General features: G+C 37.4%; 4 protein-coding genes and 2 long non-coding RNA genes across 8 annotated transcripts; 2 read left to right on the top strand and 4 right to left on the bottom strand.

Moving 5' to 3' along the window:
- Positions 1–57,911: 57,911 nt before the first annotated feature.
- faslg (Fas ligand (TNF superfamily, member 6)) lies at positions 57,912–62,499 on the bottom strand. The gene is made up of 4 exons (NM_001042701.2): positions 62,161–62,499; positions 60,921–60,966; positions 60,778–60,834; positions 57,912–58,784 (listed from the first exon to the last, which is right to left on the bottom strand). Exons 1-4 carry the CDS (start codon positions 62,455–62,457, stop codon positions 58,378–58,380), a joined length of 807 nt encoding a protein of 268 aa, NP_001036166.1. The 5' UTR covers positions 62,458–62,499; the 3' UTR covers positions 57,912–58,377.
- A 24,367-nt stretch (positions 62,500–86,866) lies between these two features.
- si:dkey-86e18.1 lies at positions 86,867–99,445 on the bottom strand. The gene is made up of 5 exons (NM_001025491.1): positions 99,320–99,445; positions 99,122–99,162; positions 98,951–99,025; positions 91,067–91,256; positions 86,867–87,298 (listed from the first exon to the last, which is right to left on the bottom strand). The coding sequence occupies exons 1-5, from the start codon at positions 99,384–99,386 to the stop codon at positions 86,901–86,903; spliced, it is 771 nt and encodes a 256-aa protein (NP_001020662.1). The 5' UTR covers positions 99,387–99,445; the 3' UTR covers positions 86,867–86,900.
- LOC147832172 (uncharacterized) lies at positions 99,423–142,549 on the top strand. Its single transcript, XR_015518259.1, has 4 exons — positions 99,423–99,453; positions 135,655–136,120; positions 136,958–137,187; positions 138,266–142,549. It is a non-coding gene; the product is annotated as an uncharacterized LOC147832172 (long non-coding RNA).
- caiap (CARD- and ANK-containing Inflammasome Adaptor Protein) lies at positions 100,461–108,638 on the bottom strand. 2 transcript variants are annotated; one of them, XM_087297084.1, is made up of 3 exons: positions 108,409–108,638; positions 103,848–105,255; positions 100,461–101,733 (listed from the first exon to the last, which is right to left on the bottom strand). In XM_087297084.1, coding segments are annotated over exons 1-3 (2,262 nt in total). In that variant the 5' UTR covers positions 108,411–108,638; the 3' UTR covers positions 100,461–100,881. The 2 variants fall into 2 exon arrangements, with proteins under 2 accessions (XP_087153210.1, NP_001020663.1); NM_001025492.1 differs by lacking the exon at positions 108,409–108,638 and having other exon boundaries at positions 100,882–101,733; positions 103,848–105,230.
- jun (Jun proto-oncogene, AP-1 transcription factor subunit) lies at positions 110,797–112,656 on the bottom strand. Its single transcript, NM_199987.1, is given in 1 exon segment — positions 110,797–112,656. A coding segment is annotated over 1 exon segment (927 nt). The 5' UTR covers positions 112,388–112,656; the 3' UTR covers positions 110,797–111,460.
- On the top strand, positions 125,133–128,614 carry LOC137488627 (uncharacterized). Of its 2 annotated transcripts, none has more exons than XR_015518257.1 (6): positions 125,133–125,455; positions 125,701–125,844; positions 126,554–126,670; positions 126,765–126,806; positions 127,152–127,238; positions 127,616–128,614. It is a non-coding gene; the product is annotated as an uncharacterized LOC137488627 (long non-coding RNA). The 2 variants fall into 2 exon arrangements; XR_015518258.1 differs by having other exon boundaries at positions 127,152–127,282.
- Positions 142,550–144,179: the final 1,630 nt, after the last annotated feature.

Here is a 144,179-nt window from a genome sequence, read left to right as displayed (position 1 = left end):
ACGATGAAGTACGGGCTGTAAAACCCGCTCTCCATCTCGGCCGGAGGTACCGGCTCGATTGCACCCTTTGCCAGGAGGGCAGCAATCTCCTCTCGCAAGACAGGGGCGGACAGGGGATTGACCCTGGTGAAATACACGCCCTTGAACCTGGGAGGCCGTTTGGAGAACTGTAGTTCGTAGCCGAGTCTGATCGTGCATATGAGCCACCGCGAGGGGCTGGCCCGCGCTAACCAGGCAGGCAGAGCCCTCGCTAATGACGTCATCGCAGCAATTGTTGACGTACCCGCGGAGGGGCAGCGCGGAGCGGGTGTGCTGATCCAGGGAGCACGAGGGTCCCGCAGAAGAGCTGGAGGAGAGCGATTCGCTCTGGCTCCGCACCCTGACTCCGGAGAGGGGGCTTAGGGGCTGGGAGAAGGGAGACCGTCCCCTCAGCACCCGAGAGCCGCTGGCGGAGCATGCAAACCCTGCGAGCTGAGAAGCAGAGCGTCCCAGACTGGCAGGGCTTGAGCTGTCACATCCAGGGAAGGGGAAAAATGCTCTTTGATCGAAACTTTGGTGGCACTGAAAAGTACTGTTGTTTGAATATGGGTCCCGCCCTCCAACGGGGAAAGAGCAAATCTCCTCTTCTCCGGATGGCCTGTCTAAGGGACGCTTCGCGATCCATTTACCGGACTTAGCGGCGCCCTGGGCAGGGGGGGCTACCGGCTTTCAGCGTGCTCGACCGCGGGCGCCCTCGGCGAGGAGCAGCGGAGGTGGATGGCTCGGCCGGGGATGGAGCGGGCTTACGGCCCCGCCGATAGATGACATTGCCCATCGCATCCGACTGCTCCTTCACCGCCTTGAACTCCTGGGTGAATTCAGTGACGGTGTCGCCGAACAGGCCAGCCTGGGATATGGGCGAGTCAAGAAAGCGAGCTTTGTCAACATCGCGCATATCTGCCAGGGTTAGCCAGAGATGGCGTTCCTGGACCACAAGTGTGGACATTGTCTTCCCCAGTGCGCACGCGGCGGACTTAGTGGTCCGGAGAGCATAGTCGGTCGCCGTGCGCAGCTCGTGTAACAAGCCTGGGTTAGACCCACCCTCGTGCAGCTCGGCCAGCGCCTGCGCTTGGTAGCGCTGGTAGGTGGCCATCGCGTGCAAGGCGGAAGCTGCCTGGCCCGCAGCCTTGTAAGCTCTAGCTCCGAGGGAGGCAGATAACCTACAGGCTTTGGACGGGAGACGGGGCGGACCGCGCAAAGCGGGGGCGTCACGCGGACAAAGATTGACCGCAATGGTGTGTTCCACCTGCGGAATCGCCTCATACCCCCTGGCAGCTTCACCATCCAGGGTGGTGAGGGCGGAGGTGGACGCAGTGCGGGCAGAGAAAGGTGCCCTCCAGGACTGCGTGAGCCTACTGTGCACTTCCGGGAAGAAGGGGACGAGAGGCTTCGAAGGCTTCACCTTTTGATCCTCTACGTAACACCCATCTAGTCGGTCCGGCCGCGGGGCTGGGGGATGAACCATCTCCAACCCGACGGCCGAAGCAGCCCGAGAAAGCACGGCCAACATGTCCGCTTCAGGATCCGTTTTGACGGCGCTCGCTTACCCAGAGGATAACGTCGGACAATGTAAGCCCACCCTCCGATGTCGCGGAGGACATCTGATCTCCGGTGTCAGCGAGCGTGAGAGCTACCATCTGATTAGACAGATCACTCCCAGTACCCGAAGCTTGGATGGAGCGCTTGGAGGAGCGAGAGGTCCGCGAGCCCTTGGGCGGCGGATTATCTCTCGCTGGAGCCCTCAGATCTGCCAGAGTGCCCGCTGCAGAGCAGGGGGCGACTGGGGTGGCTCGCTCTCTTACGAATGCTAACCGCGATCTCAACTGCGCAACGGTCATGGCATCGCAGTGATGACATGAACTGCCCCCGAGCACCACATTAACATGCTGGACCCCCAAACATGTAATGCAGTGGTTGTGTCCATCATCCGGAGCCAGGAAACCCCCGCAACCAGAAACGCACAGTCGGAGCACCATCCTGAAAAGGACGTGCTGCACGACTGTGTTGCTCTTTTAGAATGCTTTGCAGCAATACGCACCGCTCTTGGAGGACCGGACCCAAAGGGACGCCAGGCAAGGGAGAAACCCAGCTCGACCGTCTGCCGCTGCGTGGACTCGCTCTGGACCGGGAGACACTCGTTCGCTAGAAGTGGCTGTAGACAGCAGGAGGAACCCTCATGAAGCTCGATCAGAAAAGTCTCTGAAGCGAAAAGGATAGCGTCTGCTGGCGCCAGGTGTGCTTATATACTCAGTTGATTGCATATGCTGCACACCTGCGCAGGCTTGCGCTGCCAATTCATTCTTAATTGGCCCGTTCAATACTCTTTCAGACGAGCGGCTTCTGAACCGAATCCTCCCATATGTGGATTAGTAAATCAATCCACTTATAGTGCTGGAGTTCCCCCCGAAGGGGAACTAAGAAATACCCACATCTGTTTAGTGAATTTTTTTTATCACAAACACAACAGCAGTCTGGTAAGGGGTTAATTATTGTTATATTGTTGCTTATTATTTTATTTGCATTGTTTATAAATGTCATGTCCTCTTTAAGAGTTGTTGTTTTACCTTTGAGATGTGCGCACGCATGTATGAGAGCTCAGTTCAGTTCTTTTGAGCTCTGAGAAGTGTGATGGTCGCTCTACCGCTGTATCATTCTTTTATGTTAATAATGTAACATTTTATGTTTTGACGGATGTTTCAGTGTGTTTCTTTTTCCTTTTGCCTACTCAATGTCGTTGACTGGCATTTATGTAGTCGACTAGAGAAATGCAAAAAGGCCAATAAGAAGAGCAAAATAGTTTGTTCCCTTTTTTTGATTTCTAAAAGTATCCGGGTAAACGCTGGGACACCAGGCAATCGTCACAATATACCAATGGCGTTTCTGTGTAAAGTTTGCATGTTCTCCCTGTATTCTCCTGTGTGAGGACATATCGGTTTTGCCGTTGAGTATAATGCCATGAAAGAAAAAACTGTGAACAAAAAAATGACTGTGTGCAAGCATTGCTTTACACGTATAGCCTACTAAACGGAAACCCTTCCAACATGACTGCACAGCAGCGGTGCCATCACCCAGCAATATCACTGTCTGAAGGCAGGATAGCAGAGAATGTAATAAAGTGCTCCAAAAAACAACAATTCCTCACAACATACCCAACTGGTTGCGAGACACACATAAAATAACAAAGGTAGTGCGGGTGTTCATTGCTAAAGATTTGTAGCCGTGTTTGGTGATTGGAGATGCGGGCTTTTGTCATCTTATAAAAGGAGTCAATCCGCTTTACAGATAACTGTCTCACTTTTTTTTCAGCACCAAGATAATATGTTTACTGAAGTACAAACATGTTTTTATGAACTGTTCAATTTATGTTTATTAACTTTACATGTATGTTTATTTTCAAAATAAATTTATGTTTCCTAGATTGTACATGGGCTACCAGCAACTGTGAGATTTCAATGTAAATTTTTTTATGCAATACACTAGGAATTGGTGTGGTTTTCTTGGCTTTTAATTAAAACAAAGAAGTATTGCAATACATATTTTCTTCTTAACCTATCACTGTTTCTATTGCCTAAGCATGGGATAAAAAACCAGAAACCAATACGAAAAACCAAAAATAAATTTATGTTTCCTAGATTGTACATGGGCTACCAGCAACTGTGAGATTTCAGTGTTAATTTTTTTATGCACTAGGAATTGGTGTGGTTTTCTTGGCTTTTAAGTAAAACATAGAGTTTATTTAAACCAACAACTAGAAAAGACATCACTCGCCTGAAACTTTTTGAGAGATCACATCGGGGTCACCACTTTGTATTAGGCTATTAATTAAATCAATGACAGAATCTAATGACAAGGGTTAAGGTTAACTGTACTTTCTAGCTATTCTGTAAAAAGTTTTGTTAATTTATACTCATTTTATTTTTCAATTTGAAGGTGCTGTATCTAAGTTTTTAACGCTTCTGAAGCGTTAAAATACCATATGTTTGCAGATATTTAAGACACATGCTAAGTAAACATACTTGTTTAGTTGAAAAAAAATTACAATTAATTATTCTGCTTTGAAAATGTGCATTCTGTGCAAGAATATTTTTGTTTGTTTGTTTGTTTGTTTTGATCTCTGTTATTTCGCCCACTAAAAATTTACTAGGGGTGTAATGGTAGACTGGAGTCACAGTTTGGTATGTACCTTGATTTTGGGGTCAGAGTTAGGTATGTGTGTGGCACAGCAGGAATAAGCAACACATCTCCAGTACTTGCTTTCTGTTCATTTTGAATTTTATTTTATTTTGCTAGCACTGTGTCCATCCATAACAGCAGCTGCAGTGGACAATAAATGTTCAATATTATGTGTGTGTAAAGAAGGGACTCACTCACATACTGACTTATGTGGTCACAAGATGAGAAAATATAGTATATTTATATTGTTTGACGGATGTGAGTGACCATTATCCTCACTACTGGCTTGCTTGGATTGGGTCTTGTGGAGCTGCACATTGATGGATTTGCTCTTCAGTGTTCAGACTTTCAGCAGTGAAATTTAAACCACACTGAACTGAACTAAACTGAACTTCAACTCTGAAAACTGGACTTTACTAGAACATCTATGTTAAGTTGCTTTGACACAATCTAGATTCTAAAAGCACTATATAAATAGACATTTATTGAAATCGACTTGAATTATACACTGGTATAAAATAATTTCAGCTTTCACCCACAGCAGTTGTAAAACTGTCAGTTCCAGAGTAGTGGAGCAATTAGAAAAACTCAGAGGTGAGACTGGTGTTGCATACTACGGTTTATGGTGTAGCAAGTTACAAATATGCTTACTTTGTGAATGAATCCTCAGTTGTTGCACTACTGTAGTCGTTTCTGTCAAACAGTGACTGCACATCTAGACTGACTTTAATCATTGCAGTAAAAAATGAATTTATTTTTATTACTTTTGTGTCTTTATTTTTATTAGAAAAATGTTTAGACTAACAACATATTAATCAATCTTTTCTATTTGTATTATAACACATCTTGACCGGACACACTTCCTCTTTTTTACTGTGCTGCATACTTTTAGAAAAACTTCTGATCAGAATAAAAAGCAGAATAAGAATAAATTCAGCATTTGTTTCAGACATCTGTCTGGACATGTCACAAGGAGCATGACGCTTGTAGAATTTGTAAAAATATATTAAAGATGCACGTAATTGTTCAGTTCTGGTATGCAGAAAAGGGTTGCAGAAGTATGTCTGGAAGTATGTCTGGGGGTACAAGAGCCAAAGGACTGCAGAATGACTGATAAGTGACGTTACACCAATTTCCACCTGTTAATATCAGTTGTGTATATATGCTGGAGTCAGAAAAAGTATGTTAGTTGCAAACCTTTTGAATGTAATTCTTGTATTGCATTGGGGTAATGTAACCCAGAGCTCTGTCATCGAATTATTCATTTGTATCTAATTACTAATATTTTTGGCATTGAAGAAAACACTTCTTCAGACCTTTTCTTATTGAACACGCATGGAATTGGCTTTATATTCCTTCATCATTATGGGAGACTATGAACCCTACCATGAGCCTTCTAGCATGACAATTCGAAATAATGAGTACTGTTGTACTGTTACACACCTACAGTTTGGACATCATCTGATGAGAATGCGGAAGGTTGATATGTTTTGTGTGACTCAGCTGGTTATAATTAGAGCACTAAGTACATTTAGAACATTTAGGTTGTAACTAGTGTATATGAGGCTATGATGCAAGTTATTGCTGTGGGGCCTAGTCTGTCCTATTCCAGGAAGGTGGTGGCTGAAATCGCCAAAGGCAAGAGGGCTCACCTTCTTTTCTCCTAGTTTTACATTAGGTGGATTTAAATACTTGATGTGTAAGTGTGATGTGTGTATACATATTCCCTCACCACCCCTTCCATGGAATAGGACAGACTAGGCCCCACAGGAATAATGTGCCCCTTATACACTATCTCCATGTGGAATGTACTTATACTTTCTGTTCCAATTATATACAATATAACCATCTGAGTCACACAGACATAACAATCTTCAACATTCTCATTAGATGATAGTAAGTGTTACTCATTCATGAGAGTTGTTGTGTGATTTCCAAATTTCCCAATAGTATCTGGATGCAGCCGAGATTTGGAGAAGCTGAGATTGCATCACTCTGCTATGCAATGTCAGACACAATCAATGACTGTAAAAAATATGGACGACGCGACAGCCCCTTTTCCCATTGAACGCCTTGAGGGCAAAACGCCTGCTTGACGGGCACAAACTGTCGCAAAAGACTGCTAAAATTGGAGCCTTGACATGCGCAGAAGGACTGTCTGATGGAGCCAGAGGAGGAGCCGTGAAAATGAGCGGAGTCGAGCTTCCAACCAAACGCTTTATGTAAAATCAACCACGCCCCCCGAACTTCTCACTCGACTGCCGGTGTCTGCACTATAACAAACGCTCACTGATGTAAATAGAATCACTTACATTAAAAAAAACACAATAATATACGGTTTAAAAACGATGTGATGTAAGCTGTTAAACTTTAATAAAAAGCAATACATGGTGGACTGCAGAAATAAACGATCTTTTATACACTCTAGCCTGAATATGAGCACAAATAATATATTCTCTTATTGTTATATTTGTTGTTGGTATTTGTTATCTTCATAGGGGTAGAAATAACACTTGTAAAATATGAACAATAACATATAAACAACACATACATTTTTAGAAAGGTTTTTATTTTTAATTAGCCATCAACAGAACCCAAAATATAGCCTACACACCATAACGATTTACCATGCGGGAACAATCGTGCGTTTAGAAGATAAATAGGCTACAGCAAGATTACTAAATATCAACAGGATATTTACACATCCCAACCCTGCAATTTGTCAATTCGTGCAAAAAAAAACTTTGCACTATTAATACAATGTCTATCTGCTGCAACATCACTATATTGTTTATTCATTTTCGTTTGAATTGTTTATTTATTTAATTTTTTTGCCTCCGTTTTCATTTGGTTTATTCGATGCCTTCATTATATCTGGCAACGAGGAATTTACATTCATTTTAATGTTAGCTGGAGTGATCAAATAAAACGCCAACAGTAAATGATGTAAGTAAATAATATCTAACATTTACAGCTCTATTAGGTTATATAAGATTCGATTTCAAGAACCTTATAATGATTTATAACAGCAAATTCAGTAGATTACTTAATAACATGCCAAAACTTAAAATACAGAGACGTCCTGTAAAGCAAGTTCAAATAACCTTACAGGAGATCAACGTGGAGATTATTATTTAGACACAAAGAGAATTACTGCTAACAATCTCCTGTATTTTCCCCGTACTTAAATGGGTTTATTTTATTGTGCAGTTTTATTGTCATTTTCGTATTTCTTAATTCTTGTGCACTACAAAATGTATTCAATTGTATTATTATTTAATACTTGTGCAATCGATACAGGTTTATTGTTATTTATTTTGTCCTTTATTTAAATAATTGCTATGTATGCTGTTTGCATCTTTATTCAAAGGTTAAACTCAATGATACACTTTGCGTTCACATAGTGGCATGCGTTTGTTGTCATATCAACAAAAATGGTTGTAATAACGTTAACAAATGTGAGGGTTTTATATAATGAAGATTCAATCGCGCCAGCTCCGGGCAGCAGCGCACATAACCTACTCGCGGCGTCGCGGGCTGATTCCGGCTCGCATGCCGCAGCGCCTGCTTGCTCGGCCGCCGCATCTGGCTCAATTGACTCGGGCTGAAATCGGACAGTGAGTCCAGGCATCCGGAGTAGGTCCAGCAGAGGTAGTCAGTCTGAGGGGTAAGTCTCCGGCAGGCAAGAACTGGCCCCAGTGTATTTTGCTATCTGGGTGGCTAGGCGTGTATTATCAAACTAATAAAGCCCGAAAAAAGCCCTGACCTTAGCGAATAAACAGTGTTCCACCAGGATCATGTATGTCAGAAAATGTAGTTTACTGCTGAACTCATTTTGTCATAGTAAAATATCACAGAAATCGAGTAATAACACTTCAGTCTTCTGCCGAAGCTCAGATGCCTGCTTTGAGAAACTGTCAATCACCGCTGTCAATCACGATGACACGCCCAGCATTAAATTACTGCTAAAAACAAACTGTTTACAAAAATGAAGATCTGCACCTATTTCAGCACAATAATCAGTGCCTTAATCGACCAGAACCATCTTTCGGGACATTTTATTGCAAGTGTAATTAATTTTTTTATTTGGGCTCAAGTCTCCTTCATTAACATGGAGGAGGCGGGCTTTATGACTTGTACTGCAGCCAGCCCCCAGGGGGCAATCTAACGGCCGAGACCTTCACTCAAACGCAGGCTTGCGCACACTTGGACACAATGCACTCAAATGGAGTGAGTGATGCAGCTCAGATTGCACTGCACCAGGTCTGCATCCAGACCCCTCTCAAATAGGCATTAATTGCCCAACATTCCTGGCTATTATCACCCAAAAAACACACAAAAAACAGGTAATCAGTAGATTGTAAACCACCAGGTCCAAAATATTCCATTCCCGTCATGAAAACATTTGCTTCTTAATTATAATTTTATAACTAGATTGTTTTATCCCATTGACTGCCCCTTTGCCAAACTGATTATTCTCTCAAATGTATTCTAGTTCACAACAACCACAAAACCTTCCCATAACTTTTCAACTATAGATCAAGCGTGGAAATATAACACTATGTAATGACTAGGGTTTGGTACCGAAACTCTGTGCCACTATGGCACCGGTACCTTTGGAACCGGTATGCACCGGATCAAATCAGCATATGAATTTCAGTGCCTAATTTCGGTTCTGCAACAAGAACATAAAGTAAGTTGCGCACCAGAAGCCCAGCTCGGGGACGCGCAGCGACATGCATTTAGAATTCACATGTCAGCGACTGTTCATACTTCTGACATACCACAGAGCGCCATCTGAATAGTTTAATTTTAAATAACATGCGAATATGCGCGTCTGGTGTGTGATTCTATCAACTGTCATGTGCGCTACGTGCCGCAGCTCTGAGCTGTGCATCCACTGTGTGACATGCTTAAGAAGCATAAATGGGTGCTTTAAAGACACATGTGAGTAAGTGTTCTAAATGTTCTAAATCTCTAAATGTTTAATTCTAAACAGCTTCGAGGGATATGGATGTCAGCGATGTCAGGCAAAGCGTGCAGAACAGCGCATGCGGCGAGCGACTCACTTCATTAACACGCATGATCGCATTCATCTAATTTGCTTAAACTAAGCATTCTACAGTATGGCTATATTTTACAAGCAAGGATTCTGACACACCAACATGCAGCAGATGTTTTACAAAAGTTGCGTGTAAGGGAAAAACACGTCAAACTTATAAGATGTGAGGGCTCATGGAATCACCTTAAAGGTGAGGAATGGAACATCTCTGACAGCTTGTGACATCATCTGACACATTATCTGAGTATGTTTATATGGACATTTTACAGTTTTTCTCAGTCGCTTTGGTGCATTTCTCACTACACTATTTACATTTGCACAACAGGTAATGCATTTCTCAAAACAATTAGTGTAAACTGCAAAACCTAGCTGATAACCTGCAAAAGTGTGTCACATGCTCAAAATGGATAGTTCATTCCTCAAAAGCAAGTATTCATGTCAATCAAACTGTCAGTATCGTCAAAATGAAAAGTCCTAACACCATTGTTTATGAACAAGATAGTCAAATGGCTTAGCCATGTTTTCATTACGACAGTTTACTCTGTACATTTTTTCAATGCAAAAAAAAGTCAGATTTTGGTGACACTTCCTGAAAATGCTCAAGACAGCACTAAAGACTATTTGCACAGCCATTTGAAAACTACAGTAAAGTGAGACATCACTGCATTGAGTGAGTACAAGACACTAAATATGTATGTTTCACATTTTTACTGCATTTGCTCTTTGCAATTCTAATTTACTTACAGCATTGTGCAAAAGAATAAACACACCCTTATTTACAACAAACATAAACTCCCTTTAGGCACAACTGTGTACAATATTGCAGTACATATTGGAACTGAGCCTACAACATACACAGGTCTGTAAATCATTCATCAAATTGTTCAATTTTAAAGACATTTTCTGGTAAATAAATATTTAAATTTGTTTTATAATATTTGTTTGACAGATTTTGACAACTAGTTCACCATTTTTGTATGTAATGACTCAAGTAATGAAATGAGGACTATTAGTTTTATATAGAATGACTATTCAGCATTTACAAGTTCAGTTAATTTTGACTGACATGACAGAAGCAAATGATAATGTTATAAATAGTAGAGAGTTGTATAAAAGCAATTGATGCTTGTACAAAAGCATTCACAATTTGTCAAAAAGAATGAGAAACTGCTACTAGGATGTGCACAAATGACTAATTGTTTTGAGAAATGCATTAACTGTTGTGCAAATGTAAATAGTGTTGTGAGAAATGCACCAAAGCGACTGAGAAAAACTGTAATATAATTAAGACACTACTCTGATCAAGAGTCTACCACGTTAACAGTGATTTTTTAACATCTTAAAGGACCACAGACACAAACTGTGGAGGAAACATTTACAGGCTGGTGACACAATGATGTTACTGATCTATGTGTTATAACATGTAGCTGGGAATCATGAATGTAACATTTAAAAAGCAACTCATGTAAACACCTGAATCATATAATTGTCTTATTCAGATTAAGGCAAATTATTTGATCACAGATGTCCATGTAAAAGTAGTCACAAGCCCCAAACCCAGAAAAAAAGGTGTTCCCTTATTTTGATGACAGCCTTTCCACAGGTTAGTAGTAAGCTAATGTAATGTTTATAGCATAATGCAAAACTTGCATTTAGGCTAACAAACAAATTATCAAAAGAAATATATTAATGCAATTCAAATAAATAAAATATGAATTGATGTTAACTTTAAACTCATTATAAATATATATTGATATGGTTCAATTATAATGATATATATATATATATATATATATATATATATATATATATATATATATATATATATATATATATATATCTTTTTTTTATTGTTAATTTTGTGGCTAAAAGGTATCGGTTCAGGCACTGTTTTGGCACCGGTGCCGTTTTAAAAGTATCGATTTATCACTGGTATTGAAAAAAAAAAAAAAACCATACCCAAACCTATTAATGACTAGGCCCACACGGAATCTGCGAGCGCAGAATTCCGCAGATTTTTAGTCCATCATTGATTCTGTTTATTAACATGTGTATGTCACCGACTCGGTCCCAGTCATTACCCTCGCTGGCCAGCAGAGGCCGCCATCCCCGGACTTCTAAGCATTACATCATCCACCTAGACTGATTGTGCACACATCTGATCTGAATCCAGTTAACGACCCACGCTTCCTATATAAGCCACACTCAAACACCAGCTCATTGCGAAGTCTTGTTCAGCCACGGCCAAAATTTCTAAGCGGTTTCCCTGCCTGATCTTCTGTGCATTACCCCGGACTGTTTCTGACTCTGAGTTGCCTTCTGCCTGCCCTCGACCCACGCTTGCTATATGGACTCTGAACCACGCTGCCTGCCCACGACCCACACTTGTTATACGGACTCTGAATCACGCTGCCTGCCTCTGATCCATGCCTGGTAAATCACTCTGTGTCTGTCAGCTGCCAGCCCCCGATCTATATTGAATGTTTTGATGTGAGTTTGCACTTTAGTGCGTGTTGTATGTTTGTGTTTGAACTGTCTGTTAAATACTGCAAAATGGATCCCTCCGTGTCAGTCTCATTACAGTGTAGATGTGAGTGTTTAATTATTCAGTTTTTACATTAATCAATAATATTATTGACTAATATGAATATTAATATTTTCAGATTTATTTACAATACAGAGTATAATGTAATATTTTCTGTGTTTGTAGAAAAATTAGAAACTTGGTTTGTTTACCAAATAGTGGATCTAATTGGATTTGCGTTGTAAACATTAAATAAGTTTAAAATATATTTCTCTGTATTTAATATAATAAGGTTTTAGTTATGATGCTTAGAAAATAATTCCATATAAATCCACAGACTTTTTTTTAACAAAATTTGGTGCAGAAATAGCAAAAAAAAAGTCAGATTCTGTCTGGCCTCAGTATCCAATTTAATTTCTCCAAGGTGTACAAAACACTGGCTGACTTTATTATTGGGTGTGTTTGTTCTATTTACTATGTATGTGACATAATGCACACTAATATACAAAAATGTCTGGATGGCAATTCAAAATAGAAAAAAATACTCTCTAACTTTGCCAGATTATGAATAAACAAGCATACTGACTTGTTTACTGCCTATTTCACAATTTACATAACCGTCTGGCTAGTTTTTGTCCCATTCATTTGTTCTATATAAAAAAAGGCATTAATTGCCCCATTATTCCTGCCCATTACCACCTACAAAAAATGACTGTGGTAACTAGCAACATTAGAAGCTAATGTCTTGGTGTGGTAGTTAAAGGTTTACATTTTAAAATTGTATTATATCTATCAGTGTTAAACCTGGTTTGAAAAATAAGAAACAATATTTATGTAATTGTGTATTAATAATCTGTCACCACTTATTAAACTAACAAGTGATGTTAGTGTGATATTTAAAGAAAAAACAATTAAAAAATGCAGTATACGAAAGAATGAAATGATGTTTCTTTTCAAACAATACAACTAAAATAGCTAAAGCAATGAACAACAACAAGCAAATGTAATAAAAATTATAAAAATAGACATATAAACACGTAGCTCTGTAATAAAATAATTATAGAAAAGTGAAACAACAAAAAGTTCAGTCCAGTTTTATTTGTCGCCACAACCAAGCAGCTTTGCCGGCTTTCTGTTTCTTAAGCGCATCAAAAAGGACTTGATGAAGCTGGAACCTTACAAGAGGCTTCTCTTCAGGCCAAACTTGAGATAACATATCTACTAAACATGCAACAAATCTGCAGTCCTCGTTGTCCTGCTGTTTGACCAACTCACCTGGTCCAATCTCTCAAGTCTCTTGAGGAGAAAACCCTCTGTGTTCCTTTTTATTTTTTGTACGGAGTCTGTAGATGAAACGGTTGAAATAACCGACATGTTTCTTGACGACTCAGAACATGGAGATGACTCACATGTTGGAGCTGAAGGTAGTGTTAGAAAAAAGTAATTTTCAAGTATAGCTGGGGGGACAGGAAGTGGTAAAGCAAAGTCAGGAACTGGTGAAGGCACTCTTGAGAAGGCTGAGGATAATGATGATGGCCGTAGTGACGACAACGATGATGTTGCAGGGTTTCTGCTTTCCAGCTGTTAACTGGGGACCACACAACCTTTCTCCTAAAACAATAATAATACAAAAAGTTATATTACATTAAAAAATACATCAAACTACAATCATTCTTTTTACCAATTCTTTTGTATTCTATATTTGAAAAGATTACTGTTAAGGCTTGTTTACTCTATCTCGATTGTTTACAAATAGATCACAGCTTCGAAAAGCTTAAATCATATATGTAAATAAATCAAATCCGAAATTGTGCTTTACAATAAAATCGGCGACTAGGTAAAAGAACAAAAAGCATGACGTCCCTAAATTAATGATAACAATTGTAAAAAGTATCAAATGTTTAAAATATTAGTCAGAATACCTCAATTATTCAGAAACAATAATTGATAATTTCTATTTTTGAAGGAAAGCTTTCAAAAAACCGTTGTTACTGTTTATCACGATTGTTTGCAAATGGATCACATCTTTGAAACTAAAACAAACTCATATCCTAACACAACTAAAGAGAAAACAGACACTCACCTCTATGTTTATATTGGAGTCTGTTTCTCGATGTTTCACGTACTGTGATAGCCAGCCGAGTTCGGTAAGAATTGGAAAAACGTTTTTTTAATCCACCTATATCTCCAATTCTGCATTGGTCTCTCTGTTTTGCTTTTTTTTTACAAATTTGTCCCTCAGGTTTTTCCAGACTTTCTTGCACACACTTTCCTCCTTTCCCAATTGTCCACACAATTTCTTACCAATAATTATTGGCCATCTGGGTATCTTGACGATAACGCATCGATTGATCATAAAGGTGTCTGTACAGGCGTACCGGTTTAGACAACAGCTCCTCAAAATCATTCATAAAGACAATGCAGGTGAATACGCAGCATGAACTGTTTGCTCAAGTCTCAAAAATTGTCATGCGCAACGCCAGCGCATGAAAAAATATCTCGCGCACCCAAAGCAAACTTCCGCTAACACTGCGATGACGTCACATTCGCCGCACGCACTCAAGTGGATGTGTCGAGTATAAACCAGACTTTAGCCTGAGAGTTAACTTGCCCCGGACCAGGCTAGTTTCCCAGCATAAGTTTCCACAGTAACCGAGTTTGAACTATAGTAAATTTGATTTAAGAAACCGAATCTGCGATTAATAAAACTGACTTACCAAAATAAGCCTGGCTTATTCTCTAAGATTGGTTTATGGAACAGCCACCAGGGCTGGAGACGACAGGACAAGGCAATAAATGGCAAAAACTAGCACAGGGCTGCAGACAAGAGGAAGATAAAAGGAGAAATAATTAATTAAGGAGGGTGAGACTAGACAATAGACAGGAGAGCACATGACACAAACAGACAACACAAGCCATGTGCTCATGTGACATTCAATTAAATTAATGTTTATTTATATAGTGATTTTACAATACAGATTGTGTCAAAGCCGCTTAGCATAGATTTTCTAGTAAAGTCCAAATTTCAGAGATGAAGTTCACTTTGGTTCAGTTCAGAGTGGTTTAAATTTCACTGCTGAAAGTCTGAACACTGAAGAGCAAATCCGTTGATGCACAGTTCCACAAGTACCAATCCAAGCAAGCCAGTGGCAAGGAAAAGAAACTTCACCGATCAACAATGTAAAGAAAAAAAACTTTGACAGAAACCAGGCTCAATGGGCACGACCATTTTTTCTCTGGACAAACTTCCTGTGTGGAGCTGCATTCTAGGCACCGGAGGCTGGAGAAAGCTGGACGTCCATCGTGGAGGACTGCAGGTGTGAGTAGGCAGGTGATCAGGGTGGCCCACAGGGTCAATGCAGCGACTCGTCTGTTGCTGGGGTATTTTAAGACTAAAACAGGACTAGAACATGCAGCTTATGAGAGAACCCATTAACTGCATGTTTGCATAAAACCCAACACTAAATCACGCGGCCATATTGACAGGAAATATGAGTGCTCGACCCAAGAAAACTCGAGCCAGGCACAACATACTACACAAGACAGGAGCCACCAAAACAAGAATTAACAAGACCAAAATGGCAGAATCCTGACAAAGTACTGAAGATGTGTTGCTTATTCCTGCTGTACCATACCCACACCTAACCACATAACTGAGGTACGTATCGGCTCCAGTGTACCATTACACCCCTAGTAAACTGGCAGTGGGTGGAATAACACAGACCAAAACAAAGAAATATTCTGACACAGAATGCACATTTTCAAAGAAGAATAACTAATTACAGCATTTTATTTTTAAATTAAACAAGTATGTTCACTTAAGCCCTGCTCACACTGTGGGATTTCAGCCAAGATTTTGTCATCTGAGACAAATTTCGGAAATCCTAAAAGATTCCTGAAATCCTAGGCTAAAATCTGTGATCTTTGAAGTTTGATGTTCACTGACAGATGCTTAAAGCCCGTTGCGGTCAGATTTTTCCTCCAATAAAGTTCTGGCAGTTTCTGAAGATTTTAGACACTTTCCTGCAGAGTGACAACAGCTGTGATGAGGGTCAATTCAAGAGCCAATAGGAGCGCTGAATCTGAACACACAATCCATGCAACAATTCAAATGATCACAAGGAAATGTCAAAACAGTTTTCCTCCTCCTGGTTTTATTATTGAGACACACCGTGTGCAAATGTGCTGCTACAGATTGTTTACGTTTGCTGTGAGGAAATATTTCAGAACGCAGGATTGAAATGAACGTCACGGGTGGATGACGTCAAACTCCAGGGGCATTTTCTTTCGTGTCTGGCGCATCTTCGTTGTCGTTCAGTTTGACTTTTTGACAGCTAAGATGTTAAAGTGTGTCAATTTTGTGCATTCTGACATGCCACCATGCTGGCACTTTTAGCTTAAATGGCACCCTGGCAGAATCACCCCATATACAGTAAGGCCAACTCCCCTGATGATTTGCACTGTGGCACGTTCACAAAAACTTACATACAGCACCTTCAAATATACTTCAAATACTATATAATAAGTTTACTTTATTTTACAAAATGTTTATATTACATCCTTTGCCACCAGAAGGTGACCGCGATAGTGGACATTTTAAACTACTGCTAAGTAAATCACGCTTTATATCAATCACTATAAATTAAAAATTATTTATAATAAATCATTATTAAATTTATTATGAATAAAACATAAATAAGCATTTTTTTTGTTTTGTTTTTGCATTTACAGGCTTATGCCATTGAACTGTTGTATAAAAGTAAGTGCTCTTACTGTGACTCCAATTTGTTTTATTTAACGTACTGGTTATGCCTACATTTATTTTCACATACGAACAATTCAAATGAGATTGTTTAGCTAATCTATTAGTTGGAAGTGGGCAGCATGGTCGCCTCACAGCAAGAAGGTTACTGGTTCAAGCTCTGGCTGAGTCAGTTGGCTTTTCTGTGTGGAGTTTGCATGTTCTCGTCGTGTTTTGCATGGGTTTCCTCCGGGTGCTCCGGTTCCCCACACAGTCCAAAGACATGCTGTACAGGTGAATTGTGTGAATGTAAGAGTGTATGGGTATTGGGTAGCAGCTGGAAGGGCATATGCTGCTTAAAACATATGCTGGATAAGTTAGCGGTTCGTTGCGCTGTAGGACTAAGACGAAAATAAAAAAAATGAATGAAATATTTTGTATTAGTTCTTAATAAAATACCAAATACAATATAATAAGACTCTGTGAGATTATTTAAATCGGAACATGCCATTTTTTTCCATTTTTTCATAAACAGCATGATCATCCCAAAGGGCCAAAGGGGCTCTCAAATACGATTATTATGTCTTTTTACTAGACTTAAAACATAGATCCAAATATTTTCCACATCTGGCAGGACAATCCATCTACTGCTCAAAATGTCTCAGTGATTTCTCCATTTTACAATTATAAACTGCCATCACAATATTTGCAATGCAGAGGAGATACTTTTCAATGGATTGAACCCTTTACATAGGATGTCAGTTGTATTTTTACAAACAATTCCAACAAAGATGAAACATTGTTTAAAATAAACAAGCAAACAAAAAATGGAATACAGTACAATGATTTGCAATTCTACATTGAGCTATATCTGACTGAAAAGATAATAAACAAGATTTGCAAAGCATCCCAAACGAGCAAACTAAAACCTGTTTGGAAAAATCCACTAGTGAACAAGTTAATTGTCGTAGACCAATTGTATAATTATTTTTAGATTCTAAAATAAGATCATTCTTTTAAAGAATATATACATACATCATTATCTAAAATGTAAATAAAAATATAAAACCAATGCTGTCTTATGATTGGGCTATAAGTACACATGACCCTCTGTGCCTCTATAATGCCCATTGGATAATTCAACCCTGGTGTTGTATAATCTGGGGAAAAAGTATGGGTTTTGACAACATAAAACCAAATATTTATTAACTTAGTGGATATCAATATTTTAGTGTAGGGCAATTAAGGGCTTTGTGGTTGGCTTTACATTGGGGTCACACTCTTAACCAGATAGTTTAAGAAGTATGGTTCAGTACACACAGATCAAAGACACATTTAGGTGAGTACATTGCCCAAGTTGTTTAGTGGATATAGCCTATAGTACACAATAAAAACTGCTGGCATTTAGTGCACAGAAGTGGCCAAAGCTGTATGTGCTGGAACAATGGGAGGGTGAGACATGGGGACCAACGGGCCAGATCATCACAAATGCAACACGTGGTTATTATCTTTGCACTTTAAATGTTTCTTGTCATCCTTTGTATCCTGTTTTCACTGGCCTCACTGTGTTAGATTGCAGGAAACCATGCAGCTAACATGATATGAATATGTTGAATAGGCTGTGTATTAGTAGACAGTAGGCTATGTACATTTGAGATACAAAAGTCTTAATATCATTTAGAATCGGGATTCAAAATCCATTTTAATTCTGGAAATATTTTTGGAAATATCAACCATAAGTGTAATGGTGCTAAATAAAGATTCTTCATTGTCATCAAAGGTTCCACGAAGAACCTTTAACATGCATGGGTATTTTCCATTTCACAAAAGGTTCTGTAATGTGGATTAGCTTGATGATTAAAATGTTGTGGTGACTTAAATTGGGGGGCTTAAACAATACTTAATATGACATATTTAAACTTTCAATGACTATTTATGTAACGTTCATGCATACGCCTATGCTATTGCTCCAAACCCTCGACAGAGGGAGACAAATTAAAAGACTAGGGATGCTTAAATACACTTTAAAACATGTCTAGTCCCATAACTACCACCAGGTGGCCATCTTTATACATTTGGTGCAAGGAAAGAATTATAAACACTAAGCTGATGCGAAGATAGTAAAACTCACCATGTGGAAGCAGAGGTGAGTTTTATAATCACTAAAGAGTATCAATACTTTATTTTTAAAGTATTTATCTGGATTGTAGGTCCATACACAGAACGTATCTTTTTAGAAAACACAATGGTTTAAATGAGTGCTATAATGAGACTAGTGTTTAATAAGCAAAACACAAAAGAAATGACTGGAATTTTTTTCTGTTTGTCACAATAGCTTACAAACAGTTAACATAGTCCAAATCCATGTTCCACAGCCATATCTCTCAGAGACGACTCTAAAGTTTCTTGCATCCCTAGGCAATGATTCACATATCAGTGTGCAACACCCTTATATAATAAATAATCTGACACACTAACATAAAAAATTGAGATGTTAACATTTTGATACTTTAAAAGTACACAGTATATTTTTACTATCAAACATTAAAATCTTGCTAAGAGTTCAATAAAATAAAGAGCTTAATAATAAAATTATTTATTTTAGACCACATAACTTACTCGACAAATGGATGGTACAATAACACACACTACTTGCAGATGGTACCCTTGATTTATATTAATAGATTGTTAAGATGCAGCAGCCTGGTGAGAAGGAATTAAAGTCGTTTTTGTATAAGAATTACCCTGACATATTGAGCATTAACCCCATGTGACTAATTAGCTGACTACATTAATAAAGGATCAGATGTATTTCATTTTCTGTGCTCGCACAGATGTGTGATAGCTACTGAAATCAGTTGAATTTAAACCATAAACAGATTTGATAGATTTTCTTCAAACATGTATTGGTTAACCCAATATGTCTTCTACTGATTTTATAACAACCCAGCTAGCAAAATTCATTTGGCTCAAATCCGGCCCACACCAGACACTTACATCCGGCCAATATACTGCATGGAATGATGGCACTTGGGAGGTCCACTCCTGTTTGCCAGATCTGGGCTACAATTAAGCCATAGCAATATCACACATCAGCCAGAATTCAACCAAATGAACCAGAACTTACCCTATTCTGGTTCACAGTTTGCTTTTATTCTGGCTCAGATCCGGCCGGTCCACACCAGACACTTACATCTGGACCACATACTGAATGGAATGATGGCTCTAGGGCTGTTCGCTCCTGTTTGTCAGATCTGGGCCACAAATAAGACAAAGCAATACCACATGCTAGCCAGAATTTAACCCAATGAATGAGAACTGACCCTATTCTGGGCTTAGATCTGGCCTACACCTTACACTTGCTTGGTGTGGCAAAGTACAAAAATCCCAGCATGCAATGCAGTATGAATACATTATACAGCTTATTAATGCTCCAGTTTTCATTATTTGCTTTTGATTCTGCTGTTTATGTTGACGTTGTTGATTTTGTCACTTAAGGTTTTCTGTTTGTGATGTTTGTGAGTTTTGTTCATTTTGTTAATTGTCACCGTTGATGAGGTTCATAAACTGATTATTGATGTCTCTGTGAGCAGAAGTTGAACCACAGAACCTTCATAATTTTGTGGCATGTACAAGCATATTATTACATTACTTCTAATAATGGATTAAATATGGGTTAACATCAGTGAATTAAATTATTTCATCACAGATTGTGTCTTATGCACTTCTTTTTATCAATGTTGCTTTTTTGCTTAGCTTGTTTGCTGTAATCAATGAACTTTTTAAGCAAAGTTCTTAAAATTTACAGCAGCCCAAAAGATTCAGAGATTCAGGGTTATGAGCCCAACTAAAGCAGACACTTTTCTCCATGATGGTGACTATGGTCAATGTGGTCCAGATATGTTAGGATAACCAGGCCACATTTGCCATATCTTCTCTGGGCCGCTTTAGGCTCACAGCCACATTAGCCAGAGCTAACTGTGCCAAATATTTGCCAAAAGTGGCCCACATTTGTTTTAAGATAACTGGGTCACATTTGCCATATCCTCTCTGGGCAACTTTAGGCTCACAGTCTCAATAGCCAGAGATAACTGTGCCAAATATTTGCCAAAAGTGGCCCACATTTGTTTTAAAATAACTGGGCCACATTTGCCATATCCTCTCTGGGCAACTTTAGGCTCAGGGAGTTTCATTACGTGCGACAACCCAAACACAAATGCAGGAGAGATGGACGTCAATACGGAAAGCAACATTTACAACAGATCTGAGAGCTGTGCGGATGCGGATGATTTCTCTTCACCAGATTCCCCTCAGTCACATTATCTAGTTGATGGCAGTGCAGGTCCACTGCCTTATCATTTTTAACATTCCAACACAAACTCGCTTGTGAATGCAGGAGAAATTGAGGGTGAATATTGAAGTCTCACAATGGTAGTTACTTCCAACTCTATAGACCAATTACCATGTTTGTAAACATTCAGGATGCGTGAACAGGGAGGTGGCAGAAAAAAACTGGAGCGCTAGCATTTACAGAGAGGGAACAACAACCGATGCAGTACAGAGTTTGTTGTTGTCTTAGAAATAAGATATATTGATTACATATTATATATATTATTTACATAATGCTTTCAGCGTATTATAACAGCTCGTCACCCAGTGATAAGCACAGTGATTTGGCAAAATAAACGTTAAAATCAACGAGTGGCGTTCATCTGACAGGTCCATTTGCGATAACACCCTCCTAATGAATATTGGATAAGACGAAATGACCAAGCATCCAGCCCAAAAAATGCAATCTCATTGAAGCTCCAAGTGATTTTACAAGAGAGAAGTTAAAGGCCTACAAGTCTATGGATGCCAATAATGTTGTTCTGTATTGTCATGTGCGAGAAATAATGTTCAATGATTACCAGATTCACAACAATGTAGTGCTAAAAAGTGAGGTTCTGCCTAGCCAAAGACAAGGAAATAGACGGAGCTATACAAGGCCTGGGTAATTAATCAACAACAAAACAACTGCATTCTGACAGCGAATTGCACCTGTACAGCAGGGTATATGAACTTACACATAAAGGTAAAGTTGGTTTTATATTTGCACATTCAGACTTTCTTATTAATAATATAATTTCATAAAAGTATTATTTGCAAACTCTAAATAGTGAAATCATATCAAAGTTCAACATTCTTCACAGTCAAATAAACAGTGATAATGTTGTTTTCAGGTCACACTTGCAGGTTATTTCAGACCGAATACTCAAAGTTCTGTGGTAAACAGTATAGGGAGTGTGTCACAAGTTGTCCCTGAATGAATGTGTGAATATAAAACCAACTTTACCCTAATAACTTACACTTTCACATTTCATTATTAGCATTCAGTGTCCGCAGTTTAATTAACCATATGTAACTGTTTTTACTGAAATCATTTTTGCAATCAAAAACGAGTGATGTGTATGATTCAGCATAGCGTAAAATTATCTCATATAGATTAGATTAGATTAGATTCAACTTTATTGTCATTACACATGTACAAGTACAATGCAACCAAATACAGTTTAGGTCTAACCAGCAGTGCAATAGCAGCAAGTGCAGGATACAGGAATAAGTTATAAAGTGGAGTTATAGAAAACTATGGTGATATTTACAGATGGATATACTATTAACATTATATACAGGTTGAATAAGCTATGAACAGATTTACAATATATGAATATATGTGCGTGAGAACTGCAGAGTCCAGCATTTTTAATTAAGTTTTCACTTCAATCAGCTCCCTTTTAGCCAAAGACGTCTGCAGTTGGCATTTAAGCAGTGTGGTGTACGGTAAAAGTTAAGTTTTCTATTTTTGGAATTTGGTATCCTACCTGTTACGTCCTTTTAGATGTTAATATTAAACTAGGAGTAGATGACAATAACATACATTAGTTTAATGTGTGTGACAAGCGGATGGAGAAAGAAATAAACTGAATCAAATAATCACTGCAATTATTTATTGCCCATATATGCCATGAAAACCAGTGAAAATATATTATACAGTGAAAGAAAAATATTTACAATGATTAAATAATTAATTACCTGGGGGGAGAGGAAGTAGTTGAATGTGCTTAAATCAAAGAAATAAATATAACAAAACTCAGTAACTGTTTTCACCAAACTAAACTAATATGAAAAGAAAAGCATGAAAAGAAACATCTTCAACGTACCAAACGTCTTAACTAAACTGCTCTAACTAAAAACAAAACATACAGAAAACAGCACATTCTCCTGAACCTAATGAACTAATACAAAATATCAATCTGAGTGTTGTATATGTATATCGCGCGACTTACTCCTACACCTCTCCGAGGCATCACTCAAAAATGTCAGTTAACTGGACAATTTCACAAACATTGTTAAATCGCAAACTTTAGACAAGAGCATTAAACAAGCAAAACACATTCTCTCAGACTAGCCCTCGCAAGACAGACTGTCCTCACAGAGACCCACAGAAAGAATAAGAGCGAGAAGTGGCGAGAAGGAAAGAGAGAGAGAGAGAGATCGCCATTGCAGTTTGGGCTCGGCTTTTAAACGCTACGCCAACCAGCGATTGGTGGCGCAAACCCAGCGTCAGCGGCCAACGTCATCAGCACGAAATGCGAATCCTCCAATGCCGTTCGTACCTGTAACACATGCATGAAACGACACACCCAAATACAAACGAAGGCACACACTTATCCAAAATACGTTCTGCGAGCGAACGTTACACTCACCCTCTTAAGACTAAACATAAAGCAACATTAAGCTCTAGATAAAGTGTCAGCAATGACATTTTCAGATCCTTTCTTATGCTTTATGTTTAAGTTAAAATTTTGTACAATCAACGACCAACGCATAAGGCGTTGATTGTGATTGTACATTCTAGACAGAAACACTAGAGGATTGTGGTCAGTATACTGTAACAGGCAAAACTGATGAACCCACGTAAACCTCAAAGAACTGCAACGCCAAAATCAAAGCCAAAGCTTCCTTCTCAATGGTGGAATAATTACGTTGGTGTCTATTAAACTTACATGAAAAGTAACAGATTGGGTGATCAAAGCCAACATCATCTTCTTGGACAAGCACAGCGCCAGCACCCAAAGAACTGGCATCAACTTCTATTTTAAATGGACGTGAGAAGTCAGGTGCGGCAAGAACAGGTGCACAAGTAAGCAACAACTTAATACTCTCAAAAGCCTGTTGGCATGCATCAGACTGTGGAGAGGTAAGCGTGATCGAACACCCAATCAGGGGGGAGAGCATGCTAGGAGCCCGGCGGCTAATCAGCGGGTCAATTAGAAATGATAAATAACACCTGTCTTTCTAGTGATTGGGCCGGAGAGACTCCCTTCTTAAGGAGAACGGGAGGAGCAGTCGGGAGAGGAGAGAGCACACACACACATACACACCCACGCACACAGTTTGCTAGTGCTGTGGAAAAGCAAAATAAAATATATTGCTTACCTGATATCGCCGACCCTGTCTTCTTCTTCCCACACAACAACGAACTATACTACAGTGGTGCCGAAATCCGGGGAAGGAGAAGAGCCTCACTGCCAGAATGACCACTCCGTCAAGAATGCCATTTGCGGAAGCTATCCAGGCCCTCTCGGTCCTCCACCAACAACAACATGAGACGCTGGTGGAACTGAAGAACATCCAGGAACAACATTTCCAAGTCCTCATGGAGGCCCAGCGGGAGGACCGCGAGCAAATCCGGAGTCTGCTGTCCCAGGGGATCCGGCCCGCTCCGACATCTGCCGCCCACCCTCCCATCACCTTACAGAAAATGGTGCCGGAGGATGATCCGGAAGTGTTCCTGGATCTTTTTGAAAAGATGGCTGAGGCGTGTGGCTGGCCGCGGGCTGAGTGGCCGGTACGAGTCATCCCGCTGCTCTCGGGCGAAGCCCAGATCGCCGCACAGCAGCTACCGGCCCAGAATCTCCTGGAATACGCTCATCTGAAGCGAGCTATTCTCCAGCGGGCCGGCCGCAACCCGGAGGAGCAACGTCAGCTCTTCCGATCGCTGGTTTTGGCTGAAGGCGGCCGGCCCTTTGCGTTCGCCCAGCAGCTCCGTGACGCCTGCCGCAGATGGCTGATACAGGATGGCCGAACCACCGCCCAACTGGTGGATGCCGTGGTGCTGGAGCAATTCATCACCCGCCTCCCCTCCCGAACATCGGAGTGGGTCCAGTGCCACCGGCCTGATGATCTGGAGACGGCCATCCGACTGGCGGAGGATCACCTGGTGGCGAGGTCCAGGGTTGGCGAAATAACCTCTCTCTCTTCTCCCCCTCTCTCTCTCTCTCTTCCTGTTCCCAGGCCCAGATTGCGGAGACCGCCCACACCTGCACCCAGACGGCGGTGCGCAATGGCGGATCTGCCAAACGTCCCAAGAGGGGCGGGGCCTCATTCGGGCAGAGGGGTGGAGCAACGACCCCTGGCGGTTGCCCAGACACTGCCAGGATTCTCTCCGGTTCAATCGGTTGCTCCTGCTGGCCCCGGGGGTATAGTGGGAAGGTCTGGGCCGATGCATTTGCGTCGCGGGCACGAGGATAGCGCACCAAAAATCTGCTCCGTGAAGGAGGCGAGTGCGCTGATTCGCGTCCCCGCCACGCCAATCGTCGCCCCCGGTCGCAACGGGCTATACCGGGTACCAGTGAGTATAAAAGGGGGTACATATCAAGCTTTGGTGGATTCGGGGTGTAACCAGACTTCCATCCACCAAAGCCTGCTTCAAGACCCGGCATTGGATATGAGCCGCACGGTAAGGGTAAGGTGTGTGCACGGGGATGTAATTCACTACCCGCTGACGGCAATAGACATTCAATTTCGGGGGAAAAAACATAGAGTAGAGGTAGCAGTTAACTCGCACCTCAAACACCCGCTAATTCTGGGAACTAATTGGCCTGGATTTAATAGATTATTGGGAGTCTTATGTGCGGGTGCTTCTTGGAAGAAGAAATCGCCGGATAGGGGACGTGTCGCTCAGCTGGGGGAATCCCAGGCGGTGACGTCACGCGCTGACTCAGGGGAAGGGCTGGGAATTTCCCGGTGTAAAGACTTTCCCCTGGAGCAGTCGCGTGATGACACGCTAAAACATGCACTCGAAAGAGTGCAGGTTATTGATGGGAAAATCCTCCAGCCTGATAGACCCCTCTCCTATCCGTATTTTGCGGTTATTAATGATAGGGTGTATCGAGTGACCCAAGACGCTCAGACAAAAGAAGATACAACCCAGTTATTAGTACCAAAGAGCCGCCGGGAAATGCTTTTTCAGGCGGCTCATTCTAATCCTATGGCCGGACATTTAGGTCAGGCGGCCACACTAAATCGCCTCATGACCCGATTCTTTTGGCCGGGCATTCACGGTGACGTCAGCAGATGGTGCGCGGCGTGCAGTGAATGTCAGCTGGTAAATCCGCCGGCCACCCCAAAAGCGCCGTTGCGCCCTTTACCAATTATGGAGATCCCCTTCGAGAGAATTGGTATGGATCTCATCGGGCCATTAGAGCGATCCGCACGCGGGCATCGGTTTGCATTAGTTCTGGTGGATTATGCAACCCGCTACCCGGAAGCAGTCGCGCTCCGTAATATCTCAGCAAAGAGCGTTGCGGAGGCGCTGTTTCGCCTCATCTCCCGTGTGGGAATCCCCAAGGAGATTCTCACTGATCAAGGCACCGCGTTCATGTCACGCACGATGCGCGAGCTTTACGGATTATTGAGCATTAAATCTATTCGCACCAGCGTCTATCACCCACAAACAGACGGGCTGGTGGAAAGATTTAATCGCACGCTTAAATCAATGATCCGTAAATTCGTTCACGAGGACGCGAAAAATTGGGATAAGTGGTTGGAGCCCTTATTATTCGCTGTGCGGGAGGTTCCCCAAGCCTCCACGGGGTTTTCCCCCTTCGAGCTTCTCTACGGCAGACAGCCCAGAGGGGTTTTGGATGTTGTTAGAGAGGCTTGGGAGGACGAGCCTTCTAAAAGTAAAAATGAAATTCAATATATCCTGGACCTTAGAGCAAAACTCCACACACTGGGGCGGCTCTCTACAGAGAATTTGCTTAAGGCTCAGGATGACCAACGCCGGCGATATGATAAGGGCACTAAACTCCGTAAATTTTCACAGGGAGATAAAGTACTTGTACTGCTACCCACTTCCAGCTCTAAATTACTCGCCAAGTGGCAAGGGCCGTTTGTGGTCACACGACGAGTCAGTGATCTCGATTACGAGGTGGTTCGTTCGGACAGGGCTGACTCGCGTCAGATTTATCATATTAATCTGCTTAAGCAGTGGAGGGAGCCGGAGGACGTGGCGCTGGCTACGCTTGTTACTAACGAGGATGACCTGGGGCCGGAGAGCTCCGGCCGTGAACGGCCGAGCACTCTGGTCACCGGGGGCGATCATCTCTCAGCGAGCCAGCTCCTCGACATCCGGCACCTCCAACGTGAATACTCTGACGTGTTTTCGTCCCTGCCCGGTCGTACTAACCTGATTCAGCACCATATCGAGACCGAACCGGGCGTGGTCGTTAGGACCCGGCCGTATCGCCTACCTGAACACAAGAAAAAAGTGATTCAGGAAGAATTGAGTAATATGTTGAAAATGGGAGTAGTGGAAGAATCCCACAGCGACTGGGCCAGCCCGATTGTCTTGGTGCCTAAGACGGACGGCTCGGTCCGGTTCTGTGTGGATTATCGCAAGGTGAATGCTGTGTCAAAATTTGACGCTTATCCAATGCCGCGTATTGACGAGTTGCTCGACCGGTTAGGTGCTGCTCGATATTACTCGACATTGGATTTAACGAAGGGCTATTGGCAGATCCCCTTATCTCCAATATCCCGCGAAAAAACAGCCTTCACTACGCCGTTTGGATTGCACCAATTTGTGACGCTTCCGTTCGGGCTGTTCGGGGCACCGGCGACGTTTCAGCGCCTGATGGACAAAATACTCGGCCCTCACACAGCATATGCCGCTGCTTATCTAGATGATATCATCATTTACAGTAATGACTGGCAGCGGCATATGCAACATTTGAGGGCGGTATTGTCGGCGCTGAGACGGGCCGGGCTCACGGCCAACCCACGGAAGTGCGCAATTGGGCGAGTGGAGGTAAGGTATCTGGGCTTCCACTTAGGTCACGGGCAGGTGCAGCCCCAAATTGATAAGACTGCAGCCATTGCAACCTGTCCGAGACCTAAGACCAAAAAGGAGGTGAGACAGTTTTTGGGGCTGGCAGGATATTATAGGCGTTTTGTCCCTAATTATTCGGCCCTTGTCAGCTCATTGACTGATCTCACTAAAAAGGAGGGACCGGATACCGTCCAATGGTCGGAGCAGTGCCAACAGGCCTTCTCAAAGGTAAAATCTATACTTTGTGGGGGGCCGCTATTGCACGCTCCTGACTTTGCTCTCCCCTTTGTTTTACAGACGGACGCATCCGATCGGGGACTGGGGGCGGTTCTCTCGCAGGAGGTGGCGGGAGTGGAACGGCCGGTGCTGTACATTAGCCGCAAACTCAGCAAGAGTGAGGCTAAGTACAGCACCATAGAAAAGGAGTGCCTGGCGATCAGGTGGGCCGTTCTCACTCTCCGCTATTACCTCCTGGGTAGGGAATTCGTCCTCTGTTCAGATCACGCTCCTCTCCAGTGGCTTCACCGCATGAAGGATACCAATGCGCGGATCACCCGTTGGTATCTAGCTTTACAACCTTTTAAGTTCAAGGTGATCCACAGGCCGGGCGTACAAATGGCTGTAGCCGACTTCCTCTCGAGGGCGGGGGGGGGGAGGGCTGCAGGCCGGACGGCTCCCCGGCCTGAGGCGGGCGGTGGGGGTATGTGGAGAGGTAAGCGTGATCGAACACCCAATCAGGGGGGAGAGCATGCTAGGAGCCCGGCGGCTAATCAGCGGGTCAATTAGAAATGATAAATAACACCTGTCTTTCTAGTGATTGGGCCGGAGAGACTCCCTTCTTAAGGAGAACGGGAGGAGCAGTCGGGAGAGGAGAGAGCACACACACACATACACACCCACGCACACAGTTTGCTAGTGCTGTGGAAAAGCAAAATAAAATATATTGCTTACCTGATATCGCCGACCCTGTCTTCTTCTTCCCACACAACAACGAACTATACTACACAGACCATACAAAATCAGCTTTTGGACTCAACAAGCTAGTCAAGGGACAAACAACAGTCGAGAAATTACGACAGAAACTCCTGTAATAACCAGCCATTCCTAAAAAGCGGCGCAACTCGCGTCTCGTTGTAGGAATAGGAAACTCAGCTATAGCTGTCACTTTGGCACTCACAGGACGTGATTTCACACTTGGCTAAATTAATAGTCAACGAAGCGTCAGATAACCGTTTAAAAACAGTACGAAGTGCAGACAAATGCTCATCCCAGTCACAGGAATAAATTACTAAATCATCGAGGTATGCATGGCAATTTGGAACTCCAGACATTACGATGTTTACGAGGCGCTGGAAAGTTGCGGGAGCGTTTCGTAACCCGAAAGCCATTACTTTGTATTGTAGGAAGTTATCCGGTGTAACGAAAGCTGAAATTTGCGCAGCTCGCGGAGATAATGGTATTTGCCAAAATCCTTTGAGTAGATCTAACTTTGTGACAAAATTCGCCGAACCCAAATTGTCAATACAGTCTTCCATTCTGGGCAATGGATAACTATCTGGCACTGTTACGGAATTTACCTTACGATAATCCGTGCAAAAACATAATGTACCGTCAGCTTTTGGCACAAGCAGACACGGAGAGCTCCAGGGACTATGACTATACTCTGCTAGATTATTTTTTAACAGATAATCAACTTCGTCTTTCATCACAGAACGTTTTACATTATTTATTCTGTAAGCATGTTGCTTAATAGGATGATCGCATGTCACTTGAATATCATGCTGTAGCACGTTAGTTTGAGTCGGCACATCACTAAACAGCATCGGATATTCTCGCAACAGTTTGATCAAATCACGTCTCTGTGTTTCTGACAAAGTATTAAAATAATCTGGCAAATTATCAAGAATCTCCGAATTCAAAAGTCTACCACACATAGTCAAGTCATTACGAAACGTAAAGTCATCATCATCATTGTGACACTCACCCAGAGAAGGCAGCTCACTCACATCAGCAGAGTCACACACAGCAGTGACAGCAGCAACTAAGGGTTCAGAGGAAACAGCAGCAAGTTGTTCCTTTTCGAAATTACCAGACACTTTCCTAGGGTAATACAACTTGAGCATGTTAATGTGGCAGGTGCGAAATTTTCTTTTTCGATCAGGTGTATTTATCACAAAGTCAGTTTCACTCAGTTTTTTCGACACCTTATAGGGGCCAGAAAAACGAGCGGACAACGCTGAACCGGGTACCGGTAGCAGTACTAAAACATCATCACCAGGTTTAATGTCACGGACAACAGCTTTCCTGTCATACCATCCTTTCATGTCCTCCTGAGCTACGGACAGTGACTCACGTGCAAGAGTGCAGACATTGTGCAAACGTTCTCTAAAACGGCTAACAAAATCCAAAATATTTACTCCTTTTGATTTTTCATTTAACATCCCATCTTTCAGCACTTTAAGAGGCCCGCGAAAGACGTGGCCGAATGTTAAATCTGCCGGAGAAAAACCTAATGACTCCTGAGTAGATTCACGAATTGCAAACAACATTAATGGTATTCCTTCATCCCAGTCTTTTTCAGAGCTCATGCAATATTTTCTCAACATGGATTTTAGTGTTTGATGAAAACGTTCGATAGCTCCCTGACTTTCAGGATGATACGCGCTTGATGTTCGGTGCTTTATGCCTAATGAAGTTAAAACTTGCGTGAACACTTTTGACAGAAAATTCGTACCTTGATCTGTTTGTACGATTTTTGGTAACCCAAAAGTAGAAAAAAATTTAATCATCGCTTTGATCACAACAGGTGCAGTGATTTTCCTAAGCGGGATGGCCTCGGGAAAGCGGGTTGCAGAGCACATAATAGTTAATAAAAACTGATTACCTGCTTTCGTCTTTGGAAGAGGACCAACGCAATCCAAAATGACGTGCTCAAATGGTTCGCCAACAATAGGGATCGGAACAAGTGGTGCTGGTGGAATCTTTTGATTTGGTTTGCCAGTGACCTGACAAACATGACAAGTGCGACAGTGAGAAACAACATTCTTCTTTAAGCCAGGCCAGAAGAAATGTTTAAGAATGCGCTTGTAAGTTTTTGTCACACCTAAATGACCAGATAAAGGGTGATCGTGGGCCAAATTTAGCACTTGTTCTCGATATTGTAGGCAGAACAATCTGACAAACAACCTCCCATTCATTCTCTACATCTCTGCTAGGACGCCATTTACGCAACAATAATCCATTTTCAATCACGTATACACTCAGGTTATTTTTCGTTTGTTTAAAATCCTTGTCAGCAGCAGAAAAACATTTCGTTAAGGACTCATCATCTCGTTGTGCATTTTTGATTCGTTCGTGCGAAATAGGTTCAGATAAAAGATCACATTCGGGCGCATCTGTGGGCGGAGTATTGTCGGAGCGCGTTTCTTTCTCAGCACCTTTAAAACTTTTAAAATCGACCGAAACAGGATTTTTCTCAGTAAACAAAGGTGGCAAAAATGAATCAGACAATATTATTTCTTCTCCGATTCTGCGTTTTTGGGCACGAGTGACTACATTCGCTGAAAATACGTCTGGAAACGTGTTAGAAATGTCATCAGCAGGGATAAAACAATCAGGTTTATCAACCACTTCAGGCAAATATGAAACTTTATCCCCGGCTAAGTCATTTCCGAGAATAAACGCAACACCTTTGACAGGAAAGGAAGGACGTACACCAACTTTGACAAAACCTGAAATCAAATCACACTGCAAGTGAATTCGATGCAAAGGCACCGTTAAAACACCCATCTCAATTCCCTGAACTAGAATGTTGGATCCACAGTAAGTCTGATCAGATAAAGGAAGTGCATCAGAAATTAAAAACGAGTGAAGTGCGCCAGTGTCCCTCAAGATTTTAATTTCTTTCTGCTCTTCAGTATTTCCATTTACAGAAATCAGTCCCTTCATTAAAAATGGCTTAAAGCCAGTGTCAATTTCATTTTCACTAGAGTCAAGTCCAGACAAAGTTTTCACAAAAGCTGCTGGTTTCATTTGCCCTTGCTGATTTTTTCGTTTAAGCACTAAACATTCGGAAATTAAATGTCCGATTTTGGGGCAGTAAAAACACTCTCTAATCTCTTTATTCGTTGGTGAACTACTTTTTGGACGTGCGGAATTTTGAGCCGTGAATGAACTCAATGTCTTGTCAGGTCGGGGTACAGAAAACACGCTCTTGTGCGTTAACACATACTCATCCGCAAGAGTTGCGACTTGTGACAAAGTCGTGACTTTCTGTTCATTAAGATATGTGACAATTCTCTCAGGCAGGCAATTTTTAAAATCCTCCAGAAGCATCAATTCTCGCAGCGCATTAAAATCTCTCACATTGTTAGCAGCCAACCATTTATCAAAAAGAACTCCCTTGTCACGGGCAAATTCTACGAATGTTTGCTGTGCATTTTTCTTTTGGTTTCTAAAACGTTGTCGATACGCTTCAGGCACTAACTCATATGCGCGGAGAACAGCGCTCTTAACTGAATCATATTTCAAACTCTCCTCCAAAGTTAAAGCAGAACAAACTTCCTGTGCCTTTCCGACTAATCTACACTGTAGCAAAAGACACCAAACTTCTTTAGGCCAATGAAGTGCGGCAGCCACACGCTCAAAAACAGCAAAATAGGAATCCACTTCGGATTCTCTGAAGTGAGGCACTAAAGCAATATGCTTACTAATATCAAAAGCACTAGACGAAACATCACTCAAAACACTTGCCGAATTATCATTAGCAGCAGGACTTACAGGATTTAACTGCACAGATCGGCCAGAACCAACCTTCATCGAGTCTAACTCGAGCTGTCTAAGTTTTACCTGTGTCTCCGCGTCGATTTCCAATTTACGGATATCCAGGCGCAGCTTCATCTCGGCGTGGCGCGTCTCAGCTCGCTCTTGAGCTTCAATCTGCATGCGAGCCAGGCGGACCTTTAGCCTCGCATCACCCCCAGACTCAATTGAAGTCGGGGAAAATGGATGGAAGGGCGGCAAGCCAGTCTTTGCCTCGGTCTCCACCTCGGCATACTCACCCGTCTCCTTCTCCGCATCCACTAAATTATCAGGATTGTGTTCTACAGCCTCGGCACCAGCCTTATCGCCATCCGCATCAGGTAAATTTAAAATTTTGTGTTTAATCAAGTGCTTTAAAACCTCGTCTTTAATAAGGCGCTTTAAAGACTGCCTCACAACAGGAATGCGATAGTGTTCACCTATCTGCAACAAATCGTCTTTCCTACATCGCTCAAAAACTTCCAATGTCGGATTAGCAACAAATGTTTCTAAATTAAAAGTACTCATTGTCTAAATTCTCACAAATACTTACAAAAGACCAAAATTGCAAAGAGAGAAAATTATACTATTTCACTGTCACAGTTTTTCTCCTTTTTTCTCTACACCATCCGAGTACACACACACAAAACTATTATCCGGGACTAAATTAAGATTTTAAATAATTTAAATAGATCCCGGATGAGCCCCCAATTATATGTTACGTCCTTTTAGATGTTAATATTAAACTAGGAGTAGATGACAATAACATACATTAGTTTAATGTGTGTGACAAGCAGATGGAGAAAGAAATAAACTGAATCAAATAATCACTGCAATTATTTATTGCCCATATATGCCATGAAAACCAGTGAAAATATATTATACAGTGAAAGAAAAATATTTACAATGATTAAATAATGAATTACCTGGGGGGAGAGGAAGTAGTTGAATGTGCTTAAATCAAAGAAATAAATATAACAAAACTCAGTAACTGTTTTCACCAAACTAAACTAAATATGAAAAGAAAAGCATGAAAAGAAACATCTTCAACGTACCAAACGTCTTAACTAAACTGCTCTAACTAAAAACAAAACATACAGAAAACAGCACATTCTCCTGAACCTAATGAACTAATACAAAATATCAATCTGAGTGTTGTATATGTATATCGCGCGACTTACTCACTCCTACACCTCTCCGAGGCATCACTCAAAAATGTCAGTTAACTGGACAATTTCACAAACATTGTTAAATCGCAAACTTTAGACAAGAGCATTAAACAAACAAAACACATTCTCTCAGACTAGCCCTCGCAAGAGAGACTGTCCTCACAGAGACCCACAGAAAGAATAAGAGCGAGAAGTGGCGAGAAGGAAAGAGACAGAGAGAGAGAGAGAGATCGCCATTGCAGTTTGGGCTCGGCTTTTAAACGCTACGTCAACCAGCGATTGGTGGCGCAAACCCAGCGTCAGCGGCCAACGTCATCAGCACGAAATGCGGATCCTCCAATGCCGTTCGTACCTGTAACACATGCATGAAACGACACACCCACATACAAACGAACGCACACACTTATCCAAATACGCGAGCGAACGTTACACTACCACACAACACAACATATTTGCTCTTGCAGCATGGCTTATTTTGCAACTGATGACAAGTGTGACACCATGTGTGACGTAGGTTGGTAATTGGTCTATTTGTTAAAATAAACAAATAACTAATAAATACTCCATTGTGCCTGCCACAAATGTGGACTGTTGTAATCTTAGCATGCCACATCTGTTGTGAAAACATCAGTCTGGCACCCCACCTCACACTTCCGGTTCAGAGGACGGTTGTAACTGTTTAAAAAGACACCAAACAAAGCATTTACAGTCCAAATTATTGTATTAATATTACTATAAACTAGTAGTAAATTCGGTCATTTTACCAAGTATAACCTCAAAAACTAAAAGAGTACTGTTGACGATACAATCTAACTTTGCTATCCGAATATTGTAGTGATATTACTGTAAACTTAGTAAGTAAATTAATTTTGACTAAGGGCACTGAAAAAAATATTCAAAGATGATTCCTTGGAACTACACAATTTTTTACATTAAGTTTGTAAACAATTTATTTAGGCTGAATTTAAACAAAAACATTAAGTTGAACATTATTAAATTTAGTTTGTTTGTTTAAATTCAACACAAATAAATTGTTTGCAACAGTTCTGCAAGCAACACTTTTTTCAGTGAGTCTTCAAAAACTGAAAGAGTACTGTTGACTATTTGCCATCTGGAGAAACATAAACAACGAACATTGATCTCACACTTACCAAACTTGTAAAGACAGGACAATCAGCACGAACTGGAACCGCGTTTTTTTTTTAAAGAAGATGAGTGGCAAACTCGGATTTTACTATTTCCAGATTAGAAAAGCTCTCGGGTAAAAAATGTTCCTTACAAACATATTGTTGTCGCATATTAGCAGACCACTGTAATCCACACATGTAGGTCGTCACTCCAGCCATGCTTTTTTTCACAAGGAAATGGAAGCAAAGCTTTTGTTTCGGCACATTTAAAAATGTAACACAGATGACCCTTGTCTACGAACAATTTTTCTTCTTCCACTTGTTTTTTTTACAGTTAGCAATACAACGTAATTTGAAGCTATATCATGCATACTAATGAAGGTTGCACCTCATTCACAATAGAGTGCGCTGGTTGGTTGGAACCAGTCTGTCTCATGAATTAATGCAGAAAACTCAATGACGTCACTTTGTACTGGTCTTAAATTGTACAAAATTGCTTTTAATTTTCTTTACAGCCATTGTGACAAAATCAGTTTTTAAAATAAAGCTTAAAGCCCATCTGTTAGAAAAGGCTTACGCAAGCTTATATTTATCTGCTTGTCTTCCAATTTTATGTTTTGATTTTTTTTTAACTATTGCTGTTTTATTGTGCTTTGCAAATAAAATTGAAGTGAAGTGTTTTTTTTCTTAATCTTTTAATTAAAATGTCAAACAAACTACTTTCAATTTGTCATTGTTCTGTGTTATTTGTTAAAATTTTGAGAAAAATAATTAACCACCTTTTTTAGAATAGGGCTGTTCCATAAAATGTGGAAAGAGTGAAGCGTTGTGAATACTTTCTGGATGCGCTGTGAATAAATGAACAATTTAGACAATGGTGCCAGTGCGCTCACCACACCAGCTATTGGTGGAGTGGAGAGACAGTGATAAAGCCAATCCGGTGGATGGAGATGATTGGGAGGTCATGATCATAAGGGCCAATTGAGGGACTTTGGCCAGGACACCAGGCTTACACCCCTACTCTTTACGAGAAGTGCCATGGTATTTTTAATGACCACAGAGATTCAGGACCTAAGTTTAACGTCTCAAGCGAAAGCACCTACTGACAGTGTAGTGTCCCTTTCACTTTTACTGGAGTATTTGGACTCACACAGACCATAGGTTGAGCCCATTGTTTAATTATCTCGTCAGCCAATAACGACCAAGCACGCTACATATAAGCCTAAATAATTTCGCTGTACTCAAATGATATTGTCGTAGTTTCCCTCCATACTCCCCATCACCACCAGGTCGGCCTGGTCTCCACTCAGTGGTTGGCTTCACCCTGCCTTCATCTTCAGGCAGGATCTACGAGCTCATCCGGAGTTCTGCACCATAGACGGGGCTAACGCTAAAGGACTTTATGAAAGGACAGTAACAAACTTGCATTTATCCAAACAGTTTACAATAAATGTTAAAACGTTTATCTGCCTCCGAAAGTCTTTCTGGTAGAATTTGAATGACAAGAAAACTATTAATAAATATGAAAATGTTCTGTAATAATACACTATAGCAGCATTTTTGTGATCCTATCTTGCAAATCCTGATCCACACTTGTTCAAAAGTTTGCATTTACTGACCCCAAAACACTGCTGTTGTCTAAATGAATGGCCAAAATGCAAATTTTTTCCAACTTTAGTGGAAAATGCGTTGTATAAATGAGTAATTTGCCCAAATAATTCTGCTGTAATTTTTATGTGGACATAAAAATTAGCATGTACACAACTGTTGATTATACTCATGGCAAAGAAAAATATGTCACGCAGAAAGTCTGCAGGCCAACCTGAAATGTGGACTAACATACAAGCAGACTTATATAAGCAGTGTAGCATTACAATACAAGTGGACTGCATTGCTGAATTTAATTTAGCATGTATTATAGTCATTGTAAAGATACATCAGAAATATAATGGGAGTATGCTTTTAAGTTTCAGCTTATGTGAGCAATCTTGGAATTGTGCTTGCTTGAGGGCCAGAAGTAAATGTTCCCCTTCATTACTATCTTTGACAGGTTTATGAACTTTGGAAAGCCATTTCTGTCAAAGTTTCCTTACTGTGGTCTCAAGTGGTTTGCAATGACCTTTTCTGCATCACTTGGTTCGCAATATTTCTCATATCTCATAGTCAGATTTCCTGTTTTAGGTATAATGGTCTGAGCATAAGCATTGGCAAACATCAAAGATCTGCTTCCTCAAGCATCTCTGACACATAAAAAACCACATTTTATTAAAATGATGTGGTTGATGCTGAATGCTTTGAACTGAAAACAATGCTAGAGTTTTGCTTTATTTAAGCATTTAATTCAAGAAGACCTATGGATGTTAAAATGGTTTTAATGTTGCCTTGCATTTGTGCAAATGTATCCGGTTGCTATCTGTAGATATTGTCTGTAAGTCTGTGTCACCTCATCAGCTCAGTTATAACACCTTTTTTTAGGTGCATCACCCATTGGCTTTTTTATTCGTTTGTGGCTTACTTGCTGAGACACGTTTGATTTACTCTGCATGCAGACTTTGCAGTTTCAGCTTAATAGATATAAATCAACCATTTTGTACAATTTTCCACATAACACAGCTATTGCTGCCCCTCAAAGTGAGAAGTCGTGCTTATCAAGGGTCCGATCTTTCTCATTTCTGCACTAATGAAAATTGAAACCCAATTGATTATTCATTTATTTCCATTATTTGCATGCTCATTGCACTGCAGATATCTCTTGCGAACAGTTACTTGGGATTTTACCTAAGGTCACTTTGTTTTTCCTGATTATTATTAAGTTTTTTTTTTTATACATTTAATTATTAATTTATTAATTTTCTTTTTGGCTTAGTCCCTATATTAATCCGGGGTCGCTACAGTGGAATGAACCGCCAATTTATCCAGCATGTTTTTTTGCAGCGGATGCTCTTCCAGCCACAACCCATCTCTTTGAAACATCTACTCACACTTATTCACACTCATACACTACGGTCAATTTGACCTACCCAATTCACCTGTACTGCATGTCTTTGGACTGTGGGGGAAACCGGAGCACCCGGAGGAAAACCACACGAACGCAGGGAGAAAACGCAAACTCCACACAGACATGCCAACTGACCCAGCTGAGGCTCAAACCAGCGACCTTCTTGCTGTGAGACAACAGTACTACCTACTGAGCTACTACGTCTCCCTTACATTTATTCAGTCAATTCAATGCTAACAATAAAAATGCATTTAAGAGCTGTTATTAGTGAAATGTTGGCAGTGGCATTTATGTTTGTAGTATTTAAATTGTTATGTAAAAAATGGCATTAAAACATTTACCCTGTAATTATATACATACTGTTGAAGTCAGAATTATTAGCCCCCGTTTATTTTTCTCCCCATTTTCTATTTAACGAAGAGAAGATTTTTTTTTCAACACATTTCTAAAAATAGTTTTAATAACTCATTTCTAATAATTATTTTATCTTTGTCATGATGACAGTAATTAATATTTGACTAGATATTTTTCAAGATACTTCTATACAGCTTAAAGTGACATTTAAAGGCCTAACTAGGTTAATTAGGTTAACTAGGCAGGTTAGGGTAATTAGGTAAATCATTGTATAACTATGGTTTGTTTTGTGCGAAGCAGTGGCGCAGTAGGTAGCGCTGTCGCCTCACAGCAAGAAGGTCGCTGAGTCGCTGGTTCGAGCCTCGGCTCAGTTGGCTTTTCTGTGTAGAGTTTGCATGTTCTCCCTGCGTTCGCGTGGGTTTCATCCGGGTATCTTAAAGGGGCTAAGAATTTTTACTTTAAAATGTTTTTTTTTTTTTTTTAAACTGCTTTTATTCTAGATGAAATAAAACAAATCTGACTTTCTCCAGAAGAAAATATATTATCAGACACACTATGAAAATTTTCCTGCTCTGTTAAACATTATTTTGAAAATTTAAAAAAAAAGAAAAAGAAAAATTCAAAGGGGGGGCTAATAATTATGATTTTAACTGCATATATATATATATATATATATATATATATATATATATATATATATATATATATATATATATATATATATATATATATATATAAACACATGAAAAGAAAACATTTTAATGTCAATATCAATGACATTAAATTTGTTAAACAGAAACAAAAATAAACAGGGGGCGAATAATTCAGGGGGCTAATAATTCGTATATATATATATATATATATATATATATATATATATATATATATATATATATATATATTTATATATATTTATATATATATATATGTTTGTAGACACTTCTAACCAGCTTAAAGTGACATTTAAAGGCCTAACCATGTTAATTAGGTTAACTAGGCTGGTTAGGGTAATTAGGCAAGTTGTTGTATATTGATGGTTTGTTCTGTAGATTATTAAGAAAAAATAGAGCTTAAAGGGGCTAAAAAATTTTTCCCTAAAATTGTTTTTAAAAAATTGAAAATTGCTTTTATTCTAGCTGAAATATAACAAATAAGACTTTCTTCAGAAGAAAAAATACTATCAGATATATATATATATATATATATATATATATATATATATATATATATATATATATATATATATATATATATATGCTGTAAGTTACTGACTATATACTCCTTGTTCATTGAACTTTTACTTGTACATGTAGAAATAGCCCTGCAAAAAATGTATTACATATGAGATACAGATTACCTATTTATGCTTATGCTGTATTTTCCTCTCCTCAAACAAAAACACATCAACATGGTAATCTTGCAAAAAAGAGTGTTATCTTATTGGATGTGAAGGATGGAGTTTCTTGTATTGAAAACACTCAGCATTTCAAACATTTCAGGAATTGTAAATGTTAGATTACATTAGACTACAGAGTGAACTAAATATAGAAGAATCAAGAAATTATCCTGTAATTAATTATTTTTTATTATTTTTAGATGCAATTTAATGGAAAAAAAATATTATCAGTTTTAACTTATTGAAATTAAATGCCTTATACTGGACTTTGTTTACAGTTGAAGAAGCATCAGAACTTTGTGTCAAGCTGGACCCCTTTTTAAACAGTTAATGGGGTTATTGTGTCTGTGCAAAATTTCCAATGTCGTTTTTGTGGTAATCGTAAGACTCCTTGTAGGAGTAGGTGTTTGCAAAGACCACCGAAACCAATTCGACTCATAGTAATTACTAAAAACCAAGTGTGATAAGTTTCATAATTTTTATGACTGTGTCATTAACGTTTTCCCGAAATTGTTAGCAAAACTTCTATTGTGCATTTTTATCGGCTGTCGATCGATCATTGTCGAGACATAGTTTCCACGACGATGGAAAAAAAGGACTTTGTTGAGGTCTGTTTGGATGGTGGTTGGATAATAATCTTCAGTAACTGTCAGTACAAAGTTGACTGGAAATGCGCATTTTCTGATAAAGATGACATCTATAACATAAAAAATCAAATCCATAACAGTTGATGCAGCTGACAAATGGATCTTACATGTTACTTTAATACAGTAGTGTTAAATTATTGTTCCAAGTCCTTTGTAGTCTTTAAATGGCATTATGCGGACAAAAAAATACATTGCATCAATATTAAAACTGTGTTGTTCAGTTGATTTGGAAAGGGACATATCTGTTTATACACTGCCCATCCAGAAAAAAAAAGTCGCTGCCTGAATTATACTAAGTAATATATTTAATAATTATATTAATTATATTTCAGCTTGTAACAAGCTATTTAAAGTTGCATTATGTAAGTTTGACACCCAGTGGTTGAAATAGATATTGCAAGGTTGGTTCAAAACACATGTACAGTGATGACACCAATAGGAGCAAGTCTGATTATGGAGCAGGGCTGGACTGTGGCAAAAAATAAATAAATAAATAAATAAAAAAATCGGCCCTGGCATTTTGGGCTAGAGCGGCCCACTACATACAATCAAAATGCTACCCATCTGTGCATGTCCAATATGTTTATCAACTCCTACTTTATAAAAACACAAAAGCCATATATGTTAAATAAATAAATACAGACTTTAATCTCAGTTTAACAACAGGAATCAGTCCAAGGCACTCGAAAAATGTGGATAATTTTAAAAGCCTTTTTTCACATGGCTAAATCTTAAAAAACCTACGTGTTTCGGCAAGAATCTGCCTTTATCAGGGTAACATGTCTGTCACTGTTACCCTGATGAAGGCAGATTCTTGCCGAAACGCGTAGGTTTTTTTTAAGATTTAGCCATGTGAAAAAAGGCTTTTAAAATTATCCACATTTTTCGAGTGCCTTGAACTGATTTTTGTTGTTGTTTTGATGAATCCCTTACCCAAAGATCACAGACCAAATATTTGAGTTACCCCTGAGCGCTTTGTGTTTGTTTTTCTGGATTAATCTCAATTTAATTACTGTACAGTGTCCATAAAGATTTTTGTTAGGTTCTAATAAATACACTATTCATTCATTTATTCATTCATTTAATTTCCTTCGGCTGAGTCCCTTTTTTATCAGTGGGAACCACAGCGGAATGAACCGCCAACTATTTCAGCATATGTTTTTTGCAGCAAATGCCCTTCCAGCCATACAACCCAGTATCGGAAAACACCCATGCACTCTCATTCACACTAACACACACACACACACACACACACACACACACACACACACACACACACACACAAACACACTCTCATACACTACAGCCAATTTAGTTTATTTAATACATTATTCACTTAGCCTAGATTAAATAATAAACATAACAAAAACTGCATGTTGACGCATGGGTAAATCTTCAAACGAAACAGTGTACTTTATAACCTCATTCACCTCATCCTGCTTGCTGTTTCATCTTAACAATGAAAACATAATATAAGAACATTTATTTAATTTTGATACTATGATTAACAGACACCAAACGGCCTCATGTAGAGCTACATGTTTATATGACCGTCATCTTCACTCTGCATATTTATAACAAAACAGAACCTATAACATAACTGCCTCCTTTCATTTTCATTGAAAAGTATGAACGTTACCCTGTCTCTTTTGCTGAATATTAGTTTCAATAATCAATAATGGCCATTATAAAACGATAACGTACAATAAATTTATACGATAAAGGCAAGCAATCAGTCAATGTGCAGACTCAGTTTACAAGGTTACATAAATTAATATAATAACTTATCTTTGCACTCAGCCAAAACAGAGTTACCTGAGAACAAGTGATTGAAAAGACAGAAGAGTCGTTGGATAGAGACAACAAGATGAATATATCGTGTTTAACAAAATCCCGTTTAACAACTATAGTGAGGTGAGATCTAGCACCAGCAGCCCTACTGGCTGCAGCTCATGACAGAGTTTGTGTGTGGTCACGTGATTTGCGTTTTTAGCCGTGTAGTATGGACGGAGAACCTTTTAGAACAGCTAAATGAAACGCCAGTGTGTTTCCCGCAATTTCTCTGCGCCTCACTTCCATTTCTTCTCCATCTCTGACTCTTGACTATTTCGACAAATACTCACACAGAGCCCAAAATGTAAGTTTTTGCTAGTCCAATGTCAATAAAGAAATGGGCTACAGATTCATTCACATGGGGCGTTATGTCTGAAAAAAAAGAAAGCATCTTGCTTTCACAGCGTCACAGATCACAGCATCTTCAATTAACTAGGCCGAAAAAAACGATAGGCTGCTAAGCTTTTTATGGGCCGATCAGATCATAAGAAGATGATCAGCCCGGCCCAAAAAATATGTTGGCCCAGTGGGAAACTGCCCGGTCTGTTAGATGGCCTGTTCGCCCCTGCTGAGGAGGCTAAAAGCTGATTCAATTCATGTTCTAAATAAGTGGCTCCCGATAGGAATATTTTCCATATTGAAACGAATTTTTGTTCTAACCAACACCTAAAAATTGATATTTTAGAAATGGGTTCTATTTTTTGCAGCTGAACAACAGGACAAAGTGATCACCTGTGGTATGTGTTTAAAGTTGCGGTCACACTAGGCTTTTCCTCCCATAGACTTCCATTCATACGTACACGAATGCGTCAGATTGAAAATGCAGGGTCATGCTTCAAGTTTCGCAGGTTACAGCGGTGCAAAGTTCAAGCTTGGAGAACTCTGACCTGCGAAATCGCATCACTTGACTGCGTGAGATCAATCGAAATCAAAACATGACCTCTCTGGACAGAAATTTAAAACATGGAGCAATCGCTCGCTTTTTTAAATGTCTAATAAGCTTGTTTAATCCGCCTCTAATACATTTGAAATGTATTATTAGATTATAAACATTACCAATACATTGGAGTTTCATCTTGTAGCTTGTTGTTAAAATGTAATCTGCTCATGTTTACGTTTATAATATTTATTTTATTTGCTAATTAATAACCACCTCATGGAACTCTGAATCTGCCTCTTATTTTGAAGGTACATTTTGGTTGCGGGTGCGTACTTTGAGAGCCTTCCTGACTAAATGAATAAAATACACTGTTTCCTCCAAGGCAACCCAATATGCTGACATATAATTGGCTAAACTGGCATTGGGCAGGTTAAATAACCAAAACAAAGACAGCCATTCCAGCACGTAATGCACATTTTCAAAGCAGAATATTTGATTTTAGCATTATTTTTTAGATAAACAAGCATGTTTATGTTTTAGAAGACTTACATACAGCACGTTTAACCCTAACTAATGCAGAAAATAGCTTCTCCTTTCTTAAAATTTGAAGTAAGATGATGCATCTTGTTGTTACGGAAAAGATGTTAATCTGTTCTGCTTAAGAAGGGTCAAATAATTAGCATGTATCAAGCAAAAACGAAAACACCTAAGGAGATTGCTGAAACTACCACAATTGGGTTAAGAACTGTCCAACACATTATTAAAAACTGGAGGATCTTGAAAACCATCTTCAGGTTGGAAAGACAAAATACTGAATTATTGAGAGTGGATTTCACTTAAAAATCTGTAAAAATACAATCAGTTTTAAAACAACATTAGGACTCGTGGCTATGTTTAATAGTGAAAGTAAGTACATTTTCACATGCACTAAGTGAAAACAACCATGTGGTCTTGAGAAAACCACTTATCAGTTGGAGTATTTAAAAGAAAGAAGCTTAAATATGCAAGAGAGCATACAGACTTAACAAGTTTTTTAAAGGTGCAGTAAATTAAACTTAAGAATTGTGACTCAGTGCAAGCAAACCCATATCAGTGATTCAGCATGTACATTTAATAATGTCAAAGAGGGTTAATATGTATTAATTAGTAAGTGCACTATTTTGTGCTTCTAAATGGCTTGATTTAAATTTCTGTCATGTTTCATCTGGTGTAAACAGACAAATTGCTTATCACTGCTTCTCTTGTCACGTAGCGTGTTGTTAGGTCATAGGAGTTACAATGTAACCTGCTCACCTAATGTTTATGCTTATAATATGAGCAGAAAATCTGAATTTAGCATTGTTTTTCAGATAAACAGGAATGTTCACTTAATATCTTTGCAGATGTTTAGGAAACATACTATGTTATTTTTATGCTTAAAAAGACTTACAGCACTTTTAACCCTAACTAATGCAGAAAATAGCTTCTCATTTCTTAAGAAATAAAGTCGGATGACACGTCTTGTGGTCATGGAAAAGATGATAATCTGTTCAAGAAAGATCAAATAATTTGCAAAGTAAGTCACTTACACAATGTGAAAACAACCGTGTGGTTTAAAAAAAAAACATTTATCAGTAAGAGTAATTAAAAAAAGAAGCTTAAATCTGCTAGGGAGCATAAAGACTCATGGGTGGTGGATAACGGTCAAATGGTCTGATTTACTGTGTCCCAGACTGATAGGCACATCAGGTTAGGAAGAGAGTTTGATGAAGTGATACACCCATTAAAGCCTGGTTTATACTTCTGCGTCAAGTGACCGGCGTAACCCACAGCGCATGCAATGCGCGTAGCTGTGCATTTATACTTCTGCGCGCTGTCTCTGTGGGTCTGCATTAAACTTCCGAAACGCTAGTTGGCAGTGAGGTGTAAATGTTCCTCTGTGTCGATTTTCTTCGCTGCTATTTTGCTTTTCCTGAACACTTCCGGGATGTACAAGTGGCTCAAACTCGCTCATTTTGAGGCAGGAACCGGCGGACGTGCAAAAACTTTAACTATGAGGTAAACACAAAACAAAACTTTCCATCCGGAGCTCCTTCACGGGACTCCACACTTGTAAACAATCGCTCCATCAGGCTCGCACCATTTACGTGGCTCTCGGTCCCGCCCAGACTCGTCAGCGCTACCAAGCCGACCAATCACAGGGCTTGTGCTACGCGTCGTTGCGACGTGTGGTTACATTTTTTGAGAGGTGCACGTCAGTGATGACGACGGCCACGGCGAAGGGCTATGCGTCAGCGCCGTAGCATACGCCAGCGTTTGACGCAGAAGTATAAATCAGCCTTAAGCCTGGTTTATACTTCTGCGTCAAGTGACCGGCATAACCCATGGCGCATGCAACACGCGTAGCTGTGCATTTATACTTCTGTGCGCTGTCTCTGTTGGTCTGCATTAACACTTACAAAACGCAAGCCAATGGAGATACTGCAGCGATCTGGTCATGCTGCAGTTGAATGGTTCTTTGTGTAGCCTGAACGATACTAAATGGAAAAGTTATTCCATTAATAGATTCTTTTTTTCCCTGATGGCACAGCCATAATCCAAAATGACACTGTTAGGATTTATCAGGCTCAAATTGAGAAAAAGTGATTCAGGGAGCGTGAGACATCACATTTTTTTTACATATGGATTGGCCACCACAGAGTCCAGACTTTATCCCTATTGAGAATCTTTGAGGTGTTCTGGAGAACATCAGACTATCCCATTAATAATTATTCTTACAAAAAAATTAACTCTAGATGTAAATAAATGTTAAACTATTAAAATGAGGCCACAAAAAAAAAAAAAAAAAAAATGCAAGCTATACACAAAGCTAAAGCCGGTCCAATGAAATATTAGATTTTAAGATTTGTTTTATTTATTTTTGGATAGGTAGTGTGTAAGGTCTAACAGCTATAAATGCATATTAGAACAATAAACAAGAGGACAGTGGAACAGTCTGGGAAGCGAGGCTGTGTAGAGACACCGACATGAGGAAGACTATAAAAAGTTCCCAATCTGATGTAACCTCTAATTCTGAATAAATGAAATGAAACAAACTGAACTCTTTCTAGAGCTCACCTCTAGACACAATTGAGCAATCAAAGAAGAAGAGACTGGTTAGATTGGTGACCAAGATGGTGAATGTCACTCCGGTTGAGCTCACTAACTAACAACAATGGCAGAAACTAAGAGAGTCAAAATACCTAAATATATAAAGGATGCGATCTAAAAATTGGCACATATTAACAGACCCCATCCAACAAGCCAGAACCTGAGAGGACAAAAGAGGTGCAGAAAACCCACAACTGCAGACTTGCAAAGCTTTTCGCATCATACCCAAACAACGTGAGGCTGTAAAATGACTTTAACTAACTACCGAGCTAACAGGAAGAATACTTGTGCAATAAAATTATGTCCGTTTTTAATATTTAATAAATTTTCTAAGCTGTCATCTAGCAGGTAAAATCAATCCACCAATCTGGCCTTTATGGAAGACTGGCCATACAGAAGCCTCTTCATAGACACACATGACAACCTGCTTAGATAAAAGTGCCTAAAGTACCCACAGACTCAGATTCCACAGATTAGTAAAGACCAGATCATCTATGTGTGGAGGAAACAAGATAGCATTCATCATCTGCACTTTATCACCCCAAATATGAAGCACGGTGGCTTAAAAATGGGCATGTATCAACAGTCCTCATATAACATAACAGAATTATAGATGAGAAAAAAAGAATTGCAGAAAACCCACAACTGCAGATGTGCAAAGCTTGTCGCATCAAACCTAATAGGCTTGAAGCTGTAAACATTGCCAAAGCTTTTTACCATAGAGAGAGAGAGAGAGAGAGAGAGAGAGAGAGAGAGAGAGAGAGACTTTTTGTTGTTGTTTTTGTCAATGCAATACAAACCAAACTTTTCAGATTCACATACAGGTTTAGTTCTTGAAGCATTTTAGAGAATGAGTAAATGATAAGAGGTTCACTCATCTAATTAATTACAACATACAATATCGTTTCAAATAATAAAAGTACAACATAACTAACCAGAATAATCCAGGTTTTAAGTATATTTTTTATTGAAACATGGCAAACAAGTTACCAGTAGATGCAACAGATTCTCAGAAAACAAACAAAACCCAGCATTCATGATATGCATGAATGGGCTGTGCAATTGGGCAATTAGTTGAAAGGGGTGTGTTCAAAAAATAGCAGTGTCAGCAGTTCACTGTACAAAATCAAAACTATGTTGTACAAATACTTTTGTTTCTAGGATTTAAGAATCCTGTGAATCACTTAACTAATATTTAGTTGTATGTGTAACGACTGGGGGGAGTGACAGAAGACAACAGGAGGTAAAATCCAATATGCAGGTTTATTCAGCGTCAGGCAAGCAGTGGTCATACAGGTGCAAACGATGTGTAGGCAAATCCAGAATCGTAGTCATATAAACAGGCAACAGGTCGAAAGGCAGGCGGCTAAACAGGAGAACACGGATGAACAAGGCTAAGGTCTAGACACAGGAAAACAAGATGGGGAAAACGCTTCGTAATGCTACTGGTACAGCTAACAAGACTCGGCCACCAGGGTGAGTGAATGAGTGGTTTATGTATGATTTGTTATCAGTCTCTGACAGGGTTCAGCTGGTGAGTGCAATCAAGTTAGATGAATGAGCAGGCGTGTGTGTCTGGGAGAAGTGCATGTATGAATGTGTAGTCCTGGGGAATGCGGAAGTGTAGTCCTGAGAGTTCGTGTGAGAACCAGCAATCTCTTGATATCGATCGCTGGTTATGTGACAGTATGACCATTTTTTTTTTTTTTTTTTAACTGCTTCACATCTGTGTGGCATGGAGTCAACCAACTCGTGGCACCTTTCAGCTGTTATTCCACTCCATAATTCTTTAAAAACATTCCACAAAACATTTACATTTCTTGGTTTTTCTTCCGAAACAGCATTTTTGATATCACCCCACAAGCTCTCGATTAGATTGAGGTCTGGGGATTGGGCTGGTCACTCCATAACATTCATTTTGTTGGTTTGGAACAAAGACTTTGCTCGTTTACTAGTGTGTTTGTGGTCATTGTCTTGTTGAAACAACCATTTCAAGGGCATGTCCCCTTCACTATATGGCAACATGACCTCTTCAAGTATTTTGACAAATGCAAACTGATCAATGATTACTGGTATGCAATAAAAGGGCCCAACACCGTAGAAGGAGAAACACGCCTATATCAAGATGTTTGCACCACCTGTGGCTTGAATTCAGATTTTGGAGGTCTCACAAACTGTCTGTGGCCCTTGGACCTAAAAAAGAACAATTTTACTCTCATTAGTCAACAAAATGTTCCTCCAATTCTCTTTAGGCAAGTTGATGTGTTCTTTGGCAAATTGTAACATCTTCTGCACATGCCTTTTTAACAGAAGAACAGAGGGATTCTTGAAAATAGATTAGCTTCACACAGACGCCTTCCAAAGGCTGATTTATACTTATGCGTCAAGCGCATGCGTATGATCTGGCAGAGCCTACGTGTGGACACATATCCCTCACCGTGGCCATCGGCGATGAAACTACACATTGCAACAACGCATATAGCAAGCTCTGTGATTGGTCAGGTTGGTAGCACTGATGGCTGTAGGCGGAGGCAAGAGGTGCGACTGGTGGTCCCATGAAGGAGCTCCAGATGGAAACTGTTGTTTTGTGTTTACCTTGTGATTACAGTTGTTGCCACTTGTATACATTAAGGTAGCGTTCATAAAAACAAAACACCAGTGAAGAAACTCGACACAAAGAAACATAAACACCTTCATGCCAGCTAGCATTTTGGAAGTGTTATTGCAGAGCAACAGAAATAGCACTCAGAAGTATAATAGCATGGCAACGCACAAGACATGTGCTGTGGGTAACGCCTATCACTCTACGCAGAAGTATAAACCAGGCTTAACTGTCACAGTTGTAGTGATAATTGGATTTATCAAATATTAAAATCAAAATTTTGGTATTGATATTAATATTGATATTTTAACAGGCACGTGCACACATAGGGCTCAACCTGTGCAGTGCACATGCCCTTTTTAGTCTTGGATAGAAAGTGCCCTACCAAAATGATCAAAAGTGCCCCCGCGACGCGACACACCCTCCGTCCCGCCCTTCAGTAGGCGCACGACAAAACTGATCTTGAGCACGCATGCTCAACCCCCCCGCTTTACAGTAGGCGTGCGACAACACAGCTGATCAGAACGCGCGCGACAACACCGCTCATCAGTACACAGGCGACAACAATTTAGTTAAGGTATTCTACAAAACAAAGAACTAGGGACGTTTTTGTTATTAATGAATATCAGTTATAAACATCTAATTAATTTGAATATTTATACTGAAACACATTATGTCAAGGTCTCATTTAGAAGGTTGGAAAGTGGAATATTTATGTTTCTGCTGTTGATGCAGTGGTTGGAAGAAGTTGGATCTTCTTGCAGATCTTGAAGCATGGACTTGGCTCTCTTGAGCTGTGAGAAGAAGAAAATCTGTAGATTCTGGAAAACGCAGAACTGGAGATTTCTGGAGGTGGTGGTTCTGATGTCGCAGTCACGCCGACGTCTTTATCCTTAAACGTAGAAATCCTGGGCATACCACACACCTTTTGTCATTACTACCTCTCTTCTGCACCACTCTTGCTCTAACCTGAACCACACATCTCTTTGTTTGAGAGAATGTTTTTAATACTTTCTCTTAAAGGCAGGATTGAAAGGATGTCACCTTTAAATCCAGCATTGTGATTGGATGAACCTGTGAGTTGGTCACTGGGAGGTGTCATCCAAAATGTGGCCTGCATTTAATGGTAGTCCACCAGTTAACTATTATAATATTTAAGAGTCTTAAATATTTTCTTATGCCTAATTCACTTTCCAAACCACATCTAATTTACCCAAGGCATTATTTGCAATGTATAGTCTAAACTTCACTATTTAATGTTGATTTTTACCCAAGCATTCATATATAAACATTAATAAGTAAAGTTTCATACAGTGGAGTATTTCAAGCAGTGTATATTAAACATATACATGATCATTTGAGTCTACAGGTATATGAAGTGAAATATTCCATTTGTGTGAACAATTGTGTGAGCCACATGTCTCTCTGTGTCTGAGACGATGTAGAATGTTGATTGGATCACAAAGCTGTTTTACAAGTTCTGGGCTCTTAACACCTTTGTCTTTCAGATAAACAAAAGACAGATGGTCACTGTCTCAATTGAAACTTTCTGATGAGCTTAAAGGGCCATGAAACCCCCTCGTTTCAGCAGGGTGTTTTCACACCTCTACTTTGGAAAAAGTCAGAAAAGTGGGCTTGTCCAGTTTTGTTTAGGGGGGAGTGTCGGAGGAAGAAAAGAGGCATGGTGTGGGAGTGTCGATTTGGGCGCGCCGAGTTTGAGAAGGGTATAAACGGAGCCCGGAGCCAGCTCCAAGTGGGTGGGTCTTGGAGCTCCAAGTGGGCTGGGCAAACCTTATTTAATTGTATTTAGACTTGAATATTGTGCTTTATGAATTTGTACACCTAATCCTAACCCCAACCTCACAGTAACCTGTTGTGTTTTATTAACGTCTACACCTAAATCTAACCCTAAACCCAACCTCACAGTAACCTGATAAACCCAACCTACTTGCGGTTTGAGTCCCTCCCACTTGGAGGTCACCCAACCTACTTGCGTTGTAATTCCTCCCACTTGCAGGTCTTCGGGCTGCAGCGATACCTACTTGCCGAGTTTCAGAGTCAAAATACACACACAAGGGACAAAGTGACTCTGTTTACATGGACATCTGTAGTCGAATTATTTGCCAAATTACTAAATGGTGGACTTTAACTGCAGTTTGGCTCTTTCATTCAGGGAATTCATTCATGTCCCTCGCAACAAACGAGATATTTGATTCGAGGAACTGCTCTAAGCATGTATTTTTCATGCAATATTTGATACCACACGGCGAATGAGAGAAAAAAAAAACCTTCGCATTTCCCGGAAACTTAGATGCACACAGCAGGTAGCGTCAGAAAGCCGCGTGTGTTATTCCGGTCACAAAATGCAGTGAAAATCATACACTAGGTAAAAGTTTGGTTGTGGTGCTAACATGTTTACACTCTGTGCAATAGTTGGTTCGATATGAACAAACTGACTAAAACAAAGAGCACTGGTCGCTCACTTACCAAATCTGTAGAGACAGGACAATCACCAGCAACTAGAGCCGCGTCTTTCTGCATCAAGAGGAGACTACAAGCGAATTCGGATCTCAGCGTTTGCAGATGAGAACAGCTCTCAGGTAAACAATGTTCCTCCTTAGACAAGTAAGTTATTGTTGTCGAGCGTCGCGTACACTTTTAATCCACACGTGACTCCAGCTGCGCTCTCACAGAGAGAAAATGAAAACAAAACTTAACTGCAGCAAACTATAAAAGCAACACTTCACGCTTGTTTTGCCAACACACTGCGGTGTCTCTGTCGTCTAAACACTGTAAAAGTGATGAATATTAATGAAGTTGCACAATAGAGCGCGCTGATTGGTGAGAACCAAGCTTTACTCATGCATTAATGCATCACACTGTAAGACGTAATAAGACACACTGGAATACACACTATTATGTCATGGTCGTGATGCAGCTTCAAAAATTAGTTTCAAACCAGAAGTACCAATTTGCTTGAAATAACGCAAAAACAACAAATTGACACTTTCTAGTGAAATATAGGTGTCCTAATAGTGTTTTTAGCAGTGTGGGACACATATACGACTGTCAACAGCTCAAAAAATGTGTTTTGGTGTTTCGTGACCCTTTAAGAAAAGGGTCAGAATTTGGTGTAAACCCTGCAGCATTTGTTTATATTGGAAAATAATTTCCACAAGTTGCGAGGCAGTGGCGCAATAGGTAGTGCTGTCGCCTCACAGCAAGAAGGTTGCTGGGTCGCTGGTTCGAACCTCGGCTCAGTTGGCGTTTCTGTGTAGTTTGCATGTTCTCCCTGCCTTCGCGTGGGTTTCCTTCAGGTGCTCTGGTTTCCCCCACAGTCCAAAGACATGTGGTACAGGTGAATTGGGTAAGCTAAATTGTCCGTAGTGTATTTGTGTGTTTGTGAATGTGTGTGTGGATGTTTCCCAGAGATGGGTTGCGGCTAATAAAATTTGCACTAATAAAGCTCTTTATGTATTTAAAATTTCCTTTTTTAATTTTACCACGTTATATAAAAACATAGACACTTGTTTGAGGACACAGAACACATTTTGAATTTGCAGTTTTCCTCGTCAAAAAAGTGCTGCGCAGCTGCAGACAGAAAAAAAGGTCGCCTATTTCTGCTTTCACTCACCCCGAAAATGCTCTGTTTGCATGATTTGATTAATTTCATCGTATCCTAAAACTTTATAAATAATATTTAAAACATTCTCCGGTGTTTTATTTATTTATTTATTTTTTTTTAGAAAATATCTCAAATCTTTTTTTCAAAGAGGCTTTTGAAAAATGAAAGTTTAATATAAATTTGAAACAGTTTGATATAGTACCTAATTGTCATAGCTATAGCTTTTGTTAGTTTTATATTGGTTTATTTATTTAATGTGTTTTTTTTATAGGCCTATCTGATATTTGTAATTCTTTAAATTATTTCAATATACAGTAGGGCTATTTCATCTAAATATGACACTTTTGTTTTGAGCCTACAAAAGTGGACATGAAATTTGTAAAGTTTAATGTCTTACTGTTGTATTCATATAGTGTATTATCACCAAAATAAATTAAAACAATAAAAAGAAAAGAAAAAAGCCGCTCACGGCATCAACAGAGCTATGAATGGAGCGCTCTTTTTTTTCGGTCTCACACACATACACAGGCATCTAAACGCACAAAAACACACTTATTGATCATCATAATCAGAGCTGATTAAACCATGTGGCGATTGAAAGTTTATAGTATGGCTATCATGTTCCATTTAGATATATGAATTCTTTCTAAAATACCATAAAACATATGTTAATATGGTGGCAAAAATCTACAGTATTAAATGACTTGAAAAACTGACTTTTGGTTGTTAGTGCTACATGAAAAAGTCAGAGTATTTCAGAAAATGATGAAACTTTTATGCAAAGCCATATCAAGGATTTACGAAGAAAAATCTAACAGGAAATAAAGTAAAATATTCTTGTTTCGGAAATGCTTGAAGTTTCTGCCAACCCAACTCTACATCATAACTTTTCAATCCAGATGGATGGGGCAACCATTACTGCATCCAAAATGGTGAAAAGCCTTGGAGTAACGATTGATGACCAACTAAACTTCTCTGACCACATTTCTAGAACTGCTCGATCTTGCAGATTCGCACTCTATAACATCAGAAAGGTCCGACCATTCCTATCTGAACATGCAGCTCAACTCCTTGTTTAGGCTCTTGTTCTCTCCAGACTGGACTATTGCAACTCTCTACTAGCCGGGCTTCCAGCTAACTCTATCAAACCTCTTCAGATGCTTCAGAACGCAGCAGCACGAGTGGTCTTTAATGAACCTAAAAGAGCACATGTCACTCCGCTACTCATCCGTTTGCACTGGCTGCCAGTTGCTGCTCGCATTAAATTCAAAGCTCTGATGTTTGCTTACAAAGCGATTTTTGGCTATGCCACTTCTTATCTGCTCCCACTTCTGCAGATTCATGTGCCCTCCAGAAACTTGCGTTTTGTGAATGAATGTCGCCTTGTGGTTCCATCCCAAAGAGGGAAGAAATCACTTTCTCGAATGTCAGAAAATAGTGTCCAGAAATATGTACAAAACTACTTATAATCACAGTCGATATGGAAGTTTGATATATGGCAATATATACAAACTACATAAACTGCATAAAATTTAATGTTTAGATTTGACATATAAAACATGTCATGGTATATTTCAAAATATTTCCAATTACATATGTTTTCAATGGCGATGTGGTGGCACTTGGGTAGCACATTCGCCTCAAAGCAAAAAGGTCGCTGGTTCGTGCCTCGGCTGAGTCAGTTGGCGTTTCTGCGTGAAGTTTGCATTTTCTCTCCGTGTTCGTGTGGGTTTCCTCCCGTTGCTCTGGTTTCCCCCACAAGTCCATGCAGTACAGATGAATTGGGTAGGCTAAAATTGACCGTAGTGTATGTTTGTGAATAAGTGTGTATGGATGTTTCCCAGTGATGGGTTGCAGCTGGAAGGGTATCCGCTGCATAAAACATATGCTGGATTAACATTGAGGCAAAAAATAAAAATAAAACTAACCAAGAGGCACAGTGAACAATCAATGGGGACTACAGATACCAAACTTGTACAGTAGAAGATTGAAGAAAAGTTGAATCCACTATATGTACAGTTGAAGTCAGAATTATTAGCCCCCTTGAATTATTAGTCCCCCTGTTTATTTTTTCCTCAGTTTCTGTTTAATGATAAGAAGATTTTTTAAAAACACATTTCTAAACATAATAGTTTTAATACCTCATTTCTAATAACTGATTTATTTTATCTTTGTCATGATGACAGTAAAAAATATTTGACTAGATATTTTTCAAGACACTTCTATACAGCTTAAAGTGACATTTAAAGGCTTATAGGTTAATTAGGTTAACTAGGCAGGTTAGGGTAATTAGGCAAGTTATTGTATAATGATGGTTTGTTTTTTAGGCTATCGGAAAATATATATATATTAAAGGGGCTAACGATTTTGACCTTAAAATGGTTTCTAAACAATTCAAAACAAAAAGTCCTTCCTCTGATAAACATCATTTGGGAAATATCTAAAAAAGAAAAAAAATGGGTAGGGGGGGTATGCTAATAATTTTGACTTCAACTGTATATATATTATAATTGTTTCGAGAAGTGACAGTGGTGTTCAACTCTTCAATCTGCTGTGTTTTTGCTTGGGCAGAGACTCAGAAATAGGCTGGTAGGCAACCAATAACTGTTGACAGTTGAAAAGATAGTTGATAGCCTGAATGTTCAAATAAAACATCCCCAAGCACATCAATTGCTCTCTCTCAATGTGCAAATCACTATTGATACATGGAGGGTGGACGCATGCTTTTAAGTTGATGACGCCAAATTCTGACCCTACCATCCAAATGTTGCAGAAGACATCTAGACTCATTAGACCAGGCAACGTTTTTCCAATCTTCTATTTTCCAATTTTGCTGAGACAAATGAGATGCTCTGCTGCATACCTCAGTTGTAACGAGTAGTTATGGCCAGTCTGGCCATTTCCCTCTGACCTCTGGCATCAACAAGGCATTTGCACCCAAAGAACTGTATATTTTCTCTTTTTCGGACCATTCTCTGTAAACCCTATGGTTGTGAGTGAAAATTCCAGTAGAAACATTTCATATTTATTAATTTTTTTTTTATTTAACAGTATCACGCTTTAATATAACTGCAGTAGCCTTCAGTTGGGGAAGAATAGGCAAGTGAATCTCATCCAAACATGTGGCACAAGATGTGCCAAAGAATTACGGTGAACCCATGGTGAGCTTCACTGCATCAGGTTTGTTCTTTCGAGCTGAATCAGAGACAAAAGTCTTATCATTGATCCAAGTTGTTTGAGCAACAAACAATAACTTTGCATGGACCCAAGATTCACACAGAAATCAGTCAAGTTTGTTAAAGGAAAAATCAAGGTTTGGGGTTACATTTAGTATGTGGGTGTGCGAGAGATCTGCAGATTGGATGGCAACATCAACAACCTAAGGTATCAAGACATTTGTATTTCCCATTACATTACAAACCACAGGAGAGGGCCAATTCTTTAGCAGGATAGCGCTTCTTCTAATACTTCAGCCTCCACATCAAAGTTCCTGAAAGCAAAAAGGTCAATGTGCTCCAGAACTGGTCAATCCAGTCACCAGACATAAACATTATTGAGCAAGTCTGGGTAAGATGAAGGAGGAGGTATTGAAGAAGAATTCAAAGAATCTTGATGAACTCTGGGAGTCCTGCAAGAACGCTTTCTTTGCCATTCCAGATGACTTTATTAATAAGTCATTGCAGATATGTACGGATGCAGTCCTCCAAGCTCATGGGAGTCATACACAATATTAATTCTTTTTCCACTGCACCATGACTTTATATTCTATTCTGTACATTATTTCTGTTAAGTGACAAGACGTTGGTCTAAGCAAAGTCAGACCTTACTGTCCTAATTAAACAATTAATAATCAAGACATGATCATATTTTATTTACGTAAAATAAATGTAATCTAGAGCCCTTTGCCTTTCATATAAGCCACATCTGAGACCAAACTAGAAGTCAAGTAATTATTTGTTGTTCCTGAAACCTAGATAGGTGACAAGACTTTTGTCAGGTAGTGTACTTTGCATGTCTATCTTGCAAGTTGACATGATTACTTACATGTTTGTGATGGAATCAAACAGAGAAAGTTCCAAACCATGTTTTTGCATACAATGTGGCTTTAAAAAAAATGCTCCGCAGTGGTGTTGACCAATGTATTTTGTGCATCTTTAAGCTAACAACAACACTGTTAAAAACTTGATTTTACCACAGGGACTTTATAATTACATGTAAGTTTTTAACTAAAAACCACAATTACGAGCCAAATTAACTGAATGATAAATGCATATTTAACATCATAAAATGTTTAAAGTATTTTTTTTTTACTTGAGTTTCAAATGGGATGTGTAGCCTCAGCTAGTGTGAGGTGTGAAAAAAAATCTATTTTTGGTTTTGTTTACAGTTTTGATCTATATGATAATCGGTTTCATCTGCTTCTAGGTATTTTTTTCTATATATTAACAAGGTATTTTAAATATTCAACATTGTTTTAATCAGCATAACATTTTGCATTATTTTATCCTAGATTATAAAGTGATCTCTAATATTGTTATTTTTTATCTGAGCAAAATTACAAATTTACTTGAAATAAAACAATAGCATTACAGAACTATACATGAGCCTTTGTTTTGCTGCTGTAGTATTAATAGGCCAAATCAGCACATTCTTCGGGGTCAGGACTGATACCATCTTTTGAAACTGCATGCCCCAGAAAATATGCAATTATAAGATCTAATGTGGTAAATAAATGGCTTCAGTAAATGCCAACAAGAAACTGAAGCTGTTCAAAAGGTCATTACAAACATCTACAGTCTTGTCGTTCACACAATGCTAGGTGCCGAGCCACCATGATTCATTCTGAAACATGAGATAATTAAAGCAACACCATCAGTTGCTCATCTTGACCCATTGATTTTATCAATGTAACACGTTACATGTTACGAAAGTCTCAAAGTAGGAATAGATGGGTCATTGGTCCTAAATTGTCTTTATTATTTTGAGAGAGTGGATTAATTGTGGGTGCTTACTCTCCAGTGGTCACTTCCTGTGGGTAAATGTGTTGTGTGTGCCTATCTAAAAGAGTTGGAGGTGCTGAAAGAGTAGGCCTCGTTTCCACTCACCCTCATAGTAAGTGGAATACTGAGGTGCAACTCACACAGTATTGCAAAAAAAAAAAAAAAGTTTCACTGGAGTCATAAACATGAAACATTTTACTTACATAGTTTCTATTTCAGATATTACCAAGTAAAACCAAAATTTGCACTTGGGTAACTCACTTTTGGGGACTAAATGAATGAATGTTAAAAGTTATTATTTTTTTATTAAAGCTCTTTGACCTCTGCAAACACTGAACCTATATGCACAGGAAGGAAGTATAAGAAATGAACAAGCACATGGTGTACAGCCGCGGTGATGCTTGCACAAAACTTTTAAATCTTTATATGTGGTTCAGCAGCAGTCTGAGGGTCTTCGCAGAAATGACGAGGAATGAACCCGCAACTCTGCAAAAAATAGCTGCCTTGTGGTCCACGGAGGATATTCAGCTGACTAGAAACTAATTTGAGTCACATTCAATTGTGCAAAAAATAGTTTTCTCTGCCATTAATGTATAATGCATCACTACTGTTGCTGTAATTTGCACAAAAGCTTAATAAAGTACACTATCTACACAGTACGTGTTAAAATCACTTTATTTACATTTTAAATAAATAACTTTGGAAACATTCAACCAGAAATCTGCATAATTTCCACTGACAACCATCCCACATTCACATGCAAATATTAGTGGTTACCGTAACACCTCACCACTGCATATCTTCCCTAAGAGTGTGGGATATCTCCTCTTTCACTTCTTGTTTTGAAATCAAGTGTACAATGAAACATTTTATTAAGCATTATAGATATATTATTCAGTCAATATGACCATTGATCACACAACCAGACAATAAATATTGGCATTTAATATACTTTCTCCTGATACAGAAGTATGGTAGTGTTCACGCATTCTGGGCCTCACATTTTTCTCAATAGATTTCCTGAAGAACTTCTCGGGCCATGCGACATTCAAAATCAGATATGATTGGACAATACCAAGCTGGCAGATTGCATTGCAATGAAGTTGTGAGGATTTCATGATGATCAGTGGATCTTAAAGAGGCCGAAATAATTGCTATGAAAATTTTTGCTGAGCAGATGGGGGCGCGAGACATTGACGAACAGCCAATCTAACTCTCTGAGCTGCTGAAGAGAACCGAGTTGGCTGCCCGTCACCCACGGGTGGTTCTTCGAGGTCATACAGAAGCCCTCGATGTTATCCTCCATGATTATCTGACTGTTCCCGTTTCTTTTCAGACTTATTTTGTGAGCAAGACTGTCAAAGGTTTTGCAAGTATGCGAAAGAAACTCCACGCGAGAGTAAACGAAGTACAAACCAGTCTCATTGACCTGAAGGCCACCGTCAGTGTATTTTACGCCATCTGTGAAAGCATCACCGTGATTGGATATCCACTTCAGAAGCCCAGGTGATTTACTCTGTTCAGCATAACCTGTTGTAGAAAAAGATTCAGTTCTTCAGTCAGAAAAACTTCAGCGTCATTAAGAATTATTTTCCATTAAGTAGAGATGACTCAATCCATGAATATAATTTCTACTCAGAGGCAAAGGAATTTTATTTTGCAGAGGGAAGATGTGGCAAATGGTTAAAGTGTCAGACTTGGCAACTTGAATTTACTGCACTTTCTCTCTGTCTGTCTGTCTGTCTTCTAAAGAACATAGAGGGTAGACTAGGCAAATTCTGTTGTTGGTCAAGCTATACTATGAATTTGGAAAACTTGTGGAATGGCTATTGAAGGGGAAATATGGATATTGATTTTTTTTATTGTCTAGGTTCAGGATCAGAATGGAACTTACTTGAGTTTAAATTTACATCACGTGTGAATAAAGCTTTATGTATACTATGTGGTGAGGAGATTATTTAATTGATGATGTTTAATGATCAGATAGTGTCTCTTTGAGGTTTTAACATTAATTAAAGGGTTTCAAAGTCCCTCTTTTTCTCAAACTTGAAGGAGAGATACAAAATGGAGAACTTTTGGTCTCCATGCTAAAAATAATTTGCCTTTTTGGTGCTTATCACAGTGGTGAAATGTATTGTTCTTTACCAACCAGATTGTTTTTGTTTCAATGTAATTTTGTAGGTTCTGTCGTGTTCGTTGAGAATTTTATACGTTTTTATAATGTTTAAGATACTTTTTAGTAGGTTGGGGTTAAATGTCTTAAAAACAATGTTCAAAAACAATGGATATAAGTGTTCTTACAACAAGAAAGAGACTTTATCCAATTTTTGGATTGTACAGACAAAAAGGTCACACTTTATTTTGAGGATCCGATTGTTGAATTTGAGTCACATTGCATCTACATGCCAACTAATTTCCAGTAGATTATAGGTAGACTGTTAGGTTGGGGTTAGGGTTAGTGTAAGTTGACATGTACTTGCAAAGTTTATTATAGTCAGTTAAATGTCTGTTGAAGGAGCAGTATCAACAAATATTAAGCAGACAGTCTACTAATACTCAAATGGACCATCAAAATAAAGAGTTACTGGCAAAACTAGCTATCTGTAAGGCATACAGGGCTGAACTGGAAGACCAAAAAATTAATGTGGTTTATCTGTTTCGTGGACTTTAAAATTTGACTAGAACATGAATACTATTGAATGAGCAGTCATGGATTGAGTTTTGGCTAAAAACGCATTAACAATGGTTGGGTTTTTGTAGAAAAAGACAACTTTTTCTTTTATTGGGAGTAACTCAGTGGCTGTCCGAAACCGCCTGCTTCACAATAGGTACTCCATTTAAATGTTTAAACATATTACTTGGTCATTAAGAGTATGTAGTACTCGTAATCATAGTAATATGAATGGAACTCGGATGTACTATGTCCGCCATTTTGTCATGATCACACGACCTACACGTGGGAGTTGGTCACTCAACTCCAATACAAAAATTCTCTTGTGGGGCACGATGAAACAGTGTAATGTCCATCGGATGAGCACTTCAGAAGCTCACCTGAAATAGTAGGACATTGGGGTAATTCTGCATACTGATTTTCATTTCTATGAATTCAGACATATAACTTGGCTCGCATACTGTTTTTAGCGTACTAAATAGTAGATAAGATTTTAGATGCTGCCAGTGTTTATCAACCACGTTCCTAGAGGACCACCAACACTGCATGTTTGAAAATTTCTCCTTTGTCTGTCACAACCATTAGATGTCTTTCAGTCTCTGCTAATGGGCTGATAATCTGAATCTGGTGTGTTTGGTTGAGGAGACCAGGAAAATGTGCAGTGCTGGTGGTTCCCCAGAAAGGGGGATGAGAAACACTACTATAAGTGTTCTTTGTGTTCGGAACGCAATAGCTCTTACACTCCTGTATTTTAAGGTGTGTTTTAAGGGTGTATTATTGTGTTTTTAGATGGGTCAAATGGAGAGGACTGAGTTTTTCAAGTATGGGTAAAACCATACTTACTTTACTTACCTATCAAATGTGCAGCTGATTTGTACTTATTCTTTTTCAGCTCTGCAGGATTCAGACCTGTTGGACAATTACATATGGCATCAGCTCATCTTACTTACTAGCACAGCATGAATTATAAATCCTATTTGGGCCGCACAACTCACCAACTTGTTTCTGTGGGGCGCTGCTCTGCATTATAGTGGGCAATTCCTGTCATGAGAAAAAAATCAATGAGATTAATCAACTCATCAAAAATACATAGATACATAATACATAGAAGGAACTGTAGGTTTTATTTGGCAAATATAGATATGCACAAAGTTTGTCAACATTGTGAGAAACATGAGGTGTTAGACTGTTCTAGAGGACTTCCTGTAGCCCTTAACCAGTGACCACATGTTCTCTCTCTCTCTCTCTCTCTCTCTTGTAATACCTACTCGGTCGTATGTATATGTCAGAATGGAAACTGAAAAAATGATACTCCCATGCACATCAAAGACATTCGAGTGACATAACAAACACAGTGTTGGGCTGCTTTCCAGGCGGTGTATGAATATTCAAGCCTTCTAATGTTTTATCTTCTATCTTGCAGAATGGCAAAATATATTTATACGAGAACCAACAAAAATACAAATTTCACCTAAATGAAGACATCAAAAATATGTTAATGTTTACATTAAAAAATACTTTAGTAATTTATAGTAAATGCTAGTGTCTTGGAACCATACTATTGTAAAGTTTATTATACTTTAAATATTTTAGTATTTACAACTATTAATGAATGCTACAGCATATAGTGGTTTTAACTTTAGTTAACTAACAAATTGTTACTAATATTGTAGTATACTTAAGTATTTACTACACTAAACTGTGGTGTTATAGTATGATATACACATTATAGTTGTAGAAAAACTACATCAATCTGTTTATATTAATATAGTTGTTGTGTAGCCATATCAAATATAGACTTACCACAACAGATTCATTCAAATATTTCACTGTAGTATGATTCAAAAACAATATAGTACTTAGGATAACTACTATAGTATGCACAAGTTCATGCAGAGTTCCCAACCATACAAATGGCCCAAAACCTTTATAACAAAACTTGATTTTTGTTCCTCTATAGACATTCTATAAAATAATGGATAACTACATCAGCTATAGTCATGAATGCATTAGTAGATGTATTTGGAGACTCTCACATGCTCTAAGTTAAAACTTTGCAATTACATGACAACTTATTCTACAAAACAGCATCAGTACTACCAACCTACCTAGATGCCTACTAATATTTGACTACACTAATAAGAGTTAAATGACTTGTAGTTGCAAAATAGGCATGACCATCTTAGCTTGAGCTATCTTTCTTAAACCTAGTTTGATACATTCTGTAGGTCTTACCTGTGTCAGCTGTTCCAGTTTAGTCTGTAATCTCAGGATCTGATAGGCTCCCAGTCCCAGAGCTGCGAAAACCAGCAGGAGTATCAGCGTCACTACCCATGCCAACCCGGCATTCATCCCTCCCCAGCCTTTCTTCTTCATCTCGACTCGGGCTGGGGGAAACGTCCAACAGGGGACCAGCGGTGGCTCCGGGTGCCTGGGCACCTGCTGGTGGTAGTAGCGATGCTGTTTTGGGTGATTTCCAGCAGAATCCACCATGAACACTGGTTGGGACGAGTGGCCGAAGTTAGCACTCATGTTTGCAGAGATGAGTAAGTGAAGGTGTGAGTGACAAGAAAGTAGGACTTGTGAAGGTTGTTGCTGAGCATCAGTAGTTAAAAAGGTTGGTCATGCAGTGTGGTTTTCCCACCCACATGCACTCACACACACATAGAGGGGGAAAGAGTCCGTCTATCTCTGTCTCTCTGCCACAGATTCTCTCCTTTATTCTGTCACGCACACTGATGTCTGAGATATATATTTATTTTTTGGTTGGTGCGTTAGCAATTGCTTACTTTTGTGGCAAACCGAAATGCATGAAGGCATAACTGGAAGGGTATAATAGTGACATCATGGACAGGAAACCATTCATCTCGAGTCTTTTTGCATTCGCATGCAAATACTGCTCACACAGTAATTAGTGGCATTAACATGTGAAAATAAAGTAAAATGAATGATTGTGGATATGTATATACAGTGCTCAGCATAATTTCTCAATAAACATATCCAATATTGTTTGGTGCATTTAAACGGAACAATTTTATTAAATGGAATGGCTATATCCATTAAAATAAAAGTTAAGAAAATACATTTAAAACAAAAACAAACAAGTTATTGCAAAAACAATTTACAATATTTTAATAAAATTTTTGATTTGTTATGTTTCTCTTTAAAAAATATTAATTTTGGTGTACTTAATTTTGAACCATTCTTTTGTTATATTAGTTATGACATGCACAAATATAAAATTGTAAACCATTCTACAGAAAATCTTAATTTAAAAGAGATCCGTGAGGGGTGTACTCATTTATGCTGAGCGCTGTATTTGAATAATGCTACATACATACACCAACTGACAAAAGTCTTGTCGTCGATCCCAGTTGTAAGAGCCACAAATAATAACTGGACTTCTAGTTGATTATTTGGAAAAGTGGCAGAGAGTAGATTTTTCCAATGAATGAACTGCATCCCAGTCATCACAAATAAAGCAGAAGACCATAGAAATCAGTTTGTTGAAGGAAAAACCATGGTTTGGCAGTTACATTCAGTGCGAGAGATCTGTAGAGTGGATGGCAACATCAACAGCCTGAGGTATCAATGTCAGGGTTCTGCCACTCTGGTCTTGTAAATTCTTGTTTTGGTGGCAGAGCTCTGACACCACCCATGTCTGGTCCTGTTTCTGTCTCTGTGTGCGCGCGCGCCGTCGTGGGTGTACGCAGAGTGTGCGCGCTCCTGCTTGACGCGGCCGCGCTCTGCGTCCCTCAGACGCGTGCGCTCTTGTACTCGTGTTTGTGTTTTCGTCTGTCAGCAGCGTGGTGTTTCATTCCCAGTGTCTCAGTCTTGTTGGTTTCGGTTTTGGTCGGCGCTGGGATGAAGCGTGCACGATGTGTGTGTGAGCGCACGGTGAGTGTTTTCATTCATCGTAAGCTCGTGTCTTGCGTTTTTTGTCAAAGCACGTGGTTTGGTGTTTACATTGTGGTCACGTGCTTTTGTCGTGTGCTTAAGTGTTGTGTTATGTGAGCGCATGGCTTGTATTGTCTCTCTGTGTCATGCGCTCTCCCGTCTATTGTCTAGCCCCACCCTCCTTGTTAACCCATTATTAGTTAATTGTGTTCACCTGTGTGTCAATTTACTTTTTGCTTTATAACCCCCCTCATGTTTTCAGTCCTTTGCCAGTTCGTCGTCGATAGTTTCCTGTCCTGTTGTGTCTAGCCCTGTCTTGTCCAGCCAGTCAAGTTTGTTTGTTCATTTATTTGTTTTATTAGAGTTTTTCCCCCTCGGGGTTGTTTGTTTTGCCTTTTTGTTTTCATTTTATTATTAATAAAAACCCATTATTGATTGCACTTGAGTCCTCGCTCCCTCATCCTTCCCGAACCCTGACAATCAAGGTATTTTGTGCTGCCCATTACATTACAAACCACAGGAGAGGGCAAATTCTTCAGCAGGATAGCGCTCCTTCTCATACTTCAGCCTCCACATCAAAGTTCCTGAAAGCAAAGAAGGTCAAGGTGCTGCAGAACTGGCCAGTCCAGTAACCAGACATGAACATTATTGAGCATGTATGGGGTAAGATGAAGGAGTAGGCATTGAAGATGAATCCAAAGAATCTTGAAGAACTCTGGGAGTCCTGCAAAAAACGCTTTCTTTGCCATTCCAGATGACTTTATTAATAAGTTATTTGAGTCATTGCAGAGGTGTATGGATGCAGTCCTCCAAGATCATGGGAGTCATACCCAATATTATTTATTTTTCCTTATGTTTTTATATTCTATATTGTACATTGTTTCTTTTAAGCGACAAGACTTTTGTCAAAGCAAAGTCAGACCTTACTGTCATAATTAAATAATTAAAAATCAAGGCAAGATCATATTTTATTTTGGTAAAATATGAGTAATCTAGAGCCCTTTGCCTTTCATCTGATAACAAATGATCAACCAGCAGTCAAGTTATTATTTGTTGTTCCTAAAACTTGGATACGCGACAAGACATTTGTCAGGTAGTGTATATATATATATATATATATATATATATATATATATATATATATATATATATATATATATATATATATATATACATATATATATATATATATATATATATATATATATATATATATATATATATATATATATATATATATATATATATACATAAGATCAAAAATGACAAAAAGCACCATTGCGCACTTAATATCTTTAATATAATTTGTGACAGAAATTAATATTATCTAAGGTAAATCAACTCAAAATCCAGTGGATGCATTTTCTTGAAACCTTGTTGTACCTTAATTGTACCCTTAAGCTGTACCGTATCGTTAATATGTGTTTCCCGAAGCTTCCATAGTTTACCCTCTATATGTCATACTTTCAAAAACTTGGTCTGGACCACTCTTAGCTACACTTTATAACAGCTTTTTCATATTTAAGTCTTTGTATATAACTATTTAAGTTGTACGTATATATACCCAATATTTAACTAGGTCTTATTTATCTATATTTTTTTATGGATCTAGATAAATGCACATATTTAGTGACAAATTTTTTTTTTTAAAAAACATATAATAAAATATAATTTAACAATAATAAAAACAATAACGATAAAAAGACAGCTTTTAGATAATGCTTGTCTAACTTGAAACAAACTAGGAGCCTCCCTCTCTCTTTCCTCATGCTATATAGGCTACAGTATATGTAATTTTTAGAGCAGTATTATTACAGATAAAATACAAAATATTTCAATAGAAGAATTTTAGTCAAAATTAAATTAACGTGATGTTAATTCAATTCAATTCAGCTTTATTTGTATAGCGCTTTTACAATGTAGATTGTGTCAAAGCAGCTTCACATAAATGGTCATAGTAACTGGAACAGTGTGGTTCAGGTTTTAGTGTTTAAGTTCAGTTTAGTTCAGTTTAGCTCAGTTCAGTGTGATTTAATCATTACTGAGAGTTCAAACACTGAAGAGCAAATTCATCGATGCGTAGCTCTACCAATCCTGAACCATGCGAGGCAGTGGCGACAGCGGAGAGGGAAAAAAAACTTCACCTGATGGGAGTGAAGAAAAAAAACCTTGAGAGAACCAGACTCAGTTCGGCACAACCATTTTAATTTCTCCGCTGGCCAAAAGTCTTGTGCAGAGCTTCAGTCACCGCGGTGGGCTGGAAGATGGCCTCAGCGAAGACTCGTATGTCCCTGGAGCGTCGCTGGAATCAGACTCATGTTCTCCACTTCCCATGACCATCAGCGCAGCAGCAGCTCAGGATATGGCCTGGTCCCGGATATGTTAACATCCCTAGACCCATTATGACAAGAATTAAGAAGCAGCTGGGAGAAAGTCGGATGTCACTGATGATGGATCGAGACTCAAGAGTATTTTTTGTTTAACAGATGTCGAACAAATGCCATTTTGAAAACATGGTCCTTATTTAAATCCAAATTCAGTACCCTGCATATTATTAGTGTCTACGTGGTGAGCAAAATAAAGTATAGGCCTGCAACATTAAAATTCGGACCAGATCAAGATTAGGAAAACAATTACATTTACATTTGGTCATTTAGCAGACGCTTTTATACTCGCAGTTTTACCATACATATCAAACCCTTCAGCACCGCTTGCAGGGACAGCACCTCACAACGCTGTAAGTAAGATAGTAAACCTTATGCAACTTTTTCAAAATTTTTTTGAGGAACACACCAAAAAATGCTATATCTTCAGTTAAAATTTACATTTAGAGTCTTCATAGCCTACTAAAAGACAATGTTATCTGGAAATGCAGCCCAGATCTTATAGTTAATGATTTGAACTCAAATAGGAAAACAAATTAGAATGATTCATTAAGAATTTGCAGGATCAGTAATAAACCTTCTAAATAAACCGATTGGATAATTAGACGACAAAATCTAATTTTAAGTTATTAAGAATAACAACTCAAACAACGTCAAAAAAACGTGAATAAAAACTGTCAAATGGCTACCTCGAAGTCAGAACATCAAAAATTTATTATGAGACAGTCCTTTTTTTACACCAATGGTAGATATCAATTTAGTGTCCTTTTGTTGCTCAGATGCATAAAAAAGTTGCTTAAATTATAAAACTTTGTGTGTCACTATTTTGGCGCTCAAAAGAACATCAATGGCTGGATGTCAAAAGGATGTCAAGGTTTCAAGAGGCTGGTCTAAACACAGAGAAAACAAAGGAGATGACCTGCAGAGTTTTCGGTACTTTGGTTGATAACCACCAGATTCAATTAGTGGAACGTTATAAGTACCTAAGTACTATTATTGATAATAAATAAATAAAAAAATATGGAAAGACTATGTAGGCAGGCCAACAATGACTTTATTGTCATCAGAAATTAGCGAAGTTTGATATTGATAGGACTCTGATGGTGTATTATATAAGGCCTATGTAGAATCCATTTGAACCTTTTCATTGATTTGTTGGTTTGCTTCTTTAAAAGTAAAACAGAAGAACTCACTGTCTAATGCAGGGGTCACCAATCCTGGTCCTGGAGGGCCGGTGTCCCTGCAGGGTTTAGCTCCAACTTGCCTCAACACACCTGCTTGGATGTTTCAAGTATACCAAGTAAGAGCTTGATTAGCTTGTTCAGGTGTGTTTGATTAGGGTTGGAGCTAAAATCTGCAGGACACCGGCCCTCCAGGAACAAGTTTGGTGACCCCTGGTCTAATGCCTAGTTCAGACTGTGTGATTTTAGCCCCGATTTTGGCTCGCCGACAGGTTTTGAGAAACCGCAGACAAATGCATGAAATCACAGGCAAATCGCTGCTCGTGCACGTGAGTGACAATCACACAGTATGAACTTTCAAAGATGCGATCTGAGAGAATCGCCGATGAGTCGCCGATGCCTGCGAGATATTTGGCATGCTAAATATCTGGAGCTGTCGGCGATTCAAATTATGTTGTGTGAATTGAGTTTTGACTGAAAATAACATCAGCCATCGCCTACAGCCAATGAGAGAGCAGCATTCACTTGTGTGTGCTTTGTGTATACCTGCTGCAGGCCAGCGGGAGGCTGGGGGAGAAGTTAAAAGCGCTCTTTTTCTGTTTATTTGGACCCACGAAATGGAGGAAAAACTAGTGGAGGTTTGACAGGACTCAGGAGCAACTGTGTCTGTTTGACGTTTCATACAGAAATAAATTAGTTTAATATCAATGTTGAGGAGAAATGGCTAATTCCCTTTCAACCCAGGTGAGCAAAAATGTACATGTTCTACCCCATTAAAGGCTTCTTTCTCATTATGTAGTTAATAACAAAAGATATACTACGTGTTTTGGCTGTGAGACGTAGTTTGGATGAAGTTGTCGGCGATTATTCCTATAGTAAAGTCATGCAATGTGAAAGTCCCTGTCACCGATCCATCTTGCAGTGTAAACAAAGCAGCGACGAAACGCTAGCCCAGATAATCATGCTGTGTGAAAACATCTGTGACTTAAAAAATCATGCAGTCTGAACACAGCATATGGTGTTAAATACCTGCAGCAAAGCATTGGGGGTAAAAGTGCAAGGGCTATCTTATTTGTTTGAAAGCCAGGTGTAGAAAGCCCATCAGATTACATCTGATATATGCCATCTTTTTTTTTTTTTTTTGATTAATTTCAAATCCTTTACTCTGGATCTTAGTGTAGGGTCCCTTCAGCAAGGATCAAGAGATTAAATTTTTCATTGTGCGATTGGTTTGATGAATTTCATTGAGAAGAGGTAGTTGCTGTTTTTTTTTTTTTTTTTTAAGCATTTATTAATGTTGTTTAATGATTGTCTTAAGTGTGTGGCATGATATATGTTTTGTAAATCTAGTATGCTGCAGAACAAATCGGCCCAAAAGGGGACATTAAAGTTCACAGTAACAGTGTCATGGGACAGGTTTGATCTGGGCTCCTCTATCCTGTCTGTTCTCTGTCTCAGCTATTTCCTCTCATAATCAACGCATTACTAACCTGTGGCTTTTTTCATCTAATTTCCCCCTCTACATATACTTGCCCTTTTATGGAGCTGTTTGCCAAATTATTGTGTTTGATTATCTGTACACTCTGTGTGACTTTGCTAACTATAAATCCACCTCTCAGTTAATCCTTGTCTAAGTCTAGTCTAGTCCAGTCTTGTTTAAGTAATCATCTATTGCCATACCTATGATGTGCGCAGCCACCCCGCTGTGTGGAGTCTGACCTCCTCACCTCCGTGCTTACCAGCACCAGCATCCGCACCTCTACTGTAGACCTCTCACTGCTTTAAGTCCTTTTGGAACCCCCTCGCGTCTAGAGGGAGAAGCTTTCTGTAGCCATAAAACCAGCCTGCGTTTATCTCTGACAACAGACGACTGGCAGCTGCCTTTGTTTATTAATAAACTTTCTGTTTGAGCATTTTCTCACTCCGTATTATATATATATAGCAATAGATCATATCTTGCATTATAGCTTGTGTGGGGCACTTCCACAGGTCAGTGGGCTATGGTGTCTGCATACAAAGCAAAGGGTTACCTGTGACCTAGAATGAGTTATTCAGAAAGGCCTCAAACCTTTTTTTAAGACCACTGACATCCGTTCTGCCTTTCTGTGCAGTACAGAGGCTGACATTTTTAGCTGCAAGTCTTCAAACGAGATTGTCTCATCATGTACCAATCCCACCCCCTTGCATCGGTTGGTGTAGCGCTCTGTAGGTAGACTTATTTCAAACAGTACTTTCAAAGTACTTTTTTCTTTTTTTTATTTCAAAGTACTTCCTTGCTGTTCTTATGCAGAGCTAGATGGAATATCAGTAAGTGCATTGTTATACTTTTTTTAACTACGAAATGCAAAGTGTGTCGACGAAACCCCTCCCACACCATAACATCGCCACCAGTAGCTTGAACAAATGATGCAAGGCAAGCTTTCATGTTGTAGGACAAATCTAACTTGGCAAAATCTGTGGTCTTCTACACTGTAGCTCATCTGATTCAAGGTTTACTGTGTTGTGTGTTTGAAGATACTCTTTAAAGTATCAACTGAACTAGTCTGGTTATTCTCCTCTAAACTCTTGCATCGACGAGGCATTTTCACCAATAGAACTTGAACTCATTTCTTATTTTAGACCATTTTCTGTGAACTGTGGAAACAGTTGTGTGTAAAAAAAATGCCAGGAGATAAGCAGTTTCTGAAGAACTCAAACCAGCAAGTTTGGCACTAAGAGTCATAGCATGTTCAAAGTCACTTAAATACCATTTCTTCCTCATTCTGATGCTCTTAACTTATCATATTTTATATATTTCTCATATAGCTTCAGGGATTTGTTCCATTCAACCTTAAATGCCCTGCGAAACAGACATCACATGGCATCTGCCATGATTCCAGTTCAAAAGTGTTCAATTCAAAGGATAACATATGTGAGATGTAACCTGCAAACAATTAAGAGGAGTAAATATTATGCAGGGAACATAAATTTGAACACAGTTCCTTCTTTGATCTCTCATTTAACGAGCTGGTTTTATTAATCAGATGTGTTTATAAATCAAGTGTGCGTTCGAAACCGCATACGTCCATACTATATAGTATGCTAAAATCAGTATGCGAGCCGAGTAGTACGTCTTCAAGAAGTACCTGGATGACTTACTACTTACGGCAAGATTCTAGAGTGCGCATCCTATGCACGTTGTCCTATCTCAATGCCTCACGAGAGAATTTAGGAATGGGAGTGAAGTGACGCCACTGATGTAGGTAGGTCACATGACCAAGACAAAATGGTAGATGTAGTATGTCCGAATTCCATTCATACTGCTCACATTCATACTGTATAGAACGTACTTTTTTAATGGCCAAATAGTACGTTTAAATTCAAATATTATACCTACTGAGTAGTAGGTGATTTCAGACGCAGTCTATGAAAATAAGCGATGAGGGGAATAGCAACCCAAATTTTGTTCACTATGGGAAACTTGGTTACATTTTATTCAGTCCTTGTGGCTTATAGTCATTGAGGTAGTGTTAGCATTAGCCATATGATTTTTGAGCTAAAGGGTTTAGGATTGCCCTCATAATGCTTTAGATGTGAGGACCAAGGCAACCGGAGCCGCCAAAAAGACACTACATTGAATGGTATCTATGCTCATGCTATTCTGTCTGTTTCTCTTCATCCCAAGGTTCACTCAATCATGGATCCAGCTTGTAACTATAGCAGGTATTTGGTGTGGTCATAGATGAATTAAAAGTAAGTAGGTAAGTAAGTAATGTTGGAAACAAATAAATGATGAACGAGAACCCAGTCCAGGAGACTCAACCAAGCAGAATTCCTTTATTGAGACGTGTTGGTTAGTCAGCCATACAGCGTCTTCAAGAAGTCTACGAGTCTGCAAGAGCCTACTGGAATCTCTTACAGGTCTGCCGTCTGCAAGTTTTTCACAAGTCTGCAAGCAAGTCTAAAATGAGTCTAGTTATGTGTTCTAGAAGGAGGGGAATAGCTAGGTGGAGACATGGAAAATGGGCGTGACTAGGTAAGTTGAAGCTCTTGTTTTTAGGGTCCTGAGGTTTCACCTGCCCTGACCAGCTTTAAAGTATCATGTTGAGTTAAAGTATCATTGTGCTCAGGAAGCAAATGGTTTAATGTCACATCCTAGCTAGTTTTAAATGAAATGAGGTCATTAAAATCCAAAGAATATTACCTTTCAGTTAAATTTAGGTTATAGATAATTTGGAACTAGATTATATACATTTATAATCCCACATGTATATAGAGCATGTATATAGAGCATTTATCATGTATGGCTATACACCCAAAGGGCTTCACAATCATGAGGGGGGTCTCTCTACATCACCACTAGTGTGCAGCTTCCACTTGGAAAATGTGACGGCAGCCACAGGACAACGACACAAGTGCGCTCACCACACACAAGCTATAGGTGGAGTGGAGAATCAGTGATAAAGCCAATTTGGTGTATGGGGGTGATTTTGAGGCCATGATGGGTAAGAGGTGATAGAGGGAATTTGGCTTTTCTGAAAAGTGCCATGGGATTTTTGAATGACCACAGAAACTTTTGCTTATTGACAGTGTAGCGTCCCCTTCACTTTACTAGTGAATTAGGACTCACAGACCACAGGTTGAGATTACCCATATGGCCTCACTAACACCACTTCCAACAACAACTTAGTTATCCCATATCCCATATGCTCAGCCCTGCTTAACTTCAGTGAGTAATTGTACTTGGGCAGCAGGGTGATATAGCCGTGGCATAATTGAAAGCATAATGGCCACACCAAGCTGATGGTCAGCAGTTGGGCTAGGCTAGGCCGTTGGAAGGCTATTTGGTTTGGTGTGTTCCAGATTATTAGATTATTAGACATATTTGCACAAGTGAGTTCCTCGGTGGTCATTGACAATTACTACATTAATGCATTAATTGGTACTAAACGCTGCTTTGTTTTCATTTTGTCTGTGCTTGTCAGACGTTTGGTTTCCCTCTTCAAGAGGAGAAAACAGACTAGTTTTTTAATGTTACTAGACATGTTACTAATGTCTCTCTTTCATCTCCAAAAGCCTGTGTGATCGGCCCCTTACACAGGCGCAGAACAGGGCTCTCGTTTTATTTTTACACACAGCTTTTTGGTCCAGATGTGATACAATGCTAGGCAACAACACAGTTTGGATTTGTTGGTGCTAGTTGTTTGGAATGTGTCCTGGCTCTATAACCTGCCCATTGGCTAGTCTGAACACCCAGCCGGTGACCTACTCAGACATTCACCTTCCCTAGACAGACGCTCATCATTCTCAAACCCTCCAATGTTCAAACTGCAGCTCTGCCCATGATGTTTGGCCAAAGGAAATACAATCGGCCTGGCTAAACCTGGTTTCTCCCAGGAATTGTTCTTCACCTCCATCAATAGGTTGAGTTTTGGTTCTTTGCCACTGTTACCTCTGGCTTGCTAAGATTAGGCTGATGGAGCTGCTATTCACTGGATTGTTCTTCAACAGTTACGTTCCTATTAAACTGAACTGAACTGAACTTCAACAGTGAAGTTTACACGAATCTGAACTGAATCAGTTTTAGAACTAGAACTACAACAACATTCTATTCTACTCTCCTTGCTGGAATAATATTGCAGCTTTTATTCTCTTTTCTTCATCTATGTTAAGCTGCTTTGCCATAATTTAAATTATGAAGTGCTATTTAATAAAACCAAATTGAATACAGTTGAAGATCAAAATTATAAGCCCTCCCTTGACATTTGAATTATTTTTCTAATAATGTTGTCCAGGGACTTTCCTAATTGACCACACTTGCCTAATTGATCTATTTAAGCCTTACATTTTAAGTTGAATACTAGTATCTTGCAAAATAACTAGCAAATTATGAGTTACTGTCAATAAGGCAAAGACAAAAGAAATGTAGTAACCTCTGTTAAACAGCACCTGGGAAACATTTGAAAAGGAATAACAATTTCACAGAAGGACTAATCATTTTGCCATCAGCTGTAATCTAGACTATGTAGCATTGTGCTTTACAGTGTTTGTAAACAGTGATGCTGCAGAAAAGAAGTTTCAGTAAACCCAGTAAAATCTACCACTAAAGAACAGGAGCTGCCACATGAAACAGTCTGTGAATGTGTGTGCATGCACTTTCGATCTTGCAGTATGCATTCTCAAGGGTCTGCATCAGAATGGTAAAGACCAAGACAGTGAGGTGAGCATGTGGTTTAAACCAAGCCTTGTGAAAGCGAAGCAGGAAAAGGCATCACCTTAACCCCCTCCGTCTGCTCATACCCTGTCGCTAGGCCTTCCTGGAAAAACCTACTGTTTTCGTCAGTAGCTTGACCTCACTCTCAAATACATTCTCATGCTATTCGTCCACAATGCTAGAGAATTAAGACTATAATTAATGCACACAATGCAAGCCAAATTGACTTCCTCTATCAGAATCTGTGAATGTGTACCTTGGCATTGCCTGTTTGCATTAGAGGAGCTGCACTGCAAACTCCCCAACAATGGAAACTCGCATTACCATCATGAGCAAAACCAAAAGTAGATCAAGTTTTGATTTAATCTGACAAGATGCCGCAAAGAATATAAACATGGAATTTTGTGATCATTTAGATTTAAGTGATGCTAGAATAACATCACTCATCCGGTAATTAAAGAAGTTACCATAGATGTGGGTAAAGGTTTGATGGTAGCGGTAAATGTGCACTTATTATTATTTATTCTTGAAATGCTCAAAAGGTGAATGTTTTGAAAGGATACTACATAAGTTACACATTTTGTGTCCTTGTGAATCTTTCACATGAAAAAAAAATAATAATAATAACAGCAATAATATAAACAGTCTGCAGGATTTTATGGACAAAGAAAGACTAGCCCTTTAAATTTATTTCAGCTAATACTTTTAAAGTAAACTTTACTTCAAATTACTACAATCATTCAATCAATAACAATAACAAATGAGGAAAAATATTAAAACATCACTGGCCACTTTATTAGGTACACCTTACTAGTACCGGGTTGGACCCCCTTTTACCTTCAGAACTGCCTTATTGCTTAGTGGCATAGATTAAACAAGGTACTGAGAATATTCCTCAGACATTTTGGCCCATATTGACATGATAGCATCACGCAGTTGCTGCAGATTTGTCAGCTGCACATCCATGATGTGAGTCTCTATTCCACCACATTTCAGAGGTGCTCTATTGGATTGAGATCTAGTGACTAATGAGGCCATTTGACTACAGTGAACTCATTGTCATGTTCAAGAAACCAGTCTGAGATGATTTGCACTTTGTGACATGGTGCATAAACCTGCTGGAAGTAACCATCAGAAGTTGGGTACACGATGTTCATAAAGAGATGGACATGGTCAGCACCAATACACAGGAGGGCTTTGACGTTGACACGATGCTCAATTGGTACTAATGGGCCGAAAGTTTGCCAAGAAAATATCCCCTCACACTGTTACACCACCACCAGCCTGAACCTTTGATACAAGGTAGCATGGATATCCATGCTTTCATGTTATTAACGCCAAATTTTGACCCTATCATCTGAATGTCGCAGCAGAAATCGAGACTCATCAGACCAGGCAATGTTTTCCAATCTTCTAATGTGCAATTTTGGTGAGCCTGTATGAATTTTAGCCTCAGTTTCCTGTTCTTAGCTGAAGCATCCGGGTGTGGCCTTCTGTTGCTGTAGGTTGGACGGGTTTTGCATTCAGAGATGCTCTTCTGCATACCTCAGTTATTTGGTTATTTGAGTTATTATTGCCTTTCGATCAGCTGGAACCAGTCTGCCCTTTCTCCTCTGACCTCTGGAATCTGCAATTGCTCCCACAGAACTGCCACCCAATGGCTATTTTCTTTTTCTGACCATTCTCTGTTAACCCTAGTGATGGTTGTGCGTGAAAATTCCAGTAGATCAGCAGTTTCTGAAATACTCAGACCAGCCCGTCTTGCACCAACAACCATGCCATGTCACTTAAATCACTTTTCTTCTCCATTCTGATTCTCGGTTTGAACTGCAGCTGATCGTTTTGACCATGTCTACATGCCTAGATGCATTGTAGTTAAAGCATAACTATTTAACAACTGACTGATCTGACTGATATAAATCACATGCACTTATGGTTAGGTTATGGTTAGAATACGAGTTAGGTTTAGGATTAGTTACATGTAATTATGCATAGTAAATTATAATTTGTATTGCAAGTGCATAGAACATGTAATTATGTCACCTTAAATGAATGAACAAAGAGGTCGGTGAGTTACTTTATAAATATTAAAGTGGCCGGTGAGTGTATTTGCACACATTAAAAAATGCTAATACATTGACAAAAACAGAACAATACAATTTCAACTGAAGAAAATATGACAATTAATAAAATATTAATAAAATAAATAAAATTCTTTGAAAGTGTAATGGTACCTCGCATATTTATTAAACTAGATATGCATTTAATGTTGATAACTTGATAACAAATACTATATGGTTTTAATTTATTCATATTTAGCCATAATACATTTTCAAACTAAGATCTGTATATAATGGATTAAATTAGGCAGATACAACAACTATATTTCTATGATATCATTTAAATATACACGCGGGCCAATCATTGCAGTACTGCAGTAGCCTATATTTGAAACTTAAACTGCAAGCAAAGGCCTTTTTCAAGGCATTTCAATGTCACGGATGAGCCAGAAATATATATATTTGTAAATTCCGCAAAGGAAATTTCAGCTTATTTGACGAGTGACGTGCAATAAGTTGCATCAGTTTCCTTGCTTCACCTCACAGGTATGGGAAACCCAGTCTGAATGAGCAAACGAAGCCAAAAGTGCTATAAGTCACACAAAGACATTCTGAATGAGTAAGAGATCACCGCTGCTGCTTGGTAAGAACATACTGCTCTTGCTCAGTTTCCCAGAAGTGTCGTCTGCTAAGCACTTTTTGCTGCTTATGTCAGTGGGGTTTTGGGGTCGAACTGTGGGCTGCTCTGCAAAGCCCCAGTTCTGTTACCAATATGTAGGAAAAACTGTGCATTTTTTGGTGAACGCAGGCATCTCTCTGTCTCTCTCTCTCTGACTCAGCATTTCTGCACACATTGAAGCCTTAAGTGTGCAGTCATATTAATCAGGCCTGATGTGGTTCATGCAACAGAACTCTTGCCAAAGTTGCCAAACAGCATATGTCAATCTGAAACTGTGGGTTTGTATAGCATTGCTGAAACTTTCGGATAAACAGTTTTATTCTGTAAAAGTAAATTTTTCAAGGGCTTTTTTTTCAGGGGGGTTGAGGGATGACGGGATTGGGGGGATATTAATGATTTTTCAAATCAGTGTTTTGTCATTTGAATTTTTTTAAATCATACATATACATACATACATACATACATATATATATATATATATATATATATATATATACATATATATATATATATATATATATATATATATATATATATATATATATATATATATATATATATAGTTGAAGTCAGAATTATTAGGCCCCTTTGATTTTTTTTCTTCTTTTTAAAATATTTTCCAAAAGATAATTAACAGAGCAAGGAAATTTATACATTATGTCTGATAATATTTTTTCTTCTGGAGAAAGTTTTATTTGTTTTATTTCGGCTAGAATAAAAGCAGTTTTGAATTTTTATGTACCATTTTAGGGACAAAATTATTAGCCCCTTTAAGCTAAATTTTTTCTAAGATAATCTACAGAACAAACCACTGTTATACAATAACTTGCCTAATTCCCCTAACCTGCCTAGTTAACTTAATTAACCTAGTTAAGCCTTTAAATGTCACTTTAAGCTGTATAGAAGTGTCTTAAAAAATATCTAGTAAAATATTATTTACAGTCATCATGGTAAAGATAAAATAAATCAGTTATTAGAAATGAGTTAATAAAACTATTATGTTTAGAAATGTGTTGAAAAAAATATTCTCTCCCTTAAACAGAAATTAGGGAAAAAATAAATAAGCGGTCTAATAATTTAGGGGGGCTAATAATTCTGACTTCAACTATATATATATATATATATATATATATATATATATATATATATATATATATATATATATATATATATATATATATATATATATATAAATAGTTTTTTTCTAGACTTAAATTACCTGTGAGAAACCTGTGTGGTTGAAATTGAAACCTTACAGCTACCGAAGATGTAATGTTGATAAACTTAAGCAGCAGTAAACACACTTCATACTTTCTGTTTATGACATTAAGAAATCACTTGTCTTCCATTCAGAATTCTACTCTAACCACACCTCAACCATTTCCTCTCTTGAGACTCTTAACGCATTCACAGCTGGAATAAACTAGGTTAAGGCGAAAAGCAGAAACACATAAACATGCGATGTACAGCTTCCAGGTTTCATTACAAAATGTTCTACTTTCAAGTTTCAATTTCATGAGCTTTAAATGTTAAGTGACATTTAACATCTAACTGAAATTTGGTTACTTTGAAATGCACACATGCGATAAAAGTAATCAAAACTGACAGATTTATGTGCCTTTATACAAAATGTAAAACTCCTCCAGTCCTAGAGAGAAGGGTATAAATGGAGGTCAGAACCAGCTTTAAGTGGGAAGTACAAAACTACTGGAGTTTTCATTTATTTTATGTCTTGAGCATGACACGGTGTCCAACCTGTGTTTTATCAGTCTACACCCGCACCTACCCTAAATCCAACATCACAATAAACTGTTGTGTTTTATTAATGTCTACAACACCTACACCAACCCTAAACCCAACCTCACTGTAACTGTAACCTGTTGAGTTATATTAATGTCTACAACACCTACACCAACCCTAATCCCAATTTTGCTGTAACCTGTTGTGTTTTATTAATGTCTACTATACCAACACCATCCCTAAATTTAACCTCACAGTAACTTGGTTTGTTTTATTAATGTTTACTACAGCTACCAACACTAAACCCAACCTCACTATAGCCTGTTATGTTAATGTTTAATACACCTGCACCAACCCTAAACCTAATCTCACTGCAACCAGTTGACTTTTATTAATGTGTACTACACCAACCCTAAACTCAACCTCACAGTAACATGTTGTGTTTTATTAACGTCTAATACACCAAGACCAACCCTAAACCCAACCTCACAGTAATGTGAACTGAAGAGCGCAGGGTGTGATGGTTGGTGTTTGGTGTGGGACGAGTATCAAACTTAAGAGGCGGGTACGGTGCAGTACTACCAAGGTCGGCAATCTGGGGACTGTACCAAAAAGTGGGTGGGGGTGAAATTCCGAGAGTTTTCTGGGACAAAACAGGGATGTGTACAAAGACTCCAGGGAAAAATGTGTTGGCAGGTGTGTCTACTACGCCTACACCAACCCTAAACCCAACCTCACAGTAACCTGTTGTGTTTTATTAATGTCTACCACAGCTATACCAACCCTAAACCCAGCCTATTTGCAGCTTATGTCCCTTCAACTTGGAGGTCACCCAGCCTACTTATGGTGTAATCCCTCAAGAAGGTCTCTGAGCTGCAGTAATGCCTACTTAGGTCCTGGAGGGCCAGTGTCCAGCAGATTTAAGCTCTAACCCCAATTAGACACACAGAAGCATCCAGGAAGTAGTGGTGGGCAAAGTGAGGCTTCATGAATCACTGAAACAGTCGGAGCAAATGTGTCAAAGCTTCGAAACGTTTCGAAACTCCACTCTACAGTTACACCTAGTGGTCATTTTTTATGTTCTGCACTGGAAAAGCTTCGGCAAAGAACAGTTGAGCAAACTGAGGTATTAAATCCCACGTTGTAGAGCTGAACCTTTAAGTGATTTAGTAAAGCGGTGAGCGTTCCAGACTACCATGCAGGGATAGTGGACTCAAATCCAGGCTGATACAGCCTTTCTTTGAAATGCTTAATATCAGTTTGAAATGCTTTGTTCTTGTATTGTTTTGTTTTAACATTAGTCTGACAACAACAATAAACATTTTGTGAATAGATATGTCTTGTTTTGGTCATAAAACAGGGTTGTTGCTAGTTCAGACAAGGTTTTGGCCGGAAGTTAAAATAATTATTTATATCATTAATTAAATTTCCCCTTTATTGTATTTTGTTTTACCCAAACCCTCACAGTACTGTACAAATATTAATTATTGTTATACAGTTTTACAAAATTATGTTAAATTGATGAAGTTTCCGCAGCTGTATCCTATCTAGACTACACCATAAAACAGTAACATGATTAAAATACATAAAAACATAGTTTCAGTGTATTTGTACAAGTCGAGATTCGAACCCAAAATCCAGTTGAAGCACAGAAACATGATGCACATGCACGTTTCACTAGGCTACATGAAACAGAATTTTTTTTTCTAACACTGTCAGTCAAATGCAGACTCGCCAGGTCTCAAAACGATTCTTAACTGATCGATGCTTTGAATCGCTTTAGTCACGTGACCAGGTGTTTCGAAACACTTTAGTCACATGACCTGGGTGTTACGGATCATGCTTCAGTGCAGTGTTTCGAAACACCTGTGCTTCGTGATCTCGACCCTGTATCAAAACATCAGTTTCACGTCAGCCATCCCTACCAGGCAGGTCTGTTCATGTAAATTGAAGTTAAACCCTACATGGACACCAGTCCTCCAGGACTAAGTTTGGCCACCCCTGCTTTGAAGCTCAAAAATGCCCATTAAGTGATCTTAAAAAAAAGAATAAACCGTATGAATCAAAAAGTTTCTTCTTAATCTTCTGAATAGACTTGGTTTATGCAATGAACATATTTAACTTCAAATATAAACATGGGCTGCTGAATAATGTTATTACAGCTCAGTGGTTAGCACTGTCACCTCTGAGAAAGAGGGTCACTGTTTCGAGATTGGGCTGGGTCAGTTGGCATTTCTGTGTAGAGTTTGCACGTTCCCTCCATGTTTGAGTGGGTTTCCTCCAGGTGCTCCGGTTTCCCCCACAGTCCAAAGTAGTTAGATATATAGTTATATTTTTACGATCTACTTAGGGTTACAATGCTTTTGGAAATGCAGCCCTGGAAGTTTCTCTTATGAGTACTGAGACCCTAATTAGCTGCTTCAGGTGTATTTAATTAGGTTTGAAGTGAAACATGTTTTACATTTGTTCTACATGAACAAATGACTCATGAGTTTCTCTAAGTACCACTGAGGTTTACTCTTGTGTATCGAAGAGTGTTGTTCGCCCACATCACATGATTGGGCTTCCTTTTATGCTTACTGATTGATGTGTGCATGCAAGTAAAAATGGAAATTAGACTTGAATGTGTTTAAGTTATAACACAGCTGTCTTTTTGGAATACTTCAATTAAACTATATTATTAAAGGCATAGTTCACTCAAAAAGGAAAAAAAAAGTGTTCACACTTAAGTGGTTCTAAGCTTTTATGAATTTCTTTCTTCTGCTAAAAACTAAATGCTGAGGAAAACAGTCCTTGACATCTACAGTAGGTCCAAAAATACTATGGAAGTGAACTGTTTCTTCCAAAATTCTTCAGTATACACTCACTGACCACTTTATTAGGTACACCTTACTAGTACCAAGTTGGACCCTCTTTTGCCTTCAAAGCTGTCGTAATCCTTCGTGGCATAGATTCAACAAGGTACTGGAAAATTCCTTAGAGGTTTTGGTCCATATTAACATAATAGCATCATGCAGTTGCAGCAGATTTTTCAGCTGCATATCTATGATGCAAATCTCCCATTCCACCAGATTTGGTGACTAGGGAGGCTATTTGAATACAGTGAAGCCATTGTCATGTTCAAGAAACCAGTCTGAGATGATTTGCGCTTTATGACATGGCACCTTAACCTGCTGGAAGTAGCCATCAGAAGATGGTACACTGTGGTCATAAAGAAATGGACATGGTCAGCAACAATACACAGGTAGGCTTTGGCATTGACACGATGCTCAGTTGGTACTAATTGGCCAATAATATCCCCCACAACATTACACCACCACCACCAGCCTAAACCGCTGATACAGGCAGGATGGATCCATGCTGACGCCAAGTTCTGACCCTACCATCCGAATGCACAGAAATCGAGACTCATTAGACCAGGCAACTTTTTTCCAATTTCCTTCTATTTTCTGATTTCGGTGAGCCAGTGTAAATTGTAGCCTCAGTTTCCTGTTTTTAGCTGACAGGAGTGGCAAACGGTGTGGTCTTCTGCTGTTGTAGCCCATCTGCATCAAAGCTTGACAGGTTGTGGGTTCAGAGATGCTCTATTTTTCTGTTATCTAGTAATCAAGGTATTATTCAGCATTTAATTATTATATTTTAAATTTGAAATGTAATGTGTATTTATGTAGCGAGATTAATGTGTATGGCCATACACTCATAGCGGTCCCAAAGGGGTCCCTACACCACAACCATTTTGCAACATTCACATGAATGGTGAGCCAGCATCGACAAGAAAACGACGCCAGTGAGCTCACCACACACCAGCTATTGGAGAAGTGGAGAGACAGTGATAGAGCCAATTCGGTGGATGAGGATAATTGGGAAGCCATGATCAGTAAGTGCCGACAGAGGGAATTAGGCCAGGACACCAGGGTTACACTTCTTCTTTTTACGAGAAGTGTCATGGGATTTTTAAAGACCACAGAGAGTCAGGACCTCGGTTTAATGTCTTATCCGAAAGACTTGAATGATTTGAATGAATAAAGATATTCATTTATGATCCCTTTTCTCATTCTGAGAGACATTATTCATTAAGTTAACCAACATACCTACGTCTTTTCTATGTGTGTGTCTGTTATCAGGAGAACCTGTGAGAAAAGTGACTCACTACTGCCAAAATTTCTGGGAAATCTCCAACAATCTTTTAACAGAGGTGGACATATATAGGGCCTTAAGTGTTAACTAAATAGTAAGTGAAAGATAGGCTTTAAATTTGATGTCCTGTGGAGATTTTTTTTAAGTTTATCTACAATCAACCAGAATCTTCCTACCTAAAGAAATGAAATAATCATTGACCTTCTGTTAGAGTGTAACTGCTGCTGATTTGAGACTGTACACAGAACAGCCAATGAACTCTTTGACAGTGTTAAAGCTGGCTTCTGCTGATAAAACTGCAACCTAATTTTTAGTTTAGCTTTTGTCAATTCTGGGTTTTTAGGTGTCATGACTGTAGCTCAGCTGCTCCATAATACCATAGCAACAAAGAGTAATTAAAATCAAGCTACCTTCATAATACTTAAAACCCAAGCTTGGCGAAAACTAAAATAAAACATAACTGATACCCAGCTAATCCAGTTTCATGGCCCCTGTGCCCTTTTTAATCAAGAGTGTGTATGCACAATATGTGCGTAATAAGTGTGTAGGTGCAGTTTCATCCAAAGTATGGGATGTAACAACTTGTACCTATACACAGCAATGTGTTTATATAGAAATTTAAGCACACATCTTAGCATGCTTAAGCAGAGAAACTAGTGATAGCAACGGTACACATAATAGGCATTTTAGAGTTCCACACTGCAATGGCTTATTTTGTGTTGTTGGACGAATTGGCAAACTATGCACAACAGAGGGCTGTTTACAAAGATCGAAAAAAAAATATAGACAACAAAACACTAATTTGAAAATTTATTAATAAAGCACAAGTATAGGTACCGCATTCCAATTTACAATCATGTGATTTAAAAGGGAATGTTGTCACTATATATGGTTAATTGTAGGTGTTTCGGATTCCTAATGCTGTAAATGTGAAAGAGCATTATGTACACATGTGATTTAATTACCAATGATCGCCTAGGTATACTTCTAAAAAAATCATAGAACCAACTCAAATTTTGTCATTTTAAAAAAATTTCTTTTTGACGTTTCAGGGCCCTATCATACACCCGGCGCAGTGTGGCGCAAGGCGTGATGCAGTAGTCTTTTAGTAGTTTAAGCTTGGTGCAAGAGTCGTTTTGAGGCGTTGCGCTACGCTGTTTGAATAGAAAATGCATTAGCGCTCATTTGTGCGCCCATAGGCGTTCTGGTCTAAAAAGGAAGGCGTTCTGAGGCGGACCGCTGGCGTGTTGCTATTTTGAGAAACTATAATAGATTTTTCATTAGACCAAAACTAACCCAGTCTAAACTCCGGCGCAGAGTTGCGCCTCGCTTACGCACTGCTTAATACACACAAGAGAGCAATAAGCAAATATCTTTACATATGAAAAATGTAACTATTCAGGATATATAAAGGACATAATAAGAATAGATATAGGATATAAATATAAAGGATTAAAATATTATAAACATATTATTTTCTAGCCTACATAAATATGAAAAATCACTGCTTTTATGTGTTCTTCATATCGAGAGGCTTTTTCAGTTCATTCATAACAATTTGCTTTTGTTTAATGTTATTATTATTAGCAGTATTATTTATTATATCCATATGTATATTTGTTTTATTAAAAACAAGCTTAGATTTGCCCACCTGTCAGGTTTTGGATCATATGGGGCACAGCATGTTTTAGGATATAACTCAGGTTTTTGAGCACATTTTGTTATTATTATTCATTTATTAGTTTGCTGGAAATTAGAACTGAATTTAGAAATAGTTTTGAAACAAATATTTGCGCTTAACAAACAAAAGTATTTATTTATAGACTAATTGATGTCTGTGCGTAAAGGTTTCCCTATCCAAGAGTGAAAGTGATCTTTTATCTCTCATTTTCACGCAGTAGATGCTCTGTTTAACAGTTTTCTGTTAAAAAACTGTTAACTGTTAACTGTTTGCTTGTGAAATGCTCATTTTTTCTACTTAGACTTACTTTGCGTCCTGTAAATAGTGAATGCGCTCTTGGCCCGACGCTGCTTACTCTTAAAAGGAATGGGAGATGAGACTGTAATTGGTTTATTCTTAAAACACACCTATAACTCATTAAGAAAATAAACTCAACCCTTTTAGACCATGCGCCGAAGCGCAAGGCAGATTTCCCGTCCTTAAATTAGCAAAAACGCGTCCTGACACGCCCTGAAAGCATTTGCGCCCTGCGTTTTGCGCATGGACCGTCAAAATAGAGCCCTCAATGTCTTCCACGGTTCCACAGATTCGATTCTTATTCCACAGGGGTTCGACAAGAGTACAACATCCAAGACTACAACACTAGCCTCATGGATACGCTGGAGATACAAGTAGAACTTTACACATCAGACAAGGCTGTTTTCTATATGTTTATGAAATTGTCTCTGTCTCATTTCTTGAAATTGTTCTCGCCACGTTTACATGACACATTTACATCTCCACCTACTGCAGCATTGGGATCCGGAAGTGTCCCAACGCTGCAGTAGGCAATCCTTATAGCAGCATCAGCCATTGAAATTAGTCCGCAATCAGCTACTGTCTGAGCTGGGGTATTTTGCTAAAAGCGGTCTCATTGGCTGATGCTTCCGTTGATGCTTGAAAAGTCAAACTTCTTAACTTCTGCAGCTAGCAACGCTGCTGAAGAAATGCAGAAGGATAGACAATTCTGTTTGGTAACGCTTCACGTCACCTACTCAAAGTGAATGGGAAGTGTTGACGCTGACGCCCCGTCTTATGAGTTGTTGCTTGATCAGATACAGTTGCGAATGTAAGTTAACAAGAATTGTTTTTATTATTTATAAAGTTTTCCATTTATTGTATTTTATTAACGTCTACCCTTACCGCAACAGTCACAGTAATGTAAAAACAGTTGCTAATGAACAGTTGTAGTTAATTAAATGAACGGAGCACAACCGTGCAACAGAACTTAGATAAGCTCGGAAAAAACAAAGCTTGAAAAAATAAATTACATGGTTGTTTTGAGCAACAGGTTTCAGCCACTGTTTTAACTCGTCTTTCTCCAACCAGGAATATGCAAACTTTATCCCATTTTGTCATCTGTTTTGCTCTATGGCAGGGCTATTCAATTAGTTTGTCATGGGGGCCAGTTCATAAAAATCATCCCAAACAAGGGGCCAGAGAGATATGACTTGCAATATAATTAATGACACAACAGCATATAAAAGCCCATATGTTGTATTTTTGCTCCTTAAGACACCCACATTCAATTTTTCTACATTAAAATGTTAATATATTGTATTTTGAAACTATATAACATCACTGCATTGTGCAATGAAACAGTGACAATTGCAAAGATTATAGATTTTGGTTGTGCAATTATATAGTCTGAAGTATAATCAATTGCTTCACGGATATCACGTCTAATGTAAATTTAAGCTTTAAATTAGGTATTTAAATGAACTGTTGTTATAATCTGTGTTTATACATACATAATCATGAGATAATATATCTCATAATCTCATATCTCATAATCAGAGATGTTTTCTACTCGGTGCGTCTGGAGTGCGCGAGCACATCGCTCTACTTTCGCATAAATATTGGCATATATTCTAATATTTGTATTAACAATATTGCACGTGGAAAAGACGCAATATGTGAACGGCCCGCTGCTATAGTTAATCCAGTATGCATGTGTATTAGCCTTGGTTTAGCTATAAGCTTGTAACTTTAAACTAGCGCACAGGTGGCAAAACTTTGTTTAGTTGCAGCAGTTTTGTTCCAGAAATGTGCATTGAGAAGCCTTTAAGCTTAAGTATCTAAATGTTTCGGCTGCTTGGAAACAGTGCAATTTCGGCCCGTGGGCCGCCAGTTGAATAGCCCTGCTTTATGGTTTTACAACGTGTGGAGAATGTCACATCACCCTCCAGCGTTTGACGCAAATTACGTGACATCACCCGGACAGAGAAGCTTGGCCAGAGAAGCTTAAGACCTCGTAAAAACAGAATTGAGACTTTTTAATACCTTTTAAGGGCCTTATTTTTTTTCATAATTGATTTATTAACTTTTAATACTTTTTAAGACCTCGTGGACACCTTGGACAAACTAGCCAGACAGTAATGTATGAATTGTGGAGCTAGCTAAATCTAAAAAAAAAAAACATCTGTATTTTTTTAGCAAGTGTATGTTTTTACTTTTATTCTTCCCATAATAAAATATACTATTAGAGCAACTCATGTTCTGTTGTCGTTCATAATATAATAAAAGTTTAATAGGTAAAACTGTCCGAGATGTGAACAAAAGCAAGTGATGCATCAAAGTTTGATTATAAAAAAATCTAGAATGGTTATAAAATCTTTAGAATAATTAAAATAATTTAGAAAAATAATAAAAATAATTCGTTTAAAAATATTCAATAATATTAATGATATGATGTAGTTTCGGAAACGTTTTACTTCTCTGTTTAACCGACTGATTTTACGGTGGTTTTTTGATGACCACCACCCTCCCACACCCCCGTTGTTTTAAAGAATATCAAAATGGCAAACACGTCAAGTATAACGACGCGATGCCAGGCAAAAGTATAAATCAGCCTTAACTGTCAATTCCCTTACAAATGAAATAAGAATAAATTATGAAAAAAGTGTTTATTTTTGGTTGAACTATCCTTTAAAGTGTTTCTGCATCAGTAAAACATAACAAAAACAAAAATGCATTTGAGCCTGCTAAATCTCCTCCTCTGAGGATGACGAGTAGCAGTCGAGTCCCAGTAAATGTCTTGTTTTTCTCTGTTGTGTTTCAGCATCTGAAAGCTTCTGTGTTCTCTCCTGTGCTGCAGTCTGTGCGAGCGGGAGGCTGTGGAGGTTTGGCAGGCCACAGAACAGCACTCGAGTCAGCGTACCTGTGTCCTGTTGCTGCCCTGCCAAAGCCACACGTGAACTGGCCACCGCCACAGCCAGCCGGGACTGATCAAAACACAACGGGGCATCCTGGTCTGGTGGTTCAGAGGCTGACGGTGTGCAAAGCTGTTGGACGTTAGTCAGAAGTGTGTGGTTTTCTTCTGAGTTCGTGTCCTCATTAACTTCCTCCTCTCTGACAAGCGTGTCAAGGCATGTTTTCTTAGCTAGGAAGAAATAATGATGACTACATTATTATGAGCATCACTTTCCATGTATGAAGCTGTCATGATTCACATGATCCTCAGCTACTGGAATATTCCTGCATGCATATTCAGCATGTTACTCATACACATGTTGTTGCTTTTCTGCTGTCTTGTGGAAATACTAGAAATTCAGCTTTATTATGATGCATTTGCAGTTAGTAGTAAGACTCTGTGACACATTTCTTTTAAAGTTTTAGAAATTATTATTATAAACTTGTATTAAGGACACTAATCAGGATCTCACTGACAGTATTATTGAAGTCAACATAGTTTAACCACTTAAACTCTGCTGCTATTTGGGGATTTCCGCCTGGATTTTGCCTACCCAAATTTAAAAGCTTCCCAAACCCACATGCAGAGGTGTAAATGCAAAAATTTGGTATCATTTTAAAGAAAACCCTTTGAATTTTCATAAAACACTATTGAAAGTGTTTAAAATAACTGTATATGTCGTCTATGTTATTATAAACACCTACAAAAACAGGCGCTTTTTGTATTTTTTTTTTATAAACTCAAATTTGAAAGTGTAACTTTTAGGTTCTGTGTGGTCTAGCGTGCTGTAATTAATTTTGCTGGTTCCTGCACATGTCTGTAATCATAGGAAAAAAGAAAAAGGTCTCTACCATAATCTATTGCATTCCAACTGATGAAAGGTGCTGTACAAGCCACAGAGACCGATCCTTGTTTACATATTTCACTATTCTTTTGTTTGATCAAACATAATTCACTGTGTTTGGACCACATCAGACATATAAAAGGATTACTTATGCACATCACCTCAAAAACAGAGGAGAATGGCCCTGAAGTGCACAGCATAAGGTAAGAGATGACAGCTGTCTGTGCTATCTGGGGCTGCTTATTGATCATGAATGTATTGTTTACATATTGTGCCATGGAAACACCACAATTCATTCAACAACTGTTTGGCATATGAATATAATTCAGTAAAAAGAATGCTAGAACTGTATGAGCACCGGCAAGAGCTTTCATTTGAGCTATAACTTGTACATGTGTCATATAAAAAATATGAAAATGGACCAATGTAAAATACCTAGCTCGGGTATCCACAATACTGTGTATTTAAGTGTAAATAACTTTTTTACAGTACAGTAAAAACCAAAGTGATGGATATGTGCATAAAATATAGATTCTACACTTTCAAACGACACCACTTACGGGGGTCTGGTGCAATGCTAGCCCTTTAAATCTGAAAGCGAAAGTCGATGACCTCACGGACCCGGTAAGTGATTAGATGCTTTATTTTATCTTTATCTTTAGGAATGCTGCAATTAGCCTTTTATTCAGTTATTAATATGTTTTTTTAGCAACAGCCATGTTTCCATCACTTAGCATTAAAGTGCATTTTGAGCAATCGCATGCAAAATTAATTATGGAAATGGCAAGTTTTGAATGAAAATCCCTTACTTCACAAAAAAATATCGTAAATAGCACATCAAGCCCATCGTGTCACCCCTTATCTAAGAGTTTTATCACTGCTGAGACATACTTTACTAAGGAACCAAAGAAATCAGTGGGGTTGATCTCATCGCTTTAAGAAATGGAAACTCTGTATAGTGCCATATTATTTTGCCACTTTCATATAAAGGTTTCAAAAATTATTATAATAATATTGCCACATTTAATTAAAAATGGTAAAATGTAGGGTAAGCAAATAATTGTATTCTAAAAAGTGTGTTCCTTGCTTTTAATGATTTTGTTACAAGTTAATGAATTTTATTTGAATAATTGAGCTAATATTTTAAATGCTTTTTTATTTTTAAATGTATATAAACATTTATAGGATTAATAAAAAAAAATTATGTATAATAAAATAGATTTGTTAAGAAAATATTTTTGAAAGTCGAGGTCAGTTTTTTTTCATGTTCATTCTGTTAATCTGAGCGACATTTATTAAATGTAAAAAAAAAGTTAAATATTTATTGAAATTTTAAATAATTGTTTTTTTATGTATGCAGTTTCAAATGAAATTATTACTCCAGTCATTATTGCTTTTATTACTATTACCATTAATAATATTATTAATAACGATGATAATAATAATAATAATAATAATAATAATAATAATAATAATAATAAAAGTAATAGTAATATTAGTAATAATTAATATTAGAGTGATTTCTGAAGGATCATTTGACTCTGAAGACTGGAGTAAGGAAGCTCAAAACTTACCTTTAAATTCACTAGAATAAATGATTTAAGGAAGCTGAATTTTATCTTTAAATTCACTGGAAAAAATGATTTTTAATGATAAACTTCTTTTAACAGTTATTTATAGCACAATAACATGTCACAATTTTACAACTTGTACTTTATTTTTGACTAAATAAATTCAGCCTTGGTGAGCCCAAGAAGCTTACTTTAAAACATTTAAAAATTGTACCGACCCCTAACTTTTCACCAACAGACAACAGACATTTTAGTATAATTTGTTGGGATTTAACAGATTTTTTTGCTATTTCTGCACAGAATCTTTTAAAAGTCTTTTTAAAAGCTGATTTTGAGAAAGTAGGAGTTGAAAACCTAACACATAAAATAAAAACAAATTTAATTTAGAATACAAATCAAATTAAAAACACTTGTTTGGTAAACTAAGCTACATTTGGACTGCATTCCCTCATATGATGCATTCCCTGAAAGACAGGAAATATTACCTTACAAATTGTATTGTACATAATCTAATCTAATATTTGCATATTATTTATTATTAATAATAATAATAATAATAATAATAATAATAATAATAACAACATAAAAACTATAAATAATAATATAAAAACTTCATAAATATATATTTGCACACATTTATATAAGTAAAAAATATATATTGCATAATGGCCTCAAAAATCTGCAGAATTCTGTGGATTTGTGATCATGCATAAATGGTAAAGGTCTTTTCACTACGTTTCACTGATTTCACTTTGAGAAATACTTTTTAGAGCTACAATTTAGGAGTCCTAATTCAATTTAGGACTGAGATGCCCATTATGTTTAAGATTTTTTTTCCTAATAAAAAGTTAGAAACTATTTTTAGCCTTAAAATGTTTTGCAAATTTTCGACTGTGGCACAATCCATAAATAATAAAATCTCCCAAAAGATGCATTAGAATTTTCCAGAAAACAAACATAAATTCATCACTTTTTCATTAACAAATTGTGAACAGCCTTTCTAACCAAACTTTCCACAGTTTCCAAGGCTTAAACATTTTCAACTTTTTTATCTAAAAGACTGAGACAAATTTGCTAGGGAAAATCAAAAGGATGCGACCTGTATTTGCAGTCCCGATAGCTAGAGATTCTTCAAGGTCTTGCTTATAACATAAACAAATTTAGTTTCTTTACATTTACGTAAAGAATTAATCTAAGCAATGACCTTCAGATTAGAAGATGTAAACAGATAAATCATAGAGATGAGACCTTCTTTTATAATCTAGTTTTCATTATACAGTTAATTTAGAACATATTAGTTAAAATAGAGAGTAAACTGCCTGTCTTCACACCTCTACAAATGGATTTTTTTACCTCACCCCGAGTATATCAGACCATCAAATAACATACATTTTTGTGTATGTTATGAGTAATAGGTATTTTTTATGTATTCTTTCTAGCCTATAACTGTGTACTAATAATGTAATGCTAGTTTTTGTAATTATGTTTTTGTTTTTTTGATGAATGTATAAAGAAGTGATCTGTTTTAGAGCATAAACTGACATGTGTTTGGGCCACTGACAGTCTCCCGTCTCCTCTTGGTATAAGCTCGAGGCTCCCAGGGCTTGTGTTTGCAGGCAGGATCTAGAGAGCGCAGTTTCTTCACGTAGCGTTTGTATTCTCTCTCTAGTTCTTCAATATGCAACCGGAACTCCTCTATTTTCCTCTCTGGGTAGTGAGATAACTGCGACTGCTGCAAAATATTCACACAGATAAAGAGAGTCAACAGGATGCACATACATTAAATTTCACTCTGCACTTTATACATTTAAATCACTCTATTTGTTATATTAAGTACTATTACTGTGCTAAACTTTTGTGCATTGGGTTTATGCAGAAAAGAAGTTCTGACTATTTAAACACAAATGTTGTTACAAAAACAAACAAATCTTGGTTTGTTTTGCTTGATAAGCGAGCAGGATATGCAAGATCACTATCAAAACCTGGGGTTGTATTGGTTTTTACTAGCCCCAAACATGTTTGATGTTTGATAGCTGACATGCTATTTAATAACAGTAGTGACATGTTTGTTCTTAAAACCATACAACTGGTTAAATTTTACAGCTTTAGTCTTATGACAATGTTTTGTAATTGGTAAGTACTAGGCAAGCATGGTTAAGATGGTCACCTGTAGCTGTATTCTCAAAATATATGAAGGCTAAAAGAGGCTCCTAATTTGTGGATTTAGGAGAAAATTGTTGCCTTATTTGCTCTCAAAGTATTTCACAAAGCCTTTTAAAAATGCTCAAACTTCCTTCTAGATCAGTGAAAAAAACTGAGTAGTGAAAAGACCAAACCTTAACTACCCTGATACGGCAGCAGTGAAAAGAAACATTTTAAAAACATTTGACCACAATGAGCTTTATATGAGTTTTGCCTTAATATTGTTGCCTAATATATAAATATAATGTACTTAATATTGCCTTAAAAAAATGTTTACAAAAATATATTTAAATGCTTTTAAAAACATAAAAAAAATATATATATATATATATATATATATATATATATATATATATATATATATATATATATATATATATATTGGTGTTTCTTATGCTGAGTTCAGACTGCATGATTTTAGCCCGGATTTTGACTCGCCGACAGGTTTTGAGAAATCACGAATGCCTGAAATCACAGGCAAATCGGTGCTCGTGTATATATATACAGTATATATATATATATATATATATATATATATATATATATATATATATATATATATATATATATATATATATATATAGTGTGTGTGTGTGTGCCTGCAGGCCAACGGGAGGTTGAGGGAGAAGTTAAAAGCGCTCCCTTTCAGTTTATTTGGACCCAAGAAATGGAGAAAAACTAGTGAAAGTTTGACAGGAGCACCTGTGTCTGTTTGACGTTTCATACAGAAAGTTAAAAAAGAAAGTTAAGGAGAAATTGCTAATTCACTTTAAACCCAGGTCAGCAAAATATGTACATTTTCTGCCCCATTAAAGGCTTCTTTCGTTTTATGAGTTTAATAACAAAAGATATACTATGTATTTCTGGCTGTGAGATGTAGTTTAGAGGAAGTTGTCTGCAATTCTTCCTATTGTAAAGTCATGCAATGTGAAAGGCCCTGTCGTCGATCCATCTTGCAGTGTAAACAAAGCAGCGACAAAACGCTAGCCCAGATAGTCATGCAGTGTGAAAACATCTGTGACTTAAAAAATCATGCAGTCTGAACTCGGCATAAGTCTCCTAAAAAAATATACTGGAATTTAAAGGGTTTGTGTTGTCACCAGGGCCAAAGCAAGCTGAACTGGTGGTCTAAGCAATCGACGGTCAGGCTGCCCTTAACCCGAAAGTGAAAAGGAAGTGACCGGTTCACGAAGTAAAAGGGGGATTTGTTTTGCAGATGAAAGTGAGGACTGGGGGATGCTTAGGTCAACTCTATGGTCCAGGTCTGGGATGTCACTGGTTAAAACTTCTAGTACTCTGGATTTTGGAACTCTTTGAAACATTTTAAATAGTACATGCGAGTAAAATATAAAAATACAGTTCCTGGCTGCATCCAAAACCGCTTACTACTTAGTTTGTACTAGGGATGCAACGATTATAGATTTAAGTTGTACGATTGTAGTCTGAGAAATAATCACGGTTTTTATCATGATTATTATGCATTCATTAATTTCAAACCCCACAAGTTTAGAAAATAAGATGAAAACTCCTTTTATTTTACAGTGTTATTTATTGCTGCTCAGGAACTAATTAATACATCACAAAATAATATAAAAAACAAACAATAGTAAATTTCTCACTTTGTGCTTAAAATAAGTGAATGTTTTTGACAGAACAATAAATAAAAAATATAAAGAAATAAAAAAACAATATCTGTCTAATGCAGGGCTTGAAATTGCCAGTGCTCCCAACGTCAAAAAAGTAGGAGGATCAGAAAAACTTTAGGAGCACCCACTAAAAGTTAATGAGCACTAATGCAACTTGTATAAAAACGGATTAATTGGAGTTGAAAACAACATGAAATAGGACTAACAGAAACCAGACACAACTATTTAACTAATGCTGTGATGATATATTGATATTTGTGCAATAATTCCAAAATGAATGTCTTAAAGTTAAAGAATATTAATGATGACAAAGATGACAATAATTCTAACAATGAATTACATTTCTCATCATCATACTGCCTTGAATCTTCTTGAATGAGAGTTATCTGCTATAAAAAGTTGAAATATTACATTATGAAAAATAAATGTATGTTTTGCATCAGACAAAAAATGAAGCATTGCAGTAAGACATATTTATTTTGCACTATTCTTTTGAATTGCATGTCAATTTAATAAACAGAAAGTATGGACAAAAGAAAGAAAACTATCACCTCTGCACTTCTTTAAAAGTTTTGGTTTCGGTTTGTGTCATTTTAAATGCTCAGTCTCCTTATGCGCTGATTTTTATTTATCTGTGTACCTTAAACTTCAGCCAGTAGCAGTTCCCGCAGTTGCAAAAGCCCCCTGTCATCCCCACGAGATGTGCCTGAAAAGCAAGAGTGCGCTGCGTCGTGTGCGTGTCCCTCCATTGGAAATAACGAATTTGCACGAGCTTGCCTTAGTATGTAGCTTCAGTAATAGTTAATTTAGTGTGCATGGTTATTAGTCTCAGTGACAAACTAGCGCACAGTTTGCATAAGCAGTTTTGTTCCGTGCAGAAACACGGTGTTGGGAAGCCTTTAAGATTAATTAACTGTGACAAATTAAAATGCGGTTAATTCTGAAACCGGTAAATCGTTGTATCCCTCCCTAATATGTTCAGTTAAATTTAAACATACTACTAAACTGTTATAAAAGTACATTCTATTCAGTATGAATGGAACTCAGATGTACTACATCCACCATTTTGTCATGATCATGTGACCTGCCTGCGTGAAGTGCGTTGCTTCCCTCCCATTCATGAATTTTTTTCAGGGGGCATCATGGGACGGTGTATCGGATGCACACTTCAGAATCTCGCTGGAAGTAGTAGGTCATCCAAGTACTTCTCGCATACTGTGTAACGATTTTAATAATTTTGGACATACTACTCAGCTCGCATGCTGTTTTTAATGTACTATATTGTTTAGAAGTATGCAGACACAGCCCTAGTGTTTTTTTTTTGTTGATTTTTTTAATGAAAAAAGAAACACAAATTCAGCCTAAAATAATTCAATTTTAGCTTCTGCTTAAAATAAAATTTTGAAATCTTAGTTCATATGCATAAATAGCATATTACATGCATGTAACACACTATTTTTTAAAAAATATAACGTCAAAATATCATCATTCAGCCTAACAGACCTTTCTATGTAAATTAAATTAACAAAAATAAAAATGACACATTCTAATGTAGGGAAATTATTTAGGATGTAATACATTTCTTTCGTCTGTGACTGTAAATAACACAGATAGCTATGGAACAAAATCAATGCCTAAAGTCTTGAATTAAAAAGCTTGTTGAATATCACAAACTGAAAAAAATAATGCACCGTATTAACAAGTTCTTGCATTTTAATGACTTGAATTCCAGGGTTTGTATTTTTAGGTCCTGAAATTTAACATACCTGTTTATTTAAGCTGTGAATATTTCAACGAAAAATATTTCAAACACGTTTTCATACTTAAAAATTCAATAATTCATATTCAATTTTCAGATTTCACTTAAAAAATATTCAATACCCTTTAAAAATACGATGTATAATATTCAAAAGGTAATTTTCAGTTCATTTTATTTCAGTTCTTATATTCGCTTCCATAAATTCAGTGGATCAAATTCGACTGATAAATTTCAACATTACATCCGGGAACTGCAGGAGAAGCAATAGATTGCAGAGTGAAGATCGCAGCTGCTCTAGCTTTCACCAGCAGGTGGAGATGGAATAATGTAAGATTTTTAACCCAGTAAACAGGCGAGAAAAAGGCTAATAAAGGCAAAAAAAGTAGCATTCAATTTTAATACCAATGCCTTGGACATTATAAATAATAAAAAGTATGAGTAAAATGAGTAAATGAGGTTTTAGTCATCTATATTTGCCCTTATGTAACGGAAGCCAGCTGGTGATCGCGTAAAGCTCACTCCTGATCCAGGGACAGACGTTGTTCTGCAATCTTATCGGAGCTTGTCTCCCATGCTGGCTCGTTACCTGCTCGGACCGGTGCGGTTATGTGCACATAAACCGTCTTTTGATGAATATGATGTTACTTATTGTCTATCTTTATTGACTCTTTCTTCCATAGACGCTAAGTATTATATTGACAGCTAAAGAATATAAACGTATGAGAAACAGGAGAGAAAATATAATAATAATAATACAAAATAGATAAACATTGACAGGGCTAAGAACAATTACGATCAAAGATTTTCAAAACCAGAGAGATTTTATGAGAATGTCACAAAACAGTTTACTTGGAAATGTTAAACAGAGTTCAGGTATGATTTAAGGTTGGTTATGGATGGGGCGTCTAATTTAAAATAATTTAACATGATAATGCATTAAAGGAGCGTCTTCAGTTTTTCACACAGAACCGTCTAATATGGCATAACTATAAGGAGTATTGTTTGCGCTGTTTAAACGCAGCTATGTCAGGATTGGGATAGGTTATACATTTTCATCATTTAAATTATTATTATGATTGTTAATATTATTATTGTATGACATTTATTTGGGCTATTGCGCTTAAATAAGTCATCTGTGATTCTAAATTAATATTTCTATTTATCCTTTTATCACTCTGCCTGTCTTTCTCTTCTTTTTTCTAATTTTTGGGGTTCTGCCACGGTTAAAAGTTTGCAAAATGTCTTTAGTTTATCGCTTTTCCTCTAAAATAGAGACGAAGCAGAAGGAAAATAAATGAATTGATGAATGAATGAAATGATTGACGTTTTTATGCAGCTTGCTTTTACAAGCTGCAGAGCCAGCGCCCCACAGCAAACTGAAGAGAGGCTTGATGGCTGCCAATATATGATAGGAATTCTTCCAAAGTTTCAGATGATATCTGGGCTTGTGCATAATAATGTAAAATGAAAGTGAAAGTCATGACATTTGGCCAAGCATAAGAATAGCCTACAAGAGTGTTTCGATTATTATATTAATCATGACATATGTCATGCTTGGGCTTATATGAATAACACCTCGCTGTTTACCATTTCCGAAAGTGGAGCTGACGTCGGCGAGAAATTGCTTGTATAATTGTAAAAAGTGATGAATATTAATGGATTTCTTATATCTGTCATTTCTGATAATATAATTGATTGGTGTGAGCTTCCAACACAGCAAAAATGCATCCAGAATCCTAAACCAATAACTTTGTCAAGCAAAAATTATGATTTTATAGGCTACTGTTTTTTTTTTTTAAAAAACAAGAAAAAAGAAACTATTAGCTACCCTAGCAATTGTTTATTTAAATATGATCATCTCAAAATATAAAATAAAAACATAATGGTTTGACTTCGTGAAATCATAAAACAGACTTGCAGAAAAGAGTTAATAGAATAAATGAGCAAATACATTCTCTCCAGTAGATGGCGATTAAAGCTCAGTAATACCCCATAATGATGAACATTGAGCTGCATTGCAGGAACCCCTTAATCACGCATGTCAAACCACGCATTCTAAACATTAATCTTGAAACTAGCTTAAGTGACAACTATATTAAATTTAAACCAGTTTAAATAAGTTTATATGTTTAATAACTGCAAAAAAGATCAACATTGCTAATCATAAAATACAAACGGTCGCTGCAAAGTTATAAATAACGGTTTTCTCATTTAATACTGAAAACAAATTAAAGTCAGTTATAACTGCCTATTATCAAACCACAAGCGACTCATTTTATTACTTATCATTGTCTGCGACATTGCCACTTTTGCGTTAATACCTTTTTCTCGCCTATAGGCTACATAAACAATAATCTGGACAAACTAAGACATTTTGCAAACTTTTAACCGTGGCAGAACCCCAAAAATTAGAAAAAAGAAGAGAAAGACAGGCAGAGTGATAAAAGGATAAATAGAAATATTAATTTAGAATCACAGATGACTTATTTAAGCGCAATAGCCCAAATAAATGTCATACAATAATAATATTAACAATCATAATAATAATTTAAATGATGAAAATGTATAACCTATCCCAATCCTGACATAGCTGCGTTTAAACAGCGCAAACAATACTCCTTATAGTTATGCCATATTAGACGGTTCTGTGTGAAAAACTGAAGACGCTCCTTTAATGCATTATCATGTTAAATTATTTTAAATTAGACGCCCCATCCATAACCAACCTTAAATCATACCTGAACTCTGTTTAACATTTCCAAGTAAACTGTTTTGTGACATTCTCATAAAATCTCTCTGGTTTTGAAAATCTTTGATCGTAATTGTTCTTAGCCCTGTCAATGTTTATCTATTTTGTATTATTATTATTATATTTTCTCTCCTGTTTCTCATACGTTTATATTCTTTAGCTGTCAATATAATACTTAGCGTCTATGGAAGAAAGAGTCAATAAAGATAGACAATAAGTAACATCATATTCATCAAAAGACGGTTTATGTGCACATAACCGCACCGGTCCGAGCAGGTAACGAGCCAGCATGGGAGACAAGCTCCGATAAGATTGCAGAACAACGTCTGTCCCTGGATCAGGAGTGAGCTTTACGCGATCACCAGCTGGCTTCCGTTACATAAGGGCAAATATAGATGACTAAAACCTCATTTACTCATTTTACTCATACTTTTTATTATTTATAATGTCCAAGGCATTGGTATTAAAATTGAATGCTACTTTTTTTGCCTTTATTAGCCTTTTTCTCGCCTGTTTACTGGGTTAAAAATCTTACATTATTCCATCTCCACCTGCTGGTGAAAGCTAGAGCAGCTGCGATCTTCACTCTGCAATCTATTGCTTCTCCTGCAGTTCCCGGATGTAATGTTGAAATTTATCAGTCGAATTTGATCCACTGAATTTATGGAAGCGAATATAAGAACTGAAATAAAATGAACTGAAAATTACCTTTTGAATATTATACATCGTATTTTTAAAGGGTATTGAATATTTTTTAAGTGAAATCTGAAAATTGAATATGAATTATTGAATTTTTAAGTATGAAAACGTGTTTGAAATATTTTTCGTTGAAATATTCACAGCTTAAATAAACAGGTATGTTAAATTTCAGGACCTAAAAATACAAACCCTGGAATTCAAGTCATTAAAATGCAAGAACTTGTTAATACGGTGTATTATTTTTTTCAGTTTGTGATATTCAACAAGCTTTTTAATTCAAGACTTTAGGCATTGATTTTGTTCCATAGATAGCGGTGTTCGGTAAATGGTACTAACGTTACCTATCCATTCATGTTTTGCAGCGTCAATACCTGCAGATAGTACTTGATCTCCTTCTTGATGCTTGGCATCCACTTCTTTACTGCTGCCGCTGAATTTAACGTTGCCTGCGTGTCAAAAAGTCCATTAAAATTACATGACTGTTACTTAATGGCTGACAATCGGGTTGAAGTAATATGAAATATATGAAATAGATTTCTTACAAGCTTTGGTCTGGGCTCATGGACATCTTTGATTCGACCCTCTGAAAAAATAAACACACATTACCACACACTGACCACGTGCAAACGAGTGAGAGAAATGTGGCTTACACATTCAAGCGACTGCTTTTTTATTTTGCAGTATTTCATTTGTTATTTTACAGTAGTGTCAGTTCAACCGGTTATAAACGGGTTTCATACCGTCTCTCTCTTTCTGCAACCACAGTCGGTTCAGTTTTCCCAGCTGTTTTTCTTCGTTTCTCGCCATTCCTGCAGCATTTCCGTCAACAGGGCGTCACGTGACAGAGTGGATAGACAGACGGTCACGTGACAAGGTATGCTCGTCAATTCTTTATTCAACACCTTTTTTAAAGTAAAATATTGGTTTTACATCAGTTTTGCAGAAACTAGTAGTTCCTTTGATTTGATGGCATGTTTTCAGGCAAAAGTCCAATTACTCAAACGCATTTTATTTCCTCTTAAAGTTGCGTTGTGCATGATTTCAGCAAAACTACTTTAAAACAGACGTTTCCCAAAACTGAAGTTATTTCTCTATAAAATAGTGGGAAAGTGTCATTTGAACACATTTGGAGGAAAAGTCTTTAATTAAGCAAGTTCTTTACAGACCAAATAATCTTTAACCTATAGCACGTTTGTATGTTTACACGGGCTTACTTAAAATGTTGTGAGTTATCTAAACTTATAAATAGTATTAATATAGTAATAATATTATTAGTAATAATATTATTAGTAATAATATACTTTAGACATTGTTACGGACATTGTTTACAAGGTTTTCAAATGCTGTGTTAGAGTGACACCTGTTGACAAAACCATGAATTCATTAGAAAATTGTGTAAAATATTTCTGCTGAGCTTCAAACGCTTATTAAGATTAACTGTGGTTTTACTATATCAAAAGTCTTTTTGGGAACAAATATTTAATATGAACTACCATTCTAGTTTAGTTAGGTTTACAACACACCATGTTAGTTTAGCGAAATATTGTGTGGTTTCCGTTGTGTAACTACATGAAAAAATTCTGAGCAATTCCAGCGTTATGAATGTGATATTTGCAGTAAAAGCTCAAAACATAAATTCGCATAAACAGTAGGCTATATGTTAACATTATATTGAAACATCTGTTTATATTTGGTAAAACTACTAACCACAGTTATTATAAGATCAGAAAATCTTTAAACATTCAGTAAAATAAACATGTGTTATGGATGTGACAATAAAGTCTGCACGTTTACAGTCTACAACCTACTTTATAGAATTTCTGTGAATTAAACTGCACAACCCAAAAGAAATAATGCTAATCAAAAAGAATAAGAGTTGGCTCTCTGTAGAACAAACATGATTGATTTTATTTTATTTGACATGCTTTCATTTATGAGGTAAAAGCTTCGCTATGGATGTGACATCTCTCCGATATGAATGTGACAGATCTGAATTTGCCACTTGTGGGACTTCTGTAAATCAAATGTAATATTTTAACACACTGACAGATACATTTTTGAGTATTTTAAAGTACTGTGAAGTACTTGCATACACAAAAAAATGTTGAAACGGTTCGTCTATTTTGGTGAAAACTTAATTTATGAGTGAAAGTGCATTTTTCATGAGACAAATATATCTGGATAAAAGTAAAAAATTCTGTTAGCTTGTTTGATATCTACTGATTCAAAAACAGCTGAGCAAACGTTTTCATCAAACACGTTCAAGATTACAATTTAGTTTCTCCTGTAACATTCAGCGCCTTCATTTTACAAGGAACATCTTCTTCTTCAGCAGGGTGCTTATGTTCTCATGGGCCTCTGTGTCCCCTGCTTCAGCCACCTGAAGTGCGTTTTTCTTCACATTATTAGTAGCCTGAAGATTTGCCCGTTCTCCATTTGTCCAGTTGATCAGTCTCTGTACCGTTCCCAAATGCCCAGTCTTGCAAGCACAGTGAAGTGGTGTGTCTTTATTGTTATCCAGGGCGTTAATCTTTGCTTTATTCTCCAGTAAAATGCCAACCAGCGCCTCATGACCATGCTCTGCAGCTAAATGCAGAGCAGTCCTCCTCCACACGTTCTTATCATCCACATTCTTGCTCTTACTCGATGCGAGAAGAACACTGCCTGCTCTTTCCTTTCCGTTTCGAGCAGCGTAATGCAGTGGTGAGCAGCCGTCCATGTCTTTAGCTCCAACTTTAGCTTTACCAGCCAACAGTGCTGAAACTGCCTTAGTGTGTCCCTCCGCTGCAGCCAGATGCAATGGGGTTTTCTTCTCTCTTTCTGAGGCATTTGAATACGCTCCAGCAGCGAGAAGTGATTGTATGATGGCCACTTCTCCTTGTTCTGCCGCCCAGTGCAAGGCTGTTCTTCCCTGTTTGTCTTTGGCATGGACATCGGCTTTGGCCTCTAGCAGTTGGGCGACTGCTTCAGTGTGGCCATTTTGGCTGGCGAGGTGCAGTGGAGTGAATCCATCCTGGGTGACGGGATTGAGCTGAGCCCCCACACGCAGTAGCAGTGCCATCATGGCTGGCTGATTATGGGATGCACTGAGATGGAGAGGAGTCTGATCTTTAGGGCCACTGATGTTGGGGTCTATGCCCTTATGCAACAATATCTATGGTGGAATAGAAGGTTACAGATTTATTTATTATATTAATTAAATTTAACATGCACTTTGTGCTGACCTTAAACAGATAGTTCACCTAAAATTCTGAAAACTTGAAAATGCTGTCATCGTTTACTCGCTGTTTACTTCTTTTTAAAAACTTTTCAGAGTTTCTTTCTTTCCACATAGCTTATTTTTTTCTGGCCCACACCAGCAGCTCATCTCACAGTGAATTATGGTACTGTACATGGCTGGACCAAGTCTGGCGTCCATAGAGCAGCTAAACATTAACCATATCTGGGCTAAGTCTCAGCCAAGTTAATAATCCATAACTGGGCCTGAAATAGGCCAGATATGTTGGTGACCCATTGCACAGCGCTTTAGCTGCTATATTTTTTTCGTAGAATTTTTTACTTTACTCAAAAATAATTTATATGTATTTAAATGTGGGTCAAGATAGGCCAAACTTACGTGGCCCAGATATCAATTTTAAACATCTGGGGCAAATGCTACATTTTGCATCTGGCTCAAGTCTTGTGTGCTGCCTTAAAGACGGTGGCACCTCTGACAAAACCAGGCCATGTTTGGCCCACATGCTGTATGCCAGTGCCGGATGAATGCTTGGTGTGCCAGCTCTTTGCCAAATCTGGACCGGAATTCTTTGTTTCCCTGAGTTCTGTGAAATACAAAATAACATTTTAAAGAAGGCTGAAAAACTGTAACCATTGACTTCCATTGTAGGAAAATCAAATACCATGGAAATCAATGGTTACAGGTTTTCTTTTGTGTTCAAAAGAAGAAGAAAAAAACTTAGAATGGTTTAAAATATCATTATTTGAAGTAAATAGTGAGTAAAATGTAATTTCTAGGTGAATTATCCCTATAAGGCAGAAGTTGTCACAGAGTCTTAACATTATATTTTAAGGGCATTTATAAGTTTACTGTCATTTATGGACATTTGTTACAGGACTTTTATATTGTCTACTTTAGCGGTTCGTGCAAAACCATCAAAATATCAGTACTGTAGTTTAGATGTACACTGTAAAAAATTAGTCATGACAGCATAAGTTTTTGGTCATTGTAACTTATTAAACTAAGTGACTCATTCATTCATTCACTTTCTTTTCGGCTTAGTCCTTTTATTAATTCAGGGTCGCCACAGCGGAATGAACCACCAATTTATCCAGCATACGCAGTGGATGCCCTTTCAGCCGCAATCCCATTGCATTGCGCTTTAGCTGCACTACTGGGAAACACCCATGCACACTCAATCACGCACATACACTTCGGCCATTTTAGCTTACGTAATTCACCTGTACCCCATGTCTGTGGACTTGTGGGGTACCATGCAAACATGGGGAGAACATGCAAACTCCACACAGAAAAGCCAACTGACCCAGCCAGGACTTTAACAAGCTTTCTTCTTGCTGTGAGACAATCGTGCTACCTACTGTGCCACCGTGTTGCCAAAACAAGATGCTCCTTTTCAGGAATTAGTTCATTTGTCAATAATAGGCATGTTTTTATAAATTTTTTATGTTTTACATTCCTGTTTTGTTTCATAAACTATGGAAAATTATGCAATCTAATTATATGCATAAAATCAAATAGCTATAGTTTAAGCAACCAAATTATTATTTGTGAACCTGTACCACAAATCCAATCATAAGTGTCATTTTTTCACCTGAAAACTGGATAAATAAACTTTTCATTGATGTATACTTTGCTAGGATAGGACAATATTTGGCAGAGTCACAATTACTAAAATATCTGCAATCTGAGGGTTTAAAAAATAAGAAATACATCGAAATATTAAGAAATTGTCTTTAAAGTTGTCCAAATTAATGCTTAACAATGCACATTACTAATCAAGAAGCAAGTTTTGATATGTTTCCATAAAAAATTTCAAAATATCTTCATGGAATATGAGTTTTACTTAATATTCTAATAATTTTAGCTTAGATAATTTTGAGCCATACAATGTATTGTACCTGTGCAACATAATGCAGGTTTTATGGTCCAAAGTCACATTTTACATAAACACATACAGATATAAATATAGGTTTATAAACAAACTATACAAACTATTCTGTTTTAACAGTTATATATACAGCTAAATTTACCTGCGCTATTTGTATGCTGCCGCTTTGAACAGCCAAATGAAGACTGGACATCTGGTTCGGCAGTCTCTCATCCAGCTTGGCCTTTTTGGAGACCAGCACTTTAAAAGCCTCCCCATTTCCCAGCTCTGCAGCCAGAAGCACAGGTGTGTATCCAAGCTCATTGCAGCTATTGACATCTGCACCGTGCTCAATAAGTGCAGCCACGACCGCATCCAAGTTCCTCTGAACCGCTTTAAAAAGAGCCGCATTTATCTCAGTCTGAGACATGGACTCGTGGACATGCTGCAAAAATAGAGAGAGGAGAGACTTTCTGTTTAGCTGGAAAGCAGCATCCACGATCCTGGAGTCCACCTGAGCTCCAGCCTTCAACAAGACCGCTGCGGTTTTCTCATTTCCGTGGCGAACTGCGTGATGAAGAGCTGTTTTCCTTTGACCATCTTGTGCATCTACTAAAGCGCCGTTTCTTAGAAGAACTTCTGCCAGTGTTGCATTATCTTCAATGGCCGCCATATGCAGTACTGTTGTCTGATTCTTAAGGCTTTTCTTTTCTTCGTGCACTAGAGCTTTAACACACCCTTCATGTCCATTTTGTGCAGCCAGATGCAAAGGAGTCTTAGAAGTTTGGTCGGTAGCATGAATATCCGCACCAGCCTTCGCAAGGGCCACAGCAACAGCGGTGTGGCCCCGTTGTGCAGCTCTGTGTAGGGCTGTACGGCCCTCCTTGTCCTTCAAATCCAGTTTCGCTCCTTGTCTAAGCAGAAAATACACAATGGCCTCCTTACCGTATTCAGCAGCATGGTGTAGAAGAGTATCATTAGACGAGAGCACACTGTTGACATCCAATTCTTTAGTGAGCTCCTGAAGGAGATATAAATCGCCTGAAGATATGGCTTCGAGGATGGCATCATGGTGGTTACTTTCGGATTTGAGGATCTGCTTGTTTAAAGGCTCATTATTAGGCTCGTTTGCTGTAGACTTGGGATGGATTCTCTCTGGTTTTGAGTTTTTGACAAGGCCTTGTTTGTCTTTCTCCAGCAGATATCCTATTAGTTGTCTCCGCGCATCTCTAATGCCCTCATTAACTCCACCCACATACGTTCTCATGTGCTGGTAAAGGTCAGGTTCCGCTCTTTTCAGACAAGGGTAGAAGAAGATGCGGCAGGCACGTTCTCCTCTGGAGATCAAGATGTTTAACATCCTGGAGTTCTTCTCCTCTCGCACTGTGAGGTCGGACACCAAGACTCGGATGTCAGGTTGAAGAACTCCATTCGCAATGAGAAGATCAAGCAGGTCCTCTGGATTTAAGATGCCACTGACTAACTCGCTTCTCTTCATCTGGATGACTTCAATGGCGTAGGGATTGGTAAAGCTGGTTGAGCCCATGTCCAGTGCTTTGAAGGAAATGCTCCTGCAAAAAAGTCTTTGTCACTATGAACAAATAGTCTCTTAGCAACAATATATGAAGTATAAACAATAGTTCAAATCAGCGCTTTCCTGATATACACGATTAAAAAGAAAAAGCTGGTATGTTGATAATCTTTTTTAATAGTAAAGTTTTGCAAATAAATTTGTCTGTTTAGGCTTCCTGCCTTATCTAGAATTACAAGAAACTTGTTTCATGGATACTGTAACCATAACATGGAGTGTTTTTTGTATTTGAGTTCATAGTAATATAACAAGTTCCCTTTACACACTACCCTTGCGAAAAAGAAGTGAGCTTATTGCTATTTTCTTTGTTTAATATGCACTTTAAGTGAACTTTAAATGGATGCAAATTAAGTCTTTAACTGCTCCTCCAAGAAAATAAATTTGGATTGTATTTCTTAACTCCTTATGTCGCTAGTTAACACTTTCAATGCATTTTTTTTTCAACACATCCCATCATTTTTAAAATATCAACCTCTTCCAAGGGGTAATATGTCGGTTATAGGTAAAAGTGCTGGAAATAATACATAAATTATAAAAAAATCTGAAAATATGGTGTAAGAACAATTTTTTTAAAAACATAATCAAAATAAAACATTTTTGAATATCTTCTTTAGTTTTGTCGCTATAAAATATTTCAGATTCTCATTTAACATGTTTTTTGTTTTGTTTTTTTACAATAAAACCAAAATCAAATTAAGTAGTGCAACAGGGTTATGTTTGTTTATTTTTGTAAACCAGCAATGCTGTGTGTAAACCATTATTTAAAACAGTCCTTCTTTAAATAGATCAGGCAGTTAAAGGATTAGGATAACTAAAGTCCAAATAAAGGGACATCACACTTAAGTACATATTTCAGTTTCATGTAAATATGTAGAGTACAAGTTTCAGAGGAATTGTTACTGTATATTTAGTTTACCACAAAAACTTGCCAGTATATTTGGTAGTAGACTATCTACTTCAAAGAAAAATAGGAGCAATTATTAAAATAAAATTTAAGACTTAAGTAATATAAGTTGGTAAAAAATATAGCTGGTTAGTAAATATAGTAGATGTTCTTTACTTGAAATCACACATACAGTGTATTTATTTGTTTCAATATAAAATTGTACTCTTTCACAAGATCAAATCTCTCACAATGTCAAAAATTTTGCTCTCCAGTGTGACTTACAGCAGTGAAAATTAAACCACATTGAACTAAATTTAACTATAACTCTGAAAAATGGACTGACACAGTTTACATTTACTAGAACTTTTATGTTATGCTGCTTTGACACCATCTACAAAGAAAAATTGCTATAGAAACAAAGATGAGTTAAATATTTAACTATGAAACTGACATAATTATATTGTCGTATAATTATATCTTACCATTTATGCCAATAAGACAATATAATTAACACATAAAATATTGCACATATCTTCTTTACACAGCTAAATTTTTAAACTTCAACTATGTTTCCATATTAAATTAAACATTGGATGTCTTTAAGAATGTAAGCTAGTTAAACAGTAATAAACCAGAATAGCAATAAATAACAGACCCATATCCAGCCTATTGAAAGGGGTGATTCTTTTTCGTTTATGTTGCTGTTTTTCGCAGTTATTCAGCTAAAACGGTGCATTTTAGAGACATTTTAAGAACTAATCTTTGCTGGATCAGCTTGTTGGATGGCGATCATAACCGTACGTTTGATGCACCAAAAATATTTCCTACAATTTTGTCAAAGTGCTCATGATACTATTTTACTACGAAGTATTTATTCACAAATTTGGATTTAAACTGTAAGTTAATCCAGTTTCATAAATATTGTTATGAGATTATCATTTAAAAAAATTAATAAATAAATATAAAAAATACTAAATAAAATGCAGTCACTAAATTATTGTAGATTGATTGGCCCCACAGACGTTGATAACACTCCCCCTTTACGTAAGTACATTATTTATTTTTTTTAATTACGGATGAAGTTCTTGTAACATAACATTTAGTACTGCTTGATGACGAGACGAAACACAACTTTGGGTTCACGAGTTGTTAATTATTATTATTAAATTATTAATAATTTATTTATTAAGAAATTATTATTTTTTTAAATGAAAAAATATTTTATCTGATTGAAAACCACAAATTCCAAAAAAAAAAAAAAAAAAAAAAAAAAATATATATATATATATATATATATATATATATATATATATATATATATATATATATATATATATATATATATATATATATATATATAAACAAATAAATGCATTTTAAAATGAGCTTTTCAGAGTATAGTTTATATATATATTTTTTAATTCATTTATTTATTTATTTTGCTGGTTTACTAACAAGGGCCAAAAATCTCAATGATTTAGTGTATGTATTTTGCAAAAAGATACATCAATAGAAGAAGCTGTATTGATAATATTGTGGCTCAAAAAGAAATATGGATAAACTATATTATATATATATTATTAATATATAGGATATGTATAGTAAGTGTGTGAGGTCTTTTGTTCATTTTGTCCATGTGTTTGTGTTTTAAAACAAAATATTGATTTTTAATTGGTTTGCACGTAAACTTGCTAAATTATTTAAAGGAATAAACTGCAATATTCTAAGAGTAATTAATGAAATGTATTAAAACCACATTATTTTATTTACCAGAAGCAAAAATATAGCATTTCACTGAATTCATTATTTTTGTGTGCCACCCCAAGATTTGGTTTGGCCTCAAATGGTCATTCCTAAGAAAATTTCTGGGGGTTCCAGTGTCATCATTAAAAAATATATATATATAACACTATATATATATGGTATACACACACACACACACACACACACACACACACACACACACATATATATATATATATCACCATATATATATATATATATATATATATATATATATATATATATATATATATATATATATATATATATATATATATATATGGTATAACTTGTGTAGCGATGGGAAAATAAAAACTGGCTAGCACATCCACTTTCCTCCATCAGAATTGTGCGAATAATTACTTGAATAATTAAAAGTTATCTTTGTCTTAAAGCCTTCTTCTATCCATGATTTTCAAAATTTATAATGACATGGCAGTCGAAAAACGGTATAACAGAGCTCACATAGGGGTCAAATTCTGGACGTTCTCAGTGGAGGGAGAGGGGGTCTTTCGAACCAGCCTGTATAATGGTTAATAACAAGTCACGTTTCAGTGACTTTCCTCATATTTGTTATTGAAAAGGTGATTGTTCTGTTATCTACTGTGTCCTTGCTTCACTTTGTGTCATTGTATTGCATAGTATAATGCCCAGGTCAATGATCAATCCCGTCCTTTCCGAAACTAAAAGTGTCCTGAAAGTCTGTTGGTGGGTCGGTCTTATGGAGATTAGTGTTAGGAGTTCCTCTTCCCGTAATACACGCCCACTACTGCAGATGACGTAGGTCTTCCGACCACGCGCTTGCCTAATATGGCTAGGTAGTGCCACTTTTCCGGTATGAGGTCATCGTTTGCCAAGTTTGGCCAGTGAAATAAGAGGATCTGAAAGATGCTAAATATTAATTCGTGTCGGTGACCTGAATATAAAATCAGACTTCTGATTGTGTATCATAACACACATCAAAAAGAAAGGAAGAAACAAAGAAAATAGTAATGCTGGTGCCATTTGTAAACAAAGATTTTGAATTTATTCGATAAACAAAGAGAGCATATCTTATATATTTTTTACATGTATGATATAATTTATTTCTTATGTAAGGTATAGACGTTATTGCACCTCTAATGCGTTCAATTGGAGGTGTTTTTTTTTCTCTCTAAGACAAAAGTTACTTTTTAAAGTGCTTATAAGAAACCAGGGGTTCAGATTGCAGAATTTAGTAGTGTCTTAAAAGCCCCAAAACACAATAGGAGAAAATGAAATCACATTATAAACTAGATTTCTGTCTGAGAGCCTGCTTTAAATTCACCAGGCGCAGGCCAATGGCGCCCTCTTCTGGTTCTACTGCTCAAACTGCTTCTCAAACACGGTCAGGGATATTGGTGTCGTACTATTTTACCACAATGCTAAGTGAATCATTGTCCTTTTTTGATAATTGTTGTTTCTTTCAAACAGATTTACTTAGACTACAGTCTAAGTTTATATCACTATTATGGGTAAAATTGTAAGTTCTAATTTTTTACATAATAGTTTACTAATTTTTTACAGCTTTTACATTTTACTGAAGTGCTTTTACTGAACACATTTTGCAAGCAAACATAAGAACGGACCCTTGAAAACATTTGTCTCTGCACACTGCAGACACAAATATGAGCCCATGACTAAAGGCATGCATAATACTACTTAAAGTTCACCCCAAAAAGTTCAATTCTGTCATTTATTTACAATTTAGTTACATGTTTCAAACGTTTATGAGTTTCTACAGTTGAACACAACATTTATTTTAAATAATGGTGGAAGCTGACAATCCTTACCTTTTACAGTATTTATTTTTCTATTGAAGTCAATAGTTACAGGTTTTCAGCTTTCTTCTAATATGAATAGTTCAGATGCAAAAATCTCTAAAAGCTGTTATAAATTTCTTAATTTTTTTATCAGTCTCTTGTATGTAGGTTCAGTATTTTCAAGTTTATGGCACAGAATATACTCTTTTGAAAGTCTTTAAAATTAAATATGTCGACAGAAACATAGGGGTCTGAATAAAATGCTGATTTTGATGAAAGTTTAAGATGGCATTTAGAGGTTTTGCATCTAAACTCTTTATATATTCATATTTTGCGTTGTTCAACAGAATAAGGAAACTTGTTAAGCTTTGAAACCACTTGAAGGCAAGTAATATAGTGAGTAAATAGCAAATAGTGAGTCAATTTCTTATTTTGGGGTGAACTATAATTTACAATGGGTGTTTATTATTTGCAGCATTATTTGCCTATAAATGTTAGTAAATCATTTTCATCAGTTTTAACATTTGATAGCCTAAATAACACACTATTGTTATAAGGAGTATTTTTAAATTTCAACCATTTATTAATTTAATATTAAGTCATTGTTGCTGGTTAAATTGTTAAAACTTGTATACATCTTCAACTTCTACAATTTTTTTTAACATATTTGCAGGCTAACACTAACCTTAATAAACTTTTGTTTCAGTTGACACAAAAATGAGGCCATGATTAAAGGCATTGGTCTATTTAGTACTTGACTGTGTGATAATTACTTGATAATTTCAGCATTACTGATTTAAAGAGTCAATCAAATTATGTGTCTGCTTTATTTTGATGTAAAAATGTTATATTAAGTTTGCATTTAACCTTTAGCAATTAAGCATGTATTTATAATGTTATTATTTTTAATTACTGTAAGGATGTTTTTTGACACCCTTTTTTCCCAGTCCTGTCTGTGGACTTTACAAAACAGCCAGTCTCTTCCAAAACATGTTATTACATGTTTGTCAATTTGAACACACACACACATACACACACAAGCGTCATTTCCATTAAGACAACAGAGACATTGTTTTTCATTTGACATACTTTATTACAGTTCATAAATATTGATTAGTTTCTGAGGTGCTCAGAAAACAAACATAAAAAATTATTGTACTTTACTTACAAATGGTAAACTTAAGTACTCCTGGTTGATCATATTTACAAATAACAATGAGTGAAACCTCATTAATGAACTTTTTTTTTAGAAAAAGAAACTGCTTAAGTTGGACTAACTCAAAAGGAAAAAAGTCGATTTCCGTTCAATTTAAGAACAACAAAAAAAGTACAATATGTAGCTCAGAAGTCAGGCAGCTTTTTTATCAAAAGTTTAGCAGACACAACGTCCTGCTTGGTGAGCCAGTATCCCTACTGTACGGCAGTCGCGTCTCTGTTTTACTCCTATAATACTGAGTGCTCCTTTGAAGCGTATAGGTCCATGCACAACCTGGTCGATGTGAACAAGGATTTCGTCAGAAAGTAAAACATGTAACAGAGTGAGTCTCATGCGCTCTGCGTCTCTGTCGGACCGAGTGAAGTTTTGCGCTCCTCAAAAGTCCAGTCGGATCATCCTTTAACGGCACGCGGCCGGCCGGACGGTCCCGGTCCCCGCGGGCTCTGTCGCGCCAGATCGCAGACATCAAGCCCCTGAAGTTTGTTTATGTGGCTGAACTCAAAATGTCCTTCGGCTCTCCTCAGAAGGTTTGCAGCTGTTGTGTCAACATGAGCTGGCAGCCGCTGTTGACGTGGTTCATGACTTTCTGCTTGAGCTGTGCCACTTGCTCGCGCAGCATGTTGGCGGTGGACGCGAGCTCCGAGTTTTGCGACTTCAGGGTCTTGACTTTGTCCTCCAGCCGGGAGATCCTCTCCAGTTTCCTCTTCCGGCATTTGGACGCGGCGATTCTGTTTCTCATGCGCTTCCTCTCGGCTTTAATCCGCTCCTGGCTCTCCATGTCGATAGGAGAGAGCGGTGGGGTCTCGCCGGGCATCTCGGGCACCGTTTGGGGCTCCTCTTTCAGGGCCTGGAGGCGCGGGTGCTGGACGGGCAGCTGCGGTGGTGCGCTCGGGAAGCTCATCGCGGCTGGATTGGCCGAGCTGCTGCTGATAGCAGGGTTGAACGTGTTCAGATCCGCGTAAACCGGCGGATCAGCGCGCATGGCTGAGCTGTAGACCGCACCGCCCGCTATGGACGAGACCGGTGCCATGCTGCTGTTGATAGTAGTTTGGGGAGCCGAGGTGACGTTGGGCATGTGCTGGTGGTGCAGCTCAGCCAGTGCCCTCACAAAGCCCTCCGCGAACCCCTCCTGCTCATCCGTCACGTTCTTGGGACACAGAAACTGGGTCGGAGTTGGCGTCGTGGTGATCATGCCGTTGCTAGACTGGATGATGAGCCTCTCCAGCTCCGGTGATGCCAGTTTGAGAAGTCCCACGTCGGGAGAAGTGAGGATATCGCTGGCTTTGGCCCTCAGGTGGGGCTTTAGGTTCCCCGCGGGGTCGGACAGATTGAGCGTCATGTTGTGTTTCAGAGCCTTGTGGTTGTATCCAAAAGTGGCGCTGTCATGCTGAGAGAAAGCGCTGTTTAGAGAGTCATCGTAGAAAGTAGTTTCCATCTTGGTAGACATAGAAGGCAAAGCGAAACTTTTAGTTCAGAAGCAGTCTTTTAGGCGCTGTTAAGCACTGTCCGCGTTCAGTAACGAGCGCTGCGGTGTTTGGAACAAAAGCGAGAGGATTGGAAAAGTTCCTCAACTCCCCGTCCCGCGAGAAACTTACTGCGTAAAGTTATCGCCAGTGTCACGGGCTCGTCTCCTCCTGCCTTCCGCGGATAGAAAGTTCTTCCTCCGCCGCTGTCGCGCTTCTCAGACACCAGCAGATAAACAGTGCTTAGCCGAAGGCTTATTTATGTTGGTTTGAGTGAGGTGTTTCACTGTGGCGAGGTCTGTATACTCTGAGCTTCTCCAGCGTGGAGGCAAACCTTATCTGCTACCGCTGCCCCACTAAAAATAGAAATGATGTAATGCGCGCAGCCTCTCATTGGCTGGAGGCGTTTTACTGGGCGTGTCACAATTTCAGATAAGGCGCGTTGCCTAGACGACCACCCAGAAGATTCTACTCGCGGTGCCTGATGGGATGAGGTAATGCTGTAAAGCAGTGCATTGTGGGATTACGTATTGTTTTTGAATATCTGGTTACCCGCTTAGCTGTTTTAGACCGTGGCGGGATACAAAGAAGCAGAGTAATGTACAACGCGCCACTTTTAGAACTTAAACTTTACTATAAGTTTGAGAAGAAGAGGCAGAATAAATGTGTGCCGCTGTATGTTTGAGAGTTGACCAATTCTTGCGCGAGTTTCGCAAGACGCGGCCATTCTTTAACAACAGCAAGTTCCAAACACTCTCTGGATCCAGTTTAATGTATTGCATATACATCAGTAAGGTAAAAAATATATATTAGAAATACAGTTTGGAGTCAGTGAAACTAATTTCCAACCTTACAATAAAATGTTGAGGGAGATTTAAAACGAAAAAAAAATAGAAGAAATGCCTTCTGAAATAATAAATTAAATAAGCATAACTTGATGTTACTCATTTTGTTTGAATATAATGTTAGATTAGCTGATTAAAAGTATTTTTTTTTAATCAGTCGTTGAAATATATTATGAATTAATTAGTATTTGCTAATTTTACTCTTCTTCACTTCCAGCACTCCCTTGTTGGCCCCCTGGGGGTCCCCGAACCCTAGTTTAAAAACCTCAGTGTTATACAGGCATACATAATTTAATCTGGCACGAAGAAACAGGGCTATAGTCTGCTTTTTTATGCCAAAGTGCATTTGCTCCGTCAGCCAATGGTCTAAAAATGGGGGCGTTTCTTATTGTGGAGTGACAGCGTGCCACAAAGTCCAGCCGCCGTATCCGTGACAGTCCCTAGAGATCCTCTCAAAAGTGCAAACAACCCTGTTAAACGTCACTGCGTCAACCACAACCACAAACTGATCGAATATAGCGTGACAGCTGACAAGTGACGTTTCAGTTTACTTTCTGAGATTTTTACTGACGTTGCTTAAACGTATGTAAAGACACAATAGCTAGTTTATTTGTATTTATAACAACATTAGTAAGATAAATATACAGGTAATGTTGAGATGGACATTTGCAAGAATGGTCGTTTTTATTATTGTTTATTTTATTAATTAGTTTTTGTTATGAGTACATTAAAATATGGTTGATTCTACTGTTTTATAGCATATAGGTCAAAGTAAAGAGAAGACAGTTTTTTTGTGTTACTGTTACTCTAGCACTTATTGATGGTCTCTGACATGTTTCACTTTGTTACAACAGATCAAACACTCGAGCACAGTGCCACTGGATACAAAATATGGACTTTATACACTGTTTAACAACCTATTTATCTTGTGATGATCATCAGTGGTATTTCTATCACTTTTCTCATATATATATATATATATATATATATATATATATATATATATATATATATATATATATATATATATATATATATATATACACAATATAAAATATTTGTTATATATATATATATATAACAAATGCACAAAAATCAAATCCCAATACTTAATTATTTATTAATACTTTTAAAACAAATGATTGTTATTATCATACACATTAAAATCATCTAAGATCTGGCTTTTTTATGGATTATGCAATATTTACTGGAAGCCTAATTGGAATTTCTATTGGATTTTTATCATTCATAGTTCAAGTGCACAAAGGTCATACGAGGGTTTTATTGTAAATTAAAGGTCATGACCAGATTGAGGCCTCCAGCATCCTCTTTCTGATCACCGCAGTTGTCTGCATCACCGGTTCAGGCAGCAGGGGATGTCCAGAGTTACAACAGAGAGAAGTCAACCCTGTTTCTGTACTAGCCAGAAACTTGTTTGGGCAGCACAACCCAGACCAAACGTAGAAAATGGCAGCTTGCCAATGAAACTAGTTCCTCACGCTGCGACGGCTTGCTTCTTTCCTTATTTAGCTTTCCTCGTGTTCTCATGTCACCTTTCCTACTGGTGTACTTTGTTACGTGTTTGGCCGTTACGAAATCTAGGTGTACATTTCCTTTTATGCCACATGTTGTGTGCAGTGTCATCCAGCCTGTACAGTTGAGCTTAAAGTGACAGCTCATCGTTACCACAACATTACACTTTTAAAGTGAGACAATAAACTCTAATACATTTTTCTTTATTTATTTTTTATATATTTGTGTAGGTATATTCGAGAATGTGAATGTTTGTCACTATTAGATATTTGTTTCATGTGTGCAATATTATCCATTCCGTATAATTGAACTTAAAGCGACAGCTCATCATTACCACAACATCACAGTTTTACAGTGACAGTAAGCTCTAATCATTTTTTTATTTGTATATACATATGTAAAAATATATGTGAATGTTTATGTCACTATTAGATATGTTTTATGTGCATAGTTTCAAGCTAAAGGCAACAGCTCATCCTTATCACAACACAGTTCTACAGTGTGACAGTAAACCCTTATATATATATATATATATATATATATATATATATATATATATATATTATATATATATATATATATATATATATATATATATATATATATATATATATATATATATATATATATATAATGATTATATTATGATTGTAAGCAAATAAGAAAATGCGAATGTTATCACAATTAGATAAATGCTTAATTTCTGCAATACTACCCAGACTGTAATTAAACTTAAAGTGACAGCTCATCATTACCACAACATCACATTTCTACAGTGCGACAGTAAACCCTATATAATTTTGCTTTATTTTTATAATTATTTGTAATAACATAAGAAAATATTAATGTTTCTGTCACCATTAGTTTTATGTTTAATTTGTTCACTATTATCCAAACTGTTCAACTGAGCTTAAAGCAACAGCTTATCAATACCACAACACCACAGTTTGACAGTAAACCTTGATATCGTTATTTTTTTATATACGTTGTTAACTATATACAAGAATGTAAATGCTTACATCACTATTAGGTATATGTTTGCATGTGTACAGTATTATCCAGAAGTTTAATGTGACAGCTCATCAACATCACAGTTTGACAGTAAAACTTAAAATAGTTATTATTTTTATATACGTTGTTAACTATATACAAGAATGTAAATGTTTATATCACTATTAGGTATATGTTTGCATGTGTGCAGTATTATCCAGAAGTTTAATGTGACAGCTCATCATTACCACAACATCACAGTTTGACAGTAAAACTTAATATAGTTATTATTTTTATATACGTTGTTAACTATATACAAGAATGTAAATGTTTATATAACTATTAGGTATATGTTTGCATGTGTGCAGAATTATCCAGAAGTTTAAAGAGACAGCTCATCATTACCACAACATCACAGCTCTACAGTGCGACAGTAAATCCTAATATAAATTTTCTTTATTTTTTATATACATATGAAAGTATATAAGATAATGTGAATGTTTATGTCACCGCTGGATATATACGCTTCAGTGTCTGAGCCACCCAGGTTGACACTGGTATGGACAAAACTTGCACCCATGGAAAAAGCAATTATTTATACATCAGTGTATATACTGTAATCTTTAATATGGCTGTTAGGTTAATATCAGATATCCATGGGCTGTGCATGGTGTGTTTTCTTTGACATGTGGCCTGTCGTTATTTGCCTCTGGCGGGCCGCTCGTCTCAGCAGTGGTCCGTCAGTCTGTGAGGAGCGGGTCTTGTGTAAATATCGCCCTGTTTCCCACCTCTGAGACGGGACTTTAGTAATTGCCCTTCACATGCTGAATTTGTGAAAACTGAACACACAGTGCTGGATTCATACAAACATACATGCTCACTCAACTGTAATTTGCTGTGTTGTTAATCAGAGTAAAAGTTTTTGCTTTTGTTAAAGGTTTCTGAGTGCCAGTACAGCCATGTTTTCCATGACGGTTAGTTGAATAGGAACTTTTTCTTTTTTCTTTGAACTTGTTCGTCCATTTATAACATCCAGGTACACTGTGTTCTGGGTCACGCCTAATAAGAAAACAAAAACAAAGCTGTTTTTGGTAAATAAGTGTATTGTGAGTACTTGGCATAATACTTATTTATGTCTCTGACCTCTGTGGATATTTGTGTATAACAGTTGAGACTGGTAATTTAATGCAATCTAAATAGTTACTGGAAAAAGAAAACGTTAAACAATTTTAAACGTTCAATTCAATCCAATTCAATTCATGTTTATTTCTTTTGTGCTTGTACAATGTAGATTGTGTCAAAGCAGCTTAACACAGAAGTTCTAGTAAATTGAAACTGCCAGTCCAGTTTTTAGAGTTGAAGTTGTTGAAATTGAACACAATGGATATAATTCGTCTACAGTTTTAAGAATTCATAAGTAGTAGTCTTGATGTAGTCTTCAAATCACAGTGAATTTAATCTATTTAAATAAACAGTTCATTCATTAATTTTCTTGTTGGCTTAGTCCCTTTTTTTAATACGGGGTCACCACAGCAGAATGAACCGCCAACTTATCCAGCAAGTTTTTATGCAACGGATGCCCTTCCAGTCGCAACCCATCTCTGGGAAACATCCACACACACATTCACACACACTCATACACTACGGACAATTTAGCCTACCCAATTCACCAGTACCGCATGTCTTTGGACTGTGGGGAAAACCGGAGAACCAGAGGAAACCCACGCGAATGCAGGGAGAACATGCAAACTCCACACAGAAACGCCAATTGAGCCAAGGCTCGAACCAGCGACCCAGTGACCTTCTTGCTATGAGGCTGCAGCACTACCTACTGCGCCACTGCTTCACCCATGAACACAGGCATAAAATATGCACTATTTACTCACCCTCAAGTGGTTTCAAACCTTTTTTTTCATTCCTCTTAAACACAAAAGAATATATTTTAAAGAATGTCATATTAAAATGCTATGGAATTCAGTTTCTTTCGACTTTCTTCAAAATGTCTTCTTTTGAGTTTAACAGTACAAAAAACAGAAACATTTGGAAGTGAAGGGTTAGTAAATAATAACAGAATTTTCATTTTTTAGGTAAACTATCCCTTTAAGGTCCTTTATCTTGACGATAAACCTATTTTCATATCTCCAGTGGTGTAAAGTGACTAGTTACAAATATTCAAATGACTGTAATTGAGGAGTTTTTCTCAGGAATTGTAATTTAGTAAGTAGTTTTAAAAATGTGCACTTCTACTTTCCTTTGAGTACATTTTTAGTGCAGTACTTTTACTCCACTACTTTTCTCCAACCTTCAGTCACTACTTTATTTTTTCTTGTCTATGGGAATTAGAAAAATCAGTCCTGTGATTCCTGTCCAATCAAATCTCACATAGAAGGTATATCGCCTTATAATGAACTACCTCAAAATAGGGTTGATCAAAAGAAATATATTGATGCAGTTTAAATATAGAATATATGAATTGATGTTAACTTTAAACTTATTATAAATATATAATTACATTGTTTAACTATAATGATTAAAAAAAAAAATATATATATATATCTATAGTCAAATAATTTTGTGGTTAAATAGTATCGATTCAGGCACCGTTTTGGCACCGGTACCATTTTAAAAGTATCGATTTAGCACCGGTATTGAAATAACCCCAAACGATACCCAACCCTACCTCAAAACATGTGCGCTTTATAATTGCAGCAAACTATTTGGAAGCATTAAAAGTGTACAAGGTGTCCAAAATCTTTACATGCATTGACCCAGAGACTGTTAAGATGCATGCCACTGATGAGAAGTTGACTGATGTTTACTGTATGATAATCAAAATGGCACCCCATTGTACCCCAGTGTCATGGGGATGTTGCATTTTGTTTATCCTTAAAAATCATGGAAGTGTCAGCATGTGATGCCAAAATTACATTGGATGTTTGCTCGACATTGCATTTTGGTCACTTTCCAACACAACCTAAAGTCAACCAAATATCAACATCATTTGATGTTGTTATTGAACAAATAATGTTGTCCTTAGATGCTGGCTAGACAATCTAACCTAATGTTAATGTCTTATGATGTTGTGTACCTGCTGTGCAATAACTCAATACACTACAGAATGTTACATTTACACACATGTACAAATTACATGTGAACGTATCAGCTTTTAAAAGCATAATACTCACTACTCACTACTCTTGAGTACTTTAGAAATGGCTACTTTTTACTCATACTTCGAGTAATATTTACAACAGATACTTTTACTCTACTTACACTAAATTTTTAGGCAAGTAATGGTACTTGAGTATGATTTTTCAGTATTCTTTCCACCACTGCATATCTCTCATATCACATTCCTTTATACAAATAAAATTATTGCTCTCTTGATTGTAGCAAATACAATGTAATTATCCATACTCTAACAGGTGGTGCAAGTTTAGGACTTGGTGCATGCTGGGAGCTGTTCTAAGCATTTCAAGTCCTAATATAATGCTTTAATTATTATGCTTTTCTATTATTACAGGCAAGCAAAGTTCAATATTTTAGGGACTTAGAATGAGTTCCTAGCCATATCAGCCTAGAAATTAGTATTATTTTGTCAGTACACATTGCTCCTACAGAAGTGTCAAGCTTTAAATAGTCATTTTTCAGCAAGTCTAATAGTCTGATAGTCTAATTCAACACAATCTCATGGCAATTCTTAACTTTTTGACTTAGGGGCTAATTTGGATGAATTTGTACAATTCATACAATATCTCATTCATAACTCATTCATACAATTAGGTACGATTTGTTCATTCCGCAATGACGGTTAGGTTTAGGGGCAAGGTTGGGTGCCATGTCTCCTTTTGAAAATTATACATTTTTGTATGACTGAATTCGTACAAATGAACTGACAAAACGTTAAATAGTTATGGTTCCTGATAAGATTAGGCAGTATAATGTGATTCAATGATTTATGGTAAGCTAAGCTAAAAGTTAGAAAAGCTGAATGGATTCAACTAGGGATGAAGCGATACCATATTTTTACAAGCATTTTAATTTGTGTACTTGCCAATACAGAGTCTTCGATACTTCTTAGATTTGGTTTCAATGAAAGTGCTATCAATTTAAAAGGAGGTTTTAATTTTTGTCGGAGCATAGATTATTTTTTTTCAACAGAAGGCTAGTCCAAGCCAAAAATATGCACACAGTGTTGATAACCCTGTAAATCAATATACCTTATTGATTACCTATTAAGCATGGACATTTAAAGGATAACTTATCCTTGTGCTGAAACGCATCCACAACTTCACACATTACACAATCAGGTGTGTGCAGTTTACATTACCTGAGTCTCTGTCTTAACATTGCATATTGGTGATGCATAAAACTTGCGGTTCTTCTTTATGTTCGCGAGTTCCGCCATTAATCCGTGGGTCAGGTAATCAAAAAGTAGGCTACATACTTGTTTAATTATGGGTGGGTCGCAGGTGGATTAGATTAATAGTTGCTTTTGCAAACTTTAACTATTTTCTGTATATTATATATACAGTATATTAAGATGTTTTAAGCAATTTTATCTTGACAGACTGTCATAAATATGCATAATCTCTTTTTTTTTAATTATGTAACCATCGTCTCACAATGTTTCTGAGTTTTCTCATCCTTCCGACTTGAGTTGATTCTTCTGAGGTAATCTGAGAATCTTCAGTGCTGCGAATAGGGAATTAAAACTGAAACTGACTAGCACAATGGATGATTTTGTCATTAACAGTGAAAACAGTTTAATATAGGCTCCTCTGAAGCAATAAATATTTCCATTTAAATATATTTGTTTTATCATTTTCTTTAACAAACCAGTTTGTATTTTGGCACTGATATATATATATATATATATATATATATATATATATATATATATATATATATATATCGGACTTGTTTTAAAGCACTTCCTTCTTCTTGTTTATTTTGTAGATACTGACCAGCATTAATTAATTAATTAATACATTAAGATTATAGTGAAATACTGTTGAGTGGTATCGGTGCGTGGTATCTGCATTTCACATACAATACAAGTATTTTAACTATGTTCTGATCAGGTTTTTCTGTCCTCGAGTTCGAGTCCGAGTTATTTGATTTTGAGTACCCAACAATACCAAAACCCAAACCGATACTTTTATAATACATAAAGGCTTAGTTGAGACATGGGAGCTACAGATGAAGTTCATATGTTCCTGGTAAACGAAACATGGGGTATCCTATAATAGGACAAGTAAACAGTTAGAAATCTTCTTATAAAGGGCTGGCAGAGCTTTCTCTGTGAAGTAGTGGCGAGACAGCATATCAAATCTAAGTTATACATTTGGTTTTGAGGTGTCTTATCAGGTTTTTCATGTTAAATGTAGCCTTTTCCTGTCCACCTCGTCCAATGCCAAGTTTACATGTCTCACAATGTTGGCAATGGCAATGTTGTCGTCATCAACTTTATTATACCTCCAGACCGCAGACACACTCGTGCTTTCTGCTTCAAGCTGCTTCCGTGTTCCACTTTGCCAAAACTTAACCAATAGCGTCTCTGCAACAAAGTTATGTCATGCTGCACGCGTTGCTGTTCCTGTGGGAAGTCAAGAATGTGTTAAAAAATATTGAGATATATGCATATATAGTGAAGTTCAGATTGGGAGGTAACGTCCAATTCCTATTGAGTCTGAAACCGTGCGATCGTGCCAGATTTCCGATCAAAAGATCAGATCTGGACATCCTTAATTTTAACCAAGTATTGACCCGATACCAGTATTGGTGCATCCCTAGATTCAACCTTTGTAAAACGAGACTATTAAAATAAGAAGAGGCTCCTTTAAAATGCAATTGAAATGTAGTACCTAATAATGTGGCCATTTCTCTTTACCATCTGAGTTAGCAAATCCACTAATATGTGATCTGAGTGGAGCTTGAGGAACAGCTGCCCGGTCGCGTCCCCTGCCCTGCTGCGCCCTGCTCTGTTTTAATGCCAGTCTGTTCAGTCCCACATAAAAGCCCATTGTGGTCTCCAGCCTGTCACTATGTGTCTGTAATTAGTGTTCTGTAGTTCATTGCCCTCGAGCCCATGGTTAGAAATCACTGGGGTCCTAATGGAGGGCCGGTCAAAGGTCACAGAGTAATCCTGTCATATCTGAGCCCATTGTTAGACTTCCACAGCCATCTTAACCGCCGCCTCCTGCCTCACAGTCAGAGTAAATCAGAATACTGGCGCTGGCTGGACAGACTAAAGGAGGACACTGGACAGGTACGCCTGTGGGGGTCGTAGGGCTGTTTTGTGGATAAAAGTTGGCTTTTTTATAGATCAGGGCTAATTTTGAGTGGTGCTTGCTTTATTATAGCTCATAATCAGGGTCAGGGGTTTATTCTAAACGGCTTGTGCTAAAGACATGAATGATGCTTCAAAGAAGAAGAAATGTGTTATTACTCTCAAGACCATTTGTACTGTAAAATGGGCAATAAAATGGCATAGACATTCATTTTAGGATGGGCTACAGATTACAGGCTTTTCTGATGTTCAACCTTTTAAACTCTGGGTTATTGTAATTATTTACAACTTAAACCATAAAACACATTTATCATTTTATCATAGTTGCAGATTTTTAAACATTTCTCATTTTTTTAGTTTTCAACATTTCTCATTTTCATTGTAATTTAAGATGAAAATGACTTTCAGATGCGTTAGGGGGTTCTCTTTTTTAAGGATAATCAAGTTAAAAAACAAAACCAATATACATAAGTGTCCATTTTTGGCAGGAATTGAGATTAGTAAATCATCTGAAAGCTATAAAAAACATAAAAATGGAAGAAAATTATCTTTAAAGTGTACAAACTTAAGCCTCTAGCAATGTATCCAGCAGGCACACATCATAAGAATAGGCACTGAAAATGTAAAAAAAAAAAATGAATGATAGATGACTTTAGAATACTTTGTTTCGTTACCAATAGAAAGTTCGATAACATAATGATCACAGGATCTGACCAAAAAAATTGACATTTTAATCCATCTGAATGATTTATTAGCCAGCAAAGCACAAACAAAACTGTATCCTTTCCTGTGTATGGAGTGCTCAAATATTCATTCAGTCCTTCAATTGGTCTATATTAGTGTAGGGAATAGTGAATGAGGGAATAGAAGGTGATTAAAGACACAGCTCTACCACTAATTATACTTTGGCCATTTTTGAGCGAGATGCTAGTGGTGTAATCCAATAAAATAATTTATGCTAAGCTAAGCTAATAGTGCTCCTGCTCCTACACAGTCTGGATACCCAAGAATTTCCTGTGTTGGTCACTGTTGACCGGAAACACCACTAGTGTAACAAGGTTGATAAAACACTCAAAATTTAATGAAAGAGGTGATCATCGCTTTTACATGTTCAAGTGTATAGTGTAGATGATATTTTAAGGCCTTTAGGCAATCAGATGTAAAACACAAACACAATATATATATATTTTTTTAGTTAAACCGATCATATTTGACCTGAACATGACAGGAAGATTAATCCGGGGTCGCCACAGCGGAATGAACTGGCAACATATCCAGCACATGTTTTACGCAGCGGATGCCCTTCCAGCTGCAACTTATCTGGAATTACATCTATTTTCATTCACATTTATACACTACAGACAATTTAGCCTACACAATTCACCTTTAACACCAATACACTCTTGCATTCACACTCGGTACACTACGGCCAATTTTGTTTATTCAATTCACCTGTACCACATGTCTTTGGACTGTGGGGGAAACCGGAGCACCCGGAGGAAACTCACGTGATTGCAGGGAGAACATCCAAACTCCTCAAAGAAATACCAGCGACCATCTTGCTGTGAGGAAACAGCACTAACTACTGCACCACTGCGTCACCTTTGTATAAATATGGTATGGCTTAAATATGGATAAATATGGATTTGATTCAAACTTTACTTTGTTGAATCTTATCATAGTTGAACTAAATCTGTTGTTACAGAACAAATCACAAGATTTAAAAAGTACATTTTCACAAAATGCCTTTGTAGAGTGTTTAGTCCTTAGAAGCTGTTTTCCAACAGGTTTTTTGAATTCCAATGTGGTTTTGGACAGTCATCTTTCCACCTTGCTTTGTTGAGTCTCTCCTCTATAGTTTTTGTCTCAGTCTTACCTCACTTTCATTCAGTTTCAGTGTTTCATAACCCGTTCCATTGGGAAAATAGCAGAGATGCATGTTTGTTCATTACTGTGACTTTGAACCAATGAAAAATTGATACACGGTCTCATTCATCTATTCATAAACTCCTCTAATTTTGAATTACAGCAAATGAAAGATTGATAAAGCAAGCCGATTGTGAAGGCATGTGGCTTTCATTCATAACCATTTCCCTGGGAGCAAAAAAAAAAAAAACAAAGTGCAACAAACTGGAGCAGGTGGAGAGGGAGATAAAACCTCCATGTTCAGTGTTTTTACTTTAATCGCTAACAATAATGCCTTGCACGCAAAGATGGACATTTCAGAGGGAAAATACACAATAAAAGACCTAGCCATTCACCACCATATACTCTGAAATATTCTGGGTTGTTTAAAAAAAAAAAACTTTTTAAATAAAAAATAAAAAAATTATAAATTTAATTGAATAATTTAATACAACAATTACAATTTTGAGGTTCGTAGAATGTATTAACACTTTATTTTTCCTTTGGCTTAGTCCCTTATTTATCAGGGGTTACCACAGTACCACAGACCTGCCCACTATTCCAGCAAATGTTTTACACAGCAGATGGCCCTCCAGTCACAAACCAGTACTGGGAAACACTCATATATACTACTATTTACATACAGACTCATACACTATGGCTAAATTAATTTATTAAATTCACCTATAGCATGTCTTTGGACTGTGGGGGACACCAGAACACCCAGAGGAAACTGGGAGGAACATGCAAACTCCACACGGAAATGCAAACTGGCTCAGCCGGGACTCAAGCCAGAGACCAGTTTTTAAAATTGTTTTCCCAACACCATTCTTAGCTAGACTTTGTTACAATTTTACAGTTATTTACTGTAAAAAAAATCCTGTAAAAATACCACATACATTCATTACAGTTACCTGACTAATATGTACTGCATTGTGGGTTCACTGCAAAACCTTTACTGCACGTTATGAATTTGCGGTAATCTACCGTAATCAAAGTAATCAAGTAACTGCTACTGTAGTTGAAGACAAATATGAGACAGTTAATGAAAATATTAGTCACTTGTTTGGAAATTATTCAATAGTTAATGCAAAAAATAAAGGTTTTGTACTGCTAGTGTGAAATGTAAATAAATTACAGTACAAGTACTGTAAACTGCTACTGTACACTGTTAGACATTTCTGTAAATTACACAGTTATTTACTGTATTTCACCCAGTGTAATACTGCAAATTCCTTTTACGGTAAATAACTGTATTTACCGTTGCATTATGGGAATTTAGTGTGACGTCGAACAACATATACAGCGATGTACTGTATTTGTAAAAATTCGTGTATTATACTGTATTTTCCACAACTGCTTCAACGCCACCTTGCGGCGATTCGACTACTCTGCACCACATTTTGCCTGAGGAACCTGGAGCAATTCTGGAGGACAATTTATTAGTGTGCCTGAAGAACATACTGGATTTAACAAACTTTACTTTGGTAAGCTGAGGCAGTGTTTCATTTTACAGAATGTTTTGTGGACGAGAATAGAACAAAGTAAAGTATAAAGTTGGCTATTATTATTTTCTCTGGCTTGGCGTTATTTCGCCCATTTGAGAAATATATCATCTATTAAGATGTTACCTTTATTTCATTTATTACATTAACACTACTATTACTTTAAATAAGACTGTTTATGACTATTAGCCATTGTTCTCGTCATATCTTTTTATTTATTTACATAGGAACCGGTGTTGCAGCGGGTTTTGGTTTAGGAGGGAACCAGAGGTATGCAGACAGTTTTGGAGGACACTTAGCACGAGACAACGGTCCGGCAGAGAGTGTTTTCCCCCAGAAGAATATGAATGAAAGACCATCAAATAATCCAGGTAAAAGCGCGTCTGTCTGTGCTGACAACACTCGACATTGATTTGAGCACCTCTATTAGCATTTGTTTGCTCGGCAACATTAGCTGAAGCGATCTTAAAATGGTAATGTTAACTGTTAGCTAAACTGAGCTAAGTTTATACTGAATTGGACTCAAACTCATTTTAACGTGCAACGTTTAACTTATATTGATTTATACTATATATATTAGATGTTGTGAACTTATTTTTCTCTGGTTTAGAGTAACTTATAACGTTAGCTTGAGAAAATAACATCGCGACGTAACCTATAAGAACGTTAACGTAAATCTACAATATGCATAGAGGTAAAGTTGGTTTTATATTCGCACATTCGTTCATTTAGAAGACTCTATACTGTTTACCATGTTACTTTGAATATTCGATCAGAATTAGCATGCCAGTATGACTTGAAATCAACATTAACACTGTTTATTTGACCGTGAGCATGTTGTACTTTGATAGTCATTAGCTGCTAAAATGATTTCGCTATTTAGAGTTTGCAAATAATACTTTTATGAAATTAAATTATTAAGGGGGAAGTCTGAATCTGCTAATATAAAACCAACTTTACCTCTATGCATTATGCTAATAACCACCTTTTTGCTATTTATTGTTTGCTAATTATTTTTTTATCACAACTCTTGACATTTGGTTTAACATAATTGTTACCATTATATTTTTTTCTGTTTAGATATGGCACTGGCACAGCACCAGGTTTTGTCTGAAGAAACAAACAGCATTTCGGAGGAACATCTTGATCAGCACAGCCTTATGCTTAAAAAATAAGCAAGACCAGTAAGCAACCAAGGTAAACAAATTAAAAAAAAAAGTTGTGTGGAGGTTGTGGATTGTAGCATGGTATTCTTATCTGTATTTTTGGCTTTTTTATGGTCTCATTATAGAATACTGGGAGCCTGCCTGTGCAAACTGGACCTCATACAACAGTAAGTACTGTACATCTATTTGTTTCTCAATATAGTAACGTTACTTTTAATACAAAATGTGTCACATGTTTAGTTGCTAGCTAAATAAAAAAATCTTTTTCCCTTTTTTATTAAACCATTTAGTAGGTTTTTTTTTCATCTTTGTTTATAATATTTTTGAGCAGATTGAGGTCTGTCATGGGTCAGACATTTCAAAATACAATAATTAGTATTGGGATACATGCATTTGTCTATGTATTAAATGTCTTTTTCCCCATTTCATGTTGCCTAAATATTTTGTAATATTAAATAATAAATATTATTATATTAAATAAAATAAAATAAAAATTGTATAAATAATTCCAGAGGATGAAACAAAATGCACAGCAACAACCAGAGTGAGCCAGAAGAAGGCAGGAGAAGTAGTGAAGAGAATGACAACCATGAACAACAGTGAGTTATCCTTCTTTCACCAGCTAACTGAGAACTTGGATTAGGTGAGACACTCTCAATAATTGTATCAGTCTGTTTTAGTTTATTAGGAATACATAAAACAAATAGTCTAATCTGTCCTGCTGTGAATCAACCCATCACAAATGCTTCAATGTTTTTGTAAAACCTTGTTAGGGGAAAAAATAAACAGGACATTCTGGTTAGTTATCTTTTAAACATGGTAGTGAGCAGGTTATGAGCAGGAGCCAGTTGCTCAGTACCAGCTGAAAACTAGCCCAACCTAACTGCCATGCTTCAAAATAATTAACCAGTATATGATTTATTTTTTTTAAACAAGCTTCTTCTATGCTTATGTTAGTCTGTTTGTCCTTATCCAGAGTTCTTCATAATCCTGGACTGGGCCAAATCCTGACTAGATGCTGTGGTGGTCAGGGAGGAGTGAATCCTAAAAGACACACGTGATCAATGAGTTTCCGCATTGATCCAATGGGCCAGCCTGACCACCCGCTGGTGAACTTTCAAGCCTCCGGTGCCTAGACTGCGGCCTTGCACAAGTTTGGCTAGAGGAGAACTGGTCGTGCCCAACTGAGCCTGGTTTCACTCAAGGGCTTTTATTCTACACTTTCATCAGTTGATGAAGTTTCTTCTATGCCACTGTCGCCACTCGTTCACTTGGCTTCGATTGGTGGATCGGTGGATTTGCTCTTCAGTGTTTGGACTTTCAGCAGTGACATTTACTGCTTCAATTCTGAAAACTGGACTGAAGCAGCTTCAATTTACAAGAACTTCTATGTTAAGCTGCTTTGACATCATTGATCTACATTGTAAAAGAGCAATAGAAATAAAGATGAATTGCATTTGAACATGTGAATTCAGACCTTGTTGAGCATTTGACACCAGATTTAGTAATATTTTAAAGTTGTGTTGTTTCTGAGTCAGCTAATAGTTACAAATATTTATTTTTCCAACAATATGCAATTCAGAAGTTTAAATTTTTATTGTACATGTATGTTCTAGTGCTTTGTGTGATTTATTTATTTATAATGTGTTGATTTTATTGCTTAATGTAATTTTCACACATTTTCCTTAAATGCTTTAAGCATTATTAATGTTTTAAAGAATGGAATATTTTGTAATTGTGTCTGGTTTAATGTCAGTAGTACTTAGTACAATTGTTTTTTTTTTTTTTCTCAACAATATGCAGGTCAGACACTTAAATTAGTTTTGTACATGTATGTTAATGTGCTTTGTCATTTTCAATGTTTTTTTTCTTAAAATAAAATATTTTGAATGATTGAAATGTAATGTTTTTACACATTTTTAAGCTTGTTTTAAGCATCTCCAATGTTTTAAATAAAGAGTGTTTATTTTGTTAATATTTTGTAATTGTGTCTTTTTTAGGTATATAGTATTAAAATAATATTAATAAAATTATATTATAAAATATTTAGGACAAAATTAAAAGGTTTACAGTAGCTAGGTTTTTACAGTAGTTAACCATTTTCAGACACTACAGTAACATGCTGTAAACGGATTTACAGTTGTATACTGTAAATCTAAAATACAGTAACTTACTGGCAACAGTGTTGCCAGTAAGTTACTGTAAAAACCCTTTGAAATGTCTAACAGTGTAGTTAAAGAAAAAAAATGAGAAAGTTATTGAAAATATTAGTCAGTTGTTTGTGAATTATTCAATAGTAAATGCTAAAAATAAAGGTTTTGTACTGCTAGCATGAAATGTAAATGAATTAGGGTAAATGTACTGTAAAAATTGTCATACTTTAAAATTAAAATGTTGTCAAGGGCGATTTACCATAAAAAGAAGTTGTGGTAAGGCTAATTTACTGTAAATTTAAAGTAGGGCCATGTAAAACATATTTACAGGTAGTTACAGTAAAGGGGCAGTTGTGGTAGCTAACTTGCAACAGTGCTGCCAGTAAGTTACCACAATGATACAATAAAATGTCTAATAGTGTATTTATTTTGTTTATTTATTCATTGGTTCATTTTCCTTCGGCTTAGTCCCTTTATTCATCAGGGGTTGCCACCATGAATAAACCGCCAACTAATCCAACATTTGTTTTACACAGCAGATGCCCTTCCAGCTGCAATCCAGCACTGGGAAACATCCATGCACACTAATTTTTACAAACACAAACTATTGCCAATTTAGTTTATTTAATTCACCTACAGAGCCTGTGTGGACTGTGTGGACGAACACAAGGTGAACATGCAGAGCTTGAACCTACCTACCCTTTACCTCCTTTCTAGGAAAAAAAGGACCAGTTTTAAAATTGTGTTCCCGACACCACTAGAAGTTAGACTTTACCACAGTTTTACAGTTATTTACTGCAAAAACGTCCAGTAAAAATACACATACATTCAATACAGTTCATTACTGTAATAAGCACTGCATTGTGGGTTCACTTGAAAACTTTTACTGTATGTTATGAATTTGCGATATTCTACAGTAATCAATGTAATCAAGTAACTACTACTGTAGTTGAAGACAAAAATGAGACAGTTAATGAACATATTAGTCACTTGTTAGGAATTTATTGAATTCAGTAGTACATACTAAAAATAAAAGTTTAAATAAAAGTTAAAATAAAAGTTTTGTACTGCTATGTTAAAGGGTCACGAAACCCCAAAACACATTTTTTGAGCTGTTGACAGTCATATATGTGTCCCACACTGCTAAAAACACTATTAGGACACCTATATTTCACTAAAAAGTGTAAATTGGTTGTTTTTGCGTTATTTCAAGCAAATTCGTACTTCCTGTTTGAAACGAATTTTTGAAGCTGCGTCACGGTCATGACATAATAGCGTGTATTCCAGCATGCAGACTGGGCGTCTGTGTCAGAGTGAGTCTTATTACGTCTTACAGTGTGTTGCATTAATGCATGAGTAAGGCTTGGTTCAAACCAATCAGCGCGCTCTATTGTGCAACTTCATTAATATTCATTACTGTCACAGTGTAGACGGCAAAGACGCCACGTTGTGTTGGCAAAACAAGCGTGAAGTGTTGCTTTTATAGTTTGCTGCAGTTAAGTTTTGTTTTCATTTTCTCTCTGTGAGAGCTCAGACTCACGCGTGGATTAACAGTGTATGCGACAACAATAACTTACGTGTCCAAGGAGGATTATTGTTTACCTGAGAGCTGTTCTCAGCTGCAAACGCTGAGATCCAGATTGTAGTCTCCTCTTAATAAAGACGCGGCTCTAGTTGCTGGTGATTGTCCTGTCTCTACAGATTTGGTAAGTGAGCGACCTGTGCTCTTTGTTTATTCAGTTCGTATTTTATTCGTATCAAACAAACTATTGCACCGAGTGCAATAGATAGCACTAACAGTTACAACCAAACTATAACCTCGTGTTGGATTTTGTGACCGGAATAACACACGTGGCTTTCTGACACTACCTGCCGTGTGTATCTAAGTTCTCAGGGAAATGCTGAGTTTTTTTTTCTCTCATTCGCCGTGCGGTATCAAACATTGGACACGCCCACTTTTCTGACTTTTTCCAAAGTAGAGGTGTGAAAACACACTGCTGAAACGAGGGGGTTTCATGGCCCTTTAAATGTAAATAAACTACAGTAAAATTACTGTAAAATTGTCATACTGTAAAAATAAAATGTAGGAAAGGCCATTTTACCATAAAAAGAAGTCAGGCTATTTTACTGTAAAATGAAATTGCAGTAGGCTTCAGCTACTGTAAAACACATTTACAGCTAAGTTACTGTAAAGGGGCATGTTGCTGTTACCTGCTGGCAACAGTGCTGGTAGTATATTACCGCAATAATACACTAAAATGTCTTATAGTGTATTTATTTATTTCATTGATAACTTATGCATTAAAGGTCAACTAGGGTGTTTTATGTCTAATGCCAGTAAAAGAATTAAGATTAATCCAACAGGGGGATTTTTTGAACCCTTATTTTGACTTTTGTTCAGCATTTTTACCATAAGCTATTCATTTCCCTGATTGATATGCATATAATGTGATCCCTCTTTTAAATACCTCTTTAATGAAAAACATCATTTATTGTTCTGCAAGCGGACATGTGGTGGACAGTGGTTGGAAATCTTGGAATTGATGTTCTTGGAGTATTTATTATACTTTTTCACCATGGATTGAAAAAAATAATGGCCCACAGCTTAAGTCTACCAGTCGTTGTGCCACACATAGTTGGCAGTCGTATGAGACACTGGCTGAACTAATGTGGTATATGATAACATCTCCTTCTGCCATGTGCGGAAGGGGGAAACGTGGTTTGGTTGTTTTTTTGTGATGTCCATGTTTTTGAGGTTTCTCTGAGGTTGTCTGAGAAATAAACTCTGTGTTTATACTGTGCCGTGTCCAAGTTTCATTCTAAAAACATTAAAAACTAAATAAAAAAAAAAGTTGGTTTGACTATTTGATATATGTATTGCAGTTTTCTAATTAACTGTATATATATATATATATATATATATATATATATATATATATATATATATATATATATATATATATATATGCATGAATGTATATATTACAACACCATTTTAAAACAAACATGCATTCCAGTACTTCTAATTCCAGGAGTGGTACTTAGTATCACATAATGTGACTTGATTGATTAATTGATTGATTGATTGATTGATTGATTGATTGATTGATTGATTCTAAATAAATCAAACTGTGTGTTTAAAATATGTGTAATATACACTATATGGAAAATTTACAGCCATTTTTTAAAACAATTATTAAATTGTTTGTAATACATTCATTTATTCAAGGAGTTGAAAGAAAATACCCATTTGTTTTTTAACCTAGTGGATTCAGCACGACTCTCCAAATGTAATGTTTTCATCCCAATTGTATGTTTAAAATGTTTAAAACCATATACTGGATGGAAAGCCTTTATAATTACCAAAAAACATATTCAACAAAAAATTTCTAATATTAGAAACTTTTAACAGTTTGTCACTTTGAAATTATAAGGTTCTATCTGTGTTCTGAATGATTTTGAGATATTGAGCTTCAAAATTGTTGAATTCCTTATATCAAACAGTATGTGTGTAACATTTGTTTTTAAATAAAAAGTCTTAAAATGTAAGCAACTTAAAAAAAAACATCCCATATTGTAAATAAGTTGTCATTTAATAAGAATATGTCAATAATTCAATTTTGAATCAATATTTTTAAGGTGACGACTTTTAAACTACACTAAATAATTAAATAAATTTGTAAAATTTATTGTAAAAAATGTCAGCGGTGGTTGCTAGAATTGTCCCATTAAAATACAGTAAGCTTCCATATTTCTTAAATTTAAACTTAAAGCACTTAAAATACTAACATCTACACACTGTACCTTTTTACAGACAAAATCATTTAACACTTTACAATAACACTCATTATATAAGTACAATAAGTACATTGATAATAATGTGTTAATATGTAAACTAAACATTTCTTCATTATGAACTAATAATGAGTTAAGGCATGCGCTAAGCATGAACTAACTACAGCATAAGCGTGAATAATAGCTAACTATTAGTTAGCATATGTTTGTTAATTAATGTATTAATTAACACTTCAGTTTTAGCTAAATGTAACTAAAATGAAATCATGACCTGTTATTGTATCTTTATGTCATGACTTATCTTCGCCGTGATGACAGTAAATAGTATTTTTCTCAATGTTTTTCAAGACACTTTTATACAGCTTAAAGTGACATTTAAAGGCCTAACTAGGTTAATTAGGTTAACTTGGCAGGTTAGGGTAATTAGGCAAGTTATTGTATAATAATGGTTTGTTCTGTAGACTATTGGAAAAGGTTAGATTAAATGGGCTAATAATTTTGACCTTAAAATGTTTTTAAAATAAATAAAACTGCTCCAATTTAAAACAAAAAGACTTTCTCCAGAAGAAAAAAAAAACATTATCGGACATACTGTAAAAAATTTCCTTCCCCTGTTGAACAACATATTGTAAATATTCAAGAAAGAACAAAAACAAAGGTGGGCTAATAATTCTGACTTCAACTGTATGTCCAACAAGTTTTATTTTGTTCCTAATGTTACTGCCCCTCATGTTGCATTTGCACGTTGCAATCACTGTTGCTATTGCACTGTTTTTCTCCACTTGCTCATGTTCTGCTCCGCAGCCCAGCTGAATAAAGCCGACACAAGTGGGGGTGTGACGCGTGCCATTGTGTTTGTGCAGAATATGGACTCTCTTCCTCTCTCTCCTCATCTTTTTTTTTTTTTTTTTTTTTGCCACCTACGCCATCCTGTGTTCTTGTTCTCATCAAGAGACTGTTTCTGCTCAATCTAACTCTGATAAGACAGAATGTTGTGTTTGTCCTTTTAACTGTTCGACACTAGCCTTGTATCAATTTCATTATCTGCTCGCGTACACACATAGCCTGCACTCGCGCTCATATACAATCTCTGTATGGCTATCCTTACTACAACTACAGGCAGGAAATCCGTTGCCTTGAAAACAGTTTCAGTGGAACTCCATTGTGTTGGTTTGTTCTTTCCAGAAAAGCCCAGTGCCCACGTGAGAGGAGTGAACTTCCTGAGCGTTTCTGTCACACAGTGTGGACACCACACAAACCCCCAGCTTATTTTCTGCTCAATAACACACATTTGCCTGTAACTCATTGTTTGGAGGCAGGACCCCGCATATGCTAAAAAAAAGTTCTTTACTGCCATTTGTGTTTACATAACAAGCCTGGCCATGGAGTTACAATACACTATTTCTTAAGCAAAGAAATTAAAAGTTATTTTTAGACTTCTAAAAAAGTTATTTGTGGAACCCAAAATACACAACCTGACAAAAGTCTTGTCGCCTTTTTAAGTTTTAGGAGCAACAAATAATAACATGACTTAGTTCATCATTTGGTATCAGATGAAAGCATAAGAATTCTATTACACTTATTTTACCAAAATAAAATATGATCATGCCTTGATTTTTAATTATTTAATTTGGACAGTAAGGTCTGACTTTGTTTAGACGAAAGTCTTTTCACTTAACAGAAATAATGTACAGTATATAATATATATAAGTCATGGTGCAGTGAAAAAAGATTTAATATTGTGTATGACTCCCAAAAGCTTGGAGGACTGCATCTATGCAGCTCTGCAATGACTTATTAATAAAGTCATCTGGAATGGCAAAGAAAGTGATCTTGCAGGACTCCCAGAGTTCATCAAGATTCTTTGGATTCATCTTCAATGCCTCCTCCTTCATCTTACCCTAAACATGCTCATTAATATTCATGTCTGGTGACTGGGCTGACCAGTCCTGGTGCACCTTGACCTTCTTTGCTGTCAGAAACTTTGATGTGGAGAATGAAGTATGGGAAGGAGCGCTATCCTGCTGAAAAATTTGCCTTCTCCTGTGGTTTGTAACGTAATGAGCAGCACAAATATCTCGATACCGCAGGATGCTGGTGTTGCCTTTGACTTCGCATTAGTGGTTCGATTCTGATTTTTTAAACATCTTCAACATTCTTTACAGTTGAACACTGTCTTTCAGATTTTGTTCTCCAAACTACGAAAAAAAGTAAACTAAAAGGTTAAAAAGAAAACTTTTTTTTCAGTCTGAATTTCACACAATATTATTTTGTTGTCCCAACATAAATCTATTATGTTAATTTAATAATTTTTACAAACTTAAGTGCATTGAACAAAACACAATTTCAAAAGTACACACTTAGGGTGCTTTCACACCTGTGAATCGATTCAGTTGTTCTGAAACAGAGATTACAAATGTTACATTGTTGCTCTTTGCTCTTGGAGCGGTTCCCTTTCACATTGCAAAGTTTCTAATCGGACCAAAAGAGCTAAAACAAGTCACGTGAGAGTAAACTCTCCTTACATTAGTCAGAGTGTCAGGGTTTATTTTGCTAAGCTGTCCCGCTAAGCTGTCAGGGGAGGGGGTGGTTTGATGGTGATTGACAGGGTGCGCGTGCGCGATGTGGCTGATGAGAGATGCGGTGGGGAGGGGTGAGAAGGGTGCGCGACGTAGCCTATTTGAGGACCGGGAGGGAGACGCGAGATTACCGGGAGATCATTACTCGTTTGCGGGCATCCGGAGACTCGCGAAACTTCCCGCCCTACTCATAATTCTCTCTTCATATAGCCGTAAGCCTATTACATATCCATAAAACACTGTGATATAACCGCACTCGGATCGGATCACTTTCTCACTGCAATCGAACCGCTTCAGGGTTCGTTTCAATCGAGCCGAGACCACCTCATTCAAGCGATCTCGGAGCGATTACGTTGGCGCGGAACAGAGCGCGATTGCCCTGTTCACATATGCCAAACGAACCGCGCTAACTGGGCAAACGAGATACGTTCCGAAACAAAAGTGTAGGTGTGAAAGCACCCTTAGCTAACACTTGATACTGATTGCAGGTTTAGCATGCTGACCCGAAGGAGAACCCTGAGCTTGGAGGTACTTGAGCCCATGGCTCTCGCCTGGAGAGTTCCGGGATCAGGTGGTCTCGAGAGCTACTAGGAGGAAAAAAGGGGAGATAGGGTAAATAAAGGATTCTTCAAAAAATGAAGATAAAAGAGGTAAGAAAATTTGTCTATTTATGTAGGCTTGAAGTCGTCTGATTGGTTTACCAATGATTGTCGATGCGAGACCAGCCGTTTTCAATAATAGCACATGATCCACTCGAAATTGTAAAACTTCAGTTGTCCCTAAAAAACTTTCGAATTGTGTTTTTAACTCATTTTGAAGAAGTAGTTTGAACTAGCAGCACAAGCCATTTATTTTGAGTGTTTGAAAGAGATTCATAGATGTTAAGTCTCCACAGCCTGAACACCTGCTGGTGACCTACTCACACCTGCAGCTTCTCCACATTGGATGTCCAGCGTTCTTCAGCCTCTAGCGCCTAGACCAGTGGTGGGCAAACTCTGTCCTGGAGGGCCTGTGTCCTGCATAGTTTAGCTCCAACACTAATCAAAAACACCTGAACATGCTAATCACTGTCTTCAGTATCACTAGAAATCTATAAGCAGGTGTGTTTGATTAGAGTTGGAGCGAAACTGTGCAGGACAACGGCCCTCCAGGACAGAGTTTGCCCACCCCTGGCTTAGGCTGCAGCTCTACATAAGAAGGTTGGCCAGAGGAGAAATGGTCATGCTCAACTGAGCCTAGTTTCTCTCAAGGTTTCTTTACTTTCACTTTTGTCAATTGGTGAGGTTTGTTCCTCGCTGTTGCCACTGGCTTGCTTGGTTAGGGACTTGTGGAGCTGCACATCGATGGATTTGCTCTTCAGTGTTTGAACTTGTGTTACAGTATTTGAGCAGTAAAAATTAGAACCTCAACTCTGAACACTGGACTAACACAGCTTCAATTTACTAGAACTTCTATGTTAAGCTGCTTTTATACAATTCATTCTAAAAAGCGCTATAGAAATAAAGATGAATTGAATTTAACATTTTCTGTGTGACATCAATAATAATGGTTCTTTAAGCACTCTAAAAGTAAAGGTTATTTATTGACATCAACGGATGTATGAAGTACGTTTCTACCTTTTTTATTTAATCAAATAAGCTTTTCTATTCATCTTGATCAAACAGACTAAACATGTTAAACTTTGTATAACTTTTTTTGTTTTGTTGAGTAGTAACAAAAAAACAACATTTGTTGTCATGACTTTTGTCAAACCATATTGTACATTTATAAAATTTCCTTTAGAACTTACAGTACTTTACTGGAAGCAGTTTACCAGTAACTTTCTGTAAATCAAGTACAGCAAAATACTGTATTTACATTTACAGCACCATTTATCTTCCGTGTAAAACATGCTGATTACACACAATTCCTTTATGTTATCCTAACACAAATCGATCAAGTTAACTCAATCATTTTTACAAATTAGAGTGGATCAAACAGAAACCAATTAAGTTGTCCCAAAAATACATAAGAATTGATTAGTTTCAACAAATTTTAAATAAGCAGTTTAAACAACCAGCAAAAGTAATTTGAGTGTTGTTGTATTTGTATTTACAGTATTGTTGTAACGGGGAGACTGACACGGAGGGATCCATTGGCAGTATTTATTAAGTCACACTTAATCAACATACAGCACGCACGACTGTGCGAACATACAACATACACATCAATGAATATGGGCTGGTGATTGACAGACACAAAGTGATTACCAGGCATGGGTCAGAGGCAGGCAGCGTGATTCAGAGTCCGTGTAACAGGCTTAGGTCGTGGGCAGGCAGAAGGCAGAACAGAGTCAGGAAACGGGCTGAAGTAGTCAACGGGAGATCAGGCAGGATCGAACGCTCAGAAATGCTGGCCGGGGCTAAACAAGACTTCGCACAGAGAAGTGAGTGTGAGCTGCTTATAAAGGGTACGTGGGTCATTAACGGAATGGATATCAGGTGTGCTGGAATCAGTGGGAAAGGATGACGTAATGTTAGAAGTCCGGAGATGGTGGCCTCTGCTGGCCAGCGAGGGGAATGACTGGGAGTCGGTGACAATTGTGTATCTTTACTGTAAAACACGCTGTAATTTTCACAATGCAACTTTTGATGCAACCTTAAATTACATTGTAATATATATATATATATATATATATATATATATATATATATATATATACATTTTTTTTTTCTGGCAGCTAGGGTGTCGGAAAAAAAAACTAAACTTAAAATAACAGCCGTTATATTACAGACATTTACTGTAAAATAACTTGACTTTAAATTACAGAAATTAGCTTAAATTTACATTTCCGGTAAACTTCAGTAATTTACCATCTGTTATTTTACAGTAAATGTCTGTGATTTTAAAGCCGTTATTTTACAGTGTTTTTCAGCACCCTAGCTGCCGAAAACATTTTTTTACAGTATACAGTAACTTACTGCATAACTGTCCTACAGTAATCTACTATTCATATTACAGTTAAAATTATGTAATAATTGTTAACAGTGTACCTTTGTACTCCACAAAAGTTTTATTTACATTTTCCACACTAAGAACACTTGTTCTAAGTGTTCTAAGATTTTAAAATCTCTTTTCTTTATTTCTGGGAGTGTATGTGCACATTGAGCTGGTGATCACATCGGAGATGTCCAGATTTCAGCAGAAACATCATCTCTGGCTGCACAATGACTCTTTCTCCAGAGTCTCTGTGGGCTTATGGTGTTGCGCTGAGGGAAACTGCCGCTGTTGTGTAGGTCGGGAGGTTGTAGGTTGGAACCTTATGACGCATGGCTCAGTTTCTTTTGCTTGGCCGAGTGTCAGAATGATTACCAATAACACAAAGGCTTTCCCTCCAAGAACTGCTGTTGTTTCAGCTGTTGACGGAGAGGAGAAAAAAGACAGGTTCCTCTACGGGTTGTTTTCTCAACCAGCTGCGTCCTCATGGACCGTGTGCTCTTTTTTTTCATAGCTTTTATCAACAACTCAAAAATAATAACAGGAAAGCAGTTGTAAAAACAATGTAGCAAAGTTCATTCTTAACATTCATTAGCCGTTCCACCTCATTGGTGTGAAATATGAAATTGTCATTTGGTGTTATTGGGCACAGCGACTGCTGAGGTTTTGGCAGGTTTTTTCTTTTCTCTGTAGGTCAGACATAATTAAAGACGCTGTTATGAGGAGACGGGACAGCTGTTTCTCAGCACGTCTCGCAGCGCTTTGAGTGTTAGAGGATGTGCCAGTCCAGATTTCTGCTCTTCGCAGCACGTCTCTATCAACAAGTGACAGGAGACGAGGCCGCCAACACCACTATGATTATGTTTACACTTCCATAAAACTCTAACTGTGCTCAGGTTTACCAGTGCGTGAGCTCGCATTTGCCAACATACTATATTATTTTCTTGGATGTTTCCTGTGTAAAGGTCTAAAACAAACACTTTGTTACATAACTGTGATGTATAGCACTGTCAGATTGCTGGTATGCAAATAAGCAACAAACCACATCCAACAGGAGTTACTGCGGATGCAAGAGGCAGCTTTCTGAAAGGGATATCCGGGTGCTAACCCAATCCAAAAAAACATAAAACCACTCTCCTGTTTCCACCAGAAATGTTTGTCTGGAGCTCCACAGTGTCAATATACATGGGCGGGCTGCTATAGCCAAACCTTTGGTCACTCGTGCCAATGCCAAATGTTGGTTTCAAAGGTGCCAATGGTGAAAATCTTGAGCTGTTAAATCTCTGATGAATCCACCTTCGTGGTCTTTCCTTCCTCAGGGAGAGTTATGTTGTGGAGAATTCCCAAAGAAGCGACCACTTACTCTTGCATGCCTAAACTAAAACAAAATGCAACAAAACAATCCTCACAGAAGCAGATCAGTATATAAGATACTTTCTAATTAAAAATAGAGATGTAATTATGTCAAAATCACCCAAAAGTTCACCCAACTGCAATTTATATATACAGTAAAATTAGTTACAATGCATTCCTTAGTATAATTTAATTTAAGCCACATTTAACTGTAATTACCTGACAATTAAGTGTCCAATATGGTACTTTCTGTTTACGCTTAAAGTGATAGGTTACCCAAAAATTGAAATAATGCACTTACCCTTCAACTATTCAAAACCTGTTAGAGTTTCTTTATTCTCTTGAGTGGAAAAGAAGATATTTTGAAAAATACTGGAAGCTGACACCAATAGTATTTTTCTTTCCTATATAGATGTCAATCAACCAGCATTGATCAAAATATCTTATATTGTGTTTAACAGAAGAAAGAAACTCCTAAAGATTTAAAAATAAATAATTAGGTAATTTTCACTTTGAGGTGAACTATCTCCTAAAGTATATTATTTCCAAGTATCAGCATTGCCAGATGTACGATAATAATTCCAACCTCTATACAATCCACAATCAATAATAAAAAAATAATCCTATAATGTACAATAATTTCAGAAATTTGCAACATTTAAAATGAATTTTACTGTTATCTTAGTGCTTCTATACTTATTGATCTAGCTGCATCTTTTGTCTACCGTCTGTGAGGAGAATCTTCTCAGCCAATCAACATGGACAATGCCATCTCATGAGTTAACATTCGTGTTGCACGTGACTATGCTTAGGTCAATAGTTTTTAGGTTGAAGTCTATTTTCTAAGTTGATCTGGTGTTGCTTTGCAATAACACTTCCGAAACACTAGCTGAGGTTTTTATGTTTCCTCTATCTCAGTTTTCTTTGCTGGTGTTTTGTTTTTTTTTTGAACGTTACCTTAATGTACAAGTTGCTTAACTCGCTCATTCAGAGGCAGTAACCGGTGGATGTTCAACAACTTTAATCATAAGGTAAACACAAAACAAGTTTCCATCTGGAGCTCCTTCATGGGAATCGAAGCTAGTAAACAGTCACTCCAACAGGTTTGCGCAGCTCTTGTTCCTGCCCACACTCGCTACCAAGTCGACCAAATACAGAGCTTGAACTATGCATGTTTGCAACATGTAGTTACATTTTTTTAGAGGTGCACATCCGCATCTGCATTTTTTTATTGTGGTAATTTGCACCTTGTGTCAAAATACTATTTGTCTTGATAATTTCTGTAGACTGTCCATTTGACTAGTGTTCAGAAATCTTTCTCTAAATATGATAACTTTGAGGTTCTGGTACGAAAACTTTGACATTTCCAATCTGGCAAGACTGCCAAGTATGGCAAGGCTCATTTCTATTAACATTAAATTTGAAAGCACAGTTCTGGTAACTCTTTCAGACTCTAGTTTTTCCACAATAACCAAAGAGCATGTTTGTATACAATAAAACATAGACAGTATCGTTTAATTTAACAGTAACAGTTAACAGTAACAGTTAAACATAACTAAATTTAAATAATCATTTTGACTAGTAATCTTTCACCACTGTATTCCTTGTCATTTTGTTTACTGGCAAATTAGTTTCCACTTTTGTTTTACCTGATACATCTTTAGTGGTCAGACCTGTATCAACAACCTTAAGTAACAAAAACAAACACCTTTATGTTAGTTTAATTGCAGAATGTGACAAGCTGACTGATTTATTTGAGCAATGGGCTCTCGAATGAACCCAAAATGAATAAGCAAACCTGGCTGAAATGATCGGTTCTAGCTCATTCAGTCAGCCAAAGTACTTGCATTGTTTTTGCTACATTCGACAAATGTTCCCTGTTGCACAAGGTGACATGTGCCAACCTCCACCCAGTGAAAACAAACATTTGCTGTGACCCTGAACTGATTATAATCACCAAGAATAATGGAACAAAACTCATTCGTGCCAAACCTGTCTCATTAACATACTGTAAGCATTAAGGAGTGTATGGACTAATATCCACATTGACATTTTCAGTACGGTTGTTTCAGTTTGGTATTCAAGTGTCCCAAACAAATACAGAGTTGTATTAATATCCACGCTTAAATACCAAGATCAGAACTTTTTAAATGTCTTTCAGTTTATTTCACTTGATGCAAGAATCAACTGCCTGGTTTCACTGTTTAAATGTAGGTATTAGCAGTGTTGGGGGCAATGCATTACAACCCTGCAGGCACAGGACGTCAACATGACGTCACATGACGTTGGATTTTGTTTGGAAACGAAAAACGATTTGACGTCAAAGTCCAACTTCCAACCTAAAATCAACCAATTATCGTCTACTCATTTTACACCTTGACATTGTGTGAACATCACCACTACGACATCTATCCGACGTTGGATTTTGGTCACTTTACAACACAACCTAAATCAACCAAATATCAACGTAATTTGATGTCATTATTGGATGTCAAAATAATTTCTTTAGACGCTGACTAGACTGACTAAATCTAACCTAATATTGACATCTTATGATGTTGTGTGCCTTCTGGGAAGTGACACGAGATATGTAATAATATTAATTTTCTAAGTAACGAGTTATGCATTACTTTTCAAAATTAAATAGTAATATTTGAGTTACTTTTATAAATAATGCAAGTTACGTTTTAGCTTAATTAATTCACTTTTAAAAATAAATTGCTGAATTACAATAAACACAAATGACAACACATACGCAATGAGAAATTGCAGAAACAGACAGAAACCAAGATGGCAGAGCCTTAAATTTCTGTGATGAAAATATTCTCTCATTATTTTAAAGACATGCAAGAAAAGGAAAAGAGCGTTATCTGAATGGACTGCGATTTTGCTCTTAAATAAGACCAAAATTGTTTTAAGCTCTCATTAATCTGTCTAAGCCCTGAGGTCAGGAAGTTCTCTACAGATCCAACATTAAATTTTTTTTGTGTGTTGTTTTTAATTTACACAGTGGTAATTTTACACTGTGTTGTTAATTGCAGAGGTCCTCTATTTAAAAAAAAAGAAGAAAAAAAATAAACTTTCAAGTTCTTATAGAGATCAAACCTCAGCTAGGTCAGTCATTTGTACTGACTGCCATTAGAATTTTAAATCCTGGGTTTTAAGTATGTTTAGGTTTTAATTGAGTTTTTAATGTGATTTTAGGGATAAAATTGAATGTATTTTAGTTGCCTGCTGATATGTGTAATGTGAACACTGATGTGGTTTGTGCGGTGAAGCCAAAGATACATTTCCACTTGTGGACAATAACGAAAAGCAAAAGTAATGTAACGCGTTACGTGAAGTTTACTTGTAAACTATTTTCGAGATTAGCATGTGCTTATGATTGATCAAGATGGTCCTGCATTAGCTAACACATGACTGACCAATCAGATGATTCCTAACTCACTATAAATATCCAGAGTTTCTTACTTCAGTTAAATGGGAGGGAGCCCCAGGCTCGAGGATCTTATGAGCTCAGGGCTCTTTCCAGGGACAGCATGCCAAGCTTGCTTTAAAATCAATCATTAGCTAAGTGTGAACACTTGAATTACTGTAAATTCATAATGTAACACAACCAGTTACTTTTTGGGGGAGTAACTCAATATTGCAATGCATTACTTTCTTAAGTAACTTTTCCCAACACTGGGTATTAGAATGTAAATTACACTGCTTCAAAACATAATTAGGCTAATCCAGATATCCCCAAAGGTAGTAAAAATTATAAAAGTGATAGGGGCAAAACAAACCATTTGGGCTAAAATAATTTATTAAGTGCAAAATAATCTGCCAAATGGGTAAGAAAAATAATCTAAAGACCTGCTCACACTGTGAGATTTCAGCTACGATTTTGTCTTCTGAGACAAATGTAGGAAATCCTAAAAGATTCCTGTAACCCTAGGCTAAAATTTGTGATTTTTTTATTCGTTGGTTTGACATGCTTACTGACAGCCACTTAAAGCCTTTGCAATCAGATTTTTCCTCCGATGAAGTTCTGGCTTTGTCAGAAGATTTCAGCTGTGATAACAGCTGCAATGAGCGTCTTTCCCAGAGCCAATAGGAGCTCAGAATTTGATGGCACAATCCATGCAACAATTTAAATGACCGCAGGGAAATGTCAAAACAGTTTTTTTTTTCTTCCTGGTTTTATTATTGAGACACGGCGTCTGGAAAATTGTCGATACAGATTGTTTACATTTGCTGTAAGGAATTTTTTCAGAATGCAGGATAGCGAAAGTATCACAGATGGATGACGTGAAACTCGGGGGGCATTTTCTTTTGTGTTTGGTGCATCTTCAATGTCGTTCAGTTAGACTTTATGACAGCTGAGATCATACAGTGTGACATGGGAGCCGTGTTTGTACAGTCTGACATGCAACAATCATTCAGGATTCTAAAAAATAATATAAAAAATTGAACAGTGAGAGCCGGCCTTTATTGTAAAGCATGGATTCAGACTGTATTGCTGAAGGACCGCAGCTTTGCACAGATTTGCTCCAAACCTAATCAAACACAGCTGATCCAACTAATCAAGGTGTTCAAGAATACTAGAGATTATTAGGCAGGTGTGAGTTGGAGGTGGTTGGAGGTAAACTATGCAGAGCCGCGGACCTCCAGGAATTGAGTTTGAGATCACAAGACAGTT

The sequence above is a fragment of the Danio rerio genome, chromosome 20 (genome assembly GCF_052040795.2).
Source record: "Danio rerio strain M-AB ecotype USA chromosome 20, GRCz13ab, whole genome shotgun sequence".
Taxonomy (NCBI): domain Eukaryota; kingdom Metazoa; phylum Chordata; class Actinopteri; order Cypriniformes; family Danionidae; genus Danio; species Danio rerio.
Note: the sequence above shows the minus strand (reverse complement) of the source record. Positions and strands in the feature narration are given on the sequence as shown.

Excerpts from the sequence above, each read along its gene's own strand:
- faslg (NM_001042701.2), bottom strand. The coding sequence starts at position 62,457 with ATGAGTGCTAACTTCGGCCACTCGTCCCAACCAGTGTTCATGGTGGAT. Across the intron at positions 60,967-62,160 it reads AACTGGAACAGCTGACACAG|GAATTGCCCACTATAATGCA; the intron begins GTAAGACCTACA and ends TTCTCATGACAG. Across the intron at positions 58,785-60,777 it reads ATCAGCTGCACATTTGATAG|GTTATGCTGAACAGAGTAAA; the intron begins GTAAGTAAAGTA and ends TTTCTACAACAG.
- si:dkey-86e18.1 (NM_001025491.1), bottom strand. The coding sequence starts at position 99,386 with ATGGCGAGAAACGAAGAAAAACAGCTGGGAAAACTGAACCGACTGTGG. Across the intron at positions 99,163-99,319 it reads GTTGCAGAAAGAGAGAGACG|AGGGTCGAATCAAAGATGTC; the intron begins GTATGAAACCCG and ends TTATTTTTTCAG. Across the intron at positions 91,257-98,950 it reads AGATCAAGTACTATCTGCAG|CAGTCGCAGTTATCTCACTA; the intron begins GTATTGACGCTG and ends AATATTTTGCAG.
- caiap (XM_087297084.1), bottom strand. Across the intron at positions 101,734-103,847 it reads GCAGCATACAAATAGCGCAG|ATATTGTTGCATAAGGGCAT; the intron begins GTAAATTTAGCT and ends ATTCCACCATAG.